The 139,227-nt window shown below is 56.1% G+C and overlaps 4 protein-coding genes across 9 annotated transcripts; 2 read left to right on the top strand and 2 right to left on the bottom strand.

The window, feature by feature from the left end:
* Positions 1–7,563: 7,563 nt before the first annotated feature.
* Positions 7,564–11,053, top strand: MFAP4 (microfibril associated protein 4). Its single transcript, XM_054571070.1, has 6 exons — positions 7,564–7,899; positions 8,195–8,276; positions 8,549–8,703; positions 9,150–9,246; positions 9,326–9,508; positions 9,892–11,053. The coding sequence occupies exons 1-6, from the start codon at positions 7,717–7,719 to the stop codon at positions 10,137–10,139; spliced, it is 948 nt and encodes a 315-aa protein (XP_054427045.1). The 5' UTR covers positions 7,564–7,716; the 3' UTR covers positions 10,140–11,053.
* Positions 11,054–11,312: 259 nt separating this feature from the next.
* On the bottom strand, positions 11,313–16,436 carry MAPK7 (mitogen-activated protein kinase 7). 2 transcript variants are annotated; one of them, XM_054571068.1, is made up of 7 exons: positions 16,224–16,436; positions 15,690–15,926; positions 14,884–15,049; positions 12,934–14,015; positions 12,162–12,829; positions 11,634–11,767; positions 11,313–11,509 (listed from the first exon to the last, which is right to left on the bottom strand). In XM_054571068.1, exons 2-7 carry the CDS (start codon positions 15,919–15,921, stop codon positions 11,356–11,358), a joined length of 2,436 nt encoding a protein of 811 aa, XP_054427043.1. In that variant the 5' UTR covers positions 15,922–15,926; positions 16,224–16,436; the 3' UTR covers positions 11,313–11,355. The 2 variants fall into 2 exon arrangements, with proteins under 2 accessions (XP_054427043.1, XP_054427044.1); XM_054571069.1 differs by lacking the exons at positions 14,884–15,049; positions 15,690–15,926; positions 16,224–16,436 and adding an exon at positions 14,112–14,193.
* A 13,858-nt stretch (positions 16,437–30,294) lies between these two features.
* Positions 30,295–42,718, top strand: B9D1 (B9 domain containing 1). 2 transcript variants are annotated; one of them, XM_054571065.1, is made up of 7 exons: positions 30,295–30,408; positions 31,831–31,899; positions 34,002–34,113; positions 37,702–37,798; positions 38,851–38,913; positions 42,035–42,102; positions 42,421–42,718. In XM_054571065.1, the coding sequence occupies exons 1-7, from the start codon at positions 30,346–30,348 to the stop codon at positions 42,561–42,563; spliced, it is 615 nt and encodes a 204-aa protein (XP_054427040.1). In that variant the 5' UTR covers positions 30,295–30,345; the 3' UTR covers positions 42,564–42,718. The 2 variants fall into 2 exon arrangements, with proteins under 2 accessions (XP_054427040.1, XP_054427041.1); XM_054571066.1 differs by lacking the exon at positions 31,831–31,899.
* A 2,184-nt stretch (positions 42,719–44,902) lies between these two features.
* On the bottom strand, positions 44,903–122,194 carry EPN2 (epsin 2). 4 transcript variants are annotated; one of them, XM_054571150.1, is made up of 11 exons: positions 122,029–122,194; positions 111,133–111,308; positions 94,450–94,748; positions 85,263–86,026; positions 65,990–66,102; positions 64,604–64,696; positions 63,522–63,696; positions 51,143–51,316; positions 50,476–50,562; positions 48,343–48,558; positions 44,903–46,474 (listed from the first exon to the last, which is right to left on the bottom strand). In XM_054571150.1, exons 4-11 carry the CDS (start codon positions 85,855–85,857, stop codon positions 46,176–46,178), a joined length of 1,752 nt encoding a protein of 583 aa, XP_054427125.1. In that variant the 5' UTR covers positions 85,858–86,026; positions 94,450–94,748; positions 111,133–111,308; positions 122,029–122,194; the 3' UTR covers positions 44,903–46,175. The 4 variants fall into 4 exon arrangements, with proteins under 4 accessions (XP_054427125.1, XP_054427126.1, XP_054427128.1 ...); XM_054571151.1 differs by lacking the exon at positions 94,450–94,748; XM_054571153.1 differs by lacking the exons at positions 94,450–94,748; positions 111,133–111,308.
* Positions 122,195–139,227: the final 17,033 nt, after the last annotated feature.

Here is a 139,227-nt window from a genome sequence, read left to right as displayed (position 1 = left end):
GGCTCACGCGCTGGTGGGGATGTAAAATGACACAGCCGCTCTGGAGAACAGTGTGGCGGTTTCTCAAAAAAGTAAACACGCAACTACCATACAACCCAGCAACTGCACTGCTGGGTAGTTATCCCAGAGAAATAAAGAATTATGTTCACACAAAAGCTTGTACATAGATGCTTATAGAGGCTTTATTTATATTAGCCCCCAGCTGGGAACAACTCAGATGTCCTTCAATAGGTGAATGATGAAGCAAAGTGGTCCCTGAACACCACAGAATACCACTCAGCAATAAAAAGGAACGAACTATTGATACACGCAATGACATGGCCGAATCTCCAGAGAATTATGTTGAATGAAGAAGCCAATCCCAAAAGGCTATACGTGGTAGGATTCCATTTATATGACATTCTAGAAGAGACAAAAACCATCGGCGGCTGCTGGGAGGGAGGCTGTGAGGAGCGGGTGCGGAGGCGGGAAGGGGAGGCAGCTGCAGGCGGCAGCGGCGGGGAGCCCTGCACCGATGTCGATATCCTGGCTGTGACACTGAACCATAATTTTACAAGTTGCTACCATTGGGGAAAACTGGGTACAAGACACAAGGGATTTCTCTGTATTATTTCTTGCAATTGCATGTGACTCTAACTGAAAAATAAAAATAAAAAAATGTAAAAGAAACGTGTCCCTTCGTGCTGCCTCCACCCCTCTCTCTCTGCTCCATGCATCCCAGCCTCCTGGCCGCTTCTCAGCACAGCCAGCAGGGCCCAGGAGAGGCCCGCTCAGCCTGCGCTGCCTCTTCCCTCCTCTCTCTGGCCCACTCTTACTCACCCTTCAGGCCCCTGCTTAGAGTTCTCTTCCCCCACGCAGACCCCCCTGAACGTCTCGTGGAGGGAATCCCCCATTTCTCTCCCAGCATACAACCCTGCCAGGGGCCACTCACTGGACTTCACCAGCTGTCTCCACTTGTGACAAGCTGGGGCCAGCATGTAAGGCTGGCTGCGCTGAACATGTTGGTGGGACACCAGGACAGTCCCCTGGAAAGAGCCAGGGTCCACTGAGGTGCCCTCCTTGGGAGCGCCGGGTGGCCCTCTAAATTAGCTGCAATTGGCAAGCCTGGATCAACATTAGACTGAGTCTCCTGAATCGCCGCTGGAAGTGTGAGCCGGAGCGGTTGCCGTGGAGAGTACGTGGCAGCCTCCCCCATAGCTAAGCGCTGCGCCCTGTGGCCCTGCATCCACGCCTGGGCAAACGTCTGCAGGGAGTGAGGGCGTATGTCCATGAAAGACAGGCCGCAAGTGTTCCCTGTGCCCTTATCCATTATTACCAAACGGGAAACAACCCAAGTGCCACCAACAGGAGGACAAATGGGGAAAGAAATTACGGCTCATTTGGCTTTATTAGAAACACCAGGATGTAATTGCCCTTTAGCGTGTGTAGATCAGAGGTCGCCTGCGAGGGTCCCAGCCCAAAGGGGCATGGCCACTCTCCCTAAGAGCCATGACTACCCTCACCCAGCCAGGGAAGCCCTCAGAGGCCACAGGACACCCACAGCTGGGTCAGGGAGACCCAGTCCGTCAGGGGCCCAAAAGTAGCCCACAGGACACACCCCCCTTCCCCACCCCTGCCTGGCCCCACTGTCTGCGTGGCCTGGGGCAGGGGAGCCCGCCCTGTGCTCCCTCCAAGGTCTGGAAGGTGGAGGAGGGTGCTAACACTGGCTTTGGTTTTTCTTATCCTGCTGAGTCTCTTCTTTGACTCAGGATCAACTCTCTTGGCAGAAAAAAGAAGAACCTGCTGTTAGTTCTACCTCAGGCAGCAACTAGACATATAGTGTTGGTGCAACCAGATTAACACAACTATGCCCAGGCCTTGAACTTACTCACAACCCTTCCTTCCCACAACTGGCAATCATACAAGCCCTGGAGAATCTGCCCCATCACCTCTCGAACTCTCCTACTGCTCTCCCACGTCTGTCCTCTCTGCTCCAGCCACCCTAGCTGACTCGGTGTCCCTCAAACACAGTGCGGGTGCGCTGCCACCCCAGTGCCTCTGCGCAGACCGCTTTCATGGCCCCCAACTGCTCTTTAGTCTCATGTCCCCACAGCTCCCTCCCTCATTCCCTGGAGGCCTTTATTCCAGGGGTCAGCACACCGTGGGCCACTGCTGGTCAGAGGCTCCGCTGGAACACAGCCGCGCTCACGTGTCCGTGGGCTGTCCGTGGCTGCTTCTGCGCCACAGCGGCAGAACGGGAGTTGTGACCGAGACCGCATGGCTTCCAAAGCCTGAAATAATTACTATTTGGTTCTTTACAGAAAAACTTTGCTGACCCCTGCTTTAATCCCGTCTTACACGCTCACCGAGCCCGCCCTTGCCCAAGCTGGTAAAACTCCATTCACTTTCAATCAATGCCGTTGGTATGTTTTATTTTCCTTCTATGATGCTCATCACCACCCAGCAAGCTATGTAAGTGACCTGTGAGTCTTGTTTATTGCCTTTCCCCCCACCCAAATGTCAGCTCCAAACGTCGGCGTGCAGGATGGCTTGTTTCATTCTGCCTCCCTGAAGCCTCAGCGCTGGGAGCCGCGCGGGGCCTGCCCTTGCGGTGCTACAAGCCTGCTGTCTCGCACGGCCACGGATGCGCAACAGGCGCTCGCTGAATACTGAAGTGCTGGAGGAACGGAGGGGTGATTGTGTGGGGAGAGAGAGAACTTGTACGGAGCTAAGAAAGTTTACTGCTGAGAGAACCTACTGCAAATAAGATTCTGAGCCCGTTAGTCCCTTACATCAGTAGCAACTACACTTGGGACTTGAGCCTGGATTCCCAAACTCCTGCTTTTCTGCTGTATTGCTTTTTGTACTGAAAGGTCTCCAGGAAGAAGCTCTTCAGCGTGTAGGGCACTTTACAGTTTACAAACCAACCTAACCTTCCTTCCAGCCTTCCAGCCTCCTGTGCTACAGGCCGACCCCTGCATCCAGCCCCCTCTCCCCCCTCCCCCGCCTTCCCCCCATGGCTCGCTCCTTCCTTCCCCCGGGCCCAGCCCAGGCTTCCTTCCTTCAGCAGGTGCTGGCATCTGGACAGAGAGCTGCTCCTGCCAGGCCGTCGCCCTCAGGGTGGCTCCCGGGGCTGGGCAAGTGCTGGGGTACAGGCTTGGGGCCGTGTCTTGGCATACCCCAATCCCAAGGGCCTTTGGGGTTGGCCTCAAACGCCTAGGCTGGCCTTCCATACCCTGCCCACCTCCCACCCTGCTGCCTCCCTCGGCCATACTCCGAGCTCAGCTGAACTCGTCCCCAAACTACAGAAAGAGCAGGGAGAGACCCCAAACCCCTCCCAACTTTCCCCTTTGCAAAGAAAACCACATGGGGGGAACGTGCTCCCCGCCACAAGCAGCCTGCGTCGGGCCTCAGATCCCGTGGCCGCCAGGGCCTCTCCTCACTGTGGCCTCCCCCGCCCCACTCACTGTCCCTTCCTTTTTCACAGCATCATTGTACTTCATTTTTTCTTTCTTTCCTCTCTCTGGCTCCAGGAGAGCTGACTGTTTCACTGCCGCCTCAACAGGGATGCAGAATGCCAGATGCATCCCAGTAGGTGTTTGTTATGGGCTGAAATGTGTCCCCCCAAATCGTATGCTGAAGCCCTAACTCCCAGCACCTCAGAATGGGACTCTGTTTGGAGACAGAGCCTTTGAGGAGGCCACTAAACCTCTGTTACAATGAGGCCACTAGCCCCGGCCGGTGTGGCTCAGTTGGCTGGAGTGCTGTCTGTACACCAAAAGGCTGTGGGTTCGCTGCCCGTTGGGGGCAGGTACAGGAGGCAGCTGATTGACAGTCTCTCTTACATCGATTGTCTCTCTCCCTCTTCACACCCCCACCCCCGCCGGCCTTAAGCAATGAAAACAATGTCCTCGGGTGAGTGTGAATTAAAAATGAAGCCACTAGAGTGGGCCCTGGTCCAACCTGACCCGGCGCTGCCCTGCACCAGGACGTGGCCTGCCCTTGACCGAGCAGCCCCCGCCCCCACACGGCAGCTCCACGGTTCACACCATCTGGCTTCTGATTGCATCTCCCACCCGCTCCGGAGGCAGCCTCTGGGGAGGGCTGGTTCCGGAGCTCGGCGTAGCCTCCGCTGGCAGCCGGCCCCACTTCTCCGAGCCCCCCGCTGGCCTGGATTGGGGGACACGCCCTCTCCCCACCCCGCCCCCCGTGAGTGCTCTGCTCCTCGGCGCTCTCTCCGAAAACCCCCTTGCCTGGCCCTCTCCAGCTCAGGCTGATCGTGGGGTGGTGGTCAGAGGACTAGTCTGGGGTCTTGTCCTCAGCTGTTGTCCCAGACATTCCACAGGCTGCTGCGCTTTTAGAACGAAACCAAAGACCTTGGCAGGAGAAAAAGGCAGACTCAGCTGTTTTGTTTGTTTTTAAGGGAATTTAACGAAGGGACTATTTCTGTGAGCGTGGGCGTTAAGGGGCCCCGCGGCGATGGCGGGGAGAGCCCTTACCCTCCCAGGCTGCGCAAGAAGGGCCAGGAGGGTCACACAGGAGCCATAAAGGGGCTGCGGGGAGGACATAGCCATTGTCCCTCTCTTCTCCCATCTCCCGCTGGTGCCGCCCCCTGGCCAACCTAGCCGGAAGCCAGCGATGCCCCGGACACGGAGGAGCACAAAGATGGGGTGGAGGGGGTGCAAGTGACCCAAGCAAGGCCAGTGGGATGTGGTGCTCTTGACCGGACAAAGCCACAGGCCTGTGCAGTGCACAGCGTCTTCCTGACATTGTCCCCGTGTCCCAACCATGACCGAGGGCCTGTTTCCTAGAGCTCTGGGCAGCATGAGCTGCCGGCACCCTGGTCAGGCAAGCCCTCCAGCCTCGCAGCAGCTCTGAGGCCTGGAAAGCCTCCCGGCGAAGTCAGTCCGAGTTGGTAAACACCTTCATCTACATGAGCTGGGCATCTGCTTCAAGCAGCTCATTGGCAGAGGCCAGGAGGGCTCTGAGGACCAAGCTCTGGACTTTGCCACCGAAACCAGCACTGCGCTTGCAGAGTCACCACCAACCAGCCAGGGACCCTGGAACCCAGACACCTCTGGGGTCACAACCATCCCAGGAATGGATTTTTCATGCTCCTGCTTCTGGAATCAACACCTCCCAAATGAAACTCAGAGCAGTGCATTTGATTGGCTAAACCAAGGTCCCGTGCTTTCAACCAAACTTAAAGGAAGCCTAGGAAAGCAGGCACCCTACTTTCCAATTAGGGGAACCCCAAATACAGGAGGGCGCTTTCCAGGTGGGGCAGCCAGCGATGCCCACGGACACCTTCCTCAGTGTCGGCAGCCTTCCTTCAGACCGTGTCCCAAAGCGGGGTTTCTGACCCCTGGCTCTCCCTGTGTACTGCCAGTTGCCTTGCCCTGGAGAGTCACAGTCATTCAAAGCCACATCCAGTGACGAGAATGCCTGCCTGCTGGGCCACAGCCACAAACGCGTTTCTACAAAACTAATAGGCAAATGATGATGGATACCGCATTGCTTCATTTTTTTTTTATGGGGTTTGGGGGTGGGTTCCTATATTTGTTTATTAGTTACATTGTGCAAAAGTATGATACTTGACATTTTATGATTTGTTTTGATGACTGACTTCTCATTATTTTCCTTTTTGTAGCCTGGGCTATAATTAGCTGGCACCGGTATTAGGATCAGACTCAGTGGTGTGTATCGGGGAAAACAATAGCAGGCTTCAACTAGATGGATGCTTCTCTCTCTTCCACATAAAACAGGCCTACAGGCCAGTCCAGAGCTGGCCTTGGACCCAGCTCCTCCCAGACCACCCCTCCTCCACCCTGAGGGGCCCGGGCCCCGCCGCCTCAGGCAGCAGCTGGGGCTCCAGCCCTCACGCCCAGCAACAGGACCAAGGGCAGGGAGAAGAGAACGACCCTCTACCTTTACGACCCTTCTGCTTGCATCTTCTTGGCCAAAATTCGGATATGCGGTCTCACCAGGGTAGGCTAGAAAGTCAGCCCAGCTAACGGTCAGTCAGGACTTACCGCTCAGGACTAAGGGAAGGATGACTTCTCTTAGTTGAAGGCCTACATTGAGAGGCAGGCAACCGTCTTCTCCACTGACAAGGATAAAAATCCACGCGTGCAGGAACAATCGCTGCTTATGAAGATGGCTCACACTTAGTAACCAGTTACCAGCTGTGGGCGCGGTGCTAGGCGCTTGATGGGACCATGGGATCCTCACCAGCGCACTTGGAAGGCACCACTGTTAATATCCTCACTTTCACAGAGGAGGAAACCAAGGCACAGCGAGGCTGGGTAACTCGTCCACGCCCACCCAGCCAACAGGCAGCACCAGCCGGGTTTGCACGCAGGCCGCATGGCTCCAGCAGCTCGAGGCCAGGGCACGGCTATGAAGAGAGGCAGCTCTCAGCAGCAATCACAGGCCAGCACCAGGGGCCGGCCCGGCTGGTGCAGGGCGGCAGAGAGGGCCGGAGGCAGAGCTGCCCTCTTACTTTGCACCTCTGAGCATTTCATTTGTCCATCCATTCAGCAAACGTTTTCATAACACACATCACATTCGCAATGAACAGTCTCACGCAGGTGCTTGCCGCTCCTCGGGGCAGACGCTGTATCCCAAGGCAAGTCGGCACAAGGAATGTGCCCAGGAGATACTCATCCACAAGTGAGGGCTGGCGCCGGGCCTCCTCTGCGCCAGGCTCTGTGAGGGGTGCCGACGGCAGGAACAAGGCCTGCCCCGCACTCACAGCCAGGCCGCAGAGGCCGGCGGGTGGGCCCCCAGAGAACGGAGTGGGCGCAGCCAGGGAAGTCGGTGTGGCGAGACTGTACTTTATGACTGACAAGCAATAAGAGATAAGGCCCTTCAGGTACACCAGACTTAAAACTCCTCTCAAGTCCAAGGGGAGAAATTTAGCCTCAAGCCTGAGGCAATAGGGAGCCACAGAGGCTTTAAGCAGGTGGTGACAGAGCAGCCATCTAGATTGTTCTGGCAGCCTGTGCAGAAGGAGGGAAGTGGGGGGGATGGACAATCCCCCCCCTCCCGATCCAACGAGAGGGCTCCCAGGAGACCAGACCAGCAGAAAGGTCCATAGGGATGGTCCTCAGGGATGGCTGGGAGGCAGGCAGGGGACACCTTGCTCAGTGGGGCAGGGGCCGGAGGAGGCAGCGAAAGCCCAAGGCTGGAGAAGTAGTACAATGGTGGAGAGCGGCCCAGAGGGGAGTCTGAGGTTGGATGGGGGCCAAAGTGAGGGGTCTGAAGAAAGGAAGGGGGTGGGGTGAGGTGAAAAAACAAAACAAAACAAAAGAGGCCCTGTGCTGCGGTGTGTGAGCCAGACAGATCCCAGGGGAGTCTGAAGGGGGGAGAGGGGGCTGGAGAGGGGCCCTGGCTTGAGCTGGAGCAGACAGCCATTGGACGCTTGCAAGCTGTGCTCACGGCTCAGCGATGTCCCAGCCCTGCCAGCAGCCTGCCCGCCCCGCCTCACCGCCCCGCCCCGCCAGCCCGCCCTGCGGCCCCAGCCAGGCCCGACAGCAGGAGCACCGACGCTGCCCCCCACCAAGGGGCCTCCGCGCCTTGGAACCCAGGCAAACTTGCTCCCTCCCCACCATCCCTCAGCCTTCCCCTGACAGCGGTGAGGACGCGCCAGCCAGAGGAGGAGGAGAAAATAAAGACATCTTCGGGTCTGAGCCAGCGAGAGTTAACGTCTGCAGCGCTTTGCCCCTGACAGGCCTAATGAGACACAGGTGGTCCCCTGGCTCCCGCCAGTGCTGGTTGAGTGCCCAGGATGAAGAGGGGGTTCTGCAGTTCCAGGGGGTGGGGCCGGGGCTGCTGGCTGGGGCCCAGCACATAACTCCGGCGGCTGCAGTCTGGGGCGGCAGACACCCAGTCGCTCGGAGCCGAACTGGCAGCATGAAGGTACCGGGCCCGGGTGGGGGACTCAGCCCCTTGTGTGCAGAGGACCCCGACCAGAGAGGGGACTCTGACAGCACAGGGGGTTCACATAATTCGCCTGAAACTCCTAGCCCAGGAGGGTGCCGAGCTTGTCCTGGGGAGCAGGGTTTCTCGGTTGCCGGTGGGGGGGTGCAGTGGGCAGGAGAGGGGCTTCTGGTGGGGGCTGGTTTGGGTACTGGGGTAAGGGCAGGGGAAGTAGGAGGGCTCTGGGGCTGGAGGCACAGACGGTGTTGAGGAGACCCTGTTTTCCTGACACCAGGCCCTCCTGGCCCTGCCGCTGCTCCTGCTGCTGCTCTCCATTCCCCTCGGCGCCCCCCAGGTCTCCGGGATCCGGGGTGACGGTAAGCAGCCCACGGTTGCAAAAGCAGCCTGGCCAGCGGGCTGGGCAAGGAGAGGCCGTCTGAGCCACGTGCCTGGGAGTCAGCCGCTCTGCAGGCCTTGGTCTCCTGCTCTGTAAAGCGGGACAGGTGGGCGAGGTGATCCTCGAGCACCCCCCCCACCCCCGCAAAGAATCTTGCAGTACTCTGCCCCCAGGGACAGAAGCAAACTGCGGGGTGCTGAGGTGTGACTTCCGCCCTAGCCCCCTCTCACCTTCCCCGCCCCTGCTCCCCAGCTCTGGAGAAGCCTTGCCTTCAGCAGTCCCTGGACTGCGATGACATCTACGCCCAGGGCTACCAGGCAGACGGCGTGTACCTCATCTACCCCCTGGGCCCCAGCGTGCCCGTGCCAGTCTTCTGTGACATGACCACTGAGGGTGGGAAGTGGACGGTGAGTGGCAGGAGGGGGACAGATGCCCAGTTCCGGTCCGTGGTTGGCCCAGCTTCACCTCTGGGAGCCTCAGTTTCTTCATCTCTAAAATGGGGTAACAGTCCCGGCAGTGCAGTTTGTAAGCTGCTGCCAGCACTGGATTCCAGGGGCAAGTAAACCTCACAAGAGCCCCGGGAGGACTGTACCCTCAGACAAGGAACGGAAGCCCAGAGGGGCGAAGCACCTCACTTGACTTCACGCAGCCAGCACAGAACTCCGCCCTGGCATTTAACACCCTCCTAAGCTCTTCCCAGCACCCAGCAGCTGCCCACTAGGGGTGCCAGGGTGTGTCTTGTAGGCTCCCAGCTACCCTTTAACAAACCACCTCAGCACCATAGGGTCCATACCTGGATGAGGCCCCTGCCCACTGGACCCTTGAAAATCCGGGCCTGTCGTCTCTGCTCCAGGTTTTCCAGAAGAGATTCAATGGCTCAGTGAGTTTCTTCCGGGGCTGGAACGACTACAAGCTAGGCTTTGGCCGTGCTGACGGGGAGTACTGGCTGGGTAAGGCGGGGCCCAGGTAGGCTGGGGGCTGCCCCAGAGCCAGGTCCTTGCTGACCAGCTGCCCCTCCCTGCTCCCCAGGGCTGCAGAACCTGCACCTCCTGACACTGAAGCAGAAGTACGAACTGCGAGTGGACCTGGAGGACTTTGAGAACAACACGGCCTACGCCAAGTACCTAGACTTCTCTATCTCGCCCAATGCGATCAGCGCTGAAGAGGATGGCTATACCCTCTACGTGGCAGGCTTTGAGGACGGCGGGGCAGGTAGTGCCCTCCTGACAGGCTAAGGAGGGCATGTCGGGGGGACCGGGCAGGGCTGGCACTGCCCTGTTGGTCCCAGGGCCCCTTGAAATCCCTCTCCCCCTCCTGGCCTGGAAGCGTCATTGCTGGCTCTGCACCAGCTTGGGCCTCAGCCTAGGGAGAGGCCACATCCACTCCGCGGCAGGCGGCCCCGTGGGGAGCAGCTGTTTTCCTTTCCTGCAGAAGCATGGCTGCCCAACATCTAGCTCGGGAAGGGTGCCCCGTCCCACCAGGGTGACACTTGATGTCTCTGACAGCATCACTCGTCACCGCTGTCACTCACCGCCCGGAAGCTCGGGGCTCAGCTCCCCGCCTCAGTAGCCCTCTCCCGTCTTCTTCTCCACCAGGCGACTCCCTGTCTTACCACAGTGGCCAGAAGTTCTCCACCTTTGACCGAGACCAGGACCTCTTCGTGCAGAACTGTGCTGCCCTCTCCTCAGGAGCCTTCTGGTTCCGAAGCTGCCACTTCGCCAACCTCAATGGCTTCTACCTGGGTGGCTCCCACCTCTCCTACGCCAACGGCATCAACTGGGCCCAGTGGAAGGGCTTCTACTACTCCCTCAAGCGCACTGAGATGAAAATACGCCGGGCCTGAGCGGCTGGCCCCGCCAGGCCCCAGCGCCCGCTGGCTGCTCCGTCTCCACGACCGCCCCCCTCCCCGCCCCCTTGTCAGTTCTGCTGCTCTCTCAGCACCTGCTTCTCACAGGGGGCCTTATGGCTCTAGCCCCAGCTGGTCTCTAAGCCGGGCCTCTGCTCCCCGCTGACCTGAGGCCGTGCTGCCAACCAGCTTCCCAGGCCTCTCAGAAGGCACCACCGGCCTGGCCCTGGCCGGGCTCCACAGGGCTCTCAGTTGCCTCCGGCCCGTATCAAAGGCTGAGAGCCAGGAGCTGCCCTCCCAGGCTACAGGTTTCTGTGTCCCACCTTCGCCAGCGTCCTGACTGCGGGCTCACCTGCCTGGGGCCGCCCCAGCATGCCGGGCTGAGCCGGTGCAGTCTGATCGACACCCGCAATGTGCCAGACCACCTGTGTTTGGCCGCCATGACCGGCCCCCAGCAAGTCCCCGGCTGTTCTGAGTACCTCTCGTCCTCTGCCTGTCGCCCACCGACTTAGTCTCTAGTGGTGAGCACCACTGACCCCCAGCCCCATCGCACTATGATACTCAGCTTCCCCGCCCTGTCCCAGGCTCCCAGAGCTCAAGGCCAACACAGCATTTCACCCCAGCTACAACGCGCCTCCTGAAAACAGCCCCAGTCAAGGTAGGCATAGACGTGAGGTCCTCCCACCCGCCCCGGGGTTGAGGTCTGACCATGTGAGGGGGCAGTGGACAACTTCTGTGGGACCGGGAGCAGGTAGGGAGTGGAGTCTCAATAAACCTCAGGACCTGAATGAACTTGGCTTTGGCTGTTGTACATGCAAATGCATTTGTTTGGTCCCCAAAGGTGGGAACCTGCTCCTCCATTTCCCTACTGACAACACACTATCCTCCATTCCAAAAAGATACCTGGAGTTAGGCGCTAGAGGTAAACTTATATTTCACAGGCCTTGATGGCAAAAAGAATGACTAATAATAAAATTATATAATAAAAATATAATACTGAAAAGGGTCGCCCAGGGAATGGGGGTGTCCTGACCCTCTCACAGCTCAGTGGCGGCTCAGGTGGCCACTTAAGGCCGCAGGACGGCCCTGAGATGAACCTGCAGGTGACCCCAAGCCGCGCCTCCCCTGCGGGGCCCAGGGCCCCAGCCCTGGAGAACGCTTCTGCAGGCCTGGAGCTGGTCCTCCCCTGGCAGCAGGGCCCAGGCTGTGGGCCTCAGGGCTCCTGGAGGTCAGGCAGATCGGCCAGCAGCATCGGGGAATCCATCTGGATCTCACGCTGCAGGGACTCGATGTCAGAGGGGTTCATGCCATGGCCCTCGAGCCAGTCAGCGAGCAGGGAGGCCGAGAGCGAGGCCGAGTCTGTCTGGCTGCAGGGGAAAGGGGAGCAGTGACCTGTTAGCCTAGGCTGGCTCCTTGCCCATCCCACAGGCAAGCTCCTCCTGCACCAGGAATATACAGTCTTGTTCTAGAAGTTCAGCCCAGCCAACTTACCCATCCTGTGGCCCATCAGCCATGCCCATATCGAAAGACTGGTTCAGGAATTCCTCCAGGTCAAAGCCAACACCATAACCGGCCCCACTGCCCTTTGGAGTCCCCGAGAACACGGGGGGCAGAGGGTCCTCCACCTGCAGGGTAGAACAGCAGGTTACAACGCAGGCACCACCAAGGGCGGGCCGAGGTCTGCAGGAAAGCCTGTCCTGATGCTGCTAGTGCCTCTGGCTGGATACCCGTGGGGGACAGCAGCAGCCTTGACAATCACTGAGCGCTGGCTGGGGCCCAGCTCCAGCCAGACGCTTCCCAGGAAGCGCCATACTTGTCTCTCAACACCCTGCTGGTCAGCATTGTGCTCCTTCTCCAAGCGTGGGGCCATGCTCAGAGACAAGCCCTAGATGCTGCTCATGGAACAAAACACACCAAAGCCTCTCTCACCCCGTCCCCACCGAACAGCAAGCACTTCCCAAACCCGTTTTTCCTGGGCCCAGATCCAGATGTCCTCATGGCCTGGGTTTCTCCTCTCACCTGAGACTTGGACAGCTGCTGGGTCACCAGGTTGACATCGGGTGACTCTGAGGTGGATGGCTGAGGGCCGCCCCTAGGGTCCGGAGGGGGTGGACCCGCTGGGAAGTAAGGCAGAACGCCCACGGTGCTGGAACCAGGCATCCCAGGGGGTGGCACAAGTGGCTGGGACGCCAGGAGGCTGGAGGCGGCGGTGCTTTGGAGTGGAGCAGGGCCGGGCCCCGGAGCGCCAGCAGCGTGGGGCGCAGGGCCAGGGGGTGGGCAGGCAGGCTGTGCTGCAGCACCCGGGGTGGAGCCTGCAGGTGGCAGTGAGTGTCCAGTGGGCTGGGCCACAGGGCCTGCGGGAGGACTGGTAGATTGGGCCGGAGGGGGTGTTGTTACCGGGGCATGCGCTGGTGCAAGAGTGGGGGCTGGGGGCTGGGCCATTCGAGTCCAGCGCTCCAGCAGGCTGCGATCATTGTCACTGAGCACCAGCCCAGCCAGGGGATCGGTGGAGGGGCCCCCAGAGGCCCCGGTCCCCCGCTCCTTGCGCTCCCTCTCCTGCCGCCGTTTTTCCCGCTCCTTTGCTCGCTCCTGCCGCCGCCGCCGTTTCTCTTCCCGCTCCCGCTGGCGCTCCTGGGCTGTCACTGGCTTCCGAGGCTCAGGTGCTTCTAGTGGGGCACTGGGACCATCTGCAGGGAAGTTGGACGGGGGGAGGTAAGAACCTGCGGCCCTAAGGCCAGAGGCCCCCTCCTGCCTCCCCATTCCCAGGTCGGCAGCTGCTTCTGCAAGATACCTCTGAGCCGGCTCCGCAATGACTTCAGCAGGGCGGCTTTGAGGGCCGCCTTGGTGTTGTCTGAGATGGCACCCTCCCTCTTTGGAGGGGCTGGTTCACTGGCCAGCGGGGCGAGCGGCTGCAGGGTCATGTCGATGGTGTCAGGTGTGGGGCCAGGGCATGGCAGCGGGGCTGGTGGAGGTGACTCCATGGCACAATCCCCACTGGGAGCCCAGGAACTGGGCATCTCAATGTCGGGGCAGCTAGGCTCACTGGCCACAGGCTGCAGAGAAGGCTGGAAGCGTATCTGCTGGCGGATGCCCTCGCGTCGTGCATGGAAGTCTTCAATCTCAGCCACAATGGCCTCCTTAATCCGCTCCCTGGTGAGCGCTTCTCGGTCAAAGGCAAAGTCAAAGGGAGGGGCACAGTCAGGCTCATCATCAGGGTCATGGTACTTGGCCAGGAAGGGGTGGCGAAGGGCAGCAGCTGCTGAGATGCGGGCACTGGGCTCAAAACGCAGCATTCGCCCCAGCAGTGAGAGGGCCTGGCGGTCAGCACCTGGGTACACTGTCTCCCAGGGCACAGGCTGGCGTGGTGGCAGACTCTGGATATACGCTCGCACCCTTTCAGCCCCTACAGCCTGAATCACAGCTGGCGATGGGGTGCCCAACACCATCATGATCAGCTGCAGCTGGTGCACATAGTTTTTGCCTGGGAAGAGCTGGCGCCTGGCCAGCATCTCACCAAAGATGCAGCCCACGGACCACAGGTCAATAGCCTGCGTGTACTCGTGCAGTGAGAGCATGAGCTCAGGGGCACGGTACCAGCGTGTGGCCACATATTCAGTCATGAAGTACTGGTGCTCAGCAGGTGAGGTGCACAGGCCCCGTGCCATGCCAAAATCACCGATCTTGAGCTCACAGTTCTCATTCACCAACAAGTTAGAGGGTTTGAGGTCACGGTGGATGACCTGAGCTGAGTGCATGTACTTAAGGCCCCGCAGCAGCTGGTACAGGAAGTAGCGCACGTGCTCCAGTGTGAGCGGCTGCGAGGAGTGGATGATCTGGTGCAGGTCGCTCTCCATCAGGTCCAGGACCACGTAACTAGAAGGGACAGGGGAGAGCGGCGTGGGCTGCCTGGCCCACACTCCAGCCTGGCCGCACCACACCCTCCTGATCCCAGACAGGTAATGGTCTTACCATCAGACTTTGAAGGGGCCATGGCATGGTATGAAGATTCTAGAGTCTCTACAACTTTTCCATGAACTTAAGTGAAGTTAAATCCCTTTTGTCTCCAGATCTATTGCCCCATCAGAGAAAAGATGAGGTTGGATTAAACCAGAGCTGGCCAATGGGTTAATTTGGGGTCTGTCTCCATTGTTTGGTAGTGGTTGCTTGAAAGACTATGATGAAAACTGTGGTATCTTGTCCATTTTCTTTTCTCTCTTATTTTTTTTTAGATTTTATTTATTTATTTTTAGAGAGAGGGGAAGGGAAGGAGAAAGAAAAAAAGGGAGAGAAACATCGATGTGAGAAACATCGATTGGATGCCTCTCCTGCGTGTCCCATTCGGGTACCGAACCCGCAACCCAGGCATGTGGCCTGACCAGGTATTGAACCAGTGACCTTTGCCTTTCAGGATGATGCTCAACCAACTGAACTACATTGGTGGGGGTATCTTGTCCGTTTTCTGTAGGAAACTGGTCTATGATTGATGAGTGATATCTGCTCTGGGAAAAGGAGGGTGCAGTTACAATATGAGTGTCCTACGTTTACCAGGCTACATACTGAGATTCTATAAAATTGTAACACCTGTACTCTTCTTAAGGAATCACAGCTGTCCTGGAATTGTGGGAATTTTCCCAGCCTGCCTTACATTAGTTCCAGCTGTCCTTCCAGAACTTTAGCAACATGGTCCCAACCTCCACAAAAGGCCCCCATTCTACCTCCCTCTCCCAACCCCACTCCTTACACAGATTTGAACTCGCCATAGGGCACAGTGGGCCTCAGGATGTCCTTGATGGCGATGATGTTGTCATGCTTGAAGTGTTTGAGGATCTTTAGCTCCCTGAGGGTCCGCTTGGCATTGGTCACCACATCAAAGGCATTAGGGATCTTCTTAATGGCCACCTGCTGGCCTGGGAAGCAGGGAAAAGGCAGACATTATGAGGTACGTCGGGATGGCTGCAGAGTGACACGGGGCCCCGATCAACACCCCCATCTAGGACGCAAACAACAACAGCTACGATGTACTGAGTACCTACCTGTGCCAAGCCCTATGTTAAACACTTTACACATGTTATCAGATTTTCCCTTCATATCTCGAGTTAGAGATGCGGAAATCTTGTCTCAGTGACGTACTGGGGGTTGCACAGCTGGTTAGTGGGACGGTCTAGACTGTATAATGCCTGTGCTGCTTCTACCTCTCTCTCCATCCCAGACCTCACCCATCCTACCACCTATCCCTTGTGCCAGTTCCTGGCTCCGGAACACATTTCTCTTTTAGAAACTAAGGACAGGCTCTCCAATCTAATTGGGATTGTCATTTTTCTAATGAGGAAGTAGGCTGAAGTGCTGACCCAACAACCACGCCAAAGTTTCTGAGAACTGTGCCCAACACAGAGCCTGGCATCCAGATGGTACGTAGCCAAAGTTTGCGGACTGAAACCAGAATTAGCGCCCCAGTGTTCCTTCTCGGCTGTTTGAGATGGGGCAGCTTTCTCCCTCTCGGGGAACCGGTGTCCACGTCTGTGCGCGGCACACCACAGGGGAGCTCACCCGTGAGCCGACGCCGTGCAGAGGACACCACCCCGTAGGCCCCGTTGCCTATGGTCTCGATGATCTCGTACTCGTCCCCCACGTCAAAGGTCACATCGAAGGAGCGAGCTTTAAGCAGGGCCAGGTTCTTGGCCGCTACAGAAGCAGCGGTGTTGGCGGGTTCCGCCTTCACCGGCCCGGGGGGCTCCCCAGAGCCATCCTCGCCGTCTTCCTCCTTCAGGGGCTCGGCCATGGCGTCTGTGTGGAAACGCTGGTTGAGGAGGGGCCCGCCCCGACCCGCCCCTCCCCGGACCTCAGTTTCCCCTCTGTGAGGCTGCTGGACCAGGGAATTTCCAAGTTCCCTGAGCCGATGGAGACAGGATAGGGGGCAAAAGAGAGCGGCTGGCGCGTAGCAGACGTCCCACACCCAGGCCTCGGAGCCCAGAGCTCAGGTCCCGGTGGAACGTAGGGTCGGAGGTAGGGGAGGTGCCACAAGGCGCGGTCCAGGAAGAAAGGGAGGGGCGGGGCACTTCGCTTTCCTCGGTCGACACTCACCGAATCGCGCCTCATCCGACGCCTCTTCGGGGCTTTCGGAAGTCCCCGGAGCTTCCGGCCTCCCGTCCCAGTGGAGGGGGACTCCAAGAGTCGCTAGCTCACTTGTTTAAGGCCGCCGCCACCACCTCAACGTCGCGCTTTGCCCGGCGGGTCCCAACGCCCCGCCTCCCACGACCACGCTCCCTACAGATTGTGGCCAATCGCTGGGCAGCTTCTGCGGAGGTTCCCACCCCTTCTGCTTGCTTCGCCCAATCCTAGCCCACCTGCTGAGGAAACCACGCCCCTGTCGCCCCCGCCCCCGCGCGCCGCTGTCCAGCTCCAGGGCGGGAGCCGCCCAAACTGCGCTCGGCTCTTGGCAGGGGTGTGCTCGGGGCCCCAGCGCCGTATTCCGACGCATGCGCGCCGTCAGCCCCAGGCACAGCGTGAATGGAAGGCAACGTCTCGGTGCGTGCCAGCGCGCATCCCGGTCCGCTCGGTCTCCGGCCATTTGCAGCTGGTCTTGGGAGTTCGTAGGGCCCGAGATGCCTGGGACTATCCTTCCGTGCCGGCTCTCGAAATCCCCCTCCTTTAGGTCCCTCTTCCTTTATCAGCCCCCCGTCGCTTGAATGATAGTGCCCAGCCATTTTCCCGGTCGGCCCCGGGAGCCCGGCTCTGGAAATACACCATCCCGGATAGAGGGTGATCCGTCACGTCCAAACGCAAAGTTCCCGGTCTTCCGGGATTCTAGAGCGTCCAGCCAGAAGCCCCCACGGACTTCCGGTGGCTGGTCATCTCCGCACAGTTTCCGGCGTCTCTGGACCTCAGCTTGCTATTTCCTGGCCCCCGGCTTATTCCCTCCGTGTGGTGGCTCCGTCTGTCCCACGACCGCGCAGTTTTGAGGGGATAGCGGGCAGGGCCATCCGGCTTCTAGCCCTCCTGAGCCCAGAGAGGGCAGAGCCAGCACAGGAGCCCGGGTCCCCTGGCCCACTCCACAGCCCGAAAGTTGGTCCTTTGGTATAGCAAATGTTTATCAGGCCCCATCCCTCAAAGGCTCAGTCCGAGGAGACGGAGGTAGGTAGACATGGTAGGCCGTGTGAGCTGAGAAAAAAGGTTTTCGGCAGGGTGTTTGAGGTAGGGCTGTAAGGAAGAAGGTTTTGGAGCTGGGACTCCAAAGACGGGTGTGTTTTCACCAAGTGAGAAGAGAAGGAAAGCTGGTGAAACGTCCACTAACGGTTTGGAGGTGGAGAACGCAGGCTCTGTGCGTTCTTCCTCTGCTCTGAGTAATGACGGTGGGCGGAACCCAATAGTTCGAGTCTGAGTGCCAGGTTGAGGGTTTATTCCTCGTATCGCAAAGTAGTGGCGAAGTGTGGATACAGATCAGAGATGAATTTTGGTAAGCCTATACGTTTTTAAAATTTTTTATTTTGTTTATGTTATCCACTGTTGTTTTTTTTTTAACTAAAGCATGCATGCAGAAAGTTCCACTAATTTTCACAGACTCGATACACCAGTGATTTGAATTCAGATGGAAAAAAAAAATTATGAGCCCTTCAGAAGATCTTTTCTAGTGGTGATAGTTTTTGTTAACTCTTTTCTATATATACTTTTTGCACTGAATTTTAAGAGTTTTATTGGGATCCATACATTGTGATAGTAAAGTAGATACTACGTGGTTAAAAACTCCACATAAGGAAAAAAATATTTCAGAGTATTATTGTTAGGACAAATAGATGGACATAAAGATAATATGGGCCTCCAGAGTTAAGGTTGAGCTATCACATTTGTCCCTGGCCATGGGTGGTGTGGCTCAGCTGGTAGGAGAGTCCTTCCAATATAGCATGATCGCGAGTTTGATTCCTGGTCAGGGCACATACCTAAGTTTGCCGGCCAGTCCAGTCGGAGCAGTACAATCCCTGGTCCAGGTACGTTTGGGAGGCAACCAATCGATGTTTCTCTCTCACACTGATGTTTCTCTCCTTCTCTCTCTAAAAGCAGTGGGAAAAAAAAATGTTCTCAGGTGAGGATGAAAAAAATAAAATGTTTCTGATATTTCTGACAGCATAGCAAAAAGGCAAATTATCCGTTACATGATTGAACCCGAATAAAGAAACCATACTGTGAGAAGGGAATGTTTTCTATCGCTGAGGTCTGAAAATATTTCTTTTGTGGATTTTCTTTCAGTGATAAGTGGGCAGTCTTCCCCACCTGTGGTGCATGTGCAATACAAGGCCCGCGGAGTCCTCCAGAGTCCGTAGAGGGCGCACACAAGGAGGGCACAGAGGCGCAGCTTCCCAGGGGACAAGGTGGGCAGCTGTGTGATGGTCTGGTCTGAGGCAGGAATAAAACAAAGTACCAGAAGAAACTCAAAAACTGTATCCTTTAAATTCTCTTCAGTTAGGCTGTGTATACTAGCACAGTTTACAGACTTCAGCATTTCTGGCAAGAACTCACTGACTCTCATTTATTTTCAATCAGCCGGGAGCTGTTTTGCTCTACCCGCTCTGGGCCCTCACTCTGTCCTGGAAAAGTCATCAATTACCTAACTTTTGGATTGGCCAGAAAGCCCATGTGGTTTTTTCCATAAAATAAAAGACACATTTTTCATTTTCCCCAATAACTGTATTTATTTGGGTATTTTGAGTATGTTGGATACCCCCTGCATGATATAAAATGGGTTGTTCTCAGTTAATGTCTGGATTTAATTGCTATCAACTTCCACCGGTCTATCCAATGAGGGAGCACTGTCCAGTGAGAAATCTCCAGCACAAATCTGTGCAAACCGCTTTCGACACTTTCAATCAGTCGCAGCCCCTTCTCTGTACGTGGCACAAATATTTTTATTGCATTTCAGTTGCGTTTTTACCTTTCTTGAAATAATAAAGGATAATATGCCAAAAAAAGTTGCTTATTTTCTCCCGTCTTCAATATTAAAATGGCTACACAAAAATTCACCAATTTCGGTAAGTTTTTTTCAATGCGCACTGACATGACAGCTGTCACGATACGACCTGACAAAATCGTTTTGAATGAAGGTAAAGACAACTGAGCACTACTAGCGCCACCAGACAGAAAAAAACCAAACGAACATCTTGGCCAAACCAGTATATTACATTGTTTGGTTAAATTGCATTTTGTTTACGATGGACATTTCGGTAGTTTCTGCCTTTTGGTTATTAGAAATAATATGCCTTTTGGTTATTAGAAGTGGTATGTTTTTATGGTTTTAATTGACATTTTACCAATGACTAATGATGTTGGGCATCTTTTCATGTGTTTATTGGCCACTTATATATGATTTACAATTATTTATTCCCATTCTGTGGGTTATCTCTTTGCTTTCTTCATGGTATCACTTGAAGTGCAAAAGTTTTGTTTTTAAAAAAAAAGATTTTATTTATTTATTTTTAGAGAGAGAGGAAGGGAGGGAGAAAAAGAGGGAGAGAAACATCCATGTGTGAGAGCTACCTGATCAGTTGCCTCTCACATGTCCCCTCACTGGGGGCCTGGCCTGCAGCCCGGGCCCACGCCCTCACTGGGAGTCATGCCGGCGGCGCCTTTCAGATCGCAGGCCAGCACTCAGTCCAATGAGCCACACCAGCAAGGGCCGAAGCACAAAAGTTTTTAAATTTTAAGTTTTTAATTGAGATGAATTCTACTTTATATTTATCACTTGTGCTTTTGACGTCAAAACTAAGAAACCACCTCATTCTTTTTTATAGCTGCATAGTATCCCTTTGTGAGTGTAATCTAACCAACACCATATAGGTAGACATTTAGATTAGTTCAAACTTTTTGCTATTGCAAACAATGCTGCAAGCAATTATCTTGAATGCATCATTTTGCACACTGCAAATATATCAGGATAAAAACCAAGAATTGAGAGTGCCACGTTAAAGAATATTGCCCTTGTAATTTTAAGAGTTAATGTCAATTTTCTGTCCTTAGAAATTGCACCAATTTAGATGCCCGCTAGGAATGTAGGGGAATGATTCACAGTGCTTTTTGAAAGCCTGGAATCATTGGCCTGTGTTAACAATGGGGAGATACCTCAGAGAAATCCTGCTTTCTGGCTTCCGTCAGAATCCTGGAAGACCTGCCAACCTCGGACTTCACTCCCGCATAACAGTAATGGAGCGGAACTGAGCCGTAGCCGGGGCCCTAGGAGGGCGTGGGCGCTGCAGCCCGCCCGTCTCCACCCTTTCCTGATGCCGCCTCGGCACAGTCCGGGTATCGGATGCCATGTATCACGGTACTTGCACCACTGTTTTCTACATGTTATTGAAATTAGGGAAACAAAAGAGGCTGAGACGAGGTGTGTCTCCAAAGAGAGAGAGAGAGAGAGAAAGAGAGACAGAGTGCATCCCTTTGCAGGGGAGAAGACATCACAAGGGCCGTGTGCACATACGCCCACTGGGGGCCCCTGTCTTCTGCCTGGCCACGGTGGGCTCCTGTGAGCCTCTGAAGATTTCTGAGTAGGGAAACACCCTTCAGAATTGCCTTCCTGAAACATGTTTTTGGCAAATAGAGCAGAGGGGGTACTCGGATAGAAACTGGAGGGAAGGAGATCACTGTGGAGGTCCAGGTGAAGCCCTGATAGCAGCTTGGACTCGGCGGCAGCAGCAGGCGCACAGAGCAGGGTCCTTGAAGGAGGCATGTGGGGGGAGGTGGTGGTGGTGCCAGAGTGACTGGGGAGACATGGAGGTGTCGCCAAGACAAGGGCCCTGAGGGAGAACCGGGTTGGGTGCTGGGCGGTGCGCTCGGTAGTGGGTGCTTTGAGACTCCTTAGTCGCATCCTGTCGCATGGTGGTCCCCAGCTCTGATCCAAGCCCTCAGGTCCTACCTAATGAGCTTTCAGGAGCATCAGGGAGCTCCCAATGCCAGGGTCCTCCCAATGACCTCGGGGGACCCCCCCTGTGGCAGCAGGCCCCCCTTTTTGTCCACGGTGCCAGCAAAGGTGCAGGCCTCTCACTGGACGGGTTCAGCCAGGGGCGGGGGCGCGCTGATTGGCCAGACCTGAGGCGCCTGTCTGCCTCTGGACGGCAGAGGGGCCCCAGCCCCAGCCAAGCTCCTCAGACTCGCAGTGGCCGAGGGCCGTTTTCCCAACAGAAACCTGGGCTCTCGGGAAGGCAGAATGGGCGCCAGGCCAACAGCAATGCCAGATGTGTCCTAGCCACCAGCACCCTCTGCCACCAGAGGGGTGTAAAGTCAGGGCCACGCTGTGAGTCTCTGTCTGGCGAAGCTGCTCTGCTAAGGTTACTTAATGCCTCCCCTCCAATCCCAAAGCTGTTTAGTTTTACGAAGACATAGTCTGGGGTCAAAAGCGCCTGGGTTTGACGGGCCACATTGCAGCCAAGGCGCCCTGTACTGTCTGTGCTGTGTGCTGGGGTCATGACCGCAGGCGTGCAGCCCCAGCCACTCTCTGGAGGATTCCCACCCAGGCGGCTGCTGTCCCCTGTGTTGGACAAGCACGTGCTTGTCTCCCTAAAGGACAAGGACGGGGCAGCCTGGTGAAGGGCCCAGAGCATGGAGGAGGGAGGGGCTGAGGATGTGGGCACGGCCGAGCATGCAGGACCCTGAAGCCGTGGCAGGAGCTGGGGCTGGACAATCCTGACCTCAGTGTTCTCATCTGCAAAGTGGGGCTGCTCAGACCTCGCTGGCCAGGTTGTTCGTGGATTCCAGAAATGATGGCCAGGAAAGCCCCTGGCCCAGGGGCTGGCCCTGCAGAGGCGCTGGACTCCCCGCAGACCGGGAGGCCTTGGAGTAGCCATTGTCCTGGTTTACAGCTGAGGAAAGGGGTTCACTGGGGGAAGCAGAGTGAGAGGCCCAAGGCCACAAAGGAGGGGTGGGTTGGGCTGCTTCTGCCCCAGCACTCTCTGTGGGTAGTTGCCATCCTTTACAAAGACACTCCTCTCTGACTGACTCAGGCAGCCAGCAGGAGCAATCGGTTCAGTGAGCGGCAGGGCAGCAGGGAGGGGAAGGCCCCGCGGCTCACACCCACCTCTGCAGCCGCCAAGGGCCTGCTCGCTGCTGCTGCTGCTGCTGCTGCTGCTGGGGGACAGGGGGCACTCTTACAGGGCAAGCTGTCTTAGTCTGCAGAGGGCAGTGGAGGCTTCCCTGCTCTCCCCAGCTGGCCCTCCCAACCCTGCTCCTGGAGCCATGTATCGGACAGGGTGGCCCGTGGACGTCACAGGCAGGACCCTCCCTCCCAGAAGGGGGCTGTGGAATGGGTGAGTCTGCAAAGGACCCTGCCTGTTCTCAGTGGGGGCCTTCCAGGCACTGGTATATCAGGTTGGTAAGGGGAGTCTGGCAACAAGAACCCCTCCCGGAGCCCTTGGGACTCAGCGCAGAGGCGAGGCCTGAGTGGCGGCCCCCTCAGCTCCGGCAGGCCTCGGCCCCCTGAATCTCCTCTCCTCTGTGAAATGAGGGGCGTGACCGACTGGCCCGTCATGCGGGAAGGAGTCTCCCTGAGACTGAAAGTAGGGAGTTGGTCTAAATTACAGCCGGTTCTGGGCTGGACTTGAACATGGACCCTGCTTTAACTGCACAAATGGCAGGGGCTGGAAGTGGGCAGGACTCTGAGAGGCCAGAGGGAGGGGCGGGGGTGGGAAGCACGGCCAGACAGGGTGACCCGTTCTCCCTGCCCTCAATCTAGAATGACCAGTTAAGACGGCATCAGGCTGCAAGTAACAGAAACCTACCAACCATAGCTTCAAAACGCGAAATTTAGTTTTCTTCCGTTGTAAGAAATCCAAAGGACATTGTTCATCATGGTTTAGCTGCTCAATAATACTTGTCAGGGACTAAGGCTCTGTTTTACTGCTTTGCCATTATCCTAATGACATTTGACCTCTCCTAGCTCACGGCTGCTGCACCCCAGCCATCAGGCTCATGCTGCAGACAAGAGGAACAAGCGGGGAGGACACGGTGCTACATCCGTCCCCTGTTACCACAAGAGCAAAGCCCCAGCTGGTACCCCCGCCCTTTGCAGCTCCTTTGAACTGTGTCACATGGCCACCATCAGCTGCAAGGGAGGCCCAGAAATAAAGTGCTTAGGGCGGCACATTGTCCCCCAAATCAAGGTTTGTTAGGAAGGAACACGTGGAGAACAGGTACTGAGTAGGCAGCTCCCAGGTAAAAGGCAAAGTCAGAGCTACCGGTCACTTGGTCTAGTGTCCAAGACCAAGATCGGCAGCCCCCTTCTAGGAGACACTGAAGGCTGGCGCCAGCGGGGTGTGGGGACGGATCCCCTGACCCAGCGTCCGTCTTCTCCCCAGTGCAGCCAGCCGCCCCGCCCTCCCAGCCGCGCGCTCCCATGCTCCGTCCGTGAGGCGGCCTCCCTCGGCCCAGAGCCCGGCGTCTCCCAGGTGGCAAGAAGGGTGGCCGGCTGGGTGCGAGGCAGGGACGGGCTGGCAGCTCGGCCTGCCCCTCCGCTCTCCCCGCGCCCTGCCAGGCCCACAGGCCCCACAGTGGGGAGTGGGTATCATTTTAAATCGAATGGTCAGGGCAGGATGACAGAGGAGCAAGGACTTGATGGGAGAGAGGGAATGAGAGATCTGAGGGAATAGCAAGTGCAAAGGCCCAGAGGTGGGGACTGTGCCTGGCGTGTTTGAGGAACAGCAAGGAAGCTGGGGCTGGGGCAGAGCGAGCAGGGGAGACCGCGTCCCGCTAGCTGCCCGGTCCTGCACCCTCATTGCTCACCAGGGCTACTGAGCCACCGCCTCCCGTTCTCGTGGCTCTTGCGCCTGTAGCCTGTCCTCTGCTCAGCAGCCAGAGTGATCTTTTGAAAAATGCAGATCGGATCATGTCCCTGCAATGGTAGCCCCGTCCTGTGAAATAAGCCCGTCACCTAGGGCTGCAAGGCCGTGCTCATGAAGAATGGAAGAGACGCGGAGGAGGTGGCAGTCGCATCAGCCTCTCCCAGGCCGAGCCCGAGGGGTGGCAGCAACTCCAGCTCGCCTGATTTCCTGTGAGGTCAGTCCTTTCACCCGTCCGTGCACTGCCCAGGCCTCGCTTCCTCTGTCAGATCTGCTGGAAAAGCCCAGAGGAAACAGCTGAGGGGCTTGTTCAGACCCAGGGTCAGCTGGGGTGTGGGCTGCGGGGTAGGGGTGGGGGTGGTATGGACCCTGCTCTGACATCCCAGGAGGAGGAACGGCCACGAGGGAGGCTCCCTCTGGGGAGCGGGGGTGGGGGCGGCACAATAAAGGAGCAAGCCCTCCGGAAGCAGAGCGGACCTCGGCTTCCTCACCCGGTTCCTGTGAGTGGGGCTGCCAGATGAAATACAGGGTGCCTATTGCAATTCGAAATTCAGATGAAAGTGACTTTCAGCTTTGTAGGTCCCAGATATCGCATGCTTCCTATATTTCCATTTGCGGCCCTCCCTGGATGACCGCATCTGCCCCCTCACTGGCCTCCCAGTTATTCCCTGGCCCCACATGGTGGCCTAAGAGACCCTGTCCAAACCCAGTTGCTTCACACCCCTCCTCAGGGCTTCGCTTCAAAGCCCTCCAGTCACTCTGAGGCCCTGGGCGATCTGGGCCTGGTCTGTTCTAAACCCATCTGCTACCTGCAGAGGTCTACTGGTGAAGTGGCTCTCTGAAAAAATAAGATGTAAATGTTAAAAAATCGAAAGCCCTGATCTTAGCATTCGCTGATTTCCGCGGTGTAAGTATTTCCTCCATGGCTGATGTCCAGCCGCCAGCATGACATCACTGCAGGCAGAGATGCACACGGTCGCCCCCTGTGAGTCAGCGCAAGCCAGTGCAAGTCCGCCTCTGTTTCACACGCACAGGCGCCTCAGGGCCTTTGCACATGCTGTGCTTGTTGCCTGGACATGCTTCCCCGCAGATCTTTGTGAGACTCACCCCTTTGTTAGGTAGACAAGGGTCTCAGGGTCTGGGTCATTCTTACTAAATGCTATTCTTGCTGAAAATTAAAATCTAGCACAGTGTGTTTGTTTTGTTTGTTTGTTTGCAGATGAGCTGTTAATAGGGTGAGCTTGACAGAAACCCAGCCTGGTAAGTATAGCCAACTGCAAAGAAGAAATCAACATGTAATTGCCCAAATAGTGCTGATGAGCAATGGCTAAGCTTCCCTTCCCCAAGCCAGAGCTTTGGATATGAATCCCCTGTCTCCTTTACTTGCTGCAAGCAAATAAAACTACCTGATGATACCCATGTCTCATTTCTGAATAGAGTGCTGCAAGTGGTAAACCGCTTGAGTTCAGTAACAAATTTGGTGACACCAGATGGGACTCTTAGAACTCCCTCTCAGCCTGGTGGGGACACTTGGAGAAGCAGTCGGCAGTGGCAGTGACGGTTCCTGCCGGGATTACTCACCTGTATCTCCACCGGCTGACGGGGGTCTGTCCTACGGGAGACTCCCGTGCGGCGCTCAGCCAGGGAACCTCGACAGCGAGGCGGAGCGGCCGCCTGAGCCCCTTTTGTGCGGCGTCAGCAGGGAGGAGGGCAGTCACTTCAGTTAGTGTTTCTATTCCCGTTTTGGGTGAAGAGTTGTCAGAAAGGTGCTTTCAGTTCTGGTGCGAGCTCGGTTTCTGGTCGGTCAGGCAGGAGCTGTGTCGGGGATGCCGGGTTGGGCCTGACCTGAGAGTGGAGGGGCGCCTGCAGGGGGACCCGAGACATGCTCGGTGACAGCCTCTGGTCTGGTGGTCTGGATGTCTGTCCTGCAGGAGCTGGATTTTGTCCTTTGAGTGGACATTTGCATTTGCCTTGTCTTATGTGTAAATGTGCTGGCTATGGGAAAGTTAAATTTGATAACTGATTGCAGCCTCCGGGGTGCATTCATTCTTTGAAATTGGATAAAAAGAGCTCTGTTTATTTGACTTAAAGGAATTAAGCTTTTGCCCTGGCTGGCGTGGCTCAGTGGATTGAGCGCTGGCCTGCAGACCAAAGGGTTGCCAGTTCGATTCCTGGTCGGGGTACATGCCTGGGTTGCAAGCCAGGTCCCCAGTAGGGGGTGTGAGAGAGGCAGTGGGTCAACGTTTCTCTCACACATTGATGTCTCCCTCTCTCTCTTCCTTACCCTCTCTCTAAATAAATACAATCTTAAAAAAAAGAAAGAAATTAAGTTCTTACATAAATGAAGAAATATGACAAATGGGTCAGTGGTAGGAAACTGCCTGTCTTGTCAAGGCAGCCTTGCTCCAGGCGGGGGCCTGCTGTGCACTTGGGAGGCACTGTTTCCTAAGTGCGGTTTCTTGGCTTCCTTGGGCATCAGCCTTTACTGCCCAACACAAGCCTCTCCCCTGCACCCCCCGCCCTGCGTCCCCACAAGGAGGGCCCTGTCTGGAGCCGCCGCGCCAGGGTGGAACCGTGATGGGCAACGGGAATGGCGACCCCGCAGTCCCTTGAACAGAGGGAGACACCTTCCCCGAGGAGCCTCCTGCTTTCCGGAGGAGGTGATCTGGGACAAGCAGGATGGAGCAGCAAATGTTTGACTGGGGGACTGGAGGGCCAGTCAGTGATTTTGGTGTAAAGATATACGCTGGGGTTCCATGGGAAAGACTACTAGTTTTATCTATGAGCTGCCTGAGTAAGACTCCCACAAAGGAAAATGATATGTTGCATCTCTTCAAAGAGTCTCATTGGTATAATGAGGTGGTCTATTAGCCGGTGCGATTCCAGAAGCTTTTCAAAGGTGTGCTACAGAGGCCAGATATCCTGGGAGTATTGAAAACTACATAAAACTAAGATTACTTGATTGGATTGGTGCTGGAAAAAAGAGAAATGTCTCCTATGATTTAAAAATGTAGTTTGAGTCCATTCTACTGGGCTTGTAAAATGAAGCAGGTAGAATGAACCACATGCGTGTTTTCTGAGTAACTAGCCACATGGTGTGGGACGAAGGGAAAAATGACACAGGGAAATGAATCGGTTTCAGTAAGATTTTAGAGCAATCTTGAGAAGTAATTAACTGGTGCCTTGACAATTCATCTGCAATGACAAGGTCACTGACTCTGGGCAGGGCCATCCCGTGGGTCAGAGCCCAGTCAAGTCCAGAAGACCCCTGAGACCACTGTCCCGTCTGAACAGCAGCCCACCAGCTAGCTCCTCCTCTGCCCTCCAAAGCTGGGGGTGGCCGAGTGGGGCAGGCGCAGGTGACAGAGCTCGCTCTCTGCATCCACAGGCAGGACAAGGCGCTTCTAAGCTGCGTCCCTCCTTGGGGAGTGGCTCCCACTCCCGGTGGTGGTGGGAGCCGCTGACTGGCAGAGGAACGGCAGGCAGGCCGGCCCGCTGGGGAAGCCCAGGTGGGGCAGCCGTGGGGCTGTAGGGCCAGAGCACCGCTCTGCTGGGCGGGAGCTGGGACGGAGACAGCCGCAGGGAGGCCACAGCACCCAGAGCCTTCCTGGGAGCAGACTGGGTCTGCACGGTGGCAGGAGGGCCAGGCTGCGAACCCAGGCAGCCCGGGCCTGTCCTCAGCCTCTCTCAGGCCCATGCACGTGTGGGACGTGGGGCCAGCTTCAGGGCGCCCGTGTCTCCAGGAGTCCCGGGCTGGAGGGCGGGAGGAGCCGGGACCTGGGGCTGCAGCAGGCGGTGAGCGCTGTGCTGAGCGACTGTGCGGCGTCTGCAGCTGGAGAGGAGCGGGGCGGGGCCCGCTGCAGGCCGACTGTCCTTGCTTCTCTGTCTCACGACAGCCTGTGCCGCACCTATTTCAGGCCTGAGCTCCTACTGTTTCCAAAGTGGGGACAAGGGGTGACGGAGCCAGAGTCTGTGAGAGGTGGGAACTGTGGGCTGTAAACAGCTCAGGTGACCTGCTCTTCTCAGCCTCGTCCAGGCGCCTGCTGGGCAGGGGGTTTGGGGACAAAGAGGTTGCGAGTGAGTGGCGCCTTCTCCCTGCACCCTGGTTTTCAGGGGGGTTGCTGGCCTCTGAGCTGCAGTGGGTGGCCAGCTGACTAGCGGGTGGTGTCCCACAGGATGTCTGATCACCGAGGACCCCGTGCCGTGAGGGCCGGAACCACGTGGCTCACTCGTGTGGCCTGATCCTCCTCCTGTGCGTCTGTGCATGCGTGCGTGCGTGCGTGCACACCCACAGCGCTGTGCTCCCCGGGAGTGGCTCCTGCCCTCCCGGGGGCCTTTCTGTGGTGCGCTGTCCCAGGAGAGCGGTGCAGGCGGCCACGTCAGGACTTCCTCCCCAGGCCCCGGTGCCTTACGGGGGAAGCTCTTTACTCGGCCACATGGCAATGAGCATCGGTGTGCCTGAGAGCCCGCGGGACACCCTCTGGATGTCATGAAGGCCTCCACGCCTGGTATCACCGCCCCCCCTGCCCCGGTCACCGCTTCACCCACTGGGCTCGCCCCTCTACAGAGTCACTCCCTGCCCGGATCCCACCCGTCCTTCGAGTCCTGGACAGACCTAGCTGCTCCAAAGGTGGCTCCCGAATAAAAACCATGGCTCGCGTCCTGAATGTTATGGGAAGAGGTTCAAATATGACAGCACCTCCCCTTCGCTCCCTTGCTGGCACCTTTGTCTCCAGGGAGGCTGTCACTCTGGTCCCTCTTGCTCATTGGGTCGCCACCAGGCGTCAGCTTGAGTGGCAGGGTCTCCGTCTCCTTGATTGTTCCTGCTTCTGCCTCACGCCTTATGGCGCATGTCTCCTGTTAGAGGAGAGCTCTCTCTGAGCACGCCTGTGCTCAGGAGCCCCAGAACCTAGCGGACCCCAAGACTGTCATAAGCCAGGCAGCCAGAGACTTTCACTGCTCCAACTCGAAGACCGACTCCGCCCTTGTTCAGCAGGAATGAGTTACAGAGGCATGGCCCTCAGCCCTGTTCCTGCAAGAACGTGGAGTGAAGAATCTCAGCGGGTATTGTTAGGACAAAGGTCCCAAGGTCGGGTCATTCTTACTAAATGCTATTTTTGCTGACTGTTAAAATGTAACATAGCATTTCACAAGCCAGTTGTAACAGGATGAGCTTGACAGGAACTCAAAGGATAAATGTAGCCAACTGCAAAGAAGAAAGCAACACATAATTGACCAAATAGTGTATACAAGCAAAGGCAAGCCTTCCTTCCCAGAGACAGAGCTTTGGCTGTGACTCTGTGTCTCCTTTACTTGCTGCAAGTAAATAAAACTACCTTGCGACAGGGACAACCATGTCTCCTTTTCGCATAGAGCACCCAAGTGGTAGTCCCCCAGAGCCTGGCAACATTGCCAGTGCTAAAGATGGAGGGAGTGGCTGGTGGGGCACGCGATTTGGGTGGCCCTGAGTGGGTGAAGGGAGAGGTAATAAATATTAGATGTGTGATACAGACCACGGTGAGTGCTGACACACCTGGAGCAGTGCCTTGGCAGAAGCTGGGACCTCCTGGGCGGCCAGAGAGCAACTGTTTTTTGCGCAGGGACCTGCCAGAACCGGGGGGTGGGCGGGGGGGGAGGAGGGGCATTCGCCTTGCTCAGTGAGTGCCCGCACTCGGAACCCTCAGACCCTCTTCCCTTGACGGCTGGGTGACAGGGGTGCCAAGTACTACCCCTCCTTGGGTCTGCTTCTCAGCTTCACACCTAGGAGCCGTGGCTTGGATTTATGGATTCTTGCGGTTCCTCCCAAGTTTAATAAACTTTTCTGAGACAAGGGTCTCAAAATCCACAAAGTGAGCATCCACCTGCCTCGACTCGGGAGCTGCTTGGCCCAGCTGGGTACTGCTCAGAACTGCTGTTCAGAACCTAGGGACGGGAACCCTCGCTTGGGCTCCCAGCGTCAATCTGAGCTCCCAGCGTTGGCGCCTTAAGTCCGATTAACAGAGACCCTCGACCCACGCCCAGCAGGCTCCTCCCTCCGCCCTCCTCGCGGTAGCGCCACAGCGACATCTCGTGGCCGAGGTCTATCTATCACTTGGCTTCCCAAGGGCCTGCCTGAATCGGAGGCGCCTTCGGGGACAGGCGGGCTAAACTCTACAGCCCGGGCCCACACACCCGCCCCCTCGCCTTGCAAAGACTGTCCCGGCATTCCCGTAAAGAGGAGGAGCCACTGGCTGCGCCTGCGCACCGCAGCCCACGGACCTACGCCTTCTCAAGGTCCAGCTTCCAAGAAACGTGTCCTGCGTGCCACGCCGTCTGTTTCCAGGGCAACTAGGGCGCCTCCTAGCAAATGCGCGCGCAACCTGGGTAGTTTTCCCCGCGCGCCCCCTACCATGGCTGCCGCGGGTCCCAGTGTCTTTCTACTCATGGTCAACGGGCAGGTGGAGAGCGCCCAGGTGAGCAACCATGGTACCCTCCAGGGACCCCCCTACAGTTCCCCGGGGGGCCGTCCCGCAACTTCACGGGCTGCTTTGTGGCCCCAAAGAGGCCGTTATTCCTCAGGTGAGGGAGGGGAAACCAGCATTTGAGAAGCTTGGCGTGAGTTTGATAGAAATCCTTAACCCTGATGTGCGGGTGTGGAAATAGTTCGAGGGACTGACCTAGTATCGCGGTCGCACTCGGCCAAGTTGTGGCCCCCGGCTCGGATCGTGCACACTTTACAGAGGAGCCGGATCTCCCGCTGATGGAGGCGGAGGCGGAGGCGTCTGCGCCGCGTCGCGTGCACAGTGAGTGCCCCGCATTCTTAACTCTCAGATCCTGAACTTGGGTTAGAATGTAGATGTTTTGGTTAATCTTATCCAGCGATGGTGATGACCTGGAATGATACAGGGAGCATGTGTGAGACTCGAGGGGACGCCACTCTCCCTACACCCCTACACTTTATAAGAACCATTTGTGTATTTACACATATGTAACATTTTTTTAAAGCTTCAGCAAGTATTTACTGTGTGCCAAACGCAGTGCCCAGCACTGCTCGTTCTGTCTTCACAGCAACCCTGTGAAGTAGGTATTGCGAGCGCCCCCCCCCCCCCCCCCGCCCGGTTTACAGATGGGAAAGCTTGCCCAAAGGAAGCGGCAAAACTGGAATTTGAAGCCAGGTCTTCCTTACGCCAGAGCGTTGCTGCACTGCCCTTTCAGGACGCACGGGGGGGCGCTGCTAGCCTGGGTCCTATGTGTCTGCAGTCTGAGCGCCCCCCTCCCCCACTCCGCCTGCCCCTCTGCCCTGGGCCCCGTCCACTCTTCGGGCCTCCAGCTGCAGCCGGGCACTAGGGCTGGGTCCTGACAGCACCCTGGGTTCTCAGACCTTTCAGCTCCCCACCATTTCCTTAGGTCTCCTCTGTGTCTGTGCCTGTGTCAGCGCCGGGGACACCGACAGGCATCATACCTGTCCCTTGCACACAGTCTAACAGGGTTAACAAGAATAAACACAGGCAAATGCTTTGATGAGGGGAAGCACCAGGGGCTGAAGGGGCCAGGAGAGAACCCGTAAGACAGCCTGGAAGTTAGGGCAGCCTCCCTGGAGGGTGAGTCTTAAAAGATGGGCAGGAGTTTGCCAGATGAAGGAATGGGGAGGGCATGTCAGGCAGAAGGTAGAGCCTGTGCAAAGGCCCGGGGCCGGCGGCAGCCCGGACCGCCCCTTGGGCTCCCACGTCTGGAGCCCCGGTGCTGAGCTCCATGCTCAGACCCGTGGCTGCCACTCAGCGCCCAGCCCGTGTGTCTCGTGTTCAGAGTTACTGTTGGCTGCCCCTGCCTGGCCAGCATGCTGGCCCGAGCACGAGTTCCTGTGACACGGAACCTGCATGTGCTTGTTTCCACAGTTCCCTGAGTACGACGACCTCTACTGCAAGTACTGCTTCGTGTACGGTCACGACTGGGTCCCCACGGCGGTAAGCTGCACTCCTGGGCCCGTTGCGGCCTCCGCGACTTGGAATTGCTGAGGGTGTGACACACCCCTTCCCCGCCCAGTTCAGGACCATTTGAAAAGTAGACACCGAGTTCAGGGAGGACCCAAAGTGAGTTTGTTCTTGGTGGAGCTGGAGTGGAGAACGCAAACACCACTGGGCTCACTGCTCCGTCCGCCAAGGCTGTGCACGCTCACCTACGCCACCGGGGGAGCTTGCACGTGGCGGCAAACAAAATGCGAGGGCAGTGCAGACAGCGGAGGCCAGCCCGGGAGCGCCGGCCTCCCTCAGCCTGGGGGAGCTCTCCGGAGCTCTCCTTCCAAGACTTCCCGAGGAGCCGGTCCTCTCCGCCGGCGCAGCGTCAGCCAGGGCCGCGCTGGACTGTTGGCAGAGCTCTCATTTAATCCTCACAGGAGATGAGGATGTGGAGGCCCGAGGCCCAGCTTATTTAACCTCCTGTTTCCTCATCTGTACAGCTGAGATGACAGTGCTTATTTTCCATCTACCCATTGACAGAATAACTGCTTATTAGGAGTCTTCCGGGTGCTGGTGATACAGTGGTGAGCGAAGCCAGACAGAAGTCCCTGTCTCCGGGTGCACATTCTGGCTGAGAGTCACACAATAAGTAGTAAACATTCTCCTGTTAGCCAGGAGCGAGCGCTGAGAAGGGGAAGTGAGGAAAGGGAGAGGTGACGGATGAGAGAGTATGGAATCCAGATATGGGGGTCAGGGAGGGCCTCCCTGGGAAGGTGACTTGAGTAGAGACATGAAGGAAGCGAGGGAATGATCCACATGGAATCTGTGGCGAGAGTGTGCCAGGTGGAAGGAACAGAGTGTGAGGCCCTGACGCGGGAGTGAGCCTGGCGCGTGTGAGGAGCCACGGGGTGGTCCGTGTGCCGGGGGACAGGGCGAGCAAGGAGCGTGGTTGGAGGTGAAGCAGGAAGGTCACTGGCAGACCTTAAGGGCCTTGTCCTTTACGTGGGCGGGGTGGGACTCCCTCAGAGAGTTTTGAACAGAGAGAAAGGAATTCTGACTTGTGTTTTCAGAGGATCCCTGTGGCTTCTTTGTTCAGAGTAGACTGTTGGGGAGCAAGGTCCAGAGCAGGGAGACCGTTGATTATAAACAGGTGGGAGAAGATGGCATTGCGGACACGGGGATGCAGTGGGGAGGGCGTTGGATTTCAAGTGTATTTGGAGATGGAGCCGACAGGTGCTCCTGCTGGGCTTGCAGGTGTGGCGAGTGAGGTTGACGCGCACGTTTTAGTGCGTTTTAGCCTGAGCACCCGAAAGCGGAGTTGCTTTTGAGCGGGCAGATTTGGGAGAGCCGGGCAGGGGCGCCGGGGAGGGCGCCAGGCTGGGGAGGGTGAGTTTAGGGATCGTAAACACACAGACCACACTGAAAGCCTGGAGACTGATGAGATCCCCAGTGCAGACAGAGAAGCATCCAAAGACTGAGCCTCAAGACGCTTCTGCTTGGAGGAGGGCGTGCAAGCTGCGGAGCAGGGGCCACTGGGGGAGGAAAGACCCAAAGGCGTGAGGCGCCCCAGAAACCAGGCGGAGGAAGGGCGTCAGGAAGGACTGGCTGTATCAGATGCTGCCGCTGGGCCAAATAAAATGAGAAGAGAAGTAACCATAGATGCCAGGGTCACTGGTATCATTTACGAAGATGCTTTGGTAGCGTGGAGGCCAGTAGTGAGACTAGAGAGGGTTCAAAAAGAACAACAAGGGAACTGGAGCCAGTGAGTCCTGCCCTGAAGGGGGCGAGCAGGGTCAGCGGGGGAGGACGAGGCAGAGTCACGAGAGTTGTTCTGTGACAGAGAAAACGACACGCACGTGCGTGCTGGGGGGAGGGGTCTGGGTAGGGCTGGTGCCGTAGGAGAGGCACCACCTGCCGTAGCCGTTCCTCCAGGAATGAGCTCCCGGACCCAGGCTGAGGTGAAATGCCATTTAAAGACCTAGGAACTGCCCCTGCTCCTGTGTTTTGGCAGAAGGTAGTGAAAGAAAACAGCCCTCCCAGCTGGCTGCCCAGGAACGGGGAGTGTGGCACTGCCTGGAGCTCAGACACCAGCTGTGTCATTGTCCCCACAGGGTCTGGAGGAGGGCATCTCCCAGATCACATCTAAGAGCCAAGGTGTGCGGCCCGCGCTGGTGTGGAACTTCCCCATTGACGTCACCTTTAAAAGCACCAACCCCTTTGGCTGTGAGTCTGAGGGGCCCCACGGGGGTCGGGGGGAGGCACCCTGGGGCGGCCGCAGCTGCCGCCCGCCCGCCCGCCCCCCTCAGGTCTTGGTCGCCCTCCGCTGGGCCTGTGCCACGGCCTGTGCTGTGCTCTCGCCGCCTGCTCATTGACCTCCACGCCGCCCTCCTGCCGCCGCAGTTCACCGCCACGCTGTGCAGTGGCAGTTGGGAAGCTCCGACTGAATCGGGGGAGGCCCCACCTGAAGGCTTGGATGGCCCTGTGCCTCGGAAGGGCAGAGCCTGCTGCCCAGAGCTGCAGCGACCTGGACAGCTGACCCCGAGGCCTCTGCTCTCCTGTGTTGTGCCCCAGCAAAACCCGAGCCCCCGGCCCAGGGTGCCTTCCCACATCCCACCTCTGACCTTCCCTAAGCCTTCCTTGCTTGCAGTTGTTTACCTTCTACCTTGCCTGGTAGTTATTTTTCACTTTCACTTAAGCACCTACTATGTGCAAAGCCTGGGGTTAGCTCCACGGGCTGTGCATGCTTTCCCTGCATGGGCTTGTCCAAGCTCCCTGATCCTCTCCGGTGGGTAGATGACTCCATTTCTTTCCCTGTGTTAGGAAGCACTCAGAGACGTCACTTACCTTCAGCTCTATACCTAGTGGCTGAGCATGGATTGGATTTCAGGATCATCTGATGTCGCGGTCCAGGCCTTTCTGCTGCACGTGACCAGGCCCAGGCTCACCGGGTGCAGAGGGTCTGGAGCAGGGGCTGTCTGATGGTTCTCCTGGGCAGGGACTACTGTTCTGCTGTCGCTCTGTGGGAGTGAGACACTGCCCTAGGCTTCCTGGAACAGCGCACTGGATGATGACCAACTTCCTCTTGCTGAGGACGGCTAAGAGAGGCAAATAACACGTTGAAAGGCAAAAATCCAAAAACCAACCAACCACTTGAAGGCATCAGAGCGCTAGAAAGGAGTGACTTACCAGGCCGGCCTCTAGGGGAAAGCCAACCCAACAGGCGACTGAGGGGGGAGCGAGACATCTGAGGGCCCCCCTGGGCGCAGGGCACAGGGCCTGGTGCTCAGATTTCAGAGAGCTGTGCCCCAGGAGAGGCAGGACGCGGATGGAGTAGACTGCCCCACAGAGGCTGCTGCCCTGCTTCTGACCGTTCCAGACCCTGGGCAGGGTTGCAAAACTCCCAGACAAAATATCTGCCAACTCAGTGTAGGAGGATGCAAAAGACGATAATGAGCAAGTAGTGTTTATTTTAGAACCACAAAGCCTGGGTAACATCTGAAATAAACCAGTGTGGTTTACCACGTTACAAAGAAATCACGATCATGTCCATAAATGAAGAAAATGTGATAAAACTCAACATCCATTCATGATACACATTTAGCAAACTAGGCCTAGAGGAGAACTTCCTTAATTCGATGAAGGTCAGCTACAAAAAACCTAGCAAATAATCACTTTCTTTTAGTAAACTGTCGAGAGATACCCCTCAGAGATTGGGGTGCTTGTCACCAACATTGTACAAATAAAAGGTGTGAGAATTAGAAAGGACAAGACTCAGTCACAGGTGATGTGATTAGAATTCCCAAAATAAGCTACAAATAAGCTATGAGAATTAATACATTGGCATGAATACCATTGATAAGATTAACATACAAGAGTCAGATGCTTTTTGCAATTAGAATATATAGAATATTCTGTATAGAAAATATTTTAAAAATCCCAACAATGTCCAAACATAAATAACTTGTTCTACCAGATACCAAGCTTTAATTATAAAGCACAATAACTGTCATTTTGGCACCAGGGTAGACAAACTGGCCCGTAAAGCACCCCAGACCTGTGCCGGTGTCGTTGATTTGTGACAAAGGGGCACTGCTGAGCAGCAGTAGAGAGAGGGGTTTTTGTTGTTGTTTTTTTTTTTTTTAATTTTGTGTGTACTTGAGAGTTTTTTTAATATATGGAGCTGGAACAATCGGATGCACATAGGGAAAAATGAAACCTGACCCATACCTCACATTACACATCCACAGAAGTCAATGCCCGATGTATGTGCATGTAAGGCAAGTGTGAGAAGCACAGTTAGCCCCAGGAAGAGGGCCTGGGGCAGGAGAGGCGTGGGGTCAGGGGAGGGAGAACTATAAAGAAGAACGTCCACAGGTGTGACTGTTAGAGTTAAGGCCTTCTGTTCATTGAAAAGCATTGAGTGAAAAGACAAGCGACAGAAAGAAGGAGCAAGAGACTTGAGCAGGCACTTGAAGTGACCGAGAAACGACAAGGTCTCTGTTTTTAGTGAGAACAATTACAATCAAGAAAAATGGAAATTAAAGCTAAAGGGCGCTCCCCTGTTCACCCCCCAGAACCACTCAGATGGTGCAGAGCAGAGCAGGCTCCGTTGAGGATGCAGCAGAGGGGCTCGGCGGTAGTGTCGGTGCAGGGTGTGCATTTTCCTTTAAGGCCGAACATACGCAAACCCTGGTGCTTCCCTTGGATACGTGCCCAACAGAAATGTGTGCACACGTGTGAGCAGAGCTTGTAGCAAAGGAACAGAGCGTCACTGGCCTTGGCATCTGTGAGGACCCCGGGGAACAGCCCAGGTGTGCGTCGGCGCAGGACGGCTGAGCCCTGCGGTCTGCAGGGAGGATGGATGCGATCCAGCACTGAGAACAAGCCCAGCTCTGTGTGCAGAACAACTTGAAGGAGTCTCACAAATGTGCGGGATTAAAGAAGTTGGATACAAAAATACATGTACTGTATGAGCCCAGAAAAGAGGATAAAGCCCAAGCACCCACTCATTTGGGGTGCATTATTAGGCAGTGAGACTTTCAGTGGTTCCCTAAAATTCACAACAGGGGTCACCTCGGAGGGAGCGACAGGAAGGGCGCAGCCCTTTGCTGACCCCTATTGAGTGCTTACTCCCTATTCCAAGTGCCCTAGAGAGGAGGAGGCACGGGCAGGAGCATGGGTCGCCAGGGGCTAGTGGCTGCAGGAGCCGGAGACTGGCAGGCTGCCCGGAGCCTCACTGCCCCGCCTGTCGCCTGGGGCAGGGATCTCTCCCCTGCATCCAGGGGCCGCATACAGATGGAGGTGAAAGGACCTGAGGTGCCGTGATGGGAACAGGTGTAATCGTCAATAGTTTGAAGGAAGGTGCATGGAAGGCCTTTGCTTTCTCTCTGATCTCTCCCACAAGTACCCCACAACCAGCCCCTTTGGCCTGTGAGCCGGGTGTCGTGCTGAAATCGGACTGCACCCATCAGAAAGGAAGCCCCCGAGAGCAGGCCCTTGGCACAGCTCACGGCCAGTCCCGTGCCTTGAATAGGGCTTCTGGAGACCCTTCTGTGTTTGACTGACGGAACTGGGGCAGCATCCTGGCTCTGTGACCGGTGGGCACCCGGGCCGGGGGCCTGGCCAGCAGGCTCTGGTTCCCCCCCACCCTCCACCACCTCCGTGGGTCCTGGGTTGGCAGAAGCCCTTGGTGCAGAAGGGATCTGGTGTCTGCCTGGCTCTGGCAGGCCCCTGCCCGGAGGGCTCGGAGCACCCCTGTGCCCTGCACCCTCGTGGGGTCCCCCCACCGACACCTGCCGCCTCCTTCCCCAGGGCCGCAGATCGTGCTCAGCGTGTACGGGCCGGACGTGTTCGGGAACGACGTGGTCCGAGGCTACGGGGCAGTGCATGTGCCTTTCTCCCCTGGCAGGTAGGTCCTCCCTCTGGCCGCTCTCTGGGCCAGGGCCTGCCCCTCACTGGGCCCTGCAGGCTCAGGGACCTGGGCATCTTCGGCAGGGCTCTTTCTGGGACAGATTTCGCCTCCAGGCCAGGAATATGCTGGGTGCCCCAGGAACCTGGGCAGCTCGGCTCGGGCGGTAAGGGCACAGCCCGTATGTGAAGGAGACCCACGTGGGGGAGGTTCCTGCTGCCACCCAAACACCAGGGGCCGTGATGGGGTGCCCGAGGACCCAGCAGGGAGTGCCGGGCCGTCCTGAGAGTCCCAGGCAGTTAGGGCCTGGAGTCCAGACACGCCTGCCTTCCTCTCTTCCCTCCATGTCCTGCAAGCCCTCACCAGTGTCCCTCTGTGCCCCGCCCTGCCAGTGTCAGAGGACACAGGTGTGCCAGACAAGGCGTGACCATGGGGCCCTGCCCTCAGAAGCGCCCCGAGGAGCAGGCATAGGGGCAGAGGCCCAGCTTTTCCAAGCATCGCCGACGAGGGATAGGCACAGTGCCCGGGGCGCAGAGGAGGGCTGAGGCCGGCCCGACAGGGCGGGCGTCCCCTCGGGAAGGCGGAGGGGGGAAGAGAAGCAGCTGCGGACTGTGTGCCCCGAGTGTCGCTGTTAGAAGAGAAGGTGCAGGATGCGCGGGAGGGCAGGTCTTGGATGCGAGGGACCGGACCCCAGGCTCTGAGGAGGAGCCTGGACTGGGCAGGTGGCCTCGGTGGGGACAGGTCCAGGGGCCTGCCGGGCCTCCCGGGGGACAGGCGTCCAGACTGGGCTTTGACCGTGGCGGAGCGTTCGGGCTCCTGGGGGAGGGTGGCTCTCTGCGGGCACAGCGGGGTCCGGGACCTCAGGTTTGAGGTTTGCGGCCCTTGGCGCCCTTCTGGCCCCTGAGAAGAGGCCAGACTTCATGAGAACGAGCCCTGCGAGGCCGGGCCCGGTCGGGGGCGGCTGGTCAGCCTGGCACCTGGGCTGCGCGCGCTGGGGGTCTCCTTGCCTTTCCGTCACCCAGCACATCTGTCTGCAAAAACATTTGTTTCAGGCACAAAAGGACCATCCCCATGTTTGTCCCAGAATCTACATCTACGCTGCAGAAGTTCACAAGGTGCGGCTTCTACCTGCGCCCCCAACCCCGCCTCCTGACCTAGGTAGTCCGAGTGGAGAGAAGGAGGTCACAGTCACCCTCGCTTGTGCCAGGGACCTATCAGGTCTTCAAGCTGCTGCTCCCCTGGGGGACAAATGGAAGTGAGCTCTGGGGAGTTACTGAGGGTCTCTGGCCTCCCCCCAGGCACTGTCCCAGCAGCACAAGGCTGTGCGATTGTGCTCTGGGCCGTGTTAAAAGTCTGTGTGTCAGGATGGAAGGAAAATGCTTGTTAGAGCGGAACAAGCTCAGGACGTCACATGACATTAGGGTGGTAGGACACAGGAGGATGCGGCAGTAAGAGCCAGACAGCCTGGGAGGGCAGCAGGGGCCACAGCGGGGACTCCGTCCGGCAGGCGCCCAGCGCTGTCACCCCGGAGCCTCCGGGAGGGTGACCTGAGCAGAGACCAAGCTGAGGTGAGGGGCCAGCGGGGGAGACCAGGAAGGACACCTCTGGCATGGGAACGGCCCATGCGAGGTCCTCAGGAGAGCGGGAACTTTGCTGTTTGGAGGGCTGGGGGGTGGGTGTGGTTCCGATGTGGTGAGCAAGGGGTGGCGGGGGCAGGGAGCCGGAGCCTCAGGCCTCCCGCCCCTCGCCACGTGCAGGGAGCAGTGGGAGGGCTGGCTGGGCCCTGGCTGGCTGACCAGAGGTTGGGGACAGAAGCCTCCATCGGCTCAGCCACAAGCCATGGCTGCCCCTGCCCCAGGTCAGCCAGGAACGGGCGGCGGGGTGTGGGTTCCGGTATCTGGGAGAGACCTGGGGGGGGCAGTATTGGGCCTGAACCCAGGAAGCCTTGCCTGGTTCCCAGGCCTGGGTGGGGGCGGCTTGGGTGCCCCCCGCCCCCAGAAGCTCCTCTGGGAGGCCACCCTGATGGGAAGGGGCTCATCAGCCAGCCAGAGTCAGCTGGAGGTGACAGCTCCCGTCCCACGGGGCTGCTGGGGAGGCAGGGGCAGTACCTGTCCACAGGTGTGGGGGTCAGGCCTCTGGGAGTCCCCTCGGGCACCCTGGCAGGTGCCGACGCTGCCATAGCCCCAGCTCCGAGGGAAGGCCTCGGGCTTCCCCTGAGGAACGGGCTCTCGCTGAGGAAGTCAGACCTCCCGGCAGCCGGCTGTCCCGCTGGTGCCGGTGCCTCGGGGCAGTGCTCACCGGGCAAGGCCCCCGTGTGCCTGGGTCACAGACGCTGCAGCGCAGGGGTCTGGTGAGTGAAGGCAGTTTGGTGACAAGGTCTTCCTGGGCAAGGGCCCCCGAGGCCACTGGGTGGCTCACTCCAGCAGCCCCTTTGCTCAGGAGCGGCCCTGGGGTCGGCCCGGTGCCTCCCTTCCCCCGTCTCAGGCGCTCTCCGGCCCCCCCTTCTGTGTTGTCCCGCTGCCTCCCCAGGGTCCCCTCCTCAGCCTGGCTGGCCTACCCACTGGCACCCTCCTCTGCCCACGGTCAGCTTCCCGTGGCCGCCGTAACCGACGACCACACGCTTGATGGCTTAGAATGACCAAGCGGTTTTCTCCCTGTCCTGAAAGCCGAAGCGCCAAGTCAGCACGCGTGGGCTCTGACCAGGTGTGGCAGGCCCCCCCAACTCCCGGGGGCCCCCGCCTCTGGCGGTCCCGGCCTTCCCTGGCTTGTGGCCGCATCGTGCCCTCTCTGCCCCTGTGGTCCCATGGCACCTGTCTCTGCCACGGACATTTCCGGGGGTATTTAAGGCCCATCTGGGTGCTCCGGGGTCATCTTCCCTTGGTGAGGTCCTCGCCCTAATCACATGTGCAGAGACCCTTTTTTCCCAAATACGGTCGCATTCACAGGTTCCAGGAACTGGGACCTGGCATCTTTGGGGCTGTTCTTCAGCCTGTGACAGTACCTCTGATCTAGCCTTCACATGGCAACAAAAAAGGTTCCCCTAAAACACAACTTTAGAAACTGCTCAGGCACATCTCTGTGTTTTGGATTAACTTCAGCGAGGAGGCTCCCGGGCCCCTGTGCTCTCTGGACCCCTGACCTCATGCCCTCTCCCTACTCACCTCTCCCTGGCCTCAGTTTCCCCAGCCGGCCCGGCCCTTCCCTGCTTTGAGCTTTTCCTGGAACACTCTCCCCTGAACGGCCTGCCTCTCCCCACGCCCAGCCCGCCAGCGGTGGCTGCGGCCGCTCTGCGCGCCTTGCTAGGGCCGGGCCAGGCTCGCGCCTTCGCCCAGGAGGCCCCCGGGCCGCCTGTGTGGTTCCCAAAGCCCGCAGCTCGGGACAAAGCCCACCTTTGCCTGACCCACCCGCTGCGATTAGCGAGCGCCCCGTGTGTTTCACGGCAGGGAGGCCCCTGGGGTGGACCTGCCATGGCCAGCGGCCTCTGCAGGCTCCTGGAGGGTCAGGGAGTCGGCACCGTCACCCAGCACCCCTTCCTTCCCTGGGGACCGGAGGTGGGGAGGGGGTGTTTGTCAGCACAGAGCAGGCCCACCCTCGGGGTCCCCAAGCAAGGACCCAGGTAGTAAGTGGGTCCTACACTTCTGTGGCTGTTGACAAAGTGCCTTTACCTCAGAGCCCCATGGGGCGGGTCCTGTCATCGCCTCCGTTCGTGTAGAGAACATCGGGGTTCAGAGACGGGAAGTGCCTTGTGCTGGCTCCCATGCTGTTTAGAGCACAGTGGAAAGCCCAGAGGGGCCCCTTTTGCTGGACTCTGGGATGGGGCCTTCTTCGGGGTGGGGGGGGGTCACACTGGCCCCAGGTCTCCCACCCCTCCCCCGCTGCTGTCCCGTTTGGCATTTCCCCCCGGGCTCAGGTGCGCCCCTGCCCTCCAGCTCCCCATCTCAGCTGCCAGGCCCGGCGAACAACAGCCGCGGAACGCTCACTGGCTGTGGCGGAGAAGCTGGCGTCCGGCTGAGGGGGGCGTGAGGGAGCTGCGGGGGCCGCAGGCCTCCCCGACGGACACCACCCGTCCCGTCCAGGGCAGAGGGAGGGTGCTGGGGGCCTCTGCGCAGGGCCTGGCCTGGGGGGTGAGCAGGGGGCTGCTGGTTTCTAACTCAGGGAGAGAGCCCATGTTCAGAGTTGGCCTGCGGGGTCCCCGGGCCGTGGCCACGCTCACCTGGGGTTCTCCTGTCTTCCCAGCTGGTTCATGGGACGGCGGCCCGAGTACACAGACCCCAAGGTGGTGGCTCAGGGCGAAGGCCGGGAAGGTAAAGCGTAACCCCCAACCCCACCCTTCCCCCCGACAGGCAGGTGGGAGCCTGGGAGGGTCTAGGCGAACCCCCTCAAGACTGACGGGGAGGGTGCCGGCCGGCCAGGCTGCCCCAGAGGCCGGGATGTTCCCAGGGCGTTGCCCAGACACAGGCCTGGCCAGAGCTCGGGGTTTGCCCTGTCTGGCTTCCCCTGTGGGGATGTGGACCAGGCCCCGCCCCTGCTGTCCTCCTCCCAGGGGATGCCACCGGGACAGCCGCCCACAGTAGCCTGGCCCTTTCTGCCCCGGCCCTGCTGACGCTCCCTTCTGTCCCCAGTGACCCGTGTCCGCTCCCAGGGCTTTGTCACTCTCTTCTTCAACGTGGTGACCAAGGACTTGAGGAAGCTGGGCTACGACACTGGGCCTGCGGACACGCAGGGTGTCTCAGGGCCCGACCTGCCCCAGGGCCTCGTGCAGTGAAGGCGGAGCGAGGCCGGCCCAGCAGCCCCCGCGAGGCCGGGAGCGACCGCTGGTCCACACACCTGACTCAAGTGCAGTTCGGCGGGGAGGGTGGTATTTTTATAAAATAAATGGTGGTTTTGTCACAGGACCCAGGCCTGGGCTGCCTCCTTTTCCCTTTTAGGACCTGCCTGTGTCTTGCACTGCCCGGGGGCAGGAGCACTTGTCACACCAGTCCTGCTTCCAACCACCAGCCTCCCTTGGCAGGGCCGCGGCAGCAGCAGGGAGAATGTCCTGTTAGCAAGAGGCAGATGGAGAGGCGCCGAGCCAGCGCTAGCCCCCTGCCCACCCCGACTCCGCGGCCCGAGAATGGGGCTGAACACCTGCCCAAATGGAAGCTGCTGGAATTCCAGTTTTCTGCCAAGTCCCACAGCAGGAGAGAAAGGGGAGCCTGGCCGCCCAGGACCCTGAACCCCGAGAGCTGTGTCTTCCCTGCACTCGGGCCCCACAGCACCATCCCACCCTGCCCGAGGCCAGGCCTTCTCACCTCCCCGCACACACCTGGCTGGCAGGGGCAGCATGTCCTCCCGCCGCCCCCCACACAGCTCCGGGTGCACCCTCTGGGGGGGCCCCGCCTGTGCAGGCTGCACACCGCCAGGGTTCCAGGGAAGCCACCAGACGCCGCCTCCGGCTCCTGTCAGCCCGCTCAGCACACTTGTCGCTGGAGTGTTCGCAGTCTGTCTGTAGGTGGTTTTTCTTCTGAGGGAACACATACAATGAGACGCAGAGAGGGGCCCTGCACACCGAATCGGGGCCAGCACGTGCGGCGTAGTGGACCAGTCAGTACCAGCGGTGGGGGGCCCGGGCCTGTAGGGTGAGGGTGAGACCTGTGACCGTCCACACGAAGAACGCCCAAGGCATGTGGTGCCCAAGCCCAGCCCTGGCTGTTCACTGGGCCCTCTGCTGGGACAAGGTGTGCGTCCCCAGCCCATTGCCTTTTTCTCCTGTTTCTGTGGGACGACAGCCCTTCCCGGGCCCTTGTATCTAAGTGGGCTTGTGTGACTAGCTGGCCAAGGAAACAGTATGGAAGGGTGTTCGCCACGTGGAGGTCCGACCTGTGGGGAACCTCCCCGAGCCGCCCACTCCACTCCCGTGGCACCCGAGGCCGTGTTGGGGGCAGCACGCCCCACGGGGCGGCCAGGACACCCCCGCTGGGCACAGCGCCGCAGGCCAGGCTGGGTCCCCGGCAGGGCCCGGCTCCGGGCCTGCTGGTCCCTCTCCTGTGTTGGGATTGGTGAGGGGCGTTGGGGGGGTGGGGGGAAGGACACACAGAGACTGCATCATGGTACAAATGATAAATTATATTTATACAGTAAATAAGTATCAATAGTCAACACAAGTTCAAAACCAGCTACCAGCCCCTGGGACTGAGAAAACGGCAGGGTGACACCCCTACCAGAGCGCCCACCAGGAGAGGGCACGATGGCATGTGCACGGCACGGCGTGGCGGCAGCTGGTGGCTTCGCGGTCAGTGCAGAGGGCAACAGGAACGAGGTGCCCAGGGACCAACCTGTGTGGGGGCAGGGCCTCTGGGCCTTGGCCCCCGGCAGCTGCACTGCAGGAGGGGCTCCTAACAGCACAGAAGAACCCCCGCCCCGGGAGGTGGCCAGGCCGCACCCCCTGGGGAAGCACCCTGCCCAAGCCCACCTGCTCCGCCCACCGCAGGCCGGGGGCTGGAGGGGGCTTGGGAGCCCACAGGAGGCTGCAGGGAGCAACGCCGGAGTGGGGAGCAGGACCCCGGGGGCCTAGCAGGCAGGCCTGAGTCAGCGAGGGGCAGACCCCACTCTTAGAACCAGAGAGGGGTGGGGGGCCCTGTGCCCGCCCAGCGGGACCGCCCAGTGGTCAGCTGCCCTTGCGGGTAGAGTTAAGAAATCGGCAGCGCCATGTGAGGCAAACTGCCCAGACACAGGGTTCGGGGGGGATGTCCCTTCCCTGGGGAGAAGCTAGTCTTTCTGGTCCTTAATTCATGACCTAATACTTTTTTTTATAGCAGTGGGTGGGGTGAAGAAAGGAGGACATGGGGGAGGGGCAATATTAGTGCATGTTTGTTAAGTGTCTGTTCTGTGTGAGAATGAGGCCTCTCCTCCTCTCCAAAATCTGAGATGGTGATTTTAAAGTCTGCAGGGTGAGCCTTGGAGTCGGCGGGTGGGCGGGCTGGGGCCAGCCCTGCTCTCTCCCCCATGTCGCCGTGAAACCTGCAGGGAGCAGGGCACAGAGCTGCCTTCGCCCCCCTCCCCCACGCCGCTGCCCCCACACCGCCCGCCGGGGCCATGAGCCGGTTGCACGCAGAGGTGGCCGGTGGCGCGGGCCCCGGACGCCTCTCCCACTCCAGGCCCAGCGCAGCGGAGGGCCGAGCTGATGGAACTGGTGAGTCACATTCACACGTTAGATTTTTTTTCTTTAACTTTCTTGATGCTGGTGTATCAGTAAGAAAAATAGCCTCTTTCTTAGCATCTAGCCAGAAAGGTTGAAAGTCAATTAGTTCGGTAATTCACCAAAAAAGGGAATTAAAGGAAAAGGCAACTGGAGGCTAGAGTTTTTTGTTGTTGTTGTAGTTTTTTTAAATAAACATTATCTTTTAAGTGTAATCAAATTCTCATATTTTTTCCTATAAAGAATTTACTTTAGTTTTTCCATAAGGCATTTTTGTCTCTTCCTATTTAAATTTTCTTACAGAGTTAAAACCATAAATAAGAGAATTTAAACTACTAACATGACATGTGCCAATATCTTCATTCAGCCAGACCTGGTAAATTCTATCAAAACTAGACAGTTAAATAAGAACCACGTTATAAAAATATTAGCCAAAAAAAGACTATTAGATAATTCTGCAAACTCAAATATGAAACTGTACTAAACAAAATATGTGCAAACGTATACAAGCATAGAGCCACGTGGCAGGGTTATGCTCAGATTAGTTTAAAGCTTGCTCTAGTGGGTTTAATTCAAGAGTCGTTCCACGGTGGTGGCGTTCACTTCGAACTCACACACGAGTCAGAGGAAAATAAGCACAACCACTTCCCCCAATGGTCGGCAACTAACGGAGCCGGCACTTGGTTCCCACCACGCCTGGGACTGCCTGGGGTGCCGGCAGGGCGGGGGTCAAGGGCAAAGATGAGGTGGCCATCCCAAGTCCTGGGCCAGCAGTGTCCCCGATACCTTCTGGCTGAGGCTAAAGGCAAGGGCGACACTGGGGACCCTTGCCTCCTTGTCCCCAGGCCGGGGAGCCGGCGGGAGAGCCCCACGGGAGCCAGGACCCTGCAGCTGGAGGAGGTGCTGAGGGTGGCCGGGCTGGGTCGGGGCGCTTTCCTGCGACGCGGGCTGCAGGCTGGGGAGGGGCAAGCAGGCCACCAGGTGCGGGGCACGGGCCGGGCCTGCCCTCTCAGCGAGCCCTCCCCGCTCCAGCCTGATGGCCGGGCGTGAAGACCACCTTTCCATCAGGAAGCTGCACCTGGAAAGCCCCAGCCCCACCCCCACCTCTGGGACGCCACTCCACCAAGGCCAGTCCCTGCCCAGTGGCCTCGGGCCCAGGCGCTCGGGCACCCGCTCCGCGGCGGGCCCCAAGCCTGGGCCCTAGAGAAGGAAAGGGTTGGTGGTACCAGGAGCCTGAGCTGCTGACGGCGGGATGCCCACGCTACCCAGCGTGCTCATGGCGGCGGGGCCCAGCGGCGTCACGGAGGCACTGCTGGGCCCTAGAGCTGGGTGTGAGGCTGTGGAGGTCAGGGACACCATGGCCAGGGGCTCCACACCTGGGCCAGGCGCGAAAGACGTGCCGGTCCCCAGTACTGGGCTCCCCCGCAGCTGGTTCAGCGTCAGCGGCTGGGGCTGGTTCACCTGGAAGGGGTTGACGGGGCCTGATGCCGCAGCTGCACCTGAGGAGGGAGCAGAGGGATGGCGGACAGTCAGGACATCCACTCTCAAGTCCAAGGGCAGCTGTGTCCAGGCCCCTGCTGTGCACACAGCCCGAGGCCGCACCAGCGGACACACGGCAGACAGTCTGCTTGCTAAAGGCCTCCCCACTGTCCGGACGAGATGAAGCCTGGGACTTGGAGAAGCCAGGTGACTTGTCCAAGGTCACAAAGCCCACATGAGGCAGGGCCAGGAATGTGCCAGCTCATGGGGCCCCAGCCCTCCACAGCGCTGGTGCCCAGGGCCCGCAGCAGCTGACAGCTGGCACTGCCCCCTTGTTCCCCTGGCAGAGCTGCAACAAGGTGCCTGGGAGGGGGAAGAGCAGCACTCAGCCTGACAGCAGCAGCCCCACGCTGTGCCCTGAACCCCAAAGGCTGTGAGAAGCCCTGCCGCCATAGAGCAGGGGCGGCTCTGTCTTAGCCAGTATTTCAGGAATTTATCACACGCCAGGAAGCCTCTTCCCTCTTTTAGCAAAAACGTCCACTGATCCTGTGCCCAGGAACACGGGGACGGCTGCGCTGAGTCCCCGGTGCAACCCAGCTCCCGCCCCCAGGGCTGCCCGCAGGTCGCCTCCAGCTGCTCTCTCCTCCTGGCACAGACGGCGCCTGCTGAGGGCGCCGCGCCGTGCGCCAGCCCCTCCTCCAGAGACCACCCCAGGGGAAGGACCCAGCGGAGAGCAGGACAGTGACTTGCTTGAGGCCCCCCAGTAGAGCCAGGGCCCCACGGATGGCAGCAGTCCAGAGCCACCTGGGCGGCCTGGGACATGGCCCTGGAGGTCGAGCAGGGCCACCTAAACTTCCTCCATCTTGACTGCAGCCCCCAGGGACCATGACCTGCTTGCAGGCAGCACAGCTGCCCCGAGACCCTGACCCCATCCCACCCTGCCCCCCAAGCCTGGAGGGACTCCTGACGGACACAGCCTGTGGCGGGCTCTGTGGGCGGGGCAGCCAGAGCCCCGCTGGGGCAGGAACGGACTCCATGCAGCTGAGGAGCCCTGGCGCCCCTCCCCTGTGGGCCGCTGCATCCTCGCCCAGTTCAGGACCGGTTCTGCCCTAGGCCCCCAGGGCCTTGCTGGGAAACCTGGGGGGAAGGCGGGAGGCTTCCTAGAGAAAGAGGGCCGTCTAGGGTGGGTGCAGAACAACAGGGGCCTCCGGCTGGAGCAGGGGAGGGTGCTCCAGGCTGAGGGGTGAGGGAGGTCAGGGGCGCAGCGGTGTCTGAGTGCTCGGGGCTCTCCCCACCGGGGCGGTGGTGCCAAAGCCGAGGCTGGGGGCTCACCCCGTGGAGCCTGTGGGTGGAAAGCCGGGCTTCAGACAGAGCCCATGGGCAGAGAGCGGATTTCCTGGCCCCAGGAAAGACGGACCCCAACAGTGGGGCAGCGAGGGTCTCCGGGCCCCTGGAGGACAGCCCAGCTAAAGGCCCGGCTCCGTCCCGCCTGTGGGGGCATCCGGGGCAGCACGCTCCGCTCTCCCCGCCCCAGCACTGCCCGCCTCCAGGGGGCCTCCCGCTGTGGCTCGCTCGCTCGCTCGCTCACTCACGCGAGGGTCTCCCTGGCAGGGACACCAAGTCAGGGGCAGCTTCTGCTCAGTGATGGCAGCTGAAAGGCGAGGGGCTGCTTTTCATTCTCCCTCGAACTGAACAGCAGTTCTGGGGCTCCTGTCAGAGCCCTGGAGGGCAGGGCGTGCCCCAGCCGCAAGGGGCCGGGTGCAGCGAGTGTGGCGCTCCCCTGAGGGGCACGGCAGGAAGAGCTCCCAGGGGTGGAGGAGAGGGCCCTGCCTCAAACCCATCCCCAGGAGGAGCGGAGCGCAGAGGACGCACTGGGAGGCCCACCTACCTGGCGCCAGGAAAGGGTTGAGAGACGGGGCCGGCGGGGCTGGCCTGGCCACCAGCGAGTCCAGGTTCACCAGGGCTGCGTTGGGACCCAGGAAGGACTCCGGCGTCTTCCGGGCGCTGCTGGGCTTGCTCGAGGTGGTGGTCAGTGGCTGAGACTCAAAGGGGTCAGGGCTGGTGGCTCCGTCCTTTGGGGATGGCAGAGAGGCCACCACCTCAGCTACGAGACAAGGACACACCAGGTGTGGTGGGTGGGGAGGGTGGGACCGGGACAGCACCCGATGCTGCCCACCGACCCCAGGAGCGTCCCAAGCACAACACAGATGGCCCCGGGCCCACAGTTCCCCGAGTGGCTGTGTGCGGCCGGCGGACGTTCCCTGCAGTGTTGTTTGCAACAGCCTCAAGCCGGAGACAGTCAGCCACAGGGCAGGTCGCAGCCAAGCCTCGGGTGCAGGGACGGAGGAGACCGGATGAGGAGCAGGGAGACGGCATCAGCGTCTCAAATGACAAAGCAGGGGCTGCACAGGAAGGATGGCACGGTCCTCCCACTGCAGGAAGGCGGTGCTTTGGGTTGGTCGCTACGCTCGGGTACCTTACATTTTTTTAATGTTTCCATTTTCTAAATTATCTACAGTGAACATGAATTTCTTGATAATTAGAAGAAAGCAAATTATTTTTAAAAATTCAGCCAACAGAGGATGCGCTGAGACCGGTAGGTGGGAAGGCGCTGCTCGGCCAAGACACAGGGCGGCCCTGTGGCCGGCGGTCCCTAACAACGGTCACCCTCTCTGCTCAGCGATCCCACTCTAGGAATCCAGCCTCAGGAAATAATGCAACACGGGAACGCAGACTTCAACACAAAGATGTTCACCACAGCATTATTTACTTCAGCAAAATTTGAAATTAACCTAAAATGTCCTCCCCCAAATTAAAGATTAAATAAATTATTGCTGAGCGATACGGAGATGCTATGTAAATATAAAATATTTTCTAAAGGATTTTTAATGTTATGAGAAAATGTTATCGATTTGTTATTCCATAAAAGGGCAGAGGGTGGGCACGGGATTGAAGTCTGACAGTAGGAGCCCAACTGTACATAAGAGCTCAAAAAAAAGCTGGAAGGAAACAGTGGCTGAGAGTAGGAGGAAGAATCACAGGTTTTCATTTTCTCCCATAAACTTTTCCAGATTTTTGGCAAGGGGAATACCCCTAGAATGGGGGCGGGGGGGGGCCGCAGGATACTTGGCGAGTCCCCAGAAGGCTGTCCACGTGACAAGCCATCACCTCGCCAGGCACCCAGGGCGGGCAAGGAAGGACAGTTCAGTTGCACCGTGGCCTGCAGAGGCCCAGGGAGCCCTGTGGCTCTTTGAACGCAGCCAAGGAAAGACCCTGAAAAGCAGCACATTCTGAGTGGCCTCTGACCCCCTGAGCTGAGAGGGGCCAGGCTGCTCGTACCTTAGACCGGGGCTAGCCAGGCCTGGGGCTGCGGCGGGAGGAGGAGGTGGTGGAAGGTGGGGAGAAGCGGAGGAAAGAGAGAAGAGAAGTTGCTCTGTATGACTAGGAGGTGCAGCCTGGGGCGGACAGAGGCTGCCTGACGCGCCCCCCGCCCCTCGCCCCTCGCCCAGGCCCCTCCCGGCCCAGGGGCACACGGGGAGGAGCTGGGCCGGGAGACCTAACCGCGGGCCTCCTACCCGTGGGCCAGTGGCCGAGTGGGGCCGCACCGCGGTGAGGGCGCGGGGCAGATGCCCTGCCAGTGCCCGCCTCAGGGGCTGTCTGGAAAAGCTGGCACCTCCCGGGGGCGGCAGCCATGGCTCAGACCTGGGGGTGGGGCCCGCGCTGGGCCGGGGAACAGGGAGGCCGCCCGTCTCTGGGGTTGGGGGGCGAGGCCAAGACACACAGGTGAGCCAGAGGGGACCCACAGGGCCGAGCCCGGGCCCAGCCCGGGGAGACGGTGAAAGGAAACTCAGCCGCATGGCTCTTCGCTGCTGCTGTGTGATTCACACCATGCGACATGGCTCCCAAGGCCAAAACGCAAAGAAAGTGCGTGAGGTTGACAGGTTTGGAAAGTTGATTATTATTTCTGCAATAACTGGGCTGGTCAAATGCATAGAACTTTATGAAAACCACCTTTACATACCTGTTTTTTTTGAAGTTCGGAGTTTATCAAATTCAGAAAAGTCATCTTTAATTGTTCCATTCAAATTACTGAAGAGATCGAAGGCCCCTGAGCAAACACAAGAGGCAGTGACTGTGGGCGCCTCACGGCTTCTCCATCTCCCCCACCCCCCCACCCCTGGCCTACCCCCGAGGGTGGGCGGGCCACAGACAGCGGGGCGGATCGCTCCCCCGCCTGCTGGGGGAGCGCCTGAGGGCAGGCGCGGATCGGGCGCAGGGTTCGCTGGTGGGTGGGAACTGGGCCGGGGTGGCAGGGGCACCAGGCCAGGGGCCTTGGCCTCCCAGTGCACAGGCTGGAGAGCTGGCCTGCCCACACCCCCACCAGGCCCCCCTGAAACTGGAGAGGGGGTAACGGTGGAGGAGACACCTCTGAATGGGGTCTGGACGCTGGGAGAGGCCTGGAGGAAGTGACCAGAGGCATGTCCGGAGGGCAGCCTGACCCGGAGGGAAGTGTGGGTGCCCAGAGGCCTGTGAGCCCACCCCACACACTGGCTGTGCAGCATGGGGTTGGGGGTTGAGTGGGGACAGCGCTGTGGGAGAGCGTGGCAAGTGCAGGCAAACTGCGAGGCCCTATGCCAAGGAGCCGCAGGGCCTACGGGGCGCTCGGGCTGGGCAGCCCGGGGCCTCACCAGGGGCGGAGGCGGGCTCGGCGGCAGAGGCAGGCGCCCAGGCATCGGCGGCTCTCTCGGCGTCGGGGCCAGGCTGCTGTGGGGCCGCCCAGGGACCTGAGCTCTTGGAGGCACAGTGCGGGCCGGCTGCGGCGGGAGCTCCCCACGGGTCTGTGGAGGAAGCTGGCTTGGCACCTGCAGGACGGTGGGGTGGGGCTCAGAGACGCCCTCGGGAAGCTCTGTGCATCAGGGGCAAGGAGAGCAAGGACGCTGTGGGCCCCGCGAGCCACGCTAGGATCTGCGCCCATGTCAGAACGGGCACCTGCCCAAGGGCCCCCCATACCAGTTGAAGACGCAGCGGACAGTGGGCGCTGGGGCCTGCCGCCTGGGAAGGGTGCTGGGAGGCCTAGCGGCCAGTCCCAGGGAAGACACAGAGAACGCTCCTGAGAAGCCCCCCTCACTCCTGGCCCCAGCCAGTCCTGGAAGGGGCTCCCTGGACCGAACCAAAGCCCCTCCCAGAGTCCACGGGCTCTGCCCGGGACAGGAGCCCGGGCCCCGCACCCACCGCCGGCCTGGGCATGGCGGAGCCCTCTTCCCACCTGCTCGGAGCGGTTTCTGCTTTGGAAAGGAGGCCGACGGAGCAGGTGAGTGCAGCCCAGAGAGGAGGAAAGACACAGAGAGCTGTGCATGAGCCTCCCAGCTTGAGCACCTGAACATTTTCAAACTGTGAGTGACAAATCCATCTGGTGGTTGCCCCACCACGGTGTTTTTTAAGGATAGATAACACCTAGCAAACTCATGTAAGCCGTCTATCCTGCTGAGTCTTCCATGTTGGGCACATGCAGACACGTGTGTGTGGACATGTGCAGGCACGCAAAGCCTGTAGTGCATCTTCTCCCCTCCAGGGCAGCGTCAAAGGAAACATCTAGAAACCACCACTGCTCTGCAGAGACAGGGAGGCGTCCCCCCGAGGGCAGCCGCATGCCCGCCCAGGAGCTGCCAGGCTTCTCCTGCTCTCCCTCCTGGCTCAACTGCACCTGGCGTGCGGCGCCTGCCTCGGGAGCTCTCTCTGAGGGACACGTGCCGTGCACACTCCCTCGTGGCAGTCTGCTCACTCCGAGTTTCACCTGGGAGTTATGTCTGGGTCAAGGGGCAGCAGAGATGTGTTCATCTGCATGTTGTGTGCTCCATTCTAGGAGAGAGGAGGCCACAGTGGGCAGTCTGCTGGCGGCACCGGTCCAGTTCAGCTTCTGCTCCACCCCAAGCACACACGGGCTCTGACCCCCCACGTGGGGCTAGAAGAGTCTCACGAAGTTGCCACCTCACACCCTGGCGCGGAGGCCCGCCTGGCTGGTGTGCAGGAGCCCAGGGCCCCCGGCGGGCGGGCACTCCCTCCCCGCCTCGCATCCTCGCGGCTGCCCTCGCCTGCTTGCAGGTCCTTCAGGCCTCCCCCCTCGCTCCCAGGGACTGTCCCATGTTACCGCCCGCCTTTGACAGACCTTTCTCTTAAGGATTTGACTGAGGTCTGTCCCTGTTTGAAGTCCTGATTCTTCTCCTTGTGTTGCGAGTACCTTCACCTTCACTCTTAAGGTATGTTTCGACGGACAGCTAAGGGAGTAGAGCCTATCATTTTTTCTGGGTTTGTGATTTGTGCTGCTCCTGACATCCAGAACACCATTCCCTACGCTGAGGCCTCGAAGCTCTTCCTCAGCAACGCCTGAGAGCGCCACAGCCACCCTTTCCTGTTCTCACGTGTGATCCGCTAGTGACGGACTTCTGTGCGTGGCAGAAAGGAAGGGTCCTCTCGTGCTTTCCCGCGCGAGTGACGCACGCACACACACAGTGCCTCCTTCACCAGGAGCCAAGGCCCCACGGGCCCACTCCTGTCTCGCTGGTCTCTCCTGCGACCCACTCTCCCCGTCCCTGTGCCCGCTGGGCCGCCCTCGCAGGCAGCGACACGGTGCTGAGTGATGAGCAGGAGGCAGCGGGTCCTGGCCCTGGCCTTGTTCTTCAGAATATTGGCTGTTCTGGCCCTTTGCTTTTTCAGACATTTTAAAATCATCTAGTCAAGTTAAAAAAAACTAAAACCTTGTTGGGGTTTTGATCAGAAATGCATTGAATCTCAGATCAATTTAAGAAAAATTGTCATCATTATGATAGAAAATATTCCAAATCAAACCCACAGACTATCTTCCAATATACTTAAGCCTTCACGGTCTCACTAAAATTTAATCTTTTAAAATTTTATCCTTTATTTCCATAAAGGATTTATACAACCTTTGTAAGATTTATTCCTAAGGACTGGAGTATGTGTGTGTGTAAGAGATTTTTATTTATTTATTTTTAGAGAGGGGAAAGGAGGGGGAAAGAAACATTAATGTATGGTTGCCTCGCACATGCCCCCTACTGGGGACCTGGCCCACAACCCAGGCATGTGCCCTGACTGGGAACTAAACCAGTGACCCTTCGGTTTGCAGGCTGGCGCTCAATCCACTGAGCCACAGCAACCAGGACAGGACTGGTATATTTTTAAAATTTCATTTTCTATTTATTTATTGTTATACAGAAAAGTTTAATTTTATATACCGACTTTTGTATCCAGAAATCTTGCTACTCTTAATCCTAACATTGATTTTCATCCAAATTATTTATTCTTATGATTCTAAAAACTCTTTAATTCTAACAAACTCATCTGTAGAAATTTTTAAATATTCAGTGTACATGATCATATGACTTGCAAACGATGACAATGTAGTCTTTCCGGTCCTTACACTTCTCCTTTTGTTCTCCTGTCTCATTGTATGGCCAGGACCATCAGTCCCAATGTGGAGCTGGACGCAGTGTGTCCTTACTCTTACAGGGTCAACTTTCAACATTTGACTATGAAATGGTACCATTTACAACAACAGGTTTTTTCCCTTTTAGGAGACCTTTATCAGATTATGGAAGTTCACCATTATTCCAAGTTTGCTAAGGAATGTTACCAACCTGATCCTGACCCTATTAAGATGATCACATTATTTTTCTCTTTGGGTCTGTTAAAGTGGTGCATTAATACATTTTTCTAAGAACCTGGTCCTTGAAAACCAAGTTTTTCATGTGTACCCTATCACATTTATATTTTTCTCATTTTGGTTTTGCTGCTGCTTCTTTGCTTAAGGTTTTCGCATCTATATTCCTAAGTGGGACTGGCCTCACATGTCGATTCTCACACGTCTTCTGTCTGGTTCTGGTGTGAAGGTCTGTCAGCCTCATTGACGGAGCAGGAAGGCTCCCTACTTCCCTGTCCTCTGAGGGAGTCTGTATACAAGTGGCATTGTTTCTTGAATGGCCTTAGAACTTGCTAGTAAAGCCCTTTGGGTAAGGGGTGAGGGGAATTTTTAAGAAACTGATTTAATTTCTTTATTGATGATAGGACTATCCCTACTTACGGGTTTTCTGTTGTCCTTCAGTCAGCTTTGCTAAGTGGTCTTTTTAAATTTAACCAATTTGTCTAGATTTTAGATTTGAAAGCACAGAGTTCATCAAAGGACCTCTATTCTATTTTGAATCTTGGCTGTATCTACAGTTAACATTCTTTGTTTCATTCCTAACACTGTGCCTTTCCTGTTTTTTTAAAATTAATCTTGTTAAATATTTGCCTATTTTATTACTCTTTTCAATTACAAACTTGTCTTTGTGGATATTATTAGTTTGTGTTCTAATTCATTTCTGTTCTTATCCTTATTTCATTCCTTCTGCTATTCGGGCTATTCTAACCCTAATGTTACCTCATTAATCTCGTGCCTTTCTTCTTGACTAATGCAAATACTTTAAGCGAGAAATTTCTCTTACTATTGCTTCAGTTGTCCCACAAATTCTGATATATAAATTTTTACATTGTTATTTGGTTCCAAATATTTCTGATTTTCATAATATCTTCTTCGACTCAAGAATTTAGAAGTGTTTTTACAAAATGTCAAGTGTGCGAGTTTTTGTAGTTTTCTTTTTGTTACTGACTTGACTTGAGTGTACTGTTGTTAGAACATACATTCTTTGCGACCTCGTCTCCAGACCATTGTGGAGGCTAGTGTTTTTGCCTAGCACACGATCAGTTTCTCGTTGGTATTCTGCATGTAACTGAAAAGAATGTGTATTTTCCAACTGTTGGGAACAGCAAGTTCACAGGCTCACAAACATGCTGACCCCGTTTTCTTATATTCTTATTACTTTAAATATATGCTTTCTGATGTTTCTCCTCCTTCCTGAGGCTCTGCGTCTCCAGCTGGCTGTTTGTCCCGTCAGCCCTTTGGCGACAGAATCTCCTTGTGTTCTGTTACCTGGAACTGTTGCTATTTGCCTGCACTGTGAAGAATACTTCCACTGAATACTAGGTTCGAGAGGGTGACAGTTATTGGGAGAAAGATGATCCCTCTGGAACTGAATCCTCCGCTGGCAGAGCTCCCCTTCCGCGTCCTCGTGGCCCCACCCCACTGTCCCCTGGCATCTGACGCGACCTCCGAGCAGGCAGCTGCCAGTCCGACGGCCAACCTTCGCCGCGCAGCATCTGTTCCCTGTGGGCTTACTGAAGGTGGTCTCCTTCTTTAGTTTTCTGATGCTGTGTGTAGGTGGGGATTTCTTTTCTCATCCTGCTTATGACTTATGAAGCTTCCTGGACCTGAGAAGCAGCACCTTGACACAACTCTTGAAAAGCCTCCGTCGTTATTATCTTTTCAAATATTAACTTTTCTGGAACTCCAAGCAGATGTGCGTTAGATGCCGTCCGCCTGCCTTCGCACCTCCCCGCCACGCCGGCCCCCGCGACCCCCACACACATGACGGGCACTCCCGCCGTCTTCTCCCCTCCTCCCTTCTCGCCTCCCCAGACTCCTCCACTCGGCTTTCTGCTGGAGCGCTTGCCCGGCAGCGCCAAAACAACTTTTTGCCCAGAGTTTACCTTGGACTGTGGACCCCTTCGGGGCAAAACCTATCTCCCCCCTCCGCCAGGCAGCCTTGGGGAAGGCCAGGGGACGCCCGCGCCACTGGACTCATCTCCTGGGCCCCATTCCCATACAGGCGCCCTGTAACAGCCCTAGTGGCAGGGTGCGGGGACAGACGTGCAGGTCGGAGGCTCCCTGGCTCTCGGAAAGACCAACTCTCTGCTGAACGGCTCTACCACACCGACTTCATCAGCTCTGTCTCTGACATGCTGACTGTGGTAGCTGCTGCCTTCCGCCTCCGGGGCGGCGAGCTGGCGGCGTGCTGGGCGCAGCTCCGCGCAGCAGGGAGGCTGGTGCCGGCGCTGCTTCCCAGCTGGCCAAGCGGCTTCCACGCCCAGGTGTACCAGGCCTGTGAGCTCTGTTCCTGCCGCCCCAGACATGCACCCCTGTCACTTACTCACAACCTGTCAGCTGCTGCTGCCCCCATAACCCCCCAGAGGCCTCTGGGAACACTTGTCTCTTTCCTGAAGCTCCTCTCCTGGTCTCCCCAGCATCTCATGCAGACCCACCTCCCTGTGACCAAGCCCAGGACCCACCTCTGCTGGATGGGCAAAGGGCAGATCAGGACACTGAACCTGGTCCCAGCTGGAGCTGCACAGCAGGGACGGGCCCTCATTCTGCCCCCAACACGGCACCTCACCGGGCCTTGGTTCTCCACCTCAGCTGGAGAAAGCGACGCGGGGGAAACGACGTCAGGGAGAACAGGGCTGCGAGTCAGAAGAGCCGCCCAGGAGGCAGCGGAGAGGACGCGGGGTTTCGCACAGAGGAAGGCCCCGCACCGGGCTGCTTCTGGCTCCCGGTGGGCCAGAGGGACTCCCACACCTGCCTCAGCCTCCGCCGCGCTCACCAGCAGCCACAAGAACAGAACAAGCGCATGTCAAGAGGACCCTGCTACGTGGTCCCCATCCCCTGAGCTCGTCTGTGCCCAGAGGACACAGACCAAGAGTCTCACACTCGTCCCGCCGTCCTGACCACACCGGGCACCTCACACTTGCACACAGAGAGCTGCTGTCCCTTCCTCCTCCTGGCCTTCCTCAGGAGACACTCCCCCTCCCTGAAGGACACGCCGATTTTCCTGAGGATCATCCCCTCACCAGTCCCAGTCTGAGTGGGTTTCACCACCAAAGTCGATCTGCACAGCCCCCCAGTCCCAGGCTCCCACCCCCACATCCTACAAAGCACAGGCACCACAGAGAAGCCCTCCCGCCCCCTGGGCTATGAACTAGGAGCAGGAGGGGACAACCTGGACAGTAGGGCCCAGGCCTCGGAGGCAGCAGGGGAGAAGGGCCCACTGCAGGGGGGCAGTGCAGGAGGGCCTGTGTCGTAGCGGCAGCCTCTGATGCCGCGCCACGGGGGCCTGAAGGCAGAGCTACCTGTCTCCGCTGGAGCTGGTCACAGCACAGCGTCCGGCCTGGGCCGCACCCTGGCACAGTCTGCGCGCGCACTTGCGTGTGCGTGTGTGTGCGCGCGCGAACACAGGGTCCCCACCCTGCAGCCTCCAAGTCTCCCTGTCACAGTCACCCGCCCTCAACCCCGCCCAGAGTCCCTCACAAGGCACTCACCCTGCTCTCGCTCGTGGGAGAATCTATCCGTGTCTCCAGCCAGAGCTCCCTGCGCCTGGCACCCAGTCGGGCTCCGAGACAGACAGGGGCCGATGGGGACGGACGGGGGCCAGGTGAGTAAGACACAGACCTCGGGGCACAGCTTCTCTCCCTCCCTCCGTGCGGCGCGTTTGAACACCAGAGCGCGAGGACCACCTCTCCAGGTTCCAGGTAAACGGCTGTTTCAGGTGCTAGAGACACCCCCGGAGGGGAGCCGCCCCCAAACCCGGGCAGTCCCTGGACGCGCTCCAATGCCTCGGCCTCAGTGGGGCTTCGTGCACCCGCACCTCAGGGCCCCGGGCAGTGGTCTCCACGGCAGCTGTCCCGGGAATCCAGGGGTTTAGGAAAACACTGATGCCGTCCCCTCCCCACCGCGCCCGCCCCCGCCGATTCTGGGGAGAGCCTAGGTGTTGGGAGTCTTGGATGCTCCCTGAGTGCCTGGAACAGGCAGCCCGAATGCGCGAGCACCCCGAGCCCTTGGGGCCCTCCCGAGGCAGGAGGCCCACTGCCCGATGGCCCGGCTCGGACGCACAGGCCTGAACGGACGGCCAGCCAGCGGGGCAAGCCCTGCCTCCCACAGACAAGGGGTCCTTGGAGTCACCTCTCTCTGAGCCACGTGGGGAGCCCTTCCTCTAAGGGACAAAACACAGACAGAAGCGACTACACCTGGCATGGGAGCCACGGGAGGCGGGGACCACGGAGGCGGGAATGGCACCGAGGAAAGGAGGACCACGTCTCCCTGAGCAGGAGCATCTGAGCCAAGCTTTCGAGAATAAATAGGAGTTTGCTAAGCAGACAATGGGACACACTATCAAGTATGGAGCAGGCATTTAAGGGCATGCAGGCCGCTCACCAAGCAGAGCGAAGCTCTGGGCTCTCCTTTGCCACTCACGAGCCCTGGGCCTTGGTGTTGCCCTGCTGACCTCACACAGGCACGCCCCCAGCGACTGCACACAGGTGAGCGTGCAAAAAAAAAAAACCCAGAAAACAAAAAAGACACTTGCTTCATCATCTGGACCTACTCTAGGGCCATAAGGATCCAAATACACTAGCTTCCCCCAAAGCCAATGAACTCCCATCCCTAAGAGTTGAAACAAGGTCCTGCACCTGCTTGGACGGGCCCGCCCCACATGAACGCTGGCATGTGAGGCTGTGCAGGATGCATCACGCCGGGTCCCCGTCCTCCTGGGCTGCCAGGTGAGGCTTCCGCCCGAGCGCCCCGCTGCTGTGCAGCACCACCCTGGGACGGTTCAAGAGCCTCTTCTGACACCCCCAGTTATTTTCCATGGGCCCAGCTTCCCCTTTAGAATCTGCTGAAACAACATAAAAAACAGCACGGCCAAGAACTTTAAAAATCAGCACCCTATATGACGTGCAGTGTTGCAATCAGCAAGCCCTGGCCTGACAGGAACCCTGCTCCTGCCCCACCGTGCGCAAGGGCAAATCTGGTCACAGCTCAGACAGAGCTTTGCATGTGAAATGAAAGATGAGTTTAGTTCAAACCCTGCCGACCCCACATCAGCCAGATGACTGTGGACAAGCTGCTTGGCCACGGGGAGTTCTCGCAGGGTTCTGTCCTGCCACGGGAACAGGGACCGACGTGTGCACAGGACACTAGGCTGACTTTCTGCTCCACCGTGTGCGGGCAGGAGTTACAGGGGGGCACACCTGCAGCACCACACTTTCTTCAAATGTAACGTGGGGACAGAATGCGCCCCCACCGCCCCACAGGTGCCTGAGCCACCTGCAGACACCGTGCGCGGGCGCTTGGTCCTCCTCCGTACAGGGGCGGCGCATCCGCCGCGAGGCTCCTCTGTGCTCTGCCCTCCGCGTCCTCCCCCGTGCCCAGACCGTGCCACACACCGATAAATAAATGCTTTTGAAAGCTCCAGTGAATGAGAGGAAAAGAGGATGAAACCAAGGGCAGAAAGATCAAGTAGCTTCCGGCCCTCTTCTCTGAGGGCCCATTCATAGGGAGCGCACAGCCATGGCCTCTCACTGGCCAGCCCGGTTCATTCCAGCCTCACACATTAATATTCATGTGCACAGGGAGGAAGTCACACAACTAAACCATCTCGGGAGTCACCAAGAAACCAGCAGCACCACCTGCTGCTGCCAGAGCGGAAGGCGGCCTCTGTCCTGGCCCAGGCGTGGGAGGGGGGCAGAGAGGAGGACCAGGCCAGCCAAGGCCTTCTCAGTCACCACGCTGCGAGCCCCCGCATCCCAGGTGGGCTGCTTTGTGTGTCTGAGCGGCGGAGGAAGTGCCCGCTGACCTGGCAGGCTCCGATTTCCCTCCTCTCGGCCCTCAGTGTCGCCTCCCGAGGTCGGCTGGCCGAGCCACCCCCAGTGCTGCTTGGGAAGAGATGGCAACAGCAGGCCTGGCCACAGACAGTGGCTTTCAGAACAGTGCTCCTTTCATCCAGAGGGCGCCGCTAGCAGCGCCTGAAAGGAGACCCTCTAATCTTTCTAATTTACAAACGTGTTACAAGGCACGGCGGGGTGGGGGGGGGCCCTGAAAACACACGAGCAGATCGCACTAGGGACGGCCCGTCACCCTGGCGCCCGCACCTGGCTCTGGGGCTGTGGGTGGCAGGTGGAGGCAAGGGGGCTGCTACCAGGCTCTGGTGGACTTGGGGGCACTGCCGAAGGCAGCGCACTGAAAGCGCAAAGCCATGCGCCGCCGCGGCCGCCGTCCACTGGGGCTGCGCCATGCGAGGGTCTGATGACGCTGGGAAATGCTCATTCTACAGTGCAGACGAAACCCATCCGCCCACCCGTCCACACATGCGCGCTCACAGTTGTATATACACTATGACCCTGGCTACGTGAAAACTTAAGTGCCCAGAAACAACAGGAAGCAGATAAGCTAACGTTTTAGCACCAGTCACCTCTCCACGCTGCAGCTGGAGGTGACGTCCCAGGGCACATACACCACTGAGGCCTTCGAGGTGGTCCAGGGCGGTCCAGGGCCCGGCGCCGAGGGGCTTACGCACAGAGCCTGCCTCTAACTTGCCGTGTGACCCCAGAAGACAAACAACCTCTCTGGCTTCAGGGGCCTGTTTTCTCCGCAGGTCACTGGCAAAAATGCCAAATGCATCAGATCCAAAAAGAGGGCCCTGGGCTGGGAGGCAGCAACAGTCCGTGAACCTCCTGTGGCTGCCTGCAGATGTGTTTTATTAGTCCCAAACATAGTCTTAATTTTTTTAGTTCATTGTTAACATTTAAAAATTAACAGATTTCAAAAATGGAGGTTTCAATCTTCTCTTAAAAAAACTGGACTTGTAACAGCCCCAAAATAGAAAGAACCCAAATAGCCATCAACTGCTAAGTGGTCAAACAAAATGTGGTGTCCCCTGTCACATGGAACGTTGCCCAGCGGTACAAAGGGACGCAGAACGTACGCGCGTCTCGCGATCAGCCCTGATGGCCGCATGCATGTGAATGGCTACTGTGCGCCGGGCTCTCCACTCAAAACGGTCACAACGGTGAGCGTTGTGCCAGAGGAGGTTCATCCTGACTTCAAAACACCGGAAGGGCAAGCCCGCGCGGGCGGCCTCGCAGGGGATGCTCCTCCGCCTCCGAGTGCCGCCGCCGCCGCCCCCATCTTGCCCGCGCCTGGCACCTGGCCGGCGCTGCCTCAGCTGTGTAAGCCCCAGCTGCTGCAGCATCCTGCGCCTCCAGCAGCGCTGCCCAAGTCCCCACGGGGCCCAGGTCCCCGGCTCAACCAGCACAGCTGGCTCCAGGACACAGCCCATCCGCCAGCCACAGGAAGGGCTGGGCGAACTTGTTCATTTATAAAGTATTTATTTACCTCTCCCTCTCCCAACGAGCTAATACAAACAGTAAAAAAAAAAAAAAAGAAAGAAAGAAAAAAAAAGAGAGAGAGAGAGAGAGAGAGAGAAGGGGAAAGTGTGCCTCCTTCCCACCCCGTAGGTCCCCAAAGCCCCTCCCAGAACCAGCCCCTGGCTCTGTGGCACTCGGCCTTCTCAGGCTCTCTGGCTCCACCCCCGGCGATCCTGTTCTGTTCTGGGCACTGAGAACCTACCCCTTAGTTTAATGAGCAATTACAATTTGGAAAGGGATTGTTAGTCTTTCCTGAATAACATCCTCATCCATAAGTTAAGGTGGCTATCCCTTTAAAGAACAATTTTCAATATAAAAATAAGGTCAAAGCCACTGCCTGGCAGGGCCTGCTGTCCCCACAGGCAGCACTGAGCGGGCACATGCAGTGGCCCCCCCTTCACAGTCCCCCTGCATGCTCAGCAGGGCTTCCCATACCACAGGCTCCCTGTGGGGTACGGCGCGTGGCGCGGGCCATGTGCCCATGCCCCTGGCAGCCCTGGTGCCAGCCTTCGCGGAGGGAGGACTCCTGACCATTGAGCCTAGGGTTTGCCCCACGGCCCAGAGGGCTCTAGCCAAAGGAACTTCGGGGCTCGAGGTCCCTGAAGCCGACATCACCCAACACCATCTGGGGCCAATGCTGTCCTCTGGGACATGTCCATGCACATGGCAAGCGGGCCAGGTCCTGAGTGCCCAGGAAGCCGCCCACACCTGCTTTCCAGCCCCCACCCTCCTCGCTGCCCCCGCAATTCCCCGCTGCCCACTCCATCCCAGGGCCCCCATGTCTGTACCCACCGCACACGGCACTTCCTCGTGCCTCTCCCGAGCCAAGGCTTCTACTGGGAGCCTGTCAGGCCTCGTCTGGCCCCTGGCCATTCCCACTCTTCCTTGAAGATTCCTCCAAGATGCCTGCCTCCCGGCCCCTGCTCCCCTACTCCAGATATAAGCCCACCTCCTGACGCAGGCGGGCGCCAGGGCGCTCTCGGAGACCTGCCACCCCGGCACAGCCCGCACGCAGCACTGCCACGCTGCTGTCCCCGTCTTGCCCGCCCCGGCCCAGAACCTTGCATGCAGGACGGTACGTGTGTCTGAAACCCGCACACCAGGACGGAGCCTGGCACCTGGCTTGCTTCAGCCAACAAGCAGGGGAGCCAGGTGAACACAAAAGACAGTTCCAGTTGGGGAAACAGACGCCCTGACAAGTAGGGGCAAGTTGCCAGAAAATATACAATTCAAAGTTCCCAAACAGAAAACCCACAGATCGCCCATGTCCGGCAGGGTTCAGAGCACCCAGAGCATATTCCCAGAGCATGGGTTGGGTGGGGAGCCTGCAGGTCAAGCCCCGTTTCTAGCAATCCAGAAACCTGTGAGTCCAAGATCTCCACCCAGATTAAAGCAGTTACGCTTTAATTTCAAGCTGCACTCAGGGTTCCAACCTCTTGCTACAAATTCTCTTGCATCTGGCATTAAACAGAACTGTAAAATATTCATTTAACCTAGTAGACTAATTGACTATTGCTTTAAATGACAGGTAAAAAGAATTAGAGCAAACGTATCCCCTTTTCATTAGCAGTCACGTTACGTACATCATAATTTCCAGCTAATTATGACAACTTGATTTACACATTTCACGGTGTGTTATTAGTTTCTTAACCTGACCGCTGGGTGCAACTCTGAGGCTGAGAGTGCTGACATGCCCCAGAGGTGGGACAAGCCATTTCTGATGCTCATGGGAAGCAGAGAGGAAGTCAGCTTTCCCTCTACCAAAGCAGAAAACCATCCGGAGCAGAGCGGAAGGGAGGGCTGTACCCCAGGCCTCCGGAGGGGGGCAGCGGCCTGGTGGGCATCGCAGATGCCTGGAACCCCACCCCCGTCAGCCACATTCACTCTCCCCTCCGCCCGGTAAGGGAGAGCGAGAAGCTCTGTCCTGCTGCCCCTCTCCCGTTCACCAAGCAGGCACGAGACAAATGGGATCTTTACCGAAAGATGGCCAGGGGTTGGAAGAGCTGGCGGGGGCTGCCGGCCCGCCCCAGGGGTTGCTCTGGTTGGCTGAAGCCGATGGGCCCCATGGTTCTGCTCTCTGGGCAGCAGGGCCTGAGCTGGGGAGGGCGTCCATTAAATCCAACAGAGTGGTCTGCTGCGGGTAGGAGCCGGGCTTTGGAGACAAAGAGAACGGGATAGGTTTTACTTTGCTATGGCGATACATGACAGCCATCAACACTGCCTGTGCTGCTTACTGGGGCAGAGGCCCTTGGGGCGGGGCCCCGCGGACTGCGGAGATGAGGCGGCCCGCCTGCAGCCCCGTCCGTGCCCCCCGTCCCCCAGCACCCACGCCACACTGAGCCACTCGCTGTGCGCCCAATGACCCGCTCACTTTCACACAGCCCTCCCGGCTTTCCTGCACAACACGGGCCTTGTCCCAGGTCCCTCCTCTTTCCAGGGTGCACACGTGTCTTTTTCCTCCAGCAGCCAGCCACTGCCCAGGGCTCTGGCTCCTGGGGGCTGCCCCCTTTCCTGCCCCCCAGGCTGCGGTCAGGCATGCTTCTGGGCACTGTAACATGGGAGGTGCGGGGCAGGCCCCGTGGAACAGGGGGCCTGAATCCTGCCTGGACGACGGGCCTGCCGGGAGCAGAGCCACGTCCTGGTTGCCTTGCGGTCCAAAGCAGGAAGTCTGGTGCAGAAATGACAATGGTGAGGAAGAGCAGTCTGGCAAGCACTGGCCCTGCACCAGGAAGTGGCTCCAGAGCACCTGGCGCTCAGCTTCCCTAACTAAGGGCAGCCCCACTGGGTGAGGGGGCTCTCCTACCCGCCGCTTCCCAGAAGGGGGACAGAGGGACAGGTCGGCAGGGAGTGCGAACCCAGGCACCCAGGCCCCTGCCCACGCCCGCTTCTCCCGGGACAGCCTCAGGAGGCGGGCGACCTCACCTAATGCTCGTCACAGGCGCAGGGCCCTTCACCGAGGGGAGAAGCTGGCACCTGCGAGAGCTCCCCAGGTATCGCTCGCACACTGCGGGCTGGTCTGGGACGGTCTCGAAACACCTGCCTTCCCAGCAAGCACTCACCTCTTTCTTTTTCGGAGCTTTAACCGTGTCCCTCCGGCTTTCTTCGAGGGCCATCTGCAGCCTGAGGTCATCGCCCCGCCTGAGGCGCTCTTCCTGTGGACGACAATGGCCGTGAGGCTGAGAGTCACCGTGTGACATCGCCGTACAGAACAAAGCCACCCTGGCCAGACCAGGAAAGGCAAGATGGGGTGACGTGCTATTTCAGAAGAGGATTCGGAAACAACATGTGAGACACAGTGACTCTGGGTGACTCCTGCCCGCCCCCCCCAACAGCCCTTGGGGGGCTTCCGCCGGCTGCAGGAGCCTGGGCACAGCCCCGACAAACTGGGGAACGGGGATACTTATTCAACAATTATGTTTCTCAAAATGAAAATGGCTTTATAATTCCAATTATAGAAGCAATATGTCTCCTAATAAAACTAAAAGATCTGACAACCCAGAAAGGAACTGAAAAGATTATGAAAACTACACATCATCCCACTTCCCACCGTGTACGCTTCCAGAAACTGGCTGTATACGCCCTACGGTTTCTAACAAAAATGATTCATTATAGCCACCATGTGCAAAAGACTGGGTCACCCTAGCTTTTAAATAATGACTAAATGTAAGTAAATATATTGTAACTACAATAAATCATAGATACGTTATTAACTGAAATGGGCCCAGAAGGTCCATCTGTACTTCCATCTAAGCATCTGTAGTAGTTGATTGGTCTGTAAACAGCACTTCTAAGTGAGAACCCCCGCCCCGGCCCCCGCCCCCGCCCGCAACCCCGACTCCATCTGGCCTTTCTGCCCGAGGCCAGCGGACAGCCCTGGCAAGCAGGCTGAGGGCTGACAGCTCTGAGAGGTCATTTCAATCACTCTTTCTCCTCTTTTTCCATTTTAAACCAATGCATCTTTATTAAAGAACATTGGGAACTAGAAAAATTATAACTCCACATACTTCCATCATCGAAACAGGAACACTCTTATTTCCTGGGGCACTTCCTCCTGGCCTTGTTTCCCTGCCTCTCTTTTTCAGTGTCCGGCTGCTGCTGGCCCACCTCACCAGACTGCCCAGGCCAGCCCGATCGGGAGCCCACACACCACGCCCCCAGGGGGCTGGGGGCTCTCAGCGCATTCAGTGAGGTCCCACAAGGCTGGGTCATGTCTGCAAAAGTGTTTCTGGGGAGCACTTTTGACTGGTTTGTCCCTTCCTTGGCAATGACTTCCTGAAAACCTTTCCTAAATGTAACTTTGTGTAGGATTCCTCCCCGACCGGGGGGCGGCAGGGGTGGGGGAAGTAGGTGACAGACAAGTCGTATCTCGGGCAGCACATCCAAAATGTGGAGGACAGCGCCCCCCCGCCCCCCCACAGGGCACTGCTCAGGGGCCTGGGCACGACCTGCTCAGCGACTTCTCGGCTCATGGCCAGCGCCAGCTGCAGCTGCAGCTCCTCTTCTCCGCTGGTCTGGGGCCGGGCCTGCTCCAGCTCAGAGGACACCCGGGGGGACGTGGCTGCGGGGAAGGCAAAGGACAGGTTCGAGCTCCGTTGTCACCTAGTTAAGTCACAGCCCCTTCCCATCTCACAGCCACAGGCCTGGCAATAGCTCCACAACTCGGGGATTGAAAGGTTTGCGAATATTTCAAGGTTGATGCCAAGCAATGTCAAACGTGGTTTCACAGCTGCCCCGGAAAGATGGCTTCAGGCTCCCACCCGGTGGCCAGGCCTCCCCGGGGTTGCGCCTCAGCCCGCACTGCAGAGGGGCGGCGCTTTGAAGGGGGAGCTCGTTTTCTTCAAAGGCTGGGAGCACAGTCCCTGAAAAGCTGGATCGGAGAGGATCGGAGAGCATCGGTCCAGCGAGTGCCTGACAACTCCACGTGACACTCCCAGCCCCCCACCCACCCCCCTGCCCGGGAGGAATCTTACTTCGCATTTCATAGCAGGGAGGATCATGGAAAGTGGAGGCCAAACATTTCTGCAGTCACCCTGAAGACTTGTTTTTTTAAGTAAAACTGTACATTGATTTGGAAAAAAATATGCTCATTTAAACACTTGTAAGCAGCTCCTGGAAAGGCAGCTCGTGTGGAACGGACAGGGTGGGAACTCCAGCTCTGCAACAAATGCTGAGAGACGCAGCGACGACGCAGCCCAGGGCCAGCGGGCTGGGCCTTCCCACGACAGGGGCGCCGGGTGTGCCAGCCCCCAGGAGCCCTGCAGCAGGCAGCGCGGGTGTCTCCAGAGGCAGGAAGTGAAGTTTGGGGAGGAGGTGCCCAGGTGGGTGCCCGTCTCCTCTGACATTCTCCCTGGGAGGTCTGCCACCTACAAGAGCTCTGGAACCACTGTCCCGGGCAACTCCACTCGGCCCCAGCCTCCCTCAGCCCCTCCCGGCTCCGGTCTCAGAGCCCGGGCCCGCACCGCACCCCCTCCGCCCTCTCCTCGGGATGGGCCAGCACTCCCGCGGGGCCGCCTTCACGCTGGGCCGTGCCCGAAGGTTCACTGCTTGGGAAGGCCCAGGCTTGTCTTCCCACTGTGACGCCCGCGGACAGAGCTGGACAGTGCAGGGCGAACGCCTGGGGGACGGCTGGAGGGATGCACGCGTGCACAGGCGGATGGAGAGACAGACCGATGGAGAATTCAATTTCATGGCTGATGGGGAACTTTTTGGAAAATACTGTGATTGTGTATTAGTTTGCTTCCTTCTTTCATTACATCCGTTCTAACAAACCCAACCATCAAGACTCGCCCATATGCTGCTTCTGCCTAAATCTCCAATCTTGGCTTACTTCTTAAGATCCGCCTCTCAGGGAAAAGGCGAGGGTGGGGAACGAGCCCTGACAGAGGGGCGTCCAGGCAGCCCGGCTGCTGGCTGCGGGGGTAAAGCAGGAGGAGGGGGTTGGACCCAGCCAGGGGAGCCGGGCCAGGCTGAGGCCGCTCTGGGCGGGGCCGGCCCAGTGCAGGGCAGGAGGCTGTAGCTGCACTGCTCTGTCACACAATTGAAAACACATAAAACGTGCGGCAGCAAGATCTCATTCCAACCAATTCAGTCGTGGGAAGCACAGAGCATTTGCTATGATTTACTGTCAACCAAAGAATCATCAAAAAAATAAATAAAAAAGTCAGCAACCGACTGCCTCACATCTACTGTATGCTACATGAAAGAGCAAAAAAAGAAAAAGAAAAATGCTGCTGTTATAAAAACACATTCTCCTAAATAAAATCAAATCGAATCCCAGCCTAGTGCAGCACCACAATATTTTACAAAGCATTTCTTTAGAAATAAAGCCAGGTGGTATCAAAATGTCCTCAAATCCATTTTAATAACTTGATTTCTTAAACATATACCAAAACAAAAATGCCTGTCTGGTTGGTTTTGTTCTGAAACATCACTTATGCCCATCACAGGACTGAGCTCTGGGCTTCCTTGTGCCCTGGAAGCACCGTCCTGAACGGTGGGAACGAAGGAAGCTGGAGGGTTCGGGGGACACTTGTGGGGGTTGTTCGCGACAGCTCTGGGGGACTCTCCTCAGCTGAATGTGGCTCTGCTATGGGACCACTCAGACCACCTGTCCCCAGCCTCTTTCCCGAAAAAGATTTGCTGAGGCTTGCTTCACAAAAACACCCAGTTTGTAACAAACACCGCACGCTGGACGTCCTTCGTTTACTACCAGATGACACTCACGAGTGAGAAAAGCAGCTGCCGTCCCATGCTAGGCTGCGTCCCCAGAGGCACCCTGAGCATGAGCCACCCGGCAAGGAAGGCTGCTCTGCTGCTCTGCTGTGCTGCCGCGGGCTGGGCACTGTCACCCAGGGGTGAGTGCCACAGGGCTCCGGACAGCGACTTCCGGCAGAGAGGAGGCCACCCCCGCCCCCCATCCTTGGAGCACATCTGCACGGCCAGGCCAGCTTCAAATGCAAATGTCCACGTTTATAGCTGCCACAAGTGACGCACTTAGAACAATGCACAGCCAGCACACACAGAAACAGCTTCCCACATCAATGTGGATATTAAAGACCAAGGGTATTCCCCTAAATGCTGTGGTTTCTACCAACGGAGGCACAGCTCTCAGGTCCGCAAATGGCGGAGCTCACAGCCACCGGCGCGGATCATCAGCGAGCCGTACTGAGGCCTCAGCTGTGGGGCAGGGCTCCAGCAGAGATGTTCCCGCACCAGTGACAGCATCCCGGCCCCACAAAGGGCCTCTTGTGCTCGCACACATGACAGCGAACACAGACGTGCTTGTAAGATGGGCCTGAAGGGACCCTCTGGCCACCTGAGCACGGCCCGGCCCTCCTCTGAGGAGCTGACGGTCCGCGCCTCCCAGGGCCTCACGGAAAAGCAAGTGCCGAGAGGCACCCGGCCTCGGGCCGCAGGCGGCCCCATCCCCAGCCCCTGGGCCGGGAAATGCAGAAGTCGTCAGTGTGAGCTCCTCACCAGAGGGGCATCGGGTGCCTCATCGCCGCCTCCTACTGCCGAGATCCCAGCTGGCAGGGTTCAAAGGATTCACGTGCTCTGGCTGAGAATCACACACACAGCGGGCCTCATTTCTATCCTCCTCGGCCTGCTTACCTTGCTGAGAAAGCCTGAGGGGTGAAGTTGAGTAGAGAGCCTGAAGAAGCCCACATCGCCCTCAAAACCCGGGCTGAGAGGAAGCCTCCCGGGGCAGACAGCCCAGGGTTTCCGGCACCCCCGCCACCCCTCCTGCCCCGCGGACGGCCTGGGCCGGGCCTGGGCCGAGCCTGCAGGCCCCGCAGTGCTCGGGCCCTGTGCCGCTGGAGGGCCGCCCTTCCCAAATGCCTCCCGGGAGGACAGACACTTCAGCTGGTCAGGCTCGGGTAATTTTGAAAGAGAAAAGAGCAATCAAGGTAATAGAAAAACAGGAAATTGCCTCATCAGTTAGGTTTTGCAATTTTCCTAGAAAGTACTTGAGCAGCTTTTACAATCGCATATGGTGATTAGTGGGAACAGGATTTTACTGTCAAAGGGCTCTCGGGGTGACCAGCAGGACTTGGGGAAAGCCCTCTGGTATGTGGGCCTCATGCAGGCTGAGGGCCTCCTCTCCGTGTGTCCCCAGCTGACGCTGGACACACAAGGCACATGACACCTCAGCAAGAACGCAAGGTCACCCGGCCTCAGGGGTCCGAGAAGAGCTCAAGCGCCTTTGCAGCCCCGTGCCCGCCGGCCAGCCGGGACACCAGGGCCCCGGTCCTACCGGCTCTGCCTGCGGGGCCGCGAGCCCGCGCACAGGCAGCCTGACCTCTCTGGGCTCCTGCCTGCTTGGTGAAATGGAGACTGGGAGACGGGGAGTAGGGGAGGGAACTCGCAGAGGGAGGGAGTGACGAGGCCACAGCTGGGTCCCGCAGAGGATGTGCCCTGCCCCTGGGGCACTGCTCTCTGCTCCATCTCCTTCCTCACCACCACGCAACCTGGGGCCTAGAGCTCTGCTGGGTCCTCCTACTTTCTGTCTCACGCAGCAGAAACCATAAACGCGTAGTCTGTGGTGACGACCAGGCCTTCGCGGGGACAGGACTGTGGCTCTGAGCAGGCTCGGCCTCCACCAGCCTCTCCCCACTGCTGCAGTCCTTTGCGGGAGGGGCTGGGGAGCCCACCTGAGCCCAGGGCCAGCTTCTGCCTCCAGTGACCAGTTCTCCGGTCCAGGGAAGTTCCTTCCTCATTCCTCAGCTGCAGCGGAGCTCCTACTGGGCCCTCTCAACCTGGCGCCATCTTCCTGGGGTTCTCCTGGCCATTTGCTGAGCCAGCACCCCGGGCCCCTGGGTACACGTGCACCCACAGCCTGCCCGAGTTGAGGCCTCCATGCCCGATGCCCAAGGGAGAGGCTCAGCGCACCACAGGGAGGAGCAGGGAAGCCTGCTTGTAGTTGAATGAGGCAAATTATGAGAAACTAAGCTCAGTTACCCCACATAAAATTGAGAGAGAAAAAAAGTCGTCAATCCGCTGGGGAAGAGCACAAGCTGAGAAGTGTGGCAAAGCACCGCCACAGCCAGGTCCTTCTCAGGCTGCAGGGGGCAGGGGTTCCGACTCAGAACAGAGGGCAAACTGTAAGCGCCTGGTGCTACAGCCGACCCTGCAGACGCAGGACACCACCGCCCCCCACCCTAGGTCCTGGCCACACCTCTGACTGGGTCTGCTCCCAGTGCACACACGCGCCGGGGGGTGGGCAGACCCAGGCTGAGGGATGCTGCGGGGGGCTGGCCGGGTTTCTGGTATGTAAGAGTCATGAGACAAAGGGGACTCGCTGCAGTGAGACTAAAGGAACAGGACAGCCAGATGCCACGTGCGGTCCTGGGGGGTGGGCTAGGTTTAGGCAGGTCGGCTGGAAGGCACTTTCAGGGCAGCTGGCGAAACTGCCCGTGTGCTGGGCAGCAGATGAGACTGGTACAGTTGGTCAGGTGTGACAACGGCTTTCCCACTCACTCTTGAGGCAGAGGTGAGGATTGAAGGCCTGACAGGTACACGGGCAGGATGCTAGGGCTTCTTTACAAACACTTCAGCGTGAAAGGAAGTGAGAGCCACTCATCTCCCCAGAGGACACAACTGTTGACATTTTCTTGTGATCCCACCCAGAAAAGCTTCTTAGCGCACACTCTCCGTGTGGACGCGGGCGCTGCACTTGCCTGGCACCTGCTGCAGGAGGCTGCCTCTATTCTGTGCTGGGCACTGCCGTGTGTCTGTCTGTCTGTCTGTCTGTCTGTCTCTCCGGCCCTGGTGTGGGCCAGGCTCAGGGCTTTTGAAACGAGAGAGGCAGCCCAGCGTGGAGGGCAAGTCCGAACACCTGGGCTCAGGCCTGGGCTCTGCAGCTTCTCAAATGCGCCCGGGGCCGAGGAAGGTACTCCCCGCGCCCTGGTCTGCTCTCCTGCAGAATGGACACAGCACCTGCCTCCTCGGGCGGCTGTGAGGACTAAGTGAGTCAACATGTTGAAAGCATTCAGTCCAGCACCGGGCACACTGCATTCGCACAATACTTACTAGCATCTCAACACACCCTCAGTCTAGGAGGGGCACTGCCTCCCCAACGGACGGGCGTGGCAGATGAGAAATGAAGTGGCTTGCCCAACGTCACCTCGCCAGCAAGAGTCTCACCCTGAAGACCTTACACTTCAGCATCAACCCTTTTCACAGAGAAGGGAACTGGGGCCCAGAGAAGTCATGTAACTCATGGCCGGCAGGAGAAGAATCCGAAGCCGAGTCCTAGAGCCAAGAGCCACGCTGGCTCCTAGCCCTGCAACGTTGCACCGCACATGCCGTGCCCAGCACTCCCCAGCTCTCCTGGGGCACCTTGCAGCAAGGAGCGACAAGATGCACAGACCTCAGCAGGGAAAGGGAAGCGCCTGCGCAGAGGAGCACCTGCTCTGTGGCTCGGGGTCAGGGAAAGCCTTTCTGATATGAGACACCAAAGCAGAGGCCAGGGTGGGGCAGGGGGCAGTGAGGAGGTCAGGCTTAGAGCTGGTGGGAACGTCGCTCACGCGGTGAAGGGCTCTGGAGCTGGCACAGGCAGAGGTTGCCAAGGGGTCAGCTGGAAGAGCTACGGCTGTGCCAGGGGCCCTTAGAGGGCCTTTGGGAAGGTCTGAGCAGAGCGATGCAATCTACCTGGTCCAGGGAGCAATGGGGGCGGATCTTGGGCCAGGACTATAGCTGTGAAGGAGGTGAGGTGTGACCAGGTTCTGCATCAGCTGAGGTTCGATCTACCTGGCAGCACTCCTGGACCACGCAGCCAGCGGCCTGGCTCACGGGGCCTGCAGCAGCCCGGCCTCACCCCCGTGAGCAGGGCGCCGCGTGTGATGCTGCAGCAAGTGTGCGCTCGGCGCTCAGAGTGCTTTCTTCTGACCAGGGGCTGTGTCAAAATTGTGCCCCCAAAACAACACGTTCAAGTCCTGATCCCCAGGACCTCAGAATGTGACCATATTTGGCAACAGAGGTGTGACCGATGTAACTTGCCAAGATGAGGTCACACTGAAGCAGGGTGGGCCCCTGGTCCCATGTGACTGGTGCCCTTACCAGACAAAGAGGAGACGCAGGCACAGACACGCCAAGGAGAAGGCATGCAGCGCCAGGGCCGGGCGGGGGGCCAGGGTCGGGGGGCAGCTGTCGGCCACCACCAGGCGGACTGCAAGGAAGGCTTCTCCCTACAGATTCCTGCGGGGATGGCCCTGCAGACACCGACGCTGAACTCCTGGCCCCAGCAGGGTGACAGCCCGTTGCAGAGTCGAGGCTCTGGGGGTGGCCCTCTGCAGCAGTGTCCCCAGGGAGCTGCCAGGTCAGCACCTTTACTAGGCCTCACCTCAGCGCCCACCCCCATGGCGAGGGCGCATCCTCATCACGTGGGGAACCGACCCTCCACCCTCTCCGCTCTTGACCTCTTTCCCCTAGGAGGACTGCCTGGCCGGGCCACGCCGCCCCGGTGCCTGTCTCACTGGCCGTCTCTGTTCCTAGAGCCCTCCCGCTCCTCCCGGCCTTCGGACTATCCACGCCCCCTCCACTCCTCAAATGGGAAAGAGACCCGTCCTCATCTGCGAGTGCTGCCGGCAGGCTGGAAGCTCCAGCAGGGCTTCCCCAGCCGGGCTGTCAGGACGCTCCGCAGGCCGGGGGCTCCTATAGGCTTCACTTGCCACAGACACCCCCTCCCTACCCCGGGCACCAGGAGCAGGCCAGGCGCTCTGTGAGCACATAGTAGGCACCTGCCAGGTGGGCCCCCGGGGCCATGTCTGCACCCCGCACAGTGGTCCTTGTGCCTTCCACACCGTGCACCTGTTTGCAGCAGGGCCTGGAACAAGCTACGCAGCCTTGTTCCGGGCACAGAGCAGAGGTCAGACAGGCCTGGTTCATTTTCAAATTCCGTTCCCAGTGAGAACAATGGCTGTGATTTCCAGTGGCACACCTCGCATCCTCGTCACCAGTGCCGCCACCTCAGTTTACAGACACAGAAGCTGAAACCCAGGGAGGAAGGAGGCGGCGCCAGGGCAATGGCCAGGGTCCAGGAGGGAGTGGGGCTGCAGACTGAACGGGGGAGGGTGGAGCAGAGACAAAGGTAGCCCTTTATTTGTCTGCAGGATTCAAAGCCCTTTCTCCATCTGAAATAAAAGAACAAGTTTGTGCTGTTCCCTTTGAGCTGCAGATTAAGCCCTCTCCATTGCAGGATCACCAGCCTGTGTGGTGGGGAAGGCAGGGCTTGTCCAAAACACTAAGCCACTCTTTCTCATGGCTGTTTTCCCAGGGGGCCCCATGTTCCGGTGGGAGGAGCGGGGAGCCACACCCATCTTCCTAGGCAGGACAGGGAAGGAGACGGGAGGTAGGGCTCTGAACACGGGCCCCCAAACTTGTGAGGCACAGGGTGAGGCATGAATTTCAACTAAGACAAATGTATCTCCTTTTTAATTCAATCAAAAGGTAAACAAGTTACATGCTTACAGCCATTTCCTAGGGCAGTGAGCCGGTGTGCTCCAAGAACTTTTAACACAGGCAGCACTTAACTGTTTCCCCTCAGACTGTCAGTAAGAAGTGACAGCAGCCAACACAACAACAGTGGTCTGGTGTGAATGAATCAAAATTATACATGCTTTTTTTGTCAGATCAGCAAAAACTGTATTCCTTGGGGTGCTGCAGCATTTCAGTGATCCGTTTATGTGCGCCCCAGGATGAAAAGGCTTGCAAATCGCTCCTTACGGTAGTACTGACACGCAAGGGAACTCACTTTTAAAATCAGTGCCTGATAATAATAATAATAATCTTTAAATTAATTAAATTACCATTAAATTAGTACTATTAATTACATTGATTAAATTAATAATCATCTTTACAAAATCACAGTGCCCATTTTGGGCACGGGGGCTCTCGCCTCAGCCCTGTTGTCCACAGCTGGGGGCACAGTCTGTTTGGAAAGAAACATTTGCAACGTTTGAAGAGACTGAATGATGTTCATACATTTTCCCCGTTAATTTCAACTCACTTCTGGGAATTCTACACTGAAGAGATGACCTAAAGAATCCTAAGAAAAGTAAGCTTTCTGCACAAAGACATCTCCCTTCACCCCTGGCTGAGAACCCAGAGCAGCTCCGACCAGCCAAGGTGGCGACCGGTCTGTTTGCAGAGCCCTCTCCTCCCACAGGCGGCCCACGTACCAGCACACACAAAGCCAGGCGGCGCCCCCAAGAGTGCTGCCCTGAACCCCATCTTACACAGTAAAAGACTTAAACTTGCAGAAGTTAGTAACCTACCTGAGGTTTAACCTTTAAAAAGCAGTGCAACTGCAAAGCAGCGCGGAAAGGCACACGGGGAAAGGAAACCAGGTGGCATACTCACACGACTTCTCTGGGGAGCCCACGGGAAGGAGCCAGCTGGCAGGCACCCTCCATGGCACAGGGTCCGCCGAGACCCACACACACCAGGTCCCGCAGCCACGGTCCGGGGGCGGCTCGGCGGCCACCGAGGCCCCTCCCAGGAACTGCGTCGGCGCGGTGTCTGTGAGCCTGCCCCTCCTGAAGGGAAGCCCACCCAGGGCATGGCCTCGGAGCCTCGGAGGCCACTGAGAGCCCCTTCGCTGCTCAGCGCCAGCCCTGGCGCATAGCACTTACAAAATGAGCAAAGGAACAAAGTAACACTTTGAAGACTGTGCTTGAGAATGACTAAGGAGGACGCTTGTACAACGCTGTTGTTCTATTACCTGCGTGGTATGTATGGACACCAAATGTGATATCTGTGGAACCCCATCAGGCCTGGGAGCGGAGCTGTGCGAGCCCCACCGGGGGCAGGTGGGTCTGCTCTGGCCTTCGGTTCCTCTCCAGGTGAAGAGCCTGCCTGCTTTGCCCACAGGCGATGCCACAACACAACCTCACAACGGGAGCTCTGGGCCGCCCGGGCTCACAGTCCAGGAGGCCGGCTGGCACTGAGAGCGGCTGGGCCTTTGGGCGAATGATTGACTGTCCCTCACCAGGCGCGGGCAACTTAGGAGCCTCCGTCCAGGGGCACTGAGCCTAGACGTGGACAGGCTTACAGGACTGCGGAGAAGTGAGAACCACTTCAGCCATGACACTGTGGGACAATGGGCAGGGGTGTAAAGCTGCATCTACAGTAACTGCAACCCTGAGAAAGAAAATGCTTAGAAAGTCCAGAAGGAGATACACCAACATGTGAACAACAGTTGTGTCTGTGCCGTAAGATTACAGGACACTTACTCTTCTTGCATATTCTACACTATCATAAGTGAACAGGCATTCCTTTTATAATGAAAAACTGGCAGAGCTTATTTGATACCCCCACCACACTTACCAAGTGGACCTGGAGCAGCAGGCCACTTTGACCCCACTGTGACCCCACCATGGCCCCGGGGGGCGTCTGGTTCCCCTGCCCACAGACAGCGGGCCCAGCCCCCCGACAGCCAGCCAGCAGGAGGCGCTCCTTTGGCCGGCGTCATCATCATCATTGACTTTGAGCTGTTGACTTCCTCAAAGGGGGTGGGGGTGGGGGGGAGGAAGATGCCTTCAGCAGAACAAAGCGGGACATTAAATCGGCCTCGTGTGCACAGGTGCCCAGTTAGGCGAATGGCGTAATCGCCAGAGGCCTGAGCCCACTGTCAGGCCGGGCCTGTCCCAGAGCTTCCCCCTTGACCAGTCAGAACTGCACCCTGGCCCCACCGCACTGCAGGATGCTCACAGCTCCCAGGCAGCTTGGGAGCAGCTGCTCAGGGGGAAAAGGAAGCCTGCAAATGTGGAACAAACTGCAACTATCAATCACACTGTTGCTAAACTCAACTTCAAAGCATCAAGAAGCTACACAGATATGTATAATGTTTCTATGTTGCTGAAAACAATCACCGAGTGTATTTTCAAGAGAGATGAGCACATAACATAAAAATATTCCCCCCGCCACCACAAATCAGGCTTCTTGAGCAGCCGTTCACTCAGGAGGTGCTCCCCGAGCAGCCCTCCAGGCCAGGTGCTGTGCGCTCGGCGGTGGCAAGGCTGCGTGCGGAAGGCGGCTCAGCACAGGGAGACAGAAGACAGACTGGCGGTTCCAGGAGGCGGCAGGCACTCTGGAGACAGCAGAATATCATGGCACGGAAAGGCAACACGGAAATTATATTGCCTGTTTTTCCATACAAAAAGCAATTTATCTTTAATCCTTCCCTCTCATTTTTATTTACATGATTTTTAGATGTCTCCTTAAAGCTGACTCTTTAAAATGAGCCACTAAGCAGCCGTGACACCACAACGGCTGTGTGACTGTTATGGAACACGACTTAAACTCTCCGTTCTCCTTTCTCTTACTCCATTCTTGGTAGTTTATTTTTTTAAAAAGCCTACTTACCTATATTATAAAGAATGCTTTAAAGGCAAGTGGATAGGTGTAAATATTGTATTTATAACTTCAATTTTCTATGGGAGAAGTCAACATCAATCACTTACTAATGACCAAACCTGCCCTAACGAGCAACTGTGATAGCTGTGTTCCAGTCTTCTGCCACCCTCTCTGACAACCGGAGGCGCTCCTGAGGTCTGGGTCCCCGCGAAGTGACAGTTTAAACAGGGAGGAGTCATGCTTTTAAAAAACTGTGAAAGTACCAAAAAAAAGCATCACACACGATGGACAGCACACAATCATATTTCAACAGGGGTACACTAAATAGTCAAATGTCTTGTAGAACAATCTAAAAACTACTTTTCATTTTAAAACCACTCTTTTTATTTAAAAAAAAAGGGAGGAGAGCCAGAGTTCTAAAAACGCGGGTTCATATCCGGCCTCAGCCCTGAGAACCGAGCAGATCGGGTGCCGAGCCCGCCTCGTCCCTCCCCGACCACACGGCCGGGCCACCCCCCGGGCCAGTGGCAGATGCAGAGGCACCTCCGAAGGGAGCACCGTGCTGGGCGGTGGCCGCCTGGGGCAGGGCCGTCCGTGCCCCCGCACGGGCGGGTCCCATTGAAGATGCGAGCCCTGTGGCAAGAACGAGCCTTCTTCAGGTTTAACCTTTGGACGGAGGAGTCCACAGAACCGCCACCTCCGCCGTCTGCCGGCCTCGCTGGCCAGCCCCTCTGTGGAGCTGTCCCGCCTGAAGAACGCTCTCCACAGCAAGCTGACAGTGACAGGCCAGTGTGTGCCTGTCCCTGGGACGCACTGCTGCCCACGAGGTAGGGCTCGCACGACTTACAGAACGCATCTGCAGAATGAGGTGCCGAAAGATCCCCATCTCCCACCCAGGTCCTAGTCCACCCCCCTCAGAAAACAAGGCGCAGATGCGGCCCAGAGCCAAGGGGAGGCCGCTGAGGGCTGGCTGTCCCCGGCCTCTCCTGATGCTGGCCTGGCCGGCAGCCGCCCACCACCTGTCGGCCCGGGGCATGGCCCGCAGCCCTGCTCCCGGGCCGTCACTCAGCCGGGCACCTCAAAGCTTTGCTCCCCTCCACCTCCCATGCTCCTCCCGAGGCCTCGCCCAGGAGGGCTTCTGAGCCGCACGCTGGCTAGGTTCACGTTTTTTAAAGCAATTAATGTATTTTCCCACATCCTCAAATTTTCAAAATAGACCTAAGAGACTCCCTTTCTCAGACGCCTAACTCTTACGACCGCTCTCTTCCCTGTGTGCCCACGCTCCAGTTCCGCTCCCACAGCCCGGGGGGCAGGGCTGCGGCAGCTGTCCACCCCGGGTCCGGCTTCCCCGGAGAGTCCGGAGGGCCCAGTGTTCCCGGAACGGTCTCAAACACGCACGTGAAAGAGATGACACACCCAGCTCTCCGGATCTTTCCAGGGGATTTCAGAATGGCTGAGGGCGTGGGAGGCCACCCGCCCTCCACCCTCAGGGAGAGGGGCGCCAGCGCCCACAGCGCTGCTGCGAGGACAGAGCCCCTGCTGCCTGTGCAGCCCCAGGCTAGGGGGTGGGGTGGGCGGGGCGGCTCCTGGGCCCTGCCTCGCCCCCAGCGCAGGAGCGCCGGCCCCTTCTGGGTCCCGGGCTCTTCTCAGCAACTGAAGAGAAACTGTCCTCTCAGGTGCTGGTGGCTGAGAAGCTTGACACCAAATTTGGATTCATTTCCAGCAGTGAGAGGTGAGCCTGGCCTTATTTTCTTTTTGCCTCCATTTTTTCTGGTATCTATTTAATCCTCTGGTATTGCATGTGCTTTGCAAGCCAACTCCAATCCTTTCTAAGGGAAACAGGGCAGATAAACGAATCGGCCCTAACCTCCAGTAACCGTGGGGAGCACCACTGTCAATGGTGTGCGTGGGGCTGCTGGCCCCCGTGCAAGGGCCCGAGGAAGCGCCGGCCTGAACCACACCGCAGACGGCGTCTGCGCGCCAGCCAGAGTGCAGACAGTGTCGCGAGACAGGTCCATCGGGACAACCTGGACCACGGGGGGTGGCACTCACCCCATGCACAGCACACCACCGCCCCCTTCAGTGGTGGGACTTCCGGTTGGTTCTAATTCACCAGAGGGAATCAGAGGACAACGAGGATTTCCATTCTCCGTCTTCCTTTCTCTTTTCTTTTTTCAAGAATGGGAATGCTGACAGCTGACCTGCCACCCAGGAATCCAAGGCACCCAGCAACACGTGACCTGGCCACGCTGCAGCGAGGCAAGTGCCACTCCGGCTCCAGACACCAGCTTGGGAGTGTCAGCAAGGGGACCGGGAAGGCGAGCCAGGGACTTCTTCCTCCTTCTCTCATTAGCCCCCTCCGTGGAAGCACCGAGCGGGGGAGGGAACCCATGTTAGACGGCAGCAGCAATCCTTGTGGTCCACGCTTCCACCTTGACTCACAGGGACGGCTCTCCCCAGCCCTGTGTGGTGCCTCTGATGTGTGTCCCTGCTGCCCCAGGAGTGTCTGTAACTTACCCACAGCTCCCTGAGCATCGTGACTGGCCCTGCAGAGTGTGAGAGGGTGGACAGAGCCGAGCGCAGGGGGGCAGGTGGGCTGTTCACATCCGACTCTGTGCAAACCGGCCGCCCTGTCTGTGTGGCCTCAGGCAGACCCCGGCCCTAGAGCCCAAGAGGCCTCCTCTGGGCCCCACCGCGTCCCCTGCACACAGCAGTCCTGATCACTTACCAGGATCGAGTGAGGCCACCACGCAACACAAGGCGAGCCGCAGAGCCAGCCTCGATGGGGAGGGCGGGCAGCTTACCAGGAACAACGGAGGGAGACGTGACGGATGTGCGCCAGGGTGCCGGGGCGGGCCAGCGGGCCGCGGGCATCGTCAGCCCAGAATCCTGACCCCTCGACTCCACAGACCAGCTGCAGGTCTACTAGCCATTTCAACGTGTCTAGGATGTAGCTCTGCCTCTGCTCAACCCTGCTCTGCTCACAACCACCATCGCGTCCGGGGCCGCAGCTTCTTGCCCCGGTCCCTGCGCTGGCGGCATCCCAGGAGCCCTGGACGCCTCTTGCCCCCGTCCAGCCCCCAGCAAGTCCTGCCGCTCTCCTTTATCACACACCCAGCCCCGCAGCCCCTCTGATCCAGGTGCACCATTTCCCACCTGTGCAAGGGCAGGGGTCTCCTGGCCCGCCTTGCCCCACCCCTAGCCAGACGCTCCTCCTACGCCTTCTCATCCCCAGATCAGATCAAGTCCCTCCTCGGTTCCAAACCCCGCGCTGCCTCCACAACCCACTGAGTAAAAGCCAAAGGGTGTCCAATGGCCCCAGGGCCCTACACCAGGCTTAGCATATGGCACAGGACAAGCAAGCACAGCAGAGAAAGTATTTACAAACTTTTCGAGCATGACATCACTACAAAATCTAAACCCTGATACAAAGGTATCTGTCTGAAATGGATTAGGAATGGGAAGAACAGCTCCCTGCCCCAGTCGGTTTGGGGAGCAGACCTACACTTCACCCACCCTGACCTCAGCCACTCCACTCCCTTCCAGCCCCGCAGACACCTGGAGCAGCCCCTGCCTCAGGACCTTTGCAACGGCTGCCGCAGCCCTCTGCCTGGACGCCCATCCAGAGTGAACTTCGACAGCTCACTCCTCCTCCTCCGCCTCCTCCTCCCTGCTCAGTCCTTGCTCCAACATCACTCTCTCAAGGAGGTTCGTTCTGACACCCTCTGTAACACTGCAGACCCCCTTCACTGCTCCTCACACTTGGATGGGTTGTTTTGGGTTTTGTTTGCTGTTTCACAAAGTGCTCATCACGCAACATGCTGTATGATGTCTTACGTCTGCTGTCTCTCTCCCCAGTAGTAGCGGCAGGGGGCTCTGCTTTGTGCTTAGCCCAGTGCCCAGCGCAGAGCGGGAACTGAATGCATCCCCGTTGAATGATCGAGGGACCGTGGGAGCCAGAGTGCGGCGAGGCCGAGGTCTCCAGGGAAGGGAGTTGTCTGCCATGTGAAGGCCCTGGGCTGGACCCTCGGGGGACCCCTGGGATCCAGAGGAGTTTTCTGAGACCTGAGGCCCAATCGCCATTTATAAACCTGAAGGGTGGATAAGAACGGGGAGGGTAACAGCACGGAGACCAACCAGAAAGCTGGCCATGAATCGAGGCCACGGAACCAGAGACGAAGGAGCACCTGAGGGGCTCCCAGGCCAGGCCTACAGATCCGTGTGGTAGGAGGCGGGGAGGGGCACAGAGTGGGCTCATGGATGCGGGCGGGGTCGGGGGGACGCGCTCCAGCTACACCACGGGCTCTGTGGGTAAGGCCAGTGGCCGGAGCGCCAGGGCCTCCGCGGGGCCCCACTCTCCCACGAAGGGCTCTTCTGGGCCACCGGCCACCCCATCCGCGCCTGGAGTCTGCGCCTGTGCCCACCAGGCCTCCATGCAGGGTCTGGGTCCTCAGAGTGCCTCTCACAAATGCCTCCCCTGAACCACAGCCTGCACTTCACAAGACCATTTCGGACGGCTGGTGTCCCTCGGGCTTCTCCCCTGCGGGAAGCCAGGCCAGTGCGTGCAAAGCAGACCCGCCGATGTGCATGTACTAAGAACTGACCTTACGCTCAACACTTTGTTAGGTGCCAAGAAAGAACGGAAAGGAGCCACAGGACAGGGGCCTGCTCTGGACAACCCCACCGAGGAGGGCGTGGGAAACGTGTAGCGGGTGCACACACTGCACAGCTGAGGGACGAAACACGACACCACGTAGCCCTTGTCTGCCCAGCACTCACCTGGGGCGCGAGAAATTGTCAAAAAACAAGCAAACAAACAAAACCCATTTTTAGCCTTAACTTCTACCAGAGCTGAAGGGGAAGAGGGAAGCCACAGCGCTGTACACAGCTGTGCGGGGGCCCCGGTGGGAGGGACGCAGGGCACAGGCTCAGAGGCGGGAGGCGGGCCTGGTGGAGCAGGGCGCCTGCTCCTGGCCGCAGGAGGCGTGCCAGCCTGATTTCAGTGCGCAGATGCCCCAGGAGAGCCAGGCTGCCAGCAGCAGAGCAAGACAGCCAGGTGCTCGCAGAGTCGGCCACTGAGACTCACACAGACCTCGGCAGTTACAGAACGGGTGGGGCCTGGGGAAAAGCAAAGCGGGGGCTCCTAGAGTTCTGGGGAACACTGGGAACTGCTGGGAACGGCCCCAAAGCTCTGGTGAGAGAAACAGACCTGGAACTCGGCACACTTGGAAGCTCCTTGAGAACACACTTTGTTTTGACCCTTTACGTTCTCTACAGTGCAAAGCTGGCTGTCCCTCCTTACAACACCCTGTTCAAACTGCTAGGGGAAGATGGGGCGCAAAGGAAATATCCCAGAGTGAAATAAAGTGGTCATACAAATGCCCAAGTCAAACAAGCTGTAATATTAACGAGGCATGAATAAACAGCAACTGTCTCCAGGGCTGAATAAAGGCCGGCCACGCCTTCCTGGGGAGCCACAAAGGCCCTCTGTCGGTGCCCTTCCAGTGACAGCTCCCTCCTCTGCAGCAGGGCCCCACGGGGACCAAAGGCAGGTTAGATCGAGAGCTCTTTCTTGTAGGCAACAGTGAAATCTGTTTTCAGTTTAACCTGCAACAGTTGTCGGCTCTGACCAGGATACATTATTAATTAGTCAAAAGAGAAGCCCCACTTTTAATTACCCATTGAATTAGGTATCTTCAAACACTGTGACCCAGAATTGACAGTACAGCTAACTCTCTGTTCACCATGGAAATGGGGAATTCAGGAAGAACGGCAGTTGAGAAGCAAAAACAACCCCATTCTGTCCTCAGAGAGGCACTATCACTGCATCGATGACGGCGGCTTCCAGGGACCACCCGAGGCCTTTGGGTTCGTCCAGCGCCGTGAGGCCTGAACCGCACCTTTCTGGCTCAGGGAGCCAAGGGGTCTGCCCTCTGCGGCCCCAAGTCTGGCAGACAGCAGGGCCCCTCTACCTTTTGCAGGGCACGGGGACAGCAGGAGAGAGTGACAGTGCCCCCACTCGACCGAGCAGCAGCCCCCCTGCAGCCTCAGGCAGAACCTCTGACGAGCAACGCGGGAGGGCGCGCGGGGCGCGCGGGCAGGGCCTGAGCTCCCAGCCTAGGCAGGGAGGGCCCCGGGTCCACTGGCGGCTGGACCACGGGGTCCGGAGGAGGGAGGGAGAGAGTTGGCTGTACTGACATGACAAGCACACCCCCAGCAAGCTGCCCAGCATTTCTAGGAAGGAGAAAAGCAAACCGCCGTCCCACCTCGGGCTGCACGGTCACAAGTGAGGCAGGGCTGGGACCAGTCACCATTTGGGTGGGAGGTCAGCCCCAGGTGCGACAGGAAGGGGTGACGCTGGCTCAGCGGCTGCAGCTCCTCGCTCTGACCCAGCGGGGCCCCTGTGCGGTGCTGCGGGCACAGCGAGGCCTCGGGCGCTGTTGGGCAGGGACACACACACACACACAGAGAAAGACAGGCCATTAGAGGGAGAGGGAGCGGCAGGGGTTTGTGCCGAGGCCAGCGCCCGACCGACGTTTGAGAGGCAGTGAGCAGCCTGCTGACCCACCACATCCTGACCCTGAACATGCAGCTCAAGCTCAAGGTCTGAGGGATCCAGCACCCATCGGAGCCGGGCCTGGGGCGGCGGCCGCCAGCCTGGCGCAAGGCCGGGCAGCACCTGCGCAGGGCCCCACCCAGCTGCCCGGGCCCCTGCGCCCCACCACCTGCCCCCGCACCCGGAACATCCTGCGAACTACTGATGAGGGAGAGAGCACTTTCAGCTCCTCGCTTTGTACCCTCTGGCTTCTGGAGGACAGTGACCACAGAAGGCAGGGAGAGAGGGGAGGAGCGCTGGGTGGCCACAGAGTGCACTGCCTGCCACTTCTCAAAGAGGACGGCGGGGAGCCTGGAGACGGACTCAACCCACGGGGGCCTTTCTGAGGGCGGCAGGAGGCTCCTCGAGAGAAACAAATAACTTCGCTTCCTAAAGGGCAATCTTTATTTCCTTATTTCTTTCTTTCTCGTGCGCCCTGGCCCCGAAGACGACCTCTGGAGAAGCAGGGTATTTTTCTTTAAGTGCTTTCGTGAAGGTCACAACTCCTGCTTACGCAGAGTTCAAACTACGTCAGAAAACGATGGGACAAAAGAATGCTAACCTCCCCAAGCCTGATAATAATTTACAGTTCCTAGAGGCACAAAGTGTGACTTCACTATGCCAATCTCCTAGTTGGCACGTTCCTCAAAATGCTGCCGGTGGCTGCACAATGTCAGACCGAAACCTGCAGAAGCAGGATATGCTACTAAGTGTTCTGGTCACAGAGCCACTGACTAAGCAAGGGTTGAGAGGGATATGTCAGTGTCAAACTACAACTTCCTTTAAAAAAAGTTTCCCGTTTTGCTGACATAGTGTTAGTGATTCCAAAAAGAAAGGGTATGGGGACCTACCCTTCTACTTTTACAGGCAGAAGATACCTTTTCACGCCCACCACTACCTCCCGCACCGCAGGCCTCCAGGCCTGCCTCAGCCCCGCACTGTGAAGGCCGCAGAGCACACGCCTCGGCGCCCTCGCCGGGAGTGAGAGGACGTGAGCTTGGCCCCGCGAGCTTGGCCCTGCGGTCAGCTTCCATCAGCCCCTGACCCCCACTTCTCCCCGAAACCTTCTCTGAATGAGGGGCCTCGAGTAATCCAACGGGCAAAATGAGGAACCGGAGCAGCTCCACCCAGCGCAGACCCAGCCATGCAAACAGACCACCCAAAACCCGCCCGGTGCGGGCAAAGGAGGCCTTGCCCGCATGACCGCTGCAGGGGCGCTGCTCTCTCCCGCTTCAGGTGAGCCAGAGACAGGCCGTCTCCTGCCCAGCAATGCTTAGACAATACACCGAGCCAGTCAGGAGGCCCGGAGCCCACTGTCTAGAAAAACACTGATCGGAGATTAAAGAAACAAGATTATCCAGAAAAAGTTCTCTGTCTCCTTCTAGCTACCAGATACAGGCAGCTCCCCACTGTGAGTGCAGCAGGTCAGTCCCTTCCCTCCGGCCCCTCCCTGAGGAGGAGGCAGGAGAGACCAGCCTCCCCGCCCCGCCTTCTCCACCCCACCCCCCGCAGGCCCAGCCTGCCTAGATGGACAGTCAGACTGTAAAGCAGCAGAGGGTCTTGAGATACTCGAGCCAAAGCGGCCAAAAAAGGGACTGACAGTCCCTTTGTGACAGCTCAAGGGCACTGTCATCTGGCTCCCAGGAACTGAGATAAAGGACAGATGCACCATCTCACTCCGCCCAAAGCCACCCACCGGCCTGTCGCCCAGCGCTGCTGTGCCTGCCAGTGCGCACTGGTGGGGGGAGGGGGGTGCGTCCCCTACTCACAGCCATGATAGGAGGCCGGCGAACCCCCGGCCTTGCCATACTCCTGCTCCGAGTAGGTGGTGGAGAGGTTGGGCTGGCTGGAGCCGCGACCAAAGGTGATCTGGTTGCTGCCCATGCCGGTGGCAACCTGGGCCATGCGCTCTTTGGTTTTGAGGGCCTGGACCCTCTCAGCCTTCAGCCTCTCCTCGTCCTTGAGGAGGGCCACCAGCTGCTTAGACTTCTCCCGCACGTTGATGCCCTGGTCCTTGCCGTCTCGGTCAATGTACTGGAAGTCCTTCAGGGTCTGGATAGCAAAGATGTTCTCTCGGCACTGCTGGGCCACCCGCTCGGAGCCCGTCTTGATGAGGTAGTCCAGGAGCGCCAGAGCCTTGTACACGTGCCGCCAGTTCTTGCCGTGGTCGTTGAGCCGCTTCCACACCATGCTCATGATCTCCGAGAAGGCCACCACATTGTAGGTCAGGTCCGCAATCTCGGTCATCAGAGAGCTGGACGGGCCCCAGGGGTCATTGGAGGTGGCTTCCCGTACTTTTATTTCGGCTTCTGAGTAATTGTTCACAATGTTTTTCATCTGCCGTCTGATAGACGAAGTCGTCATCTTTCTTTTCTTTGTTATACACGTGAAGCCCTTCAAAGAGAGAAACTTTCCTGTCCTGGGCAAGTTTGCACCCTGCAAAGGTTCAGTCTCCGTGACAGATCTGGAGCAAGACCCCTGACAGTCATTTCCTCCGCTGGAGACTCAGGTCCGAGGAACTGGAGGCCATGACCTAGAAAGAGAGAGAGAAACACTCACTGGGCCATGAGCCCTCGGGGCCGTTGCTATGAGCAGCCGGCCCTGGGCGATGGGGGCCACGCTGGCTGACTCCCCTCCCGCCTTCCTAGGATGAAAGAGATCCTATTCTCCTTTCAAAATTAAGATAAGATCAATATTACAGGTTAAGACTGGACAAAATTTAAACTTAAGTTTAAGTCTTTGGGAGAAAAGGAGTAAACATTATGACAATTTTCTATTTTTGTTCTGTTTTCAAAATGCTTCCATTGAAAACAGCTCTTCCATGGGTTCCATTTCCACTGCACAGCAAAGGCCAGCCACAGACAAGCCAACGGCGGGGGAGGCTGGGCCCGGTAGAGCTTACATTACCTTTGGGGATGAGGGAGCCCCTCATCGCGGGTGTCCCGTGACCCCAGCGTGCCTACCTACACCTCGCCTCTGCCTGCCATCCATCTGCCTCTTGCCCACCACGTGCACAGCTGCCAGGGGCTTCTCCGCAAGCTGCACTTTCCTCCTGTCTGTGTATGAAGGTTCCCAAGCTCGTCTGGAGCCCAGCTGAGGCCTTCCATGGGGCTCTCGGCAGGCACCAGCATCTGGCCTGAGCTGTGCGACACACCTTGGAAATAATCTGGTTCTAGCCCAATCCCTTCATTCCCAGACAAGAAAACTGAGGCTCTGAATTATGCGTTAGCTGGTTCACCCAGCCGAAGGCCACAAACACAGCTCTACCCTCTCCAGGAAAGAAGCATTCACAGAGCTGGAGTGAGACCCACGTCTCCAACAGTGGGACTGGTCCACGAGTTTGGCCACCCACATTAGTCTTTTTTTTTTTAATTAAAAAAAAACACATTTTATTTATTTTTAGAGAGAGGGGAAAGGAGGGAAAGAGGGAGAGAAACATCAATGTGCCAGAGAAGCATCAGTCAGTTGCCTCTCACACACTCCTACCCGGGGACTGGCCTGCCACCCAGGCATGTGCCCAGCCTGGGCATCGAACGGGCGACCTCTCAGTCCGCAGGATGACGCCCGAGCCACTGAGCCACACCGGTCAGAGCCCCCATCGGTCTTGCTCACCACTGAGCACCCAGTACCTAGGGCTGTGCCTGACGTGACATAAACCCTGTTGAATAAATGTATGAATGTATGGACTGAAAACAAGGTCTCTTTCCTCAGGAAGGCCACAGCCTGGCAAGGGGTGGAGCACAGGGGATCTGGAGATGCAAAACCAGAACAGCCGGCTCAGCGGGGTGCTGGGGCCCGCATGGGCAGACAACGGAAGGGCTTTCGCGGGAAATAATCCTCGGCATGGTCTTCAAAGCTGAGGAGAGTTGAGGGGACGCAAGGGAAGTAGAGATGTGGGTTGCGCCTCATTCATAAAATGAGGGAAAGTCCAGAAGACTCTAGGGACTTCCAAAGACAGAGCATACAGCCAGGTCCGGACATGAAGCTCCCCCACCACTCCCCGCCCCATCCCCAGCTACCTGCGCTCCCCGGGTTAGGCTGCCTCACTTAACGCTCATGAGACCTTCCGCATAAAGGTTCTTCTTGGACAGGGAACCCGAGGCCTGGAGCGGACTAAGGCCACCGGGCTAGGACCCTCCTCCTCCTCCTGCAGTGGCCCTTCTCTCTGCCAAGCTGCGGTGCTGCTTCTGCCAGAGAAACAATGAATGGCTCCCACCTTTCTCAAAAACCTCAGAAAGGCAACGGGCACACTCAGCGAAAGGTGTCAGGAGCAGGGAAGCCACAGGAAATGCCATCAGTGGTCACTCCTCACACGCAGCCACACAAACAGGAAAGGCAGCTCGGAATGTCTCGCCTGGTGACAATCAATCCATCTGCTCTGGCCACGGAGGCAGAATTCTGCCTCCGTTCCCCGGAGGGCAGGCGTGCAAAGCCTCTCCGTCACCTGGTGAGGTCTCATGAGTCTTCCAAGGCTTCTCAAAGGGCCAGGAAAGGAAACTCTCACAGCAACCTGTACACTTGATTTTAATTAGGTTTTTCATTCACAGTATCATTCCCTGCTGGCGTAGGTGGAATGGGCCTCGAAAAGGAAAAACAAAGAACACTTTGATTTTTAATAAGCACCTCCCAGATTAAAGCGCAAATGCCTGTCAAAATCAGCAGCAGCATTTGGATGCACTCAGTGCCCAGGGCCTCTGGGCACTTCCACTTGTTGTCCCACCTGGGGCACTGCAGGCAAGGCCGTCCCATTTCTTGAGGGGAAGCAGGCAGAGCTGGGGTCCCCCTGAGGAGGCCCCTGAGCCACCTTCCTCCCGGCACAAAAAAGCAGCTTCAACTAAGCATGAGAGCAAACAGTCCTGGGGAAAAGGCCCCAAATGGTTGAAAATATAATTTGAAAAGGCAATTTCCTGAGGGAGCAGTGACGTGCTGGACTCTGCGCCTGTCCCTCGTCCCGCCGCCGCGTGGGGCGGACTGGTCAGCTGGACCTGCTGTCCCCCAGGGGGACGAGGGAGAGGCCCTGGGGCCCAACCAGGGCACCCACGGGGCCCCCCAGGCCTGAGGGGGCACGGGCGACGCAGCAGCCCTGGGAGCAGGGCCAGGGCGCCATTGCTGGCGCTGCGCAGGCCGGAGAGGACGCCACGCCCTGAGACGGCTGCGCCCACGGCAGGGGCTTCCCCGGCAGGCGCGCCTCGCAGACATCTGCTGGCATCTCCTGGGAACAGTCAGGCTTCAAGAAGAAGGAAGACGCTAACAGAATATTTGTTACGCCCAGAACGAAACGTGAAGCCTGCACAAGATGAACGGCTGCCGGCCATCTTCTTAACGCCACAGACGAGAGCCACTGTCAGGACCAACGACGGGCGGGAAGGCTGAGGTCTGCAGACGAGCCCACGATCGGAGAAAGCGCACCTTGGGAAACTCCTGTCATGGCCAAACGGGCTGCAGGCCTCAGCCGAGAGCTTGCCACCCGAACCCCCAAGCCCCACGTGAGAGGCCTGGTGGCACACGCGCGGGCTGCGGGCCCCAGCAGCCAGCCTGCGCCCCGCGCTCCCCGGCTCCTCCAGCGGGAGGTGCGCGCCTCGGTGGCTGTCACGCTTGTCCGTGCCCACCGCAGAGCTCGGCCTTCCCGCTTTGAAACATCTCCCCCTCAGCCTCGGGTTGGGCTGGGATAAACACTCCCCAAAACCACCTGCCAGGGATACCCTCCCACAGCCATCCCTGAACGCGCAACATCCCCAACACACATCCTGTGTTATTTCCAGAGTCCGAGTTTTGTTCTGCTTTCATCCTCCTGAACGGTCAGCTGCTCCACTTTCCGAACTTTCCTTCTCAGTTTGCCAGTTTTCTTTTCTCCAGCTTGCTGGGCCTGAACTAATGTACATGAAAAAGCAACTAAAACAGGACAGTTCACTGCCTTCTGGGCTCGTCACTCAAGCCTGGGCAAATACAGTCAGTTCAGAAACATCCAATCGCTTCCTGAGGACCTCCAGGGCAGATGTGGGGAGGGTGAGGGGAGGGGGATACGGTCAAAACAAGGAGGAAAAATAAACTTTCTTAAAGTATAGGCCAAAAGAGAAAAAAAGTGGAAGGATTCATTTTCATAAATTTTACTGACAACTGAAGGAACAAATAGCATTAAAACAGCAGTTAACTAGAAATGCCTTTTTTTTTAATTTTTAAAAATATGTTAATGATTTTAAGGGTGGGTGGAGGGGGCACGGAGAGAGAGGAAAACCCCCATCGGTTGCCTCCCATATGGGGCCTGGCTGAGGACTGAACCCACAACCCAGACATCTGCCCTCACCGGGAATGGAACCCGCAACCTTCCAATGTACAGGATGCTGCTCCAACACACTGAGCCACACCAGCCAGGGCTAGAAATGTATTTCTATCATCAGGTATTACTTAGAACTATGTTACAGTAAGTGGTGAATGAAACAAGTATGTTTATGTAATTCTGTTCCAGCTTTAAATATGTTTGAATAGAGACGGCAAAGTGACTTCAAGTTAGGATTTCCTAGTCAAGGCAAATGACTCTTTCTGCACCTTCCAAGAGAGCGGCAACAGGTGCCAGAAGACGTCCACTCGCCTCCCCGGAGGAGACGACGAGGGGCTCCAACCACCACAGCCCCACAGCCCCAGCCCTGAAAAGCCTGTTCTGAAACCGTACTAATTAATAATTCATTTACTAAGAATCCAGGTTTCTGAAGCACATGAGGTAACCACTGGTAACCACAAGGAGCTGACAAAATCCAACCAACAGCACAGACACAGATGCACGGGCAGGTCTGGGGAAGTCTCGCTGCGGGCAACGCGCAGCCCCTCGGGCCTTCCAGCGCCTGCGACCTCCTGCGCCTCCGCCTTGACAGCCGCAGGCTGGTCAGTGAAGGAGGGGACGTCACTTTCTACAGTCCATCCCCAGTGCTAGCGAAGGTTCTTTAAGCCAAACAACACTTCCTGGAAATGGAACCTGTTGTTTCTGCCTGGGCACCATCCATATCCCCTTGTCTTGGAAAGAACCTTGGTCTTCTAGGGAGAGAGGCCAGGAGCAGGTCTGGCCAGGCCCAGTCCGCCAGAGCGCCACGGCCCAGCCAGAGGGGCCCACCGGGAGCCTTCTCGGGACAGGCCCCGGCCGCCTGGGGAAGCAGCAGGGTGGCTGAGCTGCCGGAAGCCACCACAGAGCCCGGGCCCGCCTGGGTCTGAAGCTGACGCAGAAGCAATCAAGGAGCCAAGAGAAGGAAAAGGAGCAAGAAAGGCCATCCTTTGAGCCTCTGGGTCCATCTGTGCCTGCAGCCATCAACCCCATGGACTTCTGCGGCGGCATGAGCCAGCAAAGTCACTGTGACCAACAGCAGCATGCGCCTGTGCCATCTGTCACCATGAGCTCTGTGCACCGAGCACCTGAGAGGAGGGAAGCCGCCACACCCAAACGCAGGCCGCAGGCCACGTGGAGCACGGGCTGGCCACCCCGGAGCCTCCAAGGGCCAGGCCGCCAGCAGAAGTGCAGGGACAATGGCCAGCCCTCCTCTGACACCGGACCCTGGCCCCACCCTGAAGCAGGAGCTGGGTCCCCCCGGGAGGCCAGCCACTTCTCAAAGTGCAGGCATCCTGGCCAAAGCCTGGGACTGTCGCACTTTCTGGAAGTGGCTTGTGATGGTGGACCACCAAGTGACAGCTGGATAACCGCATCTGCAGGGCCAAGCCGGGGAAGAAAAATTCTGGCGTATTTGAAAACATGAGAACGCCAAAGACAGTGGAGCCTGAAAATAGACTAAAGAAATAGCAAACAGAGGAAAACTAAACAAACAGACAAAAAAATTCCAAGGCTGGAGCGAGGCCCCTGGAGATAAGAAGAATTCCAGAAAAAAATGTGCTCCGAGGACTTGCAGGGCTGGGTGGGGAAATTCCTTCCAAAGCTGGAGTCCCCATGACGGGGGAAAGAGAAGGCTTTCATGGTTTGGAGCAGCACAGGTGGGTCCCTGGCCAAAGCCCACGGGCCTCTCTGCCCCTGTGCCCCTGTCACACCGAGGCACATCACCGGTCGTGTGCGGCGGAGATGTCCACCCCATCCGATGGGAGATTCTGACAGTGGCTTTCCAGGGACCTGCGGTCAAGACCAGCGATGAAGTAATAGCAATAAGCATCTCTCCCTCCCCCCGAAAACCTAACAGTCACAGGTCACTCAATAGTGACCGCACCAATCCAGCCGTTATCGGTAAGCATTACTGAGTGAGCTGAACGCAAGCTCATCAGCCCAGGTGGCAGTTCAAACTACCGATGCGTGGCAGCCTCCTATGGGTCACGCACGCTTCATTTTTCCCACAGCAGATGCCAGGACGGCTGAGGGAGGAGGGCGCAGCCGCCCGCCCCGCAGCATGGCCTCCGCGGCCCACTGGCCGTGTGTGCCAGAATCTCCTGGGGACACCACGCACAACTCCAGACACACAGGACCTGGGATAATGCTTAGTGGATGCGAGCTCTCACCCAGCTCCCCGGGTGGTGGGTAGGTTTGCCGAGGCGAGTGCCATGTGTCACTGTATGACATGCACCAACATTAAGCTTGTACAATGCTTTGCACGCCTTGATGGGCTGGCTTTAATCCTCCTGTGCATGCAGCCCACGAACGAGGAAACACCTCCATCTTCCCACTGGGAAAAAGGGGCCAAGACCATTACAAGGAGGCTGAGCCGCAGCTCACGTGACCAAACTGAGCTGGCCCCCAGAAGACAGCGGTCCAGTCAGGACAATGTGGACAGTTGCCACATTCTTCCCCCACAGTAATCATTTCAGCCTAAAGAGAAAGGACTATTATGATTCTGTATCAGCCACACTAGCAATAACTTAGCGCTTATAGCTACTATTCATGCAAGCGAGAGAAATGAAAAGGAAAGAAAAAAATCCTTTACATACACACTCCAGAAAAACAGTAAGAGTCCGCCAAAAAAAAAAAAAAAAGGAAAAAGAAGTCCTCTTTACTAACTGATTGTGGGCATCTAATTTCCAATGACTTCTTGTTGTGCAGAGAATCAAATTTTATATCACTATCCAACTTGTGGGCTTAAAAACTGCCCACATGTTTAAAGAATTTCGAGGTAAAACAAACATTTTAGACTTGACTTGTAGGTAAGAAAGCAGGTAGACTGCCTGCCCACTCCCTGCTCAGGGCAGGAGGGCCCTGAGGGGCTCCGACGAACCCACGGCCGGCGGAGCTGTGAGGGGCGAGCGGGCGGCCGGGCAGGGAGCCCTGGCCCTGTGTGGGGCAACGCCACCCTTCACACGAGGCAGGACACCTCCCAACAAAGGGCCCGACACTCATGAGAACACGCACAGGAGAGCTCCAATCAGATTTCCAAACAGCCTCCCATGACTTCACCTCTTCTTAATTTTTCTAAGAGCAGAAATCAGCTACTGAAAGCACACGTAAAGAATTTCAATTTTCTTCACCAACATGCTCTAACCATTCAGTTTCTGGAAAGAGCAGCCTGTGGCTGCAGACTACACAGGTGTGGAAGTGCAGCCGTTTTTAAAGGCCGTGAAGCAAGCACCGCTGTCAGGAGGCCTGGCTCGGGCCACTCCAGCCGCACTCCGGCCACTGACTGCCGTCCCTCAGTCTCGCTGCCCCGGCCTAGGGAAGGCGAGTGGGATGAGCCGCGCCTGCCCCGCCCCACGGACGACGAGGCCGAGGGGGTGCATACTCACGCACAGAGAATTCTTTAATGTCCCCCGACCTCTGTTCTACTCCTCAGTGTAGTTTGCAAACAACAACTCAGAGACAATGTTCTTTAAAAACCAGGCCAAAAAGCAAAGTGTGGTGTGACAGAGCACAGAAGATTTAGGACAGAGACCAAAGGTCCAAGTCCAGCACCATGGCCGCTCTGCGGCACAGACCCTGAGCTCCCAAGACCCCTTTCCGACAGAGGGCTCACTCCTTGCCATCCCATGGTGTCGCAGCAGCCCCCGCTTCCGGCAGCCCCTGCCACGGGCCGCGCCCCAGCGCCAGCCCGTACGGACTGTTCCTCTGTGGCCGAGCCGAAAGGCAGGGCTTCCAGGAGCACAGGCAGCGGCCCTCAGAGCCCTTCCTCCTCCAGGAATGGCAGCTTGTGTGTGACCCTGGGCCACAGAGTCTCCATTTCTAACGCTGTGACGCAGCTGCCAGAAATACCCACTAACGGCAGATGGCAATGCCCCCTAGAGACCGAGAGCCACCGGACAGGGCATTTCATGGCTTCGCCCGCCCACCCTGCCCCACGGGGCAGGCGCAGCCAGGGATTACGATTTTCCAGCGCGAGACACTGGGAAAGATGCAGAGCTGCGTGGGAAAGTTCAGAATTCCCACGTCGCATGTTTACTTCAGACCTGGCTGGCGCCGCCACCCTCTCCTGCAGAGCCGGGGAGGGGCCAGAAGTGAGGGCAGGGGAGCCGCGCGTCCCACAGCAGCGACCTAACACTTCCCTCCAAAGGAGCTCAAGGCACTTGAGTGAAAGCCACCCGGCAGGCAGGGACAGGTGTTTCCACACTACGCAAACAGAAAACCAAAGCCACGAGAAAAATGAGCCCCTTGCTCACCTCTGCCCCTAAACCAGCCATCCTGGGAGGCCACGGCGGGCCCCCCACTGGCGGCTATGGAGGACCCAGGCAGATTCCCAGGGGCAGCTGAGGGCGTTACCGCCACGAACTTCACGCCGTGGTGACTGACGTCCAGCGGTCCCCACCCACACACTGAGCCTCACAGGGTGGTGAGCCAGAGCCCCAGAGCCCAGAGGACAGGCACACCTAGCAAAAGGCCAAGGATAACCAGGCACCCTGGGCAAGGACAAGACTTGCAGGCTAACTGTGCATGTCACCGCGGCACTGTGCTCTTACGTCCAGTCACTTCCCTTGTTCCTAGAACAACCGCTCACTGTCACTTCAGAGGATGCGCACACCAGATGGGCTCCTGCCTCAGGCCCCACCCACCTGCTTCCTCCACCGGCCGCCCTTCCCTGTGCCGGTCCTGGACTGGCTCGCTCTGGTTGCTCAGATCTCAGTGGACACGTCGCCTGCTGGGAACCACCAGTCACTCTGCCGCATCACCAGTTTCACTTTCCGGCAGAGCCCTTCTCTCCAGCGGATGTTTTCTAGCTCGTGCTCCTGCGTGTCTGTCTGTCTCCTGTGCCCCCACGTCCTCTCAGAGCAGGGCCCCGCCGGTCGTCACCGCTACCCTCTCCGTGCCCAGAGCAGAGGCTGGCGCACGGCGGGCACTTGGTCAGCGTTTGCTGAGTGAATTAACACAGAGGCAAAAAAAGAAAAAGAAAAAAGAAAGAAAATTAAAAAAAAATTATCCTTGATCCTGTCTATTTGGAGACACCCACGTGAACCCCCAGGCGTGCTTCTCCCAGTTCCGGGCTCCCTTTTGGTCTCCATCCCTCGAGTTAAAAGCAGCTGCTGGACCCCCCCGCTGGCTGCCTGACAGGGGTGCCCTGCGCCTGGGCTTCAGTAAACGCTCACCCTGCGAGCGAAGAGGAGCCAGAGCCCGGGCCCCGCGGGGCAGCACACGTGCCGCAGAGGCCACCGGACACCCTGACATCCGCGGTTCACGCACAGAGCCAGCCACCCGTGGGCGGCAGGCGAGGGCCACAGTGGGCATTCCTTATTCTGGCCACATAGGTCTACACCCTGCCTTTCAGCGGGCTGACCTGAGGCAAGTCAACAAGCTTTTCTGAGCCTCTACTTCTACACCCGCCAAATGGAGGCTGCTGTGAGGGGGTGCCTGGAGAGGACCAGCAAGTAATGTGTCCAAATATCTGCTTCCTCTCCCCAGCCCCCCAAGGCGAGTATGCCTGGAAGAACGTTTCTCCGCATGTCCCTCGGACAACTCGGAGAGAACCTCCGAGGCCGGAGACGACAGCCCAGTGGAGCACTCCCCGAAGGGCACGCTGGGCGGAGCCCCCTCCCCGTCTGGCAGGGGTGCTGTCCAGGCCCCTCTTTCCTGCCCCACGTACAAGCTGCTAAACACACACAGGCTCTGGCACCAGCTCTTCTCCCTCGCAGCGGGCATCTTCGAGAAGATTCTCAGACACACTCACTCTCTGATACCGGTAACCGTAGCAAGGACAGACTTAGAGGAGTAATGTGAAGTGGGAGAGGCTCGCTGACCAGCAGCCAGCCCGCACTAACCCAGCTCGCAGGACCTGCCAGGCACGCCCTGCGGACTTCACACGAGCCTGCTCGCGTCTTCCCAACAGCCCTACAGGGAGTTACTGTTAGCGTCCGCGGTTCCCAGAGGAGGAAGCTGAGGCGGAGAGAGGTTAAGTGACTGGCCCAAGCTACACTGCCAGCAAGTGGTAGGACCAGGATTTGATCCCAGACCTCAGGCTTCTGGTCCCATCTTCTTAATCCCGATTTCTTATTCCATCTGGCTTTAGGCAAACCCAATGAATCTTAGGAACAATGAATCTGTCCTTGCTAAATTTGCAGGCCTTTTAAAAGGCCCTTCTTGTCTAGACATTTAAGAGGCTAGGGGTGGCAGAGAGGCAACTGTCTCCCCAACCCCTCTGCGTCCAGCTGGCCACCAAGGAGCCCTTCCCCAGCCAGCTCCCCAGTCAGGTGCACGGGGCAGAGACGCTGGAGCTGGGAGGGCCTCAGGGCTCGCCGTGCGCAGACGCCGGAGTCAGACCCTGACGGCCTCACTCTGCGCTGCGAGGCCAACAAAGGGCAAGAGGCTCTAATGCCCTTCAAAGCAAGCTTCTCTTTGAAATGTGTACAGTTCTACAGGCTGGAGATACAATGGAATCAGTCAGGGTGGAAGTCTGAAATACCACAGACACTCCAAAACTATTTTTAAAAATGGGTTCTTCAGAACTCACATACTTAAGAAATGATGTCTCTCTGGCTATAACTGTCTTCTACTAAGTCAGTCACATCAACTTTAACAACCCAAGGAGTCTGCATTCCTTTGAAATAGCTGTCATCTGAAATACCACTCAGAAAAAAAAAAAAACAAAAAACAAGTCTCAACGCTGAAAGGTAAACTTCCTTTTTTGGTACAGAATAAAAATATTATTTCCCTCCTTCCTCTGCTGCTGGAGACACTCCCAGTGTTTTATTTACTCTGCAGCACTGACTAGCGACATTAGGAGGAAATGTTCCTTACAACTCCTAACCGTCCGGCTCTGCCCCAGAAAAAGCGAGCGCCAGCCCGAAGGCCTGCGTGCGGCTCCTCTGCTTTCCGAATTGTCATTCTGTACCGTTGGGTGCTCAGAAAAGGGTAAGTGCAAACTACAAGCGAGGCACCAGCAAAGCCAACGCCTGGGAGCCCACCTGCCTGCCGCCCCCCCCCTCGCCCCCCTGCAGGCCCAGAGCAGGGCTGGACCGCACAGGGCGTCCCTCCACTCCCTCCACGCCCTCCACAGGGAAACCGCTTAGGTTCAAGGTTCTTTGGTTCCTTGCCTTAAAAAATAAAAAGAACTTTTGAAAGTATTGTTAAACTAAACAATATACGGTCTTCTACAGCTTGCTTCTGTCACTCAGTATTCATGGTTCCGAGATTCAGCCATGTCACTATGCATAGCTAGTGGTGGGCCACCCATTTTCACTTCTGTATATAATATCTAATGCCTGACTACGCTCCTATGTAACCGCCTTCCCACGCCGTCTCCCGTCAACAGACACCTAGACTGTGTCCAGACGTGTCCTACCACGAACAGTGCTGGCATGTGTGCTGCGACACTTGGCAGGTTGGGGGGAGGCTGAGTTTTTGTTTATTTTTATTGAGATACACTTCACATAACATAGAATTGACCATTTTAAATAGTACCATTCACACTTACAATTTAGTGTATTCACAATGTTGTACAACTGTAACTGCTAATTCCAGAACATTGCCATCACCCAAAAAGGGCCCCGGCATCTCTGTTAGCAGTCACCCCCGAAGGCAGCCCCTTCCCCTCGGCTCATGGTAACCACAAATCTTTCTGGCTCCGTGGATCTGCCGATTCTGAACATTTTTTATGTGTATGGAAGCACACAATATGTGGCCTCTTGCATCTGGCTTATTTCACTTAGCATATTTTAAAAGTCCATCCATGTTGCATTCTGTATCCGTGCTTCATTCCTTTTTACTGCTGAATAATTCTCTGCTGTATGGATGCACCACGTTTGATTTATCCATTCATCAGGTAGAGAACATCTGGGTTGTTTCTATTTGGGGCTGCTGTGAACATTTGTGGGTAAGATTTTGCGTGGACTTATGCTTTCAGCCCTTCTGGGTATATACTGAGGAGTGGAATTGCTGGGTCATATGATAACTCTATATTTAGCTTTTTGAGGAACTGCTAAAGTACTGTGGCATTTTTAAGATAAAGAACTCTTAAAATTAGTAACATTCAACTGTGTACAACTTAAAATTATTGTAGGAAATACCGCTGAGGGAGAAGCTGGTTGGTTTCTGTGTTTCTTAGCAGCAGAGAAGGGAGGCTGTCAGGATGGTGTCCCTGAGATCCTGACCAAGCAGCAGGGGGGTGGGGGGTGGGGGGAGGCTGTGGGCAAAGGGAGGGTGACAGAGACAGAGGACCCCTTGGAAGCCCACACAGAGGCGAGGAGAAGAGATGAGGGCCCCAATCCAAGTGCAGCGGGGGAATGACAAAAGGAGACAGGCACAAACACAGAGCAAGAGAACCAAGCCCTGACCACCACAGGTCAGAGCGGGCGGGGCAGGAGGGGCGGGGATAGCCAGGATGCAGGCATCCTTGACAGAGCGCAAAGGTGGGGAGGGTGTGCAGATTCCAGGAGAAGGAAAGAGGCAGAATAAGCAGTTTTATTTCAGACATGTGCCTGGAGACATGCGTGGAGAATGGACACGGCCGAGTGGCAGCTGGCACCTGGGGTGGAGGGGGCGCCGGGGCGGGCAGCCCCTCTGGGGGAAGGTGAGGGGGCCATGGACGGCAGTGGAGACCGGGCGAGGGTGCAGGTCGGAAGGCGGTGGGCAGCCACCAACAAAGTCCAAGGAGGGCTGGCGGGGGTGGGGGGCTGTGAAGTGGTGGAGACAGGAGACCCATCCAGTGCAGGTGAGGGGAGGGTCCATGCCTTCTCCTACCAATGCCAAAGCACAAACAGCACAGATGCCCTGGCAGAGGATGCCACGTGGGCTGCTGCACTCACTCTGGCCCACGCCCCTGCGGCGCACCAACTCCGCCTCCAGCCTCAGGGCGGCATCGAACCCACCACCCCCACCACCCCGTCTGCATGCCCCCCCCTCCTCCAGGGATCCTCTGCTGGCGCTACCACCTGCTGCCGCCTGGGCTTCCGGCACCCTCTCACCACTCCCTCCTTCCTCCCTCAACCTCTGGACTGCGGCTCAGAGGACACAGGCCCCAACTGTCTCCGACTGCTGCCTGCCTCACAGGACCTGGCATGGTGCCTGGCACACATCTGCCGCAGGAATGAATGACTCACAGGGCACCCGTCCACCCCCACCTGCTGGCAGCCCCCGCCCCCTCTCCCTGCTCCTCTCCATTCCCTCCCCAGACGCCAAATCAGGGAGCCACAAATGCTCTATGGAGCTTAAAGCGTGGCCTACACATACTGCTGTGGCTTAGAAATAGCAGCTTGGCAGGGTGGGAAAGCGGCGGCTCCCCCTGCCACTCGCTAGTCGCCAGGGTGGATCTCCGCCACCTCCTCCAGGAAGTGGGAATGGCAGCCTGCGAGGCTCACGAGGACGAGGACGAGGACAGACGCGAAGGAGCCAGGCGAGCTGGTGGAGCCTCGCCTCCACTACTGGGTGCCCGTCTGCCCAGTGCTGCTGACTGGCCTGTGTTGGGCCCTGCTGGTTCCCGTCACTTCCTCCAAACACAAAGCAAAACTGGGAGCACGCTGGCAGGGCGGGGGGCGGGGGGAGGCAGGCTTCTGAGTCCATTGCATTCTGAACTTAATAGGCATAAACAAATAGCAGTTAGCATACCACAGAATTTTTTTAATTCTTAAAAGATTATAATGCTGCCAAATATCAAAACACAAAAACCAAAAAGAAAGGGAAGCTGTTATTTTCCTTTTGGGTTTATCTCCGATAGCCAAATGCTTTTGCTCAAATGATGTTTACATTGCCATTGTCCTATTCTGTTTAGAAAAACAATAATAAAGGGCTGCGTTTCCAGCACCAACGATGCGCGTGCGCGTGTCCGCAGATCTGCTCGGCGGCTCCAGCGGAATCCCGTTAAGGGATTCGCAGTGTCCAAGGCTGGACGACTGATTTGCCTGGGAATGTTCACCGGCCACGTCAATGCCACTAACCTCCTCCTCAGCCACCCGGGCAGGACCAGGCTGTGAGAACACTCATGCTTCACAAGGAAACCACAAACCAACAGCCCGGGGAAGGCCAGGCATGCTCCTCGGGGGCCACAGGCTAGGCTGCTGCAGGTCAGGCTCACCAAGGTGACGGCCGCAAATTACCCCAAGCCTACGCCGTGCGACAGTTCCGCAGGGGAGGCCTTCTGCTGGCGAGGCGAGGGAGGACGAGTCACAGCCCACGTCGCAGGGCCAGAGGGAGGTCTGCGCTCCCTCTTCCGGACCACAGCGCCTCCCATGCAAACCCAGGCGATGCCAATCCCAAGCCACATGGCACTGCTTCCAGGGGGCGGCCCCTTTCCTCTCCAAAATCATCGCCCTTCTCAGCTGCTCCTTGAAAGATTCAAGGTCCTTCCACCAACCAGCTTTCCAGGTTGAATGACAGACCTAGGTACGTCTCTCCTGGAATTCCCCCCTTACAATGAGCTAATGAACCCCTTCAGAACCAGTCTCTTGGGCCCCAGCAAGGTCCATTTCCCTTCTCCTCTGCAGTAATTACTTCTATGCACCGAATACTTCCAGTCTGCATCCTTCTGGGCCTATGAAAAATTGCATTTCCCATTCCTCTGAAGTCAGTCATGGTACTGGCTAGTAAAATGTGATAGAAGTGTGTGTGTGTCACTTTTTGTCGGACATTTAAAAAGTCAATGTACAATTCTCCACATTTCCTCTTCAATGTGGTAGTGAAGACAGAAGCCTCCTTATCAACTACAGAGAAAGGAAAACGTGGCTACACGCAAACCTGTGCACCGATACTCACAGCAGCATCACTCACGGAGCCGAGAAGTGGAAATAACCTTGTCCATCAACAGAAGAAACAGCAAATAAAATGCGGTGCATCCATGCAATGGACTATCATTCAGACTCAGAAAGGAATTAAGAATGGACACAGGCGACAGCATGAACGAACCCTGAAAACACGACGTTGAGTAAAAGAAGCCAGACACACAAAAAAGCCACATGCTGCATGATTCCAGTTAAATGAAATGCCCAGGACAGGCAACCCACAGGAAAGCAGGTGGACAGTTACCGGAGGCTGGGGGAAGGAGAGAAGGGGAAACGGCTGCTTAATGGGTACAGGATTTCTTTCTGGGCTGATGAAATGTTCTAAAGTAAGATTAGGCTGCTGGGTGTACAGCTCTAAAGATACTTAAAACTACAGAACCGGAATGTATTGCATGGTACACAAACTATGTATCAGTGAAGCTGTTAACAAAAAAGATGGCGTTCCCACCATCACAGGTCCATGAACAGCTCTGATGACCGCACACACGGGACCTGCAGCATGACCGAGAAATGAGCCTTCGCTGGGCTGGGCCACAGTGATGTGAGGGGCTGGCTGTCTCCACAGCAACACATAACCCATCCCGATGAAAACACATCCACACCACGGTATGTTCATGCTGAAAACATGTCTGTGGCCAATTAACAGAAAATCCTGGAAGAAACCACATCGTTCTGTCCCGACAGGGACCAGACTCTGTCCCAAGGCCACAGTCCGAACGTTCACACAGGAAACTTGGGTTGAGGCAGCGGCGGCTGGAGGGGGTTTGCAGGGGAGGTGTAGGGGGCACTTAAAGAATGTGACGAGATCAGAATAATTCCTACCCTGGAAAAATATTTACAACTCATAACACAATGAACTAACCATCCGAAAAGATGAACCACTCACAAAAACTGAGAAATGAGCAACAAATAACCCAAGAGAAAAACGAGAAAAGTCCATATAAAAGTATAAACGGTCCTAGACCACATGACAGCATGACTGGCTCACACTTCAGAAAAACGCAAATTAAAACTACACAGAGATACTCTTTACACCTGTCAGGCTGACAAAAAGCCGAATATCCGCGCACAGCCCCTGCCAGCGAGGTGACGGGGAAACAGGCGCGCACAGCCGCTGGCAGGGGCGCAGAACGGAATTACCCCGTGGAGGGCGCTTTGGCAAACCTGTCAGAGCTGCACGCGGGCTCTCCCTGGAACCCAGCAGCGTCCCCGGGCCGATCCCACTGCACCTGTGGAGAAGGCGCACAGGTAAGGCTGCCCCCTGCAGGTGTGCTCGAGAACAGCATACTGGAAACATGCCCGAATGCCTTTGGATAGGGAATGGGATTTAAAACAACAGGAACGACTTTTGTTCCTCCAAAATAAGGAACAGCTCCACAATACTAAGAGCTGAAGGGAGAATGTCAATGATCCGCATGCTGATGTGGACATTTCTAGACTACACTGGCAAGTAAAAAAACAAGGTGTGGAACAGTGTGCATAGTGTGCTGTCTTTTATTTAACAAAAAATAAAAAATAAAAATATAAATTTGTGTTTGCTTTATATGCATAAAGAAACACTAAAAAGCTATTCAAACTACTGAAGAGTGCTAACTATTAGGGAGAAGGGGAATAAGATAGATGAGATCAGAGGTGATGGGTAAGACGCTTTAATATCTTTTCATTTTAGAACTATGTGAATGGGCTGCATGGTCAAAGAGCATTACTTAAAAACAAAGTCCCATGCTGATTCAAAAAACACCAAAGCCACATAGAGAAAGCCTTGGGCAAACGGGTCCCAGCCACCCGAGCTGCGAGCAGCACCTGCGTGGGGCCAGAGCCCTGCGCCACACCGAGGGGCCGGAAACCGCCGGACAGCCCGGTGTCTGTCCCTCCCAGGCCTCCGACTTCACACCTGGAGGGCTGGGAACGGGGCTCCCCAGCTGCCCGTGCGCCCACCCGGCCTGCTCGCCTGCTGGTGTGAGCTGTCGTGCTCCTGGCGTGTCTCTCCGGCACGTCCCACAGGTTTGTGCGCAGCCCCCCCGCCCGCGCCAACCAGCGCAGCCCTGAGCAGCTCTGTCTCTCCAGCCTGCCATCAGGGGCACAGGCAGGGGCACAAACCCCACGCTCTGAGACGTCCCTTGTGCAGCACCTGCTGCCCGCCGGGCAGCGGCACAGCGCTGGGGGATACCTATCAATCTGACACAACCCCGGCAGCAGGGAGCTCATGTGCCAGAGCACATGAGGAGCAGAAAAACCCTGATGGATGGTATCCTACGATGGAAGCCTAAAGGGCACATATACACAGGCCCGGCGCACGCCCAGGGCCGGCCCCGGTGGGTGAACAGCAGGCAACGCGTATCCCAGCACCCAGTCTGGCCGGTGAAGGGAGGAAGCACTAAGGGGTGAAGCCAGAAGTAAAGAAAACAGATCAGACAGGGAAGGGGCCTGGCTGCCAGTCACAGGGGACCTGGGCTCCTGCTCCAGGATGCAGGGGTGAGGACTCGCGGTTGCACGGCCACTCCCTGAGAGCAGCGTCACCACCTCGCTCCCGGAGTGCCTCCGCCTTCCACCTGGCAGCCAGCTCTCCCAGCCGCTGCCGCCAGCCCGCCCGGCCCCTGTGAACAGACCCTGCCAATCCGGCCCAGCCTGTCCCACTGCAGAGTTCCCTCCCAGCCTCCTGGGGCCTCTGGAAGCTGCAGGCTCCCACTGCCCACAGCAAGCGAGGAGGGGACACATCACAGGAGGCAGCTGGCCTCTTCCCAGCTCAGCCACTCAGGGGAAGGCTCTGAGCCCCTCCATGATGGCACACAGGCCATGGGAACCCCTAAGTACTAAACATACAACTTAGACAAAGAACTTCCTAAATTTCCTTTGATGGCAATTAAAATGGGCACCCTAAACATTCTTTGTGAGACAGTTACAAAAAAATAGAAAAGAAAAGAAAAGAAAATCAGCCTGGGAAGACTACATTGCACATAATCTATTTAGGTAGAGCTGCTTTTAACACAATCTTTGGAAACTATTGATAATCAGATGGTGAAGGGAAAAAAAAAACCTAAGATTTTTGTTCAAAGGCAAAAGAACTAAATGAAAACAATGTGGTTTTCTTTTTGGGGGGAGGGAAGGGGGTAATAATGGGTTGGGTTTGGTTTCTTTATAGAAACATTTGTTACTCTTTCTTCAAATGCTAAAATCTGACCAACACCTTGCAGTCAGATAACTCAGGGATTTCTTGTGCTACTTCCAATTTTCTTCTGCCAATAAAATATATGCTTTTAAATCAAGAAAGAATGTGTTTTCTTTCAAAATTTCCTGTTTTCGCCTTAGAGCGGGGAGAGTGCTTTTTTATATTTATTTTTTTAATCTTCCTTCAAGGACATGCTTATTGATTTGAGAGAGAGAGAGAGAGAAACATTGATGTGAGAAAGGAACATCAATCAGCTGCCTCTCACACGTGCCCTGATTAGGGACCAAACCCACAACATGGGCATGTGCCCTGACTGCGAATCGAACCCACAGCCTTTCAGTGCACAGGACAATGCTCCAAACAAGCCACACCGGCCGGGGCAGATATAGTGCTTCTTTAAGTGCAGTAGGTATCAGATTAGTTGCAAAGACCATGTTTTAAATTTTCAGCCTTGACTGGTGTGACTCAGTGGATTGAGCTGTGGCCTGTGACCTGAAAGGTCACATGTTTGATTCCTGGTCAGGGCACAGGCCTGGGTTGCAGGCCAGGTCCCCAGTTGGGGCACATGAGAATGTTTCTCTCACACATCGATGTTTCTCTTCCTTTCTTCATCCCTTCCCCTCCCTCTGAAAATAAATAAATATAATGTTTTTAAAAATGTCTTTTATACACTGGGTCTCCTCTATAATTACATTCCATAGCAAATGGTGTTAAGCATAAATTAGGTCCCAAATATGGGACCTGGGTCCTAAAAGGCCCAGAAAGCTGTACTACCCTACTATAAAGCTGGACCACCGCTACGCAGGCCCAAAATGTTCTGAGCACAACCTCTAGCGGCTCCTTCCCACCCCGTCTCCGGAGTCACGGCTCCTGTGGCTCTGGCCAAGAAGAGGAGCCACTCCAAGCTCTGCCACTGGACCCACCTTCAAGAAAACCACTGAGACTTCCAGCCAAGATGGAGGCACAGGTAGATCCACTTTGCCTCCTCGCACAACCAAAACAAGGACAACGACAAATTTAAAAACAAAAAATAACCACAGCTGCCAGAACATCTAACTATATGGAAGTCCCACAACCAAGAAGTGAAGGAAGAAACATTCGTCCAGACCTGTAGGAGGGGCACAGACAGGCAGCTGCGGTGGAGAGGATGCGCGGCAAGGCGGCAGCAGGCGGACTGGGCAGTCCTGCATTTGCATGACGATAAACTGGAAGGAACAGCTGGGGAGCAAGATAGACAGCACAACCCAGGGTTCCAGCCCCGGAGAAGAAAGCCTCAGAACCTCCGGCTGTAAAAACGTGTGGGGGCTGTGGCAGCGGGAGAAGCTCCCAGCCTCACAGGAGAGTCTGTTGGAGAGACCCACGGGGTCCTAGAATGTACACAAACCCACCCACCTGGGAATCAGCACCAGAAGGTCCATTTTGTTTGTGGGTAGAGGGGGAAGTGACTGAGAGCCAGTCAAGAGAGGTGCAAGCAGCACTGTTCCCCCTCGGACCCCTCCCCCACACAGTGTCACAAGGCAGGACTTGGGTTGCCCCGCCCTGGCCAATACCTAAGGCTCCGCCCCTTCCAATGTAACAGGCTCACTAAGACAAAGAAATAGGGCTCAAATGAAGAACAGATCAAAGCTCCAAAAACAGAACTACATGATGAACAGATAGCCAACCTATGAGATGCACAGTTCAACACACTGGCAATCTGGATGCTCACTGAATTGGTTAAATATGGTCACAGAATGGAGGAACAAGGGAAGGCTATGTAAAGCAAAATAAAGAAAAACATACAGGGAACCAACAGTGAAGGGAAGGAAACCTGGATTCAAATCAATGATTTGGAGCAGAAGGAAGAGATAAACATCCCACCGGAACAGAATGAAGAAACAAGAATTCAAAAAAATGAGGAGAGGCTTAGGAACCTCTGGGACAACTTTAAACATTCCAACACCCAAATCATAGGGGTGCCAGAAAGAGAAGAGGAAGAGCAAGAAATTGAAAACTTATCTGAAAAAATAATGGAGAACTTCCCCAATCTGGTCAAGGAAATAGACTTCCAGGAGATTCAGGGAGCTCAGAGTCCCAAAGAAGTTGGACCCAAGGAAGCACACACCAAGGCACATCATAATTACATTCCCCAAGATAAAAGATAAGGAGAGAATCTTAAAAGCTGCAAGAGAAAAGGAGACAGTGACCTACAAAGGAGTTCCCATGAGACTGTCAGCTGATGTCTCAAAAGAAACCTTGCAGGTGAGAAGGGGCTGGAAAGAGGTGTTCAGAGTCATGAAAGACAAGGACCTACATCCAAGATCACTCTACCCAGCAAACCTATCATCTAGAATGGAAGGGCAGATAAAGCGCTTCCCAGACAAGGTAAAGTTAAAGGAGTTCATCATCACCAAGCCCTTACTATGTAAAATGTTAAAGGGACTTATTTAAGAAAAAGAAGATCAAAAACTATGAACAATAAAATGACAGCAAACTCACAACTATCAATGACTGAACCTAAAAAAAGAAACAAAAACAAAATATGCAAACAACTACAACAGGAACAGAATCACAGAAATGGAGATCAGAGTCAGGGGGCGGGGAATGGGGGGAACAGGTACGGGGAATAAGCAGCATAAATAATAGGTACAAAATAGGCAGGCGGAGGCTAAGAGTAGTATAGGGAATGGAGAAGCCAAAGAATTCATCCGTCAACCCATGGACGTGAACTAAGGGAGGGAGAGGGGCAGGGATGCTGGTGGGAAGGGGGTGCAAGGTGGAGGGGAATAAAGGGGAGAAAAAATGGGACAACTGTGATAGCATCATCAATAAAATACATATTTAAAGAAGAAGAAAACCACTGAAGCTACAAGATATCCTCTACTCAGCTTCTCCGTACCAGGCTCCCTTTTTTTTTTAATCTATGTATCACTGTCTTGTTGCTAAAAAGGTGTGAAACGGCCTGGAGAAGCGATTCTCAACCCCAGCCACTTGCTTGGCTCCCTGGGGCGCTTTGGGAACATCGTCCATCTCAGGACACTGAAAGCATGAGGTGGTGGCACCCCGCAGCGCACAGCTGGAAAAGAATCTCCCCAGTGGTTCTGATTAAAGTAAGGCAGGCAAGTTGAGAATCCCTCGCTTACAGAAATACACTCGACTGCTACGTAACGAAAAATAAGTAAATGAAAAAACACAGGCAACAGGGAAACGGAAGGGGGGAAACAGCGTAGCCGGGAAACAAGGTTACACTCCGCACCCCAGGCCACACTAGAGCTAAGACAAACTACTGGCTTTGAGCTGGGCTTCCTGGCGGCCAACACAAAGAGGATTCACTGTCTAAAACAGCGATTTTCAACCTTTTGCATCTCATGGCACAGATAAAGTAATTACTAAAATTCTGTGGCATACCAAAAAATATATTTTTTGCCACTCTCACACACAAAAAAAATAGGTATAATTTTGAGTCCGTCACACTGGACAGCTACTGTTGTGTTGGCTGTTGTCACTTTTTTATTGGACAGCCTAACGGAAGAGCTCCGTGCCCCTGACTAAATAGTCAGGTATTGCACGTTTTACCGATGCTCGCCACAGCACACGGGTTGAAAGTCACTGGTCTACAAGACAGCAACAAACCAGAGTCACGGGAGCCTCTTGTGCTTGGCCCGGGCCCTGACTCGAACGCCTCCCTCGCGTCCTCCAACGGGGGTGCTCGGCGTGACGCAGTGCAGACCGTGCTCCCCACCCTGTGGCCACACCGCCTGGGCTGGCACTGGGCCTCTTCTCGCCCCCACGGCAGCCCTGAGGAGGGCACCCTCCAGTCAGTGCTGGGCTCCTTAGGGTCCTCCTGCAAACTCCGTGCTGCACATAAACCCCTAATGAAACGCATCGCCTGCATAGAAAACACAGGCCCAAGTCCATGTCATCATCCACACCAATAGCAGTGCACCTACCCGGCCATGAACTCCAGGAACTGCCATGAAAACACAAGGACACACTCTATTTTACTATGTAAATAAGGGTACTGACTCAGTTTCCAGGAAAAGCTCTTCTGCCATGACTGTCATGAAAACACCAAGGACACCAAGTCTGCCCCCGTAAGTCGGGGGGCGGCAGAGTCCCAGAGACTGCCAAGCATTTCCAGCGGTGCTGGTGCTCAGGGAGGCCGCTGACCACCCTCAGACCCGCCGCTGTGGTCTCTCGGGTCTAAGAACAGGGTCTGTCCCCCAGGAGGCAGCCTATTAAGTAGGCCTCGTGGCCACCAAACACAAAACCCAATCAGGGGAGACCTCTGGGCCACTTCTGGACCGACACACGGTCGTGCACGGTTTTCTGTTATGCACATGACACTTCAGCGGTAAGTTCTTTTTATTGTGTGTGTTGAAATCAATGAAATAAAGAGTAAATCACCCTCCTGCTCCCGCATACGTGACATTTTCTTTTCGATACACACACAGCACATTTCAAAGTCAGCACTGAGGAGTTAAAGTGGCAACCACTCACAATTGCCAAAAGTGGAAAGAGCCCAAGTGTTCATCTGCAGATGAATGGGTAAACAAACTGTGGTCTAGCCACGCCATGGAATATTATTCAGCCATAAAAAGAACAAAGTACTGACCCAGGTACTACATGGGTTTACCTGGAAAACACAACGCTCACATACTGGATGGTTCCATTGCATGAAATGTCCAGCACTGGCCCACCCACAGGGACAGAAAACAGATGCATGGGCCCCCCGGGGGCTGGGAGGCAGAAGGGGGTAGAGGGGGACGGTCAGGTGGGTACAGGCCCCCGTGGCGGTGGGAACCCCGGGCACTAGGCAGCGCCGAGGGTGGCACCGTGCTAGAGTGTGCCAGGGCCACCGGTTTCTGCACTTTAAAACGGTTACCGTGGTAAATTGTATGTATATTTCACAGTGAAAAAATTAAAATAGCAAAACTTTCATTGTTCTGCCCTAATATAAATGCTAATAAAATTCAACTTAAGTCAAGATTTTGTATAAAGGTGATTATGCCACAATTGGAAAAAAAAACAGCTTCAACCCCAGGACATATTAAATCAGAATAAGAACTGCTGGTAGTCAGTGCTGACTTTAAAAAGTTTCCAGAGTCTTTATCTGTTAGATACATACTTGAAGCATTTGTCACCTAAAAGAGGCCTGGGATCCATGCTGAAATAATCCAGTGGGGGGAGGGGACCTAGATTAAAACCGTTGAAGCTGAGGGATGGGGTGCACCTGACTCTTCTATTTTTATGTATTAGAAACCCTCCCTAATGAGAAGTTTTGCCTTGTTTTCAAGCAGGCTTCCAAAGATCTTTGACACGCGGGATAAAGAATTCAGCCTGTCCAGCGCGGGTGTCGGCCCAGTGGCCCTTGGGATGTCACCAGGCCCCAGGTCAGGCCGCCACTGTCTGGCGCAAGGCGGTATCTAGCCTAGTCCTTCACAGAGCAAACCAATCTGCTGTCCTGGCTGCCTGCCCCGAGGTCAGCTGTCACCGGGGGTCGAGGCCATGCCTGGAAATGAGGAAACCTCCCCCACACACGCCTTTAGCAGGCCCCCGAGTCCCTGACCACCGCAGACACTGCTCCCCTTCAGGCCAGCCCCTCCGCTAGATGCAGGAAGAGGTTAGTGTCACGACTGCCTGTTATTTCCCCTCCTCCCTCTGCTAGAATTGGATTGGCGGGGGGGGGGGGGGGGGGGGGGGGGGCGACAGGCTGCTCTGTCTCATTCCCTATTGTCTAGGCAAGTATGTGGCACATAGCGTATATTCGTCTAAATGCTTACTGTGTGGATCCTGATTTTTGATGGATGCTGCTCCAAGGGCACATTATGAAGACTTGCCTTTTACAAATGCAAGACATGGAAGATAACAGGATGTATTTATTGGGTTGGCCAGAAAGTACATTTAGCTTTTTCCATAGGATGGCTTTAGTAGTGCTTAGTTGTCTTTAGCTTCATTTGAAACAATTTTTGTTAGATTGTATTGCAACAGCTATCATATCAGGGTGCATTTTTAAAAAACCTATGGACATTGGTGAATTTTTGTGCAGCCATTTTAATATTGAAGATGGAAGAAGATACACAACATTTTTGGCGTATTATGCTTTATTATTTCAAGAAAGGTAAAAACACAAAAAAAGATTTGTGCAGTGTAGGGAGAAGGTGCTGTGACTAACAGAACATGTCAAAAGTGGTTTCTGAAGTTTGTTGGCACTATTGACATTTTGGCCAAATACTTCTTTGCTGTGGGACTGTCTTATGCATTGCAAGATATTTAGCGGCACCCCCGGCCTCCACCCTAACTAGAAGCCAACAGCGGGAGAGGGCTGACACACTCAGAATGTCCAAATCAATAAAGTTATTGGTGAAAATGAAAAACGTGTCTTTTATTTTATGGAAAAAACTAAACGGATTTTTTTGGCCAACCCAAGAGTAGTGCTGGGTGCCAGAAAAGGAGGGGACAGGAAACAAGGAGCTGTGGCACAAACACCACCTAAAGTAGCATCAGAGGTGCTCCGAAGCTAGAGCCCTGGTCAGGGGCCAGGGGCACAGCGGGGACACGGCAAGGAGGGTGGCTGCGTGCCAGGCTGAGGTGGCCGGGACAAGGGTCTGGGGGCGGGAGGGGCCCCGGGGCAAGGGGAAGGGCACTGAGCGGGGCGAGGCGAGCCCCAGCCTCCGGGACGCCGGACGCTGCCGTGGCTGGTCTGGGCCCAGACAACGAAGGAAGATGAGTGGGCACCAGGGGCGGGGCGGGGGCTCCGAGGAACGGGCAGACGCAACCCTGTCCAGAGACAGCACCAACGCTGGTGCTGGCCCAGCGCTGCCCGGCAACAGCGCAGGCCCCCAGCTGCCAAGCGCTCCGATCTGCCCATGAAGCTGCGTGTCGGTGCTGTGTGAGGCCCCCTAATTTTCACGGGGGCAATGCGGAAGGCAGGACAGCGGCCTCCCAAAGATGGCCGCCCCGTCCTAGTTACAAGGCAAAGCAGAAGTGAGGTGGCAGATGGAGTTCAGGCTTCTAATCAGCTGACCTTAAAATAGGGAGGGGATCCTGGATTACCCAGGGGTCCTGCGCAGCGGACGCGGGAGGCAGGCAAGTCGGCGTCAGCGTGACACAGGGGAAGGACAGGACGAGCTGGCTCTGAAGATGGAAGGGTTGTGAGTCGAGGGCGCTGCAAAGGCGAGGAAACAGGTCCTGCCCCGAAGCCTCCAAAAGAAATGCAGCCCCGCCACGGCTTGCTTTTAGCCCCTAAGACCGGTGCTGAACTCCTAACCTATACTGTTGTAAGCTCTGTGTGTGGTAATTGGGTATAGCAGCCACGGGAAACTAATACGGCAACCAACTTTAATTTTTAAAAAGAGGCACTGTACAGCCCAAACAAAATGCACCTGTGGGCCGGGCCAGGCCTGGGCAACTTCTGTCCAGTCCACACGGCGGAGATCTGAGGGCCGCGCCCCGCCCGGGGACCAGCACCGAGCCTGCCGCACACTCTCCGACATGCATTCCAGGTTAACTGCTAGGTCCTGCACCTTTACAAACTGGTCATAGAATTCGCCAGGGATTTCTGGAAAACAAAAATGCTTGGCTGTAAGGAGTTCTGTTCCCAGGGACCTGTTACCCCAGCATGAGCACACTGCCTGGGCTCCCCAGGGACCAGAGGGGCTGGCCTGGAGTACAGGATGCAGCCAAGCCCTTTGCCACTCCGCCCCTCATGCAAACAGCCAGCAGTGAAAGCTTTTTCAGGCCCCGGGGAAACGCCAGTCCCTCCCGCCCCGCTACCCACCAGGCACTCTCCCACTCCGAGTGGCTCCTCAGCACCCACTGCAATGAGATCACTTTGGGTTTTTTTTAAACAGCAGAGAGACACTTTGCAAATAAGCTCTTTTTAGTTACCCACGTACAGACCAGAGCAGAGCTGCTCTGCTTAGAGGCAGCGCAAAGGACCCAGGTCTTGCCCACTTGCCACCGGAAAATTGTGTGAAAACCACAGCCCAGCCCAAACCTCACTATACTCCCCACCTGTCCTGCCTGGTCAGCTCTCGGCTCTGCCCCTGTCCAGCCCCTCCTCCTGGCTCACCAAGCCTGCCGCTTTGCCCTGAGGCCCTGGCAGAGCTCTGTCCCCTCGGCGCGCAGCCCTCCACGAGGATGCTGCTGCCCAGAGCTCCCACTCTTCCTTCCAGACTCACGGGCCGTCTCCTCTGGAGTCTTCCCTGACACCCAGGTCCACTCCCAGCGCCGGATGCCACCTTCTGAACCTCCCTCTCCAGGGACGGCCAGGGCTTGTTCCCACATCAGGAGCCACTCCCTGCAGACCATCAGCTACTTGCAGGCAGGAATGTGTCACCTATGTATTCCCAGACCACAGCACACAGTACTGTGTGCTCAACAGACATTAAAGACTGAATGAATGGGCCTATACACTAATTTTTTCTATACTACCATGAGTTACTGTGTTATGATGTTTATGAAATGTACCAGGTAAAACCTTACTTCTAATCTTTAATAAAGTGAATCTACCTAAATTAGGAACTCTAAATTACAACTATCTTAAAATAATTACTTTAAAGAACTCCGTTTTAAATTTTACAAGGAGTGTCCACGGCAGCCATCACAGCCAGGAGCGTGGGAGGAGCCTGCCTGCAGGCTGGGCCGCAGGGACGGAACTTGCAGTGCTGCACTTGGGACCAATGGCCAAACAGGTGGGTCACCATCTCCCTCCTTCCTCATCTTGTGCAGCCCGGGCCGCCACCTGATGTCGCCTCCCCTGCCGCCCGGCTCCCTGCTCCAGCCACCCAGTCACTCCACAGTCCTTGGGCCCCTGTCCCCAAACGCCGTCACTGCAAAGGTTGCTTGCTCTCTCAGCTCCAATCTCCTCCCACCTTTTAACCCATGACGCTCCCAGAGGCTCCCCCTGAGCCTCCAGTTCAGCTTTTCAGCCCAAACGGGCCACTAGAATTATCTGGAGAACTTTGGAAACCACTGCTGGGTCCCACCTCCATGGTCTGGAATGGGCCCTAACACACAGTTTTAGAAAAAGCTTTCCAGGCCCAGGGATTTGCAGGCGCACCCAGGGATCGGAACTGTGGGCTCCCAGGACCACCTCCACACTTTCGAGCCAGCCCTGGGGCCCAACCTCCCCGTAGAGACCCGCACTCAGGACTCTCTTCTCTCAGGCCTCTCTTCTCTCCGACACACACCCTTGTGCTGCCTCCTGAACCGCTACCCAGCCAGTCTGAGGAAGGCAGCCTGGCCGGGCGCTCGCCCACAGAAACGCTGCCACCTGGCAAGGCCCCTGGCCAGCTCCAACACTGAGCCCCTGCCCCCAGCACCACCACGTCCCAAGGACTTCGCCACGGCTCGGCCCTCTCTGCTCCCAGTGACCCCCAGGCAGGCAGCGCGGCCAGGGCCCACCCCACGCGTGGCCTCCTGCAGTTCCGTCCCTCTGAAGTGCCTTCCCACCTGCCTTCCACTCCTGAAACGACTGCCTGTCCTTTGAGGTCCAGCTCAAATCCTATCTCCTCCCTGTTATTTTGTCTTCTCAGTTAGGCTAAGTTCTTGGTGGCAAGAAACATAGCATTTCACTCACACCCATCATGAGTTGCCTATTTTCCAGACGGACACTGATCTCAAATATTCTGCCCGACTGCCAAGAAAACTGCCTTTGATTCGACGCTCATGGTTCTGTATCAACCAGACTGCCTTCCATAAAGGAGCATAAAAATTATTTCACTGCTCCTGTTTCCCAAATTTTCGGACCCAAAGTATTAGTTATTATACCCGGGACAACTCTGGGTGTCACACAGGCACTCGGGGAGGACGCGCTTTCAAACAGAAGTATGCCTTCCCCCGCATCAGGATTCTTGCACCGCTGACTGCGGGCGCGGGCGGGCGGGCAGAAGGGGGCAGGCTGTGAATGGTAACTTTAGCTCTCATCACTTATTCACCTCAGGGTCTGAAGGAGTTTATGAAACAACACATTCAAGTCCAAACCTCCAGGGCCTCCAAGGAGTGCGGGGCAGGTACTGACACATTGCTGTTTACCATCCCTGGGCTTGGGAACTGCGGGCGATTACCAAACCCTGGGAAAGCGCTCACGCCGGCCAACTCGCACCCTGCGAGATCAGAGAGGGGCCCCCGTTGCCAGAATCAAGCGTTCGCTGCCATGCTGAGGAAGGAGATGCTTTTATTTTTATTTACACGCATCTGTTTAAGACTATCAAGTGCTTCTGTGTGCGTCTGATCCCATTTTAACAATAGCATTACCAGAGGATTTTCAGTCCTTAATTTCCATGTGTCAGTAAAGAACCAATGTGTACCGCTTCAGGGTTACAGAGTAAAAGGAAATGATCCCTTTCCTCAAACTGCAATTTGGGCAATTATTTTCACACGGCTTTACAAACACCAAAAACCTTATAAACCCACAAAGACTTCCTCCTAGACAAATCAACTGGGGTTCCCCCGGCCCCTGCTCCCTCATCCAGGCAGCTCGGGGTCTCAGAATTCTGCGGCCCTGGGTGGGAAGGGGAGGTGTTGTCACAGAAACAGCTTCACGAGGCTCCAGAATCCGACGAGTGGGGGGCTGCACTCAGGGTGGACGTGCATGAGCAGGCTGGGCCCCTCTGCACCTCAGCCTGCTCGTCTGTGACATGCCGGCCTCCCACGGCTGCGGGGCGGGCGCCATGAGGCAGTGGCAGCACCTGGGATGGCCATAGGGTGAGGCAGTGGAAGCGCTGTGTTGGGAATCTGACACAGGAGCCGCAGATACCAGCCGGGGCACTTACTGACCCCTCTGAGCCTGTTTTTCCATGTGGGAGGGAGACCTGCTGACAGGCTTTTCAGAACCATGGTGAAAGTTACACTAAACTCTGCACAGACAAAGCAGCGGAGGGCCTGGCAAACAGGAGACGTTCGAAAACAACTCAGGGCCCACCAACCCCTCCCACGTTTGGTTTTCAAGGACCATCACTGCTGGAGGAAAAACATTTTTTTCTCCAAACTCTAAACAGCAAGGAATATTAAACCAGTCTGAATGTGAGGGGGAGGAGTGACTCCCACTAACGCCAGGGCCATCCCGAATGGCCCCTCCCCGCTCCCCTGCCCTTTCCCAGCTGCGCATCTGAAAGCCTTGACAGCGAGCATCTTGCCTGATGTGTGGGAATGACCTGGCTTTTTGAACAATCCTAAATTTACTGCCTCTTCGAAGGGCACTGACGTCTTACATTCCTCTCATTAAGGAAAACATCCCGACCAACCCCAGAGCGAGGAGGCCTGAGAGCACGGCCCAACGCCAGTCACAGGAGAACAGAGTGAAGACAGCTCTCTGAGAGGCCCAATCCCGAAGTGCCGGCCCGTCTCCGGAGCATCACTGAGGCACCTCGGGCAGAGGGGAACTGCCTGAGGTTCCCCACACAGCTGCCCGGCGCTGCCCTCAGATGCCTTCTCATTTAGTCCCCTGGGCCAGGGTTCCCTGCTCCGCTCCCCAGACCAGCAGCATCAGCAGCACCAGCAGCACCAGCAGCACCAGCAGCACCCGGAAACTGGTTGAAAAGGCACCCTCTCAGGCCTCGCCCAGACCTACTGATTCAGAAACCCCGGGGGCAGAGCCCAGCAACATGTCTGACAGGCTCCCTGGGTAATTCTGACGCTGGGTCTGAGAAACTCCACTACTTGGCTGCCAAGGGGTTATTATTAGCCCCACTTTAGAGATAAGGTAACTGAAGCTCAGTGGCTAACATGCCCAAAGCCCTGCAGCCAGGAGGCCAATATGTACCCAATCAGATTCCAAAGCCATTTGTCCCATGGCCTCTGTAGCGAAGTTGAAGTTGTCTGTACCATTCGGTGCTCTCAGCGATGGAGCCCCCAGGCTGCCATGAGGACATTATCTTAAGAGGTGGGAGTGAGAGGGAGGATGAGTCCTGTACTTAGAGCTGATTAATTATAGAGGCTGTTAAACCCACATCATGCATCAAGCCTCGATGGCCGGCAGGCCCTCAGGGTGAGCCTGCTCCTCCCTGCTCCATTTATCAGTGGAGTTGCCATCAAGAGAAAACGGGGAGTCCCTTCATTTACAGCCCTGTGTGCACCCCGTTCCTGCCCTGCTTTGAACAGGAAGAAAATGAAATCACCCGCTCTGTCTCCAGAGGGCTTGAAAGTGCAACCCGGACGCTGCCTAGACCAGGACCAGCAAGAAGACTCTGTGCCCAGGCAGGAAGCGGGGTCCCGCACCTGGGCACGCTGAGAATGAGTCACCAGAAAAAACCCAAGGGGCACACACAGGGCACCTTTTAACAAGGATGTGGATCTGGTGCAAGGGAGGCAAGTCTTTTTTCTTTCTTTCTTTCTTTTTTAAATCAAACCCTAAATCTACCATCCATCTGTTCAAGCTGTCCCTTAAATTCTTGACATGTAGTGTTTTCATAGACCATTACATTAGAAGAAAGAAATCTCCTCATTCACAATTCCCAGCCTTCTAAATACAGTTGGTGGTGATTTTCTGATCACGAGCTCATCGTATAATTTAAATGAGGACCCACGGTACTGGGGGCTTTCTACAGGAGCTGGAGGCGTAGGAGGAGCCCAGGTTTGGGAATCACAGATCCTGGCCATTCAGTCCCTCAGAAGTCACCCGGCCTCTTGCAGCACTCAGCAGGCTGCGGTGGGAAGGGGCGGCCCGCATGGCAAGGGACGCCCCGCTGAGCCGTGGGCGCATCTGTGGAGCGCTCCGTCTCAGGGGCACACCTCTGACCACGGCTGCAGACGCGTTCTTTGGGTGAGACCAATCTTCCCTGGATAAGGGTAGAAACGGTTTGCAATCCATTATTGGGAAAGTTCCTGCTATGTGCTTTCATTATTCTTGCTACATTCATTTTATCTGTATATAAATGTTTTAAGCAACCTAAGAACAAATGTAGAACATGCAGTAAAATGGATTGCTTGACCTCATTACCTCATGTATATGAGGCACAGCAATAAAACAAAAAGAAAAACCCATGTATTTAACCTTTTTTAGGGTTTTGGGGGTCTTTTTGTTGTTTTGTTTTGTTTTTGCTTTTATGATTTTTTTTGGAAACTGGCCTAACATGCATGTGCTATAAAAATAATTAACAGGGAGTCCTGACTGGTGTGGCTCTGTTGGTTGGGTGTCATTCCACAGGCAAAAGGTCGCCACTTTGATTCCCAGTCAGGGCACATGCCTGAGTTGCAGGTTTGGGCTCTGATCGGGCACCTACGAGAGGCAGTCCATTGATGTTTCTCTCTCCCGTCAATGTTTCTCTCCCTCTCTTTCTCCCTCTTTTCTCCTCTCTAAAAATAAATAAATAAAACCTTAAAAAAAGTTAACAGGGAAATAACTGAGATGGCTAGCTTTGTTTAATGTCTTATGAAATTTTCATGAACAATCTAAGGATAATGGTTAAGAACACACGTGTAAGTTCATGTAAGTGGAATAAGTTTTACGAATGAATTTTTCAACTACGTCTCTACAGCTTTTCATGTAAATCAGTCTTTTGGTTCTGAAACTTCTCTAATGGAAATTGTACATTTTTGAAATTTATTCTTTATTTCCCCTTGGCAGCTAATGGGCTTTTACCAAGTTTAAATACAAAGTTTATCAAAACAAAATACTACTAATATAATCACTATTGCTTCCAAGCACATCCTATACTCCCCCCGCTCCCTCCCAAAAGAAAGGTGCTGGGTTGTTTTTTGTTTTTCAGAGGTGGGGGAATTGACTGGGAAAAAGTAATGTGTTCCATTTAAAGTTTTAGTTATGATACTTACTAATTTCAGAAACCACAATGTTCTTGGCCCATCACGACATGGGGTAGCATTAACTGTTAAGTTTTGTTTCCAAATAATTCTTATTTTGAAGAATTTCTTCATACTCTTATAGCCTGTCTTCAGCTTTGAGCCTTTATCCTATTTGTCAGGTGTACAAGATTACCTTTTTTAGCCTTCTGTCTTGTCACCAACCATTCCTACTTGGTAGCCATGTACTTGGAAAAAAAAGCCACATGATCTTTGTGGCTCCACTGAATGTCTAAGGAAACCCTGCTTCCTTTGCTTGCATCCGACAAACTCTCTCCCTCACCGTATTTACTGCTGCAAATCTCTCATTAGCTGATGCGACTCTGGTCTGTCCGTTTGTAAGCGCTGCCTATCCTGAGTGGTGTGTCACTGTCTGTCTGCCTTTAAATCCTCCTCTTCCTCTCTTCTTTAAGTAATGGGGCTAAGTTGTATGCAAAGCTCACCCTACAGATTACTTCCTCAGTGCCCTGCAAAAGCACCAAACAGAAATACCATTTTAAAAGGGGTGCATTTTTTTTTCTTTTAGAATGTAAGCTCCCCCAGAGCAGGGACAATGTTTTCTTATATGTTCTATTGTGCTTGGTACACCATAAATACTCAACAGATATTGCTGATGCGGGGTTGGGGGTAGTCATCTAACCTCTCCTCTGGACCTATATGTTGATGTAAGAACAAAATAAAACTTTATGTGAAAAATAAAAGGCTGCTCTAACAACTTTGCATTTCAAGATATCAAAAATTTAACTGCCTTAGGTAAGGTCAAACAAGTCCATAGGTAGATGCCACTGTATACACTCACTTAACCACCTATACATTTATTTCACTGTTTTTGTCTTCTAAGTTTCTATTTTTAGACACGTTGAACAAGCTAATTAAGACCACAGAAAATTCCACTGACTAACTTATCAGAAAGCTTGTCAATTTTCAAAAACTCAACAGATGGATGTAAACAGTCACTTTAACAGTGTGCTTTCTCCCACCCTCGCCATCCTTTTTTTTAAGTAAGTATTTATTTGGGGTATGGAATGCAAATTTCTTTTCCTTTTTTTAAATATCTATTTCTTTATTTTTTAGAGAGGAAGGGAGGGAGAAAGAGAGGAAGAGAAACATCAGTGTGAGAGAGAAACATACACTGGGTGCCCCTTGCATGTGGCCAGATGGGGGACAGAACCCACAACCCAAGCATGTGCCCTGACTGGGAATGGAACCCACGACCGTTTGGTTCACAGGCCCGACACTTAACCAACTGAGCCACATCGGCCAGTGCTCACCCTCACCAATCTGAATCACATCATTTCGCAGTGTCAGTCTATTGTCAATTTGCAGTAGGGCTTTAAGCAAGTCTCTTTGTTCCTGTGAGACTGGGTTTTTCAAATGAGGTAACAGGTATAATAATATTTTGGAATCCAGCAGACCTGTTCAAATTGCAGCTCCACTACTTACTGGGTGAGTGACCTTGGGCATATGGCCTAAGCCTCTGGGCCTCAGTTTCCTCATCTGCAGACATGAGACTACTGGACAAACAGCAGTGGTTTCTGCAAGAACACAGAACAGTGGAGCCCATAGTAAGATCAACGAAAGGTCGCTCCCCTGCCCCCAGGACGACTTACTCATACCCCAGACCTTTGCTGAGGACCTGCCATGCATGTGTCAGAGACAGAGCTGTGTGCTGAAGAAGCAAAGAAAGACGGAACAATCACAGATCTCAAAAAATCACAGTATCACAAGGGCCCCAGATACACAGACGACGTGGTAAGTGCTCCATCAGACTGCTCGGCGTGGTGAGGTCTGAGAGCGAAGACTTGGGAGGCCCAAACACTGTGGAGCCGGCTGGCAAAGGCTTGGCAGAAGTTTGTTTAAACTGAAGACAGGAGTTGAAAGTCCAGCAGAAAACTGAGAATAAGACGAGATAATTCTTTATAGACTCTCTAACCTCAAATCCCCCAAATCCAAGCCCTTTGATTTCTTCAAGGCTCAGAGCCACCAGGTACTCATGCCATAAAAGGACAACTGCCGCGGTCATCCACACCCCACCGATCCAACAGGACCGTTCTGGGGGACAATGAGAACAACTGCCAAAAAGCTTTGCAAACTTCAATGTGCTTCCCAAGAATGTAACAATGACAATCCCACCCATGAAAATCTCTTAGCACTTTAGTCCGCAAAGAACTGAAAGCTGCCACTCCTCCTGATGAAATGGAGAAGAAGAAATGAGGGAGTAAGGGAGGAGGGGCAGAAGCAGCAGCAGAAGCTGCCACCACGTACCCTTTAAGTTCAGGAAAAGCCAAGCCATAAAACGAAGCAGAGCCGCAAACGCTCTTGAACTGCTTCTGCAGGACTGGTCAGAATCCCAACTCTCAGGAAACCCATACCTATTCCAATATGGAATCCATAAAGAGGCAACTGAATTTCTACAGAGAATGTCTACAAAGGATGGGTCATTTTTCAAGGCTGCATACACCATGCTAGCTAGGTAGGTTTCACAGCTTGAAAGTTTTACATTTCTTCACACCTCACACAGGTGCCTGGCACAATACGCCTTGCTGGGAGAGTTCTCCACAGAACTCCCTTACCCACCAAGCTCAGGGTGCAGGGAGGCAGGCAGCTTGTACAAGCCCAGAAGAAATCCGTATGTCCCGCAGGATGATCCAGACTCACTCCCGGTCCAGGGGCTTGAAGGGCGCAGTCTGGAGTCATGCCTTACAACAATTCGCACTTTACCAAACTCTTTAATAGCCACTATCCCATTCAATGCTTACAAAAGAATAGCCCAGTGAGACTGGTAAGGACGACTACCCCAATATTAAAACTGAAGAAACAAGTAATTTTTTTAAATGTAAAAATAAAAATATAGGTAAATAAGAGATGAGAAGATCTCAGTGGTTTCTCCAACACAATCAGTTGCTCAGAACACAAACGCTGGAACAAGTGGATTTCTGAAACTGTAGTCCCTTTAGATGTTTAAATACAAATGAAACTTATTTAGCACAAACTCAATCACTGCTGTGCAAGACTCGGTGTATGGTTTTGTCAGCACCTATGGTCTGGTATCCAGAGCTACATGATGTACATATAATTGGAGGGCAGGAGGGGGAGAGGAGGGCATGGATATTAAAACTCACTCTTTAAAAGCACTTTAACCTCCTATTCCAATTCCTTCTTTACAGGGCATATTCTGGAGATAGAAATTAACTTACTTCTCATTTTTTTCCTGACCATTTTCTTGTGTGAATGGTAAAAATAAAAGTGGAGGGATATAATCCTGAACATCTCCTTCTTAAAAAAGAAAGAAAGAAAGAAAAAGAAAACACAAAAAAACTCTAATGCCATGAAGAGAGCCCTGGAGGAGGGAGCCTGTAGTTCTGGCACTGACATGGAATCGATGTGTGACCTTGAGCAAATCACTGCATCTCTGGGTCTCAGTTTTCCCCATCTCAACTCCGAAGACGGTTAAGCCTCATCCTGTCTTCAAGCACAGACCAGATGCATTCCCAGGGCAGCAAAACTGTGAAGGGGCCCCACGCTGAGCCCCTGGGCTGAGGAATGGCCTTTCGCAGGCCCCTGCTGGGGTTTCTGGGGAGAGCAAATAGCCCCTTCCGCAAAGCCACTTGGCCAACTCCAGGGCGCAAACAAAAACCTGTTGGCAAGGGCTCCTTTAGGAAGGACCAGCCTCTCCCGACGCGCTCGGCTCCCGGGGAGCCGCCCCACTGGGAAAGAAAGGAAGGGTCTCTTTCCACGCAGACTGACTGAAGAGTCGGGCCCCCACGCACCCATTCACCCACCCCGATTGGCCCATCAGGACCGCCGGGAGGGGTCTCTGCCATCCCACGCGGAACAAAAGGCAGCTGGAGCCCGGCTCTGCCGCCCCCGTCCCCGCTGTGCTGTGGGGGTGGGGAGGGAGGCTGGTCCCTCGGGAGGGGAAGGGGGCCCCGCTCCAGCCCGAAGGAGAGCAGCGTCGGGCCGGGATCCTGGACACAGAAGACCCCTCCCCGGATTCCTGGAGGGATGGGGTCCGGGCTCTGCACGGGGGCGAGAGGGAAAGCAGCTTCGGCTTCGGAGAACAGGGGCGCCCGCGCCGGGAGGGGTGGAAAGTGCTCTGGAGAGAACGGGCGGGGTTATTCCGAGCTGAGAGGTAGAGGGTGAGGGCCAGGAAGGGCTCCCGGAGCTGGGGCAGGATCCCGGGAGCGCCACACTCCCGGGAGGGAAAATGAAGAGCTCTCAGATAGGAAAGGTGTATGTGTCCGTGTGTGTGTCGGGGGCGGGAGAGGGTCCTTGCCGTGGAAAGAGGGATCCAGATTGGGAGGGGGCCGTGCTCGAGTCTGTGGGGCGGGGTCTGGTTGGAAAGAAGGGGGTCCCGCAGAGGGGCAGACCCAGCGGGGGCTGCAGGGGTGCGCGTCTGTGGGGCTGACTCCCGGGGAGTCTGTGTTCTGAGGGCGTCCGCTCCTGGGGGAGAGGGTGGGTCCCCGAACCCAGCTCACCTTCGCTTCTTCGGGCCGGCCCGGGTGCGCGGCTACGGCCGCCAGTAGCGTTGGGGAGGCGGGAGCGACCGGAGCCGGGGAGCCGCCACAGCCGCCGCCGGCGCCACCACCACCGCGTCTAGCTCCGTTTGACACCCACACACCAGCCAACATGGCGGCCGGGAGGGGGCGCGCCGGCTGCGTGCGCGCGCCCGCCGGCCCCGCCCCTCGTGCAGCTCAGGCCCCGCCCCGCGCCTGCCGCCCAGTCCGGTAGCACCGCCCACGCCCCGTCCCCAGCATCCTCCATCCCACCTTCCAACCACCCTACGTAGACCGTCCCACAGTTGGAACCTAGAGCGGAATGCGCTAACCAATCCCCTAACCAACCCCCCAACCCCGACACACGCGTCCCGACTATCCCAAATGACACACATACCTGGCAAATCCATATCCCAAAACCATGCACTCGGCAACCTTCACGCAGGTCCCCCACATATCCCCTCCACCCTATACACATCCCACAACTCCTCGCCACCCTCCCACATGCACAGAGACAGCCGCGTCCTAAGCTAAAACTCGCGTTCTCGCCCTTGCAATACGCACTTGAGAGCATCGCGGGGACCGGAGGCCTCTTGGCAGGAGGCACCTGGGCTGGGTGAGGGGGATGCCTGGGACGCTGGCCACGCTTGGTTTGTTGAGCTGAATGGTGGGACCAAAAGTGTTCACTTTAGGAAACTTCACTGATGTACACTTTAGATGTGTGCATTTTAATATACGTGTGTTATACTTTAATGAAACACACAAAATTATTCTGAGAAGGGATACATGGTCTTTACTAGTCTGCCAAAGGGGTGGTGATGCTAAAAAGGTGGGGCCTCTTGGCTCACCATAGCCCCGGCCGGAGGGGTTACTAGACACCCCCGATGCAGCCTTGCCCCTCCACACGGCCTCACAGTCTCAAAGTAGCAACAGGAACTGCCTCTTTGCTTAGGTTTCACCAGCACCCACAAGACACCTACTAGGTGCCCAGGGTGGTGCTTGGCACAGAAGGAAACAAAGGCAAAGCTGGAGAAGAAGAGATTCTCAGGACCTCACAGCTGCAGAGCCTGTTCCGCTGGGGCGGGCACTGCAGAGACTCCTCGCAGCAGGGTCTGGGGAATGGATCAGGGCTTGCTAGGTTGGCAGACAGCACCATCCCTGCTGCCCAGGTCACATCAACACTATGCCAAACTCTGGTGTCAGGGAAGCTGTGTCCAGAACTTTCACTCTGCCCTCACTCGCTAAGGGAACTTAGGCAAGTCTCTGCACTTCTCTGAGCCTCAGATTCCTCCTCCCTGTGAAGGAGCCAGATGGACCAAGGCATCCCTTCTGTTCTCTGAAGCTGGATCTAGACTAGACTTCCCTTCTCTGGCAAAAGATATAAGCAGAAGGAGAGGGAGAAGAGGGAGAGAAACTAACACATTTGCAAACCCACACAGCCATTTTCTCTTTGAAAAGTCCCACGCTGGTTCTGAATGCTAGAAACTCCAAAAGCTTGCTGCCCTCCCAGGGCTCCCTGTCCCTCCCACTGCTCAGCGTCCCTTCTCCCCTAGGAGCGTGAACTAAGTCTTAAGTTGCCTGCCTTGCGACGGGAACCCAAGCTCCTGGTCCCAGAGAAGGTCCTCAGCCAGCCCAACACTCCTTGTAAACCACAGCTCTTTGCTGGTCCTTCCTGGCCCTTCCGGGAGAGAAGAGCTTTACCTGAAGTCATGGCCCCCAGGCTCAGAAGGTCTGCAGCTCCCGGTGAATTACGACATCACATACCGGGTGCCTGGTTCAGGCTTGAGTGCTTTACATAGATTGGCTAAACCAGCACTGCCTGACCCCATGTGCAATGATGGGAATGTTCTCTAGAAACGCTATCCACCTGTGGGAACTGAAATATGGTTAGTGTGACCAAGGATCTGAATTTTTAAGACCTTATTTAACTTTAATTAATAAATTTAAATAGCTAGATGCTGCCACACACTGAACAGTGCTGGCTAGAAGGGGAACATTCTTTTTTTTTTTTTTTAAGATTTTATTTACACATTTTTAGAGAGAGGGGAAGGGAGAGACAAAGAGAGGGAGAGAAACATTGATGCGAGAAACATGGATCAGTTGGCTGCCTCTCATGCGCCCCCACCAGGCACCAAAGAGCTACCCAGGCATGTACCCTGATGGGGAATCGAACTGGCAACCCTTTGCCTTGCCTAACTGAGCCACACCAGCAAGGGCAAGGTGAGCATTCTTTTTGCCCACATTTTATAGACCAAGAAATTGAGGCTTGGGGAGATGCCGGCTCTCGGTCACCGAGGCTGATTTTCCTGCACGTAAAACCCATTCCTTCCCCCACTTAGCTAGCAAGTCTTCTAGTCACAGAGATAAAATGCAAGCTTTGGAAAGAGAACTGGATGCAGATAAAAAGATGATGAGCCAACTACACCCCAGGAAGCGAGTTGGAGGGCATGAGATTGAGCTGGGCTGGGGAGTGGGGAAGGGTCTCCAGAGGCTGGAAGACCATCATCCATGTGCAAGATCAGAGAGATCATTTTTTCATTCCTCGAAATCATTTCTCCTTCCTGCGCCCCCTTTGAAACATATCACCCTCTCTCACTTCCCTTTCTCAACGCAGCCTCCTGAGGAGCCTCAAGGTCAGCAGCTCTACTCGCATTTTACCAGTGAGAAATCAGAGGCAGCACATTGCCATGCTGGGGTTCACACCCCGGTCCTGCCGGTCCACAGCATGCACGCAGTCTTGTGGCGGAGGGCGCCGGGTAAGCCAGACACTGTCCAAGCCCAGGACACAGAGCTACAGCAGACGCTCAGCTGCCCTTGCTAGGATCTGGAGGTTGGTCCCAGATGCATAATGAGGCAGAGTGATCGGGGCTGGCTCGAGTGCTGTGTCTCAGACTCAGAAAGAAAGGGCTGTGCAAGCCAGGGATATCTCTGGAGTTGGGGAAGGAGGGCTTCAAGGGGGGAAGAATTGTGGGCAGGGAGAGAGGATGTGCTGAGTGAAAAGAATCACCGAGTAAAGGTGCAGAAGGGGGTCCTGGGGGTGAACCCTAGATTCAAAACCATATCCAGCAGAAAGAGCCCTGTGCTAGAAATCCGAAAACACCTAACTTCTTGTCCACTGATCTGTTACTTGACCTTGGCCATATCACTGCTCCTTCCAGGCCTTAGTTTCTCCACCTTAGAATCTCTCCCACCTTGTAGGATTACACTTCAGTTCAGAATGAAGAAGCAGAGGAGAAATACTTTGGAAACTGTAGAGCCCTCAATGGGTGTTAGTAGTGATTCTTATAACATACAGAGACGAAGCTGTTCTGGCCCCTGTAGGTGCTGGAAGTCTAAAACGGCAGAGGAGTCATGAACACGAGCAGGAACTGAAACTCTGAAGTTACACAGGGAATCTTAAGAGGAAGGGCTGTGAGAGCTCAAGAAGGAAATTTGCTTCTAGTTTGTGGGGAGAGAGTAATCAGAGAAGACTCTCTGGGAGTGGAGGCACTGGAGCTAGGAAACGGTAGTAACACGAGCAATAACAACAAAGTAGTGAGCAGCTGTGCAAATGCTTTGCATAGGTTATCGCGTTTCCTCTTCATCACAACTCTGAGTTTGAGACCATCACTGTCCTTAATTTACAGATGAGGTTCATGATCACAAAGCTAAAAACTGGCAATGCTGGAAAACCCAGGCCAGTCTGATTTAAAAGCAAACTCCTGGGAAGAATTTGAATAGGCTGAGAGAAGAGATTCCTCTTCCACTCTAGCCCCAGGAGTTGGTGTATAACCGAGGCTGAGCCAATCAGAACATCTCTCCCCAGTCATGGTGATTGGCTCAAGAATGGTCACATGACTTGAGACAGGCCAGTGAATCTAAAACCACGACTTCTGTAGAAACTATTGAAAAAGGGACACTTGTCTTCCCATCAGGTTACTGAGCTAGTGTAATTTAAGCCTAGCACAGCTCCACACTAGGAGCCAGGCTGAGAATGAAGACAACACAATGAGGGGCAGAGATGAGAGAAAAGACAGATTTCTGCTGCCATGGAACACTTTGAACCAGCCATGGCTGAAGCTTTCACCTTGGACTTTTTGGCACACAAGCCACTACATCAGTTGGAGCTATTTTGATAGAAAACCCAATTTAAATCGGCTTAAAGGATAATTGGAATCAATTGGCTCATTTCACTAAAATCTCAGAGCTGGGGCCTCAGGTGCAATATGACCCAGGTCCTGCTCCATGCCTTTGATGTATGCTTCCTAGGCCACCATTGCTCCCTTGGCTGTGTCTTGACTGGCTGTAAACTGGCTGCAGCAGATCCACGCTCTACAGCGGTAGCCACCCCGCCCAGAAGAGGCAGTGTCTCCATCTCCCCACCAGCAAAAGAATCCCTGAGGTCTGCTCTGACTGGAAGAACTGCCCATCCCTGAGCGACCCTGGGGAGTCCGATGTGGAGCATGAGGAATAAGGGTGACTGGCTTAGGCCCATCGGGCTGGCCCAGGAGTCGGGGGCGGAGTCACAGAGGGACACAAACGCTGGGAGGCGTGCAGCAATGCCCGCCACTCTGGGGAACCTCCTTTTCTCCCCCCGCCGGCTGACTTAATTTTCATCTCTCTACCCACATTCAGGATAGTAACAATCAACCCCATTTCCAAAGAGTTTTCATTTAATTTTTTGACATCCCCAGTCTTTATGCTTACAGTATTTACTAAATCAATCAATAAACTGTTCATTCTGCTTGGGACTTACAGAATGCCTTCCATACCAAGCTCTCATCGCACCTCAGAAACAGGTTCCCGGCCTCCCTGCCCCCCCATCAGCTTGCCTCCCAGGGCATCTTGTGTGATTCTGAAAACACAGCAGCCACTTACCGTATTTTGCTGTATATAATGCACACTTTATTTTGCCCAAATTTTTGAGGGAAAAATAAGGATGGGCATTATATATGGGTAGTGCCTGAAATACTTCACATCTGTTCTTGTATTTTGCAATTATTTGTTACATAAAATTTCTTATACCATAATATGTTACAAAATAAATGCTAAAATTCCTTTATAATACAAAAAAATAAGTATATAAATATTATTAATTAATTAAAAAATTAAACAGATATTTTTTCCTGGAAGTGTGGGCCAAAAATGTGGGCACGCATTACACACGGCAAAAATACAGCACTATACAGTTTCTACCCTTGCCACGTTTCTGTTCCTTATTGACCATGCAGCTTCAGGCTTTCCCCTCTAGCAGTGAAGACTCCAAGCAAGGAAGGCCATCTTTTGAAATGTTTTTTCGGGTCTACAAGGACTAAACATCTCACACACACCACTTCAGGGGACAGTCACCAGCACCCTGTAAGACAGGTGCTCTTGTGGTCGTATTTTTCGGACACGCGAAGTGAGCGTGGAGAGCACAGGCGCTGGTGGCCGCTGCTGAGAGGCAGGGCTGAGCTTCCCACGGGAGCAGGGCCCTCACAGGGCCCCTCCTCAGAAAGGTGCACACTCCCCTTCTCTCAGAGACTTGCGCTCGGCCAGGAGAGCCGCAGGACCCTGCTGGCCTCAGAAAGGCACACTGTTTGCTTCCTCAAAAAGTTTGCAGACAAGTTGGACACACTCCACCTTCATAAGCTTTCAACTTGGGTCAAGAGCTGAAATATAACCACTCAAAACGATAACACAAAGAAGTCTGCCCAGAAGAGCAGCATTTGCGCTCAGTCTGTAGGGACGGCGAATTATTAGCTATGCAGAAAGTAGGGGAGAGCAACCCCGGGAGGGGGACAGGCTGAGCAAAGACCAGGAGGTGGGAAATCACAGGCCAGTGGTGCAGCTTAGCTGGACTGCAGGATGCCTGCAAGAGAGAAGCAGGGGTGACTCAGGAGAGAATAGCTGGAAGGGGCTATGGACACATATATCTGTGCCTGCTCTGCAGCTGTAGAGATCAGCCCTCCTCCTCAGCAGTCCAGGGTTGGGCATATCCCTGGCTGGCCAATGAGAATGTATATCTACATGGCAATAGTGATTGGTTCAGTGGTAGCATGTGACTGAAGCCAAACCAATAAGAGCTTTCCCCAGGATTTTAGACAAAAACAACAGGCAACAGGCCGCTCTCTGTGTCTGAGATTATAGGTGCCAAGGACCACAGGCCTGGGGCTGCCTGGGGCCCTATTTGTCATCCCACAGAGACAATTCTTAACACCCCCAGTTCAGATCAGCCCAGAGAAAAAGGCGGCCAGAGCTGTTGGGCCAGGCTGGCCTCATCCTACCGTTTTAGAAGGACACTGATGCCTCAAGCAAAGTTCTCTTTTGAGAGAAATCTCAGTCTTTATTTCCTTTTCCTCTTCTTTCTTCCATTTATTTATACTCCTTCTCTCTTTCGCTTTCTTTCTTTCCATATTTTTCTCTTTGTTTCTCTCTCTGCTTTGTATTTTTTAGTAAATATCTTTAAAAATAATCCAAAAAAAATACATGCACACATTTTACAAATACCTGGCCAGGACTCTTCAAAACTTCAAGGTCATGAAACACAAGAAGAAACTGCGACCAGTGAGAGAAGACTAAGAAGACAATTCAGTACAATGTGGTGTCCCAGATGGGGTCTCACTACAGAAAAGGGGGATTGGTAGAAAAACTAGTGAAATCTGAATAATGTCTGTGGCTTAGTTAATAGTTTTGTAGCAATGGTAATTTCTTAGTTTTGACAAAGGGACAATGATAATATACAGCAATTAGGGGACGGGGGTGGAGGAAAACTCTCTTGTGTTATATTTGAAACTTTTCTGTAACTCTCAAATCACTCCAAAGTAAAAATGTTTTTCTCAAAAATACATGCAGAGCCTGGCCAGTGTGGCTCAGTTGGTGGAATGTTGCCCCATAAACTGAAAGGTTGTGGGTTCAATTCCTGGTCAGGGCAGAAGCCTGGGTTGCAGGTTTGGTCCTTCCCTGGTCAGGGCGTGTACAGGAGGCAACCAACCGATGTCTCCCTCTCACGTTAATGTTTCTCTCTCCCTCCCCGCCCCCCTCTCTTCTCTCTAAAATCAATGAGCATGTCCTTAAGTGAGGATAGAAACAAAATACATGCACAGAAAAAGTTCAAACAGTGTATCATGACATACAGTAAAAAGACAACCACCCCTCCTGCTACCGCCTCAGATCCGCAGCCCCCCACACCCCGGAGACAGCCGCTGTTTGAGTGTGGCAGGGATTCTGTGGGTGCCTGCAGATTTATATACACCCACCCCCACCCTGTTCCACACAAATGGCAACCACCTCTTTTCCCTTAATAGTGTGTTTCTTGGAGATTCTTCCTCTTCAACATAAAGATAACTGCCTCATTGCAATGGCTCAGTGTGTTTATCCTGTTCCCAGTGAACAATGGGCAATACCCCTGCATTCTGCTCGTGTGTCTGTGACCACATGTCTCCGCACACCTATGCAAATGTATCTGCAGGTTCCATACAGAGGCTCTCAAAGATCAATTGCAGAGTTTTGTCTATTGGTTACTGCACGGCCAGGCATCTCCAACCTGTACTGGGTTCTCAGATTCAAAGATGGGATTTGAAGTTTACTTCAAAATTACTTACTATTCAGTCAAGTCCCACCTGCCAGTTGCAGGTGAGATCTCTGAGGATGTGGACACTATCAGCCGACATTCTGTCCACCTGGGAGGGTCTTCCGTTGGATCAACTGCTCAGCGCCTGACCCCCCTGTGTGGACCCCCTGACAGCAGTGTCATCCTCAAAAGTTTGCCCAACAGTCCTTGCTCCTGAAATCCTGAGCCTGCCTTGCAAGGTGGTAGTTTCCTCAAGCCTTGCCTTTGATTCTCTGAGTTACTCCATTTCTTTCCATTACATTTAAATTTCCTTCCATTTTTTCTTTATTTAACCAGAATCCATTTCTGTTGCTCTTAACCAAAGAACCCTGCCTGATACTATCCCCATGTCTGTTTTGACTCATGCAATAATGAATGAACAGTGGTCCCCACCTCGTGCTTCCATTAGTTAAGGGAGGCACCAAGGCCCCTCGCTGTGGTGATGGGCTCCCCATCCTGAGCTCTTCTCTATTACGCCTTGATATCGACTCAGCTCTTAATAAGTACCTCTTGAAGTCATTCTTAAATCTTAGTTTTATTCATCCAGTGCCCTCCCAACCATATTATAGATGTAATAGTAAACCACTTTCTACTTATATCCCATGAAGGTTGCTGTCTTTGATAGCAAGCGGCAGAAAGAGGAGACGTGTCCCAGTGCGGGACCCTGCTCAGCTCCTGGAGAGCCTGGCCTGCAGCACACTCTTCTGTTGGCCACCGCTGGTCATCTTGGGTAAAAGTCCCAATCAAGGCTAAGATGACAGCCAACTCTCTCGGTGTGTGGTCCTCTCTGATGCCAAGGGCATAAAACTGGGAGTCGGAAAGCCGGGTTCAAACCCCAGCTCCTCCGCTCATGAAGCCATTTCGCCTTTCTGAGGACCGAAGTTTTCAAGGAGTCTTGCATGTTTCTTTACCCAGATACTGGGCCCATCACTCAGCCTCTGCCGCTGTCATGTGAGGGCAGTGGGGGCGGGGTGTTCCCCAGCTGCTCTGCTGCTCTGCTCCTCCCTTTCCCTCTGTCGCCAGCCCTCATCCCCCTCCGCCCCAGGAGAAAAAAACCTGAAGGGGTTGGGGGCAGCTGAGTAGAGAGCCTGCAGCCTGCAGGACTCCAGAGCAACCAGAGGGGGCTGCACTGCAACGACTGCAAACAAACCAGTGTGGGAGTGCCGGTGCGAACCACAGAGATTTGGGATGATGAACACCAGGGTATGAGGTAGGACTTGGTGGCTCTGCGACCTCAGGCACGTCACTCTGCCTTTCTGAGCCTCCGTTTACTCAACTGTAAAATGGACAGGGTGGTGGTAACTGCTGTCTTGTCCACTTTCAATGATGGTGGGGAGGCCCGGCTTATCCAGGACAGGAACGTCTGGTGCAGCAAGGGAGGGGCGGTGCTGTGCTGAGCTGGGGAGCCCACGCCCCTGGCGCCCCGTCACGCTCAGGAGGCCGGCCTTGCCCAAGGTGTCCTCACAAGACACATACATCTCACCGGCGAAACAGCTGAAGGCCCAGGACAGAGATTTTCAACTTTTTCATCTCATGACGCACATAAACTAATTATTAAAATTCTGCAGCACACCAAAAAATATAGTTTTTGCTGATCGACCAAAAAGTAGGTATAATTTTGTTGTGTTGGCTGTTGTCATTTTTTTACTGGACAATCTAAGAGAAAAGAGGTTAGTGCCCTGACAAAATAGTCAGATTGGCATGTTTTACAAATTCTTGCGCGGCGCGGGTGTGCTGCGGCCCACCAGCTGAAATCGCTGCCTGAAGGACAACCCAGGCTCTTTGGAAGGGGGAGAGAATTAGGATGTTCTGATAGGCTGGAAAAACTGCTTAAATCGTCCAGCCTTCCCATTCGGATGCTCTTCCCTTTGTGAGGATACACCCATAATCTGGTCCCTTACGCGGGCTTTGCCAGTGGTTGAAAATACAGCTCCTGAGGACAGGGCGGGGAGTGGGGGACGGTGGGGGGGGGGGCGGCGCGGCGCCTGGGTTTGAATCCTGACTTGGCTACTTCTCAGCGGGATGACCTCAGTCCAGCCACTGCTCCTCCCTTTGCCTCGAGCTCCTTCGCCTGCGCCCTGCTACTGAGGCAGCGCTGACGTGACCGGGGCAGGCGCGCGCTCCGGGCCCTAAAGCGGACGCGCCTCACTCAGTGTTGTTGGAAGAATCCAAGAAGGCCAGCTGGGGCTGGAAGCGGCCCTGGGCCAAGGCTGAGAGAATGGAGTCTCAGGATCTACCAGTCTATCCAGTGACCTGGCAAGTCCTGATCAGACTGGTTCTTCCTGCCACCTGCTCCTCCCACTCACCCCTCACATTCATTTAACCCTAGTTTCCTGAGCCCCTACTGTGCGCGACTGTGTGCGGCTGGGCACGGGAGTGGGAGCCAGACCGACCCAGGGGCTGCCAGGCTATGCCGGAGGCTGACACAGACACAGCCATAAAATGGTGGGCGGGGGTGAGGTGGGTCCCCAACGACGGCGGGAGACCAGCGACTCCAAGGGGTGAGCATGTGTGAAGGTCGGGGCCATTTGGTTCAGAAAAAGGCAAGAAAAAATTTCCCCAGATCTTTCTTTTCTGCCTCTCTCTCCCCTTCCTTATTCCCCCTCCCTTCCCTCCCTCCCTCCCTCCCTCTCTTTCTTCATTCTTTCTTTAATCCAAAGGAAATACAAGTTGAGGACATAAAATGAATATTGTCATAAAGTTTGTAAATGTATTTATCTGAGAGGCACTAAAAAGAAAGATGAGAACAAAATTGCACCTTCATTCCTTTTATCTGGCTGCTGGACTCGCACACACACTCAGACAAAGGCAGGAGGGACAATCAGCCAGCAGGGACCAGCAATCACTCATTGAACAGATTGGGAAACGAGCTCCAGAGGGAAACGAGCTCCAGAGTGGAGAAGGCACGGCTCTCTCCTGGCTCTGGCGCCGGCTCCGGGTCCGGCTCGCGGGGGGCGCCGCTCCCACCGCCCTGCGCGCAGCCCCGCCCGCCGGCGCTCCGGAGGCCTTCGGCGGCCTGAGGCGCATGCTCTGCGCCGAGCGCCGGGCGCGCTCCTTTCGCTGGAGCGCCCCCTCCACCCCGCAGGCCCCGCCCGTCGGCTGGCCTGTCGGAATGCTGCCCGGCTTGCCGGATTCCGGAGGCAACCTTGCACCTGGAAACCTCTCTGGAGGCCACGGCCACATTAAGGGCCTTCTCTGGCTGCTTACCATCCTAGCACCCAACCCTGAATGGTGGTGACAGACAGTTTAGGTTCTATCACCTGTGGTCTGGCAGCTTCTTGAGGGAGGGCTGGGACCGGCCCTTCCTTACCTGTATCTCTTACCCCTCAATGTTCCGGCCACAGAGCATAATGTGATGTCTGAGTGTGTCTGTTGAGTAAAGAACGGAGGACAAGACATCGCTAGTGGAAGCCACTCGGCCAGCTCCGGGTTAACTGAGTGTCGCCGGGTAGGGAGGAGCCTGTGCCTGCCCCGGCACCTCACACAGACAGCAGATTCCAGTGCAAGCCAGGCTCGGGCTGCATTTCAACACTGGTAGTGGGAAACCTCAAGTGTGGGCACGGAGGTTCCCAGAGCCTCCACTTCCTCGCTGCGGTTCAGGGCACCGTCCCTTGTGGGCAGGCGTTGCCAGGAAGACCAAACAAGACCAAACCCTCCAAGGACTTTGCATCACACTTAGCATCAAACACAGCCCCTCCGAGGACTGGAAGGCCCTGCCTACCCTGCCCCGACCCCCCACTCCTTCCCTTTCCACACTGAGCCTCCCTCATATGTCCCCTCTCTGTTCCCTAGACCTGGAATGCCCTTCCCCAGACATGTGGACGCCCCTCTGTTGCCTCCAGTCTGTCTCTTGACCACTGAGACGGCGTCTTCCTCCCCTCCCGCCACACCCTGCTCTGCCCTTTTCCTGCGTTGTGTGAAGTCGGCAGCCTTGATCGCTGTCTCATGTTGTGTTACACACTGATTTTTCTGCTCTTGTCTCCCTCCCCTCCGAGAGGGCAGGGCCTTCCCTCTGCCTGTCCCCAGCACCTAGATCAGGGCTCAGCACCAGCAGCTGCTCAGCAAAGGTTTGAGGAACCGGGTCAATGGCCCAGAGACGCACGCAGCGGCCTCCAGGCCTGGCAGACTGGGGGACTCACTTGTTCCAGCCACTGGACTTGGGACTCCTGTGCCAGGCCAGGCATCCCCTCCGCTGCCAAGGATTGAGACCAAGTGGCAGCTGTGGCCAGGCCGAGGTGTCAAGGCCCAGGCTGAAATCCAGCTGATGCTACAGAGGCTAGGCATCGCCCTGCACCCTCGCCCAGCCAGCCATGTCAGTAACTCCCGGTCCGGTCCTTGGCTGCTTCTTGGCTCTGCCAACCCTAGCTGCACCGCATACAGATAGTGCCAAACACTCCCATTTCTGAGGAAAGAAAGGTCACAGATGCCCCTCGGCGCTTGCTTACCCCAGCCTCCTCCTCTCTTCCTGCAAGCCTGGGTCCCAGCGGTCCTGTCGGTAGGGAGCCCCGCCCCGTGGTGCCCGAGTCAGGGTCCTGCGCTGACACCACCCCTGACCAGCCGGGAGACTCTGGGCTGAGCGTCCTCCTCATGCCTGTGAAGCAGAGGCGCGGAAGTTCAGGTGGCTGCACGGACCGACCCGGCCCCGCAGGCTGGCTCCTCTATACGGGGTCATAGCAGGGAGGAGGCGCCCAGCAGCAGCAGCGATGGTCCCTACATGGAGACCACCGTGGCAGTCCCTCGCCTAAACACTTCCCTACGTTACCTCACTTAGCCCTCACACCCATACAGCAAGGAAGGCACTAGCATGATCCCATTTCACTAGTGAGGAAACCGAGGCACAAGGAGGTGGAATGACTCACAGCTCACAGGTTGGGGAGGTGTTAGATGGGGATCTGCCCCAGAACCAACGCTCTCACCCACTCCCTTCACATAGTAAGTCTCAGAGCCGGTCCCACGAGCTGGGGCAGGGCTCGGGCAGGAGCCCGATCACGCTTGAAGACCGGCTGGCTGACTGTCTCCCTTTGGTGCCTCCAGGAGCCCACTGAGAACAGGGACTCAAGTGCAAGGTGTTTGTTTGGATGTGACCCGGGAATCGCCTTTAATGGAATGGGGGACAGGGAAGGGGAGAAGCCAATAGCTGCGGTTGGGGGGGGTGCAGGGAGGGGTGCTGCTGCAACCCCTCTGTCAGGGTGGCAGCAGGGTCGGGAGGTCCAGGCACCCAGAAGAGTCCCATCTGGGCCCCCAGCCCAAGCTCCGGGAACAAGCACACGCCACACGAGGCCGCTTTGTGGGTGAAGAAGCCACAGGAGGCAAGCCTAGGGCCTAGGCTTGGGTCACGGGGGGCCCCCGGAGAAACCACATCAGGGCAACCGCAGCCTGCACCGTCCCACAGCGACTTCCGCTGCGCCTCTCCCAGGGCGGCCGCTCCTGCCCACGGCGGCTGTGCCCTCTGTGGGCGCCGGTCCCAGTGGTCCAGCAGCCCCGCATGGGCTGCCACGGGGAGGCCGGAGAGGATGGTGCCCGCAGCTGGTCCAGGAGGACGGTGCCACAGTGGGGGCTGCACCACTTGTGACCTCGAGCAAACCGGTCACTGCTCTGATTCACACCGGCCTCATTGATCAAATGGAGCCACTAGTCCACCGTCCCCCCACCCCGCACCCCGGGAGGTCAGCTCCAGCAGCAGGGCCCTCCTGTAGCCTCCTAATTTCCATCCTTTGCGCTTGCTGGCCCTTCCAGCTGGAGCTCCTTCCCACTCCTCCTGCTCTGCTCAAGCAACCCCGGCTCACCTTCAGCAGCCGTCCCCGCGTCCCCACACGGGGAAGGAAGCCCTTGCCGACCATCTCCCCCAGACTAGCGCAGGACCCCCTTTGCCTCCCTTATGCTACCCTTGCGCAGTAGCTCTGAGTCGGTTGGTGAGACGGTATTTACTCCTTTGCCCCCTCCTTGGACCCTACCCCCCACCCCTGCAAACCGCACCAGCGCACAAACTCGCGTTGCTTGTTGCCCAAACCCCATGGCCTAGCACAGGGACTCGCACAAAGTAGGCCTTCAGTGAATGCTTGTTGAATCAATGAATTATTATCTGGATGGAACACTTGTCTCTGGTTAACTCCTTGCTTTTCCAGTCCACACTTAAATGTCACCTTAACCAGGCAGCCTTCCCAGATTGCTTCCCTGATCCCTATTCTGGATTTCCAGAGTCTCCCCAACTTTTTCCTGCTTTACAACAGCTTTGCCTCAGGGGTGTAGCAGCCCAGTTGCCTAGACCCCAGCCCTGCTCCCGCCATTGGTCTTTTCCAGCAAGAGAACAGAGATGGAGAAAAGGAGAGAGATGGCACAGATGGTCTGGAAGGTTCTGTGGTGGCAGGGCTGTTGCTCCACTTGGTAGAGACAGGGAGCAGGCATGTGGTGGTGGAGGAGAGGCCAGGGAATGGCTGGAACGCAGCTCTGGGCACTGACAGGAGCCCTGAGAGCCCCAGCAGGACCTGGCCAAGGAAGGGGCGGGGCCTGGCATTCCCGACGGCCAGCCCAGAAATGCCTGGCGCTGGAGCTGGGGCGGCAGGGAGTGGGATTGGCCTTGGAGGGGGCCAGGCGCCCAGTCCGCACACTCGCCTCTACGTGCCTCTCCCGGGCTCAGTGCGTGTCCCCCAGCGTGGCCTGGGGGCTTTGTGATCACCACTGCAAGCCCTCTTCCCGGGCCAGGAGGTACTGTTCAACATCCGTGTTACAGAGGAAGACACTGAATCAAGAGCAGGCCAGTGGAGCCATGTCGCCTAAGCATTTCTGCGACTACCAGGGCCGGGCTGCTGCCTCCTGATCCCTGCCACCCAACAGGGCTGGGTCACCCAGAACCCCCTTCCATCCCAGCGGGTGGTCGCTGCTCCTGGCAGGGTTCCCGGAAGGGTGGAGGGACATGGAGACAGAGTCCAAAGGAAAGGCGGTTGCCTGACTGACCTACCCACAACACCGGAGAGCGCAGCCTACATCCCTGGCCCATCCTGCCCCTTGGCCTCCCCGCCACCTCCAGTGCTGCCCCCCCAGCCTCAGCCCTCGCAAGAGGGGCCACAGAAGGGCAGGCTTCCTGTGTCTCAGGACAGAGGGAGACAAGCAGCCTTGTTTCACACATGGGTGACTGAGGCCCCGAGAGGGAACCAACACTCATTTATTCACGCACTTCTTTACCCACTCTGCTGATTGAGGAGTCAGAATCCCCCTTTGGCTAGACTGGATCTGCCCGAGTTCAAACCCTGCCTGCACTGCCTAGCGTACCTTTGGGCAAGTCGCTTTGCTTCTCTGGGCCAAACCCCCTTCCCTGCACGTTGGGGATCACCGCACCTGGTTCGCACGGCCGTGCTGAGGAAGAAGCCCACCTGTGTGGGCTGCTGTGCTGGGGCACGCACTGCGTGCTGCATAAATGCTGGTTCTTGTGATGGCAACATGCTCGGCCTCCCCACCTCCCGACAGAGAAGTCTCTTCCTTGCCCTTGGCCTTCACGGACCTCTGCTCAGCCTCGCCTTTTCCCTCTTCTTCTAGATTCTATCAAATATCCATCCTCTGTAAAGTTAAGAATGTGATTGACTACAAAACACAGAAGCCAGGTCACTGTGGCTTAGACAAACAGGAGTTTATTTCGCCCCACCACAGGGAGCTTGGAGGTCAGCTGTGGCCGGCACTGTTGGACCAGGCCAGAGCCGTCAGCCCCAGTGTCTCGGCAGTTCTCTCGGCTTTTTCCCGTGGTTGGCAAGGCGGCCGAACTGCTCCTGGCATTGCGTCTGTATTTACAGCTAAGACAGGAAGGAAGAGGAACGGTTACGTTTAGGTTAACCAAAAGCATTTGCCCCTTTTATCATGAAGAGAAATCGTTTTCCAGAAGCACCCCCACCCCCTGACTCTTAGATCTAATTGGCCAGAACTGTGTTACACGACTGCTCCTAACTGCAAGGGAGACTGGGAAAGCAAGGCATTTCTCTTGTCCAGCCTCTAAAGTGGAAGGCAGCAGGGGAGAGGGTACGGGAGGGCAGGTGGGTCGGCCAGCCAGCAGTGGGTGCCACACGTTCCCCCTCCTTCTCTCTCGGGCCCCACCCCTCCCCAGCCATGATCTCTGTAGTCACCCCCGCCCTCCTCCCTCACCCAACGCCATTTCCATTTCTCTTTGGGAATTGAAAGCTCTGACAGTTCTGGGCTGCACTTCACAGGGCGACAATCTGTTGGTACACAGCAAGGCTGCCCCTTTAGGTAGGCCTAGTTTGCCTCAGTCTCCACCACTCCCTAATGTCTCACAGTTGATTCTTTCACTCATTCACCTATCTTGCCTGTCCCTTGGTGGTGATGGAATTTCAGGTGCCAGTTAATGTGTTTATTTTCCCCTTCCTGCCCTCATTCCAGAGAGCTTACGCACAAAAATATCCCTTTTAGGCATTTCATAGATGTGCAGCAACAGGTTTCCTGTCACCCACAGATCCTAGACCTCCTGCTCACCTCTCTAGGGGTAAATAATGTAACCAATCTCTTGTTTAAAACTTTAGAGATATTTTATGCACATACAGGCAAATTTACCTATATTTCCTCTCTTCTCACCCCCTTTTCAACTCAAAGTGTGTGTGTACTACATAGTGTTCGGCTCTTGGCATTTTCCCCTCCCATTGACAGTATCTAACAATCCTACTTGGAAGTCACCACCTGCCAATCCATAGACGCCTTCTGCATTCCCTTTTCTCACTGTGGAGCTGCCCTTTCCTCCTCCCTAGAGCGGGACTAATAATACCAACCCCAGAAGACCAGAGGGAGAACGTAGGCTTTGGCTCATGACATCACTGAGTCTCGGAGGCAGGTGCCTCGCCCACACTGCTGAGTATGAGGAGAGCACTTCTGGAACTAGGAGAGATGGGCTACCCAAGGAGAGCCCATGGAACAGCAGCGGCCAAGTGCTTTACCTGAATTGCTTTATCTAATCCTCACAACAGTTTTCTAAGGCAGGTGCTGTTATTAACCTGTTCTACAGAAGGGGAAACAAGGCACAGAGCAGCTGGGTGACTTGCCTGGGCGCACACAGCAGAGAGGGGTACAGCTGGGGTTTTAACCCACAGCGGCCACTCTGGTACCAGCACCCAGGCAGCCAGGCACCAACCATCTGCTGACCAAAGGCTGGCTGCCCACAGTCAGCTGAACCCCAGGGCTTAGCAGTCCCCGGGCTGAAGGGGGCCCCCTTGGTGGGCCCTATGGGTCAGTCTGCGTGAAGGGAGATATCTCTGTGCTCAGAGCAGGCTGAGGTTTGGGGCCTCCTTCTTCCTGGTGTGGGGCTGGAGCAGGCAACTGAACTTAGAGACCAGAGGCCCTGGAGCCAGGCTGCTCATTCCCAGCGGTTTGGCTTTGGACAAGTCACCTCCTTCTCTGGGTCTCAGCTTCATCTGCAAAAGGGGATCAGTAATTGCACATCACTCAGGATACTGTTGGGGGATTAACTGACCTAGTAAATCTTATATATCACTTAGGAAAAGAAAGTTCCTGGAATATAGAAATACTAAAAAGAGGAGAGAGATTTATCAATTATTATCATTATTGACAACATTGTCCCTGCAACACCTTGCAGCAGGAAATGGGAGGGGTAATTT

The sequence above is a fragment of the Pteronotus mesoamericanus genome, unplaced genomic scaffold (genome assembly GCF_021234165.1).
Source record: "Pteronotus mesoamericanus isolate MK-2021 breed Mesoamerican mustached bat unplaced genomic scaffold, CSHL_Meso_final contig_22, whole genome shotgun sequence".
Lineage (NCBI taxonomy): Eukaryota > Metazoa > Chordata > Mammalia > Chiroptera > Mormoopidae > Pteronotus > Pteronotus mesoamericanus.
Note: the sequence above shows the minus strand (reverse complement) of the source record. Positions and strands in the feature narration are given on the sequence as shown.

Bases quoted from the DNA above. Each gene is read 5' to 3' on its own strand.
- MFAP4 (XM_054571070.1), top strand. From the start codon at position 7,717: ATGAGACACAGGTGGTCCCCTGGCTCCCGCCAGTGCTGGTTGAGTGCC. The intron at 8,277-8,548 runs GTAAGCAGCCCA...CCTGCTCCCCAG, and splicing joins CTCCGGGATCCGGGGTGACG to CTCTGGAGAAGCCTTGCCTT. The intron at 9,509-9,891 runs GTAGTGCCCTCC...CTTCTCCACCAG, and splicing joins CTTTGAGGACGGCGGGGCAG to GCGACTCCCTGTCTTACCAC.
- MAPK7 (XM_054571068.1), bottom strand. From the start codon at position 15,921: ATGGCCGAGCCCCTGAAGGAGGAAGACGGCGAGGATGGCTCTGGGGAG. The intron at 12,830-12,933 runs GTATCTTGCAGA...ACTTCCCTGCAG, and splicing joins ATTGCGGAGCCGGCTCAGAG to ATGGTCCCAGTGCCCCACTA. The intron at 11,510-11,633 runs GTAAGTTGGCTG...TTTCCCCTGCAG, and splicing joins GCTGATGGGCCACAGGATGG to CCAGACAGACTCGGCCTCGC.
- B9D1 (XM_054571065.1), top strand. From the start codon at position 30,346: ATGGCTGCCGCGGGTCCCAGTGTCTTTCTACTCATGGTCAACGGGCAG. The intron at 37,799-38,850 runs GTAGGTCCTCCC...CATTTGTTTCAG, and splicing joins GTGCCTTTCTCCCCTGGCAG to GCACAAAAGGACCATCCCCA. The intron at 42,103-42,420 runs GTAAAGCGTAAC...TTCTGTCCCCAG, and splicing joins TCAGGGCGAAGGCCGGGAAG to TGACCCGTGTCCGCTCCCAG.
- EPN2 (XM_054571150.1), bottom strand. From the start codon at position 85,857: ATGACGACTTCGTCTATCAGACGGCAGATGAAAAACATTGTGAACAAT. The intron at 66,103-85,262 runs GTGAGTAGGGGA...CCTTCCCCGCAG, and splicing joins GCCGGCCTCCTATCATGGCT to CCACGTCCCCCCGGGTGTCC. The intron at 50,563-51,142 runs GTGAGGCCCCGG...GTGTTTGCTCAG, and splicing joins CGAGCCCGCCTCCGCCCCTG to GGGCCTTCGATCTCTTCAGT.